Genomic DNA, 144,179 nt, shown 5'->3' on the forward strand with positions numbered 1-144,179 from the left:
ATCTTGAAGGGGAAAATAATTGCAGGGCTATGGGACAAAGAGCAGGGGGGAGTGGGACTAATTGGAGAGCTCTTTCAAAGAGCCGGCACAGGCACGATGGGCCGAAAGGCCTCCTTCTGTGCTGTATCGTTCTATCCTGAGTAAATATTAATTTAAGTTATCTCAAACCAGCTGGATCAAAGGACATGAATTTAAATTAGTCAAAAGTAAATTTAAAATAGATATATATTGGGGGGAGGGGACAAAATCTTTACTTAAATAATTTATATACCTCAATGAAATTGCCTGTTAACCTTCTCTCTAGACTGCAACCTGTCCAATCTTTCCTTACAGCTCAGCCCCTTAATGTTTGCATTGGGCCTCGCTGCTCTTCTGTGGCCCCCTCGGCCGTCGATGTGCCAGGTGTATTCTCCAACCAGGCCATTCCGGTACAACGGTTTAATGCACACACACTCAAAATAAATGGGGGTTACACTTGCGTTCAAAAGGGAAACTGGAGGAATTTAGTACCAGTCGCACGGGAACAGCACTGGTTACAAAATAGGCCCTATGTCCCTTTTCAAGTGTGGTGGGCAAGGTTTACAATGCGCCCAATGTGGTTTGACCAGTGCTCAATGCTGTCCCTGTACCAGTCCATTATTCCAAATATGCCAACGCCCTAATTGTTTTTTTTGAAGTGCCTTTCCACATTCTCTCAACATTGGTAGTCAACTATCGCTCCCAGGTCTCTTTCAGGCTCTCCCTGTGCCAATTCTATTCCCTTCCTTGTATGTCTGTGTCATTGTTCTCAGGCAATATGCAAATCTTTGCATTAGTCAGTGTTAAGAACATAAGAAATAGGAGCAGGAGTAGGCAATTTGGCCCTTCGAGCCTGCTCCACCATTCAATGAGGTCATGGCTGACCTTCTACCTCATCTCCTCTTTCCTGCACTACCCCCATATCCCTTGATTCCCTTAATATTCAAAAATCTATCGATCTCTGTCTTGAATATACTCAACGACTGAGCCTCCACAGCCCTCTGGGGTAGAGAATTCCAAAGATTCACCGCCCTCTGAGTGAAGACATTTCTCCTCATCTCAGTCTTAAATGGCTGACCCCTTATTCTGCGACTGTGACCCCTCGTTCTAGACTCCCCAGCCAGGGGAAACATTCCTCCCAGCACCTACCCTGTCAAGCCCTGTAAGAATGTTGTATGTTTCAATGAGATCACCTCTCATTCTTCTAAACTCTAGCGAATATAGGCCTAGTCTACTCAATCTCTCCTCATAGGACAATCCCCCCATCCCAGGAACCAGTCTGGTGAACCTTTGTTGCACTCCCTCTAAGGCAAGTATATCCTTCCTTAGGTAAGGAGACCAAAACTGTCCACAATACTCCAGGTGTAGTCTCACCAGGGCCCTGTATAATTGCAGTATTAAATGTAATTTGCCATTTGTGTCAGCTGTGACTCAGTGGGCAGCACTCTCACCTCTGAGTCAGAAGGTCGTAGGTTCGAGTCCCACTCCAGAGTCTTGAGCACAAAAATCTAGGCTGACACTCCAGTGCAGTGCTGAGGGAGTGCTGCACTGTTGGAGGTGCCGTCTTTTGGATGAGACGTTAAACTGAGGCCCCATCTGCTCTCTCAGGTGGTCGTAAAAGATCCCATGGCACCATTTCGAAGAAGAGCAGGGGAGTTGTCCTGGGGCCAATATTTATCCCTCAATCAACACAACAAAAACAGATGATCCGGTCAGTATCACATTACTGTTGGCGGAACCTTGCAGTGCGCAGATTGGCTGCCGCGTTTCCCACATTACAACAGCGACTACACTTCAAAATAGTACTTCATTGGTTGTAAAGCGCTTTGGGACATCCGATGGTCGTGAAAGGCGCTATAGAAATGGCAAGTCTTTCTTAATTTGTCTGAATGAGGAATTCATTGAAATCTTTCTACAATTTCTTAACTGTATCCGCTACCCGACTGTATGTTTTCATGTCTCCTGTAAATCTGACCAGCTTATGACTTGCTACTGCATCTTGCTCATTATGGAACTAGGTGGGGCCCAAGCATCCCTCTGACCCTCTGCTCAATACCTTCCCCTTCTCGGATGTTACAGCAGCAGCCATCTTGCACACTACAAATAGCAATGAGATGAAAGAACAGAACAGTTAAACTATATTTTGCTGGCACCAGTTGAGGTAGGAATGAGGGGCCCTGGACCAAAGGAGAACTCCCTTGCTCATCTACCAATAGGTATTGAGCAGAGGGTGTCAGTGCTTGGGTCCTACCTGGTTCCTGTAATGTATATACCTTTAAGGGGGGAACTACATTTTACAGCTCATGTATACTGTAGTACCGGCAGTGACCACACCTGTATATAGCACTGAGTAGTAATCTGTACAGGCAGTTCCAGTGTGAGCCACGTTTAGTAAACACCTGTTATACCGTTTCTCCTGCAGTCTGTGTCTTATTATACACGGACACAACATTGGCGACAAGGCAAGTTCGAACTGACCTGCAACTCTGCATCACCTCCCGGGGATTCATTCCTGGAGATCAGTGGATTGGAGGTCAAGGCCAGAGACTCGGGCGTCGACCACGGGCAACCACCCAGTCATCCAGCAGAGACTCGAGAATTGTGGGGGAGGCTGTCGAGAGCCAGGCTTGGCTTTCCAGTCGAGTTGGTCCAGCGAAACGGGCTGGCAACAGGTAGTGCGCAGACCCTTCCCGGACAGCGGCGGGCTAGAGCCCGACCGAGCGGCACAGCAAAGGGCCGAGTAGCGTCGACGGAGGAGAGAGAAAGAGGGCAGAGCGCACAGGGCGCAGCCGGTGTTCAGGGGCCGAGCAGCGTCGAAGAGAGGGAGAGAGAGACGCGCAGAAACCTGCGAGGCGCCGCCATTGCCACGAGGACCGCCGAGAGCAGCGTTGGCAGCAGCGCAGGAGAAGCGCGCGAAACCTACAGGGCGCCGCCATTGCCACGAGAACCGCCGGGAGCGGCGTTGGCAGCAGCAGGGGAGGAAGGAAAGCGCGGGAGATGCCATTTTAAGCCATTGGGAGACGCCATTTTAAACCACACCCAAACTGCCGAAGAGTGGCAGTATCACCGCATTTGACAATGAAGTCGAAGATTGGACTACATATGTCGAGCAAATAGAGGTATACTGCAAGGCAAATGAGGTGTCAGATGACAAGAAAGCGTCGGTATTGTTAAATTTAATGGGTGCAAAGACGTATGGGTTATTACGAAATCTAGTAACCCCAACGAAGCCAATGGAAAAGAGTTTTGAAGACATAGTAATGATACTACAGGAACATTTAAACCCCACACCGCTGCTGATAGCAGAAAGATTCAAGTTTCACAAACGGAACCAGCATAAGGATGAAAGCAATGCTGATTATTTAACAGAACTGCGCAAACTATCGAAACACTGCCAGTTTGGAGCGGGACTGGCAGATACCTTAAGGGACAAGTTTGTGTGTGGGCTTCAAAGTGAAGGAACCCAGAAGCGGCTTTTATCTGAAAAGGACCTTACGCTGGAAAAGGCTTTCAGCATTGCGGTATCATATGAAGCAGCAGCACGGGGCACTGCAGAGATACAACAGAGACCGCAAGAATATGGCACAAACAAAATGTCATATGGAACAGAGAAGTGCTATCGCTGCGGCAGAACAACACACGACCAGAATGATTGCTGGTTCAAAGACAAAGTGTGCAGACAGTGTGGAAAAGTAGGACACATAGCACGAGTCTGCAGGTCGGGAAAGAAAACCAGCAATAAGAAACCGACCAAAGGAAAGTACAAGAAGGTACATAAGATGACGGAGAATAGTTCAGACGAACAAAAGAGTGATAACGACTCCGAAAGCAGGGAACCGAGTTGTCTGAAACTACATAATGTGATCACAACGGAGGATCACCGAACCATTTGGGTCACTCTCAAGATAGCAGGAGTCCAGGTAAGATGGAATTGGACACAGGATCAGCCCTAACAGTCATAAACCGACGGGACTACGAGCGGCTATTCTCACACATACCCTTGAGAGACACAAAAATTATTTTGAAGACATACACGGGGCAAAAAGTCTACCCCAAAGGAAAAATAAGGGTGACCGTTATATATAACGGTAAGGAAACACCAAAACTAGGCCTGTATGTATTGCAAGATGGAGGACCACCATTACTGGGGCGTGAATGGATCCGGAAAATACAACTGGATTGGCATTCCATACAGGCACTGACTGTGGCTGACAAAAAGGATGACGACGTCACACCTGGGCGACTGTCAAAGATCCTAACTGACGTGAAAGAAGTGTTCCAGCAAGGACTCGGAACACTAAAAGGCATGACAGCGACGATTAAAATTGAAGAAAACGCAAGCCCAAAATTTTTTAAGGCCAGACCGGTACCTTATGCGATCCGCCCAGCCGTCGAAGCAGAGCTGCAGAGTCTGGAACGTTCAGGTGGACTGTCCAAGGTAGACTGGAGCGAGTGGGCTACACCCATCGTCCCTGTGATGAAAAAGTCGTTGAGCAGCACGCCTGGGGAACCAAGGAAGGTTCGCATCTGTGGGGACTTTAAGGTAACAGTGAACCCGGTCCTTCACACCGTACAATATCCACTTCCGCGGATTGAAGATATTTTCGCCTCGCTATCTGGAGGGAAACGCTTCACTAAGATTGATCTGGCCCAGGCGTATCTGCAAATGGAGGTAGAAGAAGCATCAAAAAAATACCTCACAATCAACACCCATAATGGTCTCTACCAATACAACCGGCTGGTATTCGGGGTAGCATCAGCTCTGGCTATTTGGCAGAGGGCAATGGAACAAGCCCTGCAAGGGATCCCAGGGACCCAGTGTTATTTGGACGACATCCTGGTCACGGGCGAAAATGACAGTGATCACCTTGCCAACCTGGAGCAGGTGCTCACTAGATTGCAGGAATATGGGCTCCGAGCTAACCACCCCAAATGCGAGTTTTTTAGAAAACAGATCTTGTATTGTGGCCACGTTATCGATAAAGAGGGGTTACATAAGTCCCCAGAGAAGATTGAGGCAGTAGTCAAGGCTCCAGCACCGGAAAATGTGTCACAACCGAGGTCGTTCCTCGGGCTGGTAAACTACTACCATAAGTTCTTGCCAAATTTGTCTACAATACTACACCCACTGAACACCCTACTGCAAACTGGGGTGCCATGGAAGTGGAGTGACGAATGTAGACGAGCTTTCCAGAAGAGCAAAACACTAATCACATCGAAAGAGGTATTGGCCCATTACAACCCGGCATTACCAATTCAGTTGGCATGTGATGCGTCACCCTACGGCATTGGAGCGGTGCTGTCGCACAAATTCTCGGACGGCTCAGAGAGGCCAATAGCCTTTGCGTCACGATCACTAACCTCAGCCGAGCGTAACTACACCCAGATTGACAGGGAGGCCCTCAGCCTAATGTGGGGAGTGAAAAAGTTCAATCACTATCTGCACGGGCAGAAATTCACCTTGCTGACTGATCACCAGCCTCTTGTCTCCATTTTTAATCCGAAGAAGGGCGTTCCGGTGATGACTGCGCAACGACTACAAAGATGGTCACTTTTTCTAGGGGCGCACCACTATGAGATTGAATATAAGGGCACGAAACAGCATGGAAATGCTGATGGGCTATCACGCCTGCCACTGCCTACTGCGGAGGAAGCACCAGCAGTGGATCCTGTCGAAATATTCCATTCGACTATAGTTGAATACCTACCGGTAACTAATGCTTGTATCGAAAAGGAAACCCGAAATGACCCGACACTGTCTTGGGTATATGATTTGACGGTGAAGGGATGGCCAGCACATGGCGACTCACTGTTGCCAGCATTCTCGACAAGGAGAGAACAGCTGTCAGTGTGCTGGGGGACCTTGATGTGTGGATTCCGAGTGGTAATTCCACCCAAGTTAAGGGATAGAGTGCTCAATGAGCTTCATGAGGGTCATCTGGGAGGGATAAAAATGAAAAGCCTAGCCAGGGCTTATGTGTGGTGGCCGGGAATCGATAAACAAATCGAGGACCTGACCAAGAGCTGCTCAGGATGCCAGAAAGTCCAAAATGCACCACCACAGGCCCCTCTACACCCATGGGAGTGGCCCTCATCTCCATGGCAACGGGTGCATATTGATTTTGCTGGTCCATTCATGGACTCAATGTTTTTAATAGCCGTGGATGCGCACTCGAAATGGCCTGAGGTGATCAAAATGTCCTCCACCACCACGGAGAAAACTATTGCAGTCCTACGGACCATTTTTGCCAGGAATGGCTTGCCAGAACAGATTTGCTCCGACAACGGACCACAGTTTGTGTCCGAAGAGTTCCGGAGGTTCTTGAAAAAGAATGGGGTAAGGCATTACACATCTGCCCCGTATCATCCAGCCACAAATGGATTGGCTGAGAGGTTCGTACAAACCTTTAAGAAGGCAATAAAGGCTATGTACAATGACAACATTCCGCTGCAGCACAAGGTGGACAATTTCCTGTTCGCCTACCGGAATGCGACACATGCAGTCACCAACCAGGCCCCAGCCATGATGTTCTTTAACCGAAGGTTAAGATCTCGCCTGGATTTGCTCAGACCAAACGTACGAAGAGATGTTGAGAGTGAGCAATTCCAGCACATCCATGAGAAGCCAACAAGGAGCTTCAATGTAGGGCAACCAGTCTTGGCCCGCGACTACCGAACAGAAAAATGGCAGCCAGGAACGATATGCACACGGCAGGGCCCACTAATGTACACAGTGGACGTTGGGGAGAGCATCGTGAGACGCCATGCTGACCAGATCCTAGAGTCACAGGAACAAGTCAACCCCATGCCTCGCCCATACGTACCTGGTGATGAACCCGACGTACAGGTCGCATCTACCCCAGAAACAGTAGCATCGGAAGCTGATGAACCAACCGACGACAGGGGGCCAGAATCGCCTCCGCACCAAGAGCAAGACACTCGGGAAAGGCGCTATCCAGAAAGGATCAGGAGGCCTCCCCAAAGACTGAATATATTAATAGACTATTTTCAGCTAATGTTGCATGTTAAAAGTGTTAATTGTAATTAGTTTGATATTTAATTGTTAAATGAGTGTTATGGTACTGTTAATCTAAAAGGGGAGGAATTGTAATGTATATACCTTTAAGGGGGGAACTACTTTTTACAGCTCATGTATACTGTAGTACCGGCAGTGACCACACCTGTATATAGCACTGAGTAGTAATCTGTACAGGCAGTTCCAGTGTGAGCCACATTTAGTAAACACCTGTTGTACCATTTCTCCTGCAGTCTGTGTCTTATTATACACGGACACAACAGTTCCTAAATGAGCAAGATGCGGTTGCGAATTGGAAGCTGGTCTGGTCAAATTTACAGGAGACACGGGAAACATGCAGTCGGGTAGAGGATACAGTTAGGAAGGAAGTGAAGGCCTTAGAGAAGGTGCAGAAAAAGATTTACCAGAATGATTCCAGGGATGAGGGACTTCAGTTACGTGGATAGACTGGAGAAGCTGGGGGTTGTTCTCCTTGGAGCAGAGAAGATTGAGAGGAGATTTGATAAGAGGTGTTCAAAATCATGAGGGGGTCTGGTGTAGCACTTTCTCTTACTACTGTTCGGACCTCAAGAATTACGAATTAGCTTAACAATGACAGACAAGGATGTGATCAATAAAATTGGTCTTTTAATCAGACTATAGTTCAAAATTCAAGTGTACATAGAAGCACCTTTGGCAATAAATTCAAAGAACTCCCAGCAATAAATATGCCTGCAACTTATCAATTCAAAGTATATAAAAATGCCCCTTTAATGATTCAAATGTACATAAAAGTACCCCCTTTACCTTTATCTAAGCCCATGTCCAATTCTCATACATACTCCTCCATTTCTGGGTGATCGGTCAAAGGAAACTGTCAGTCGAAACATGAACTGGCCAGCTTTCTCACTTCAATCTTCCTCCTGCTCTGTCTTCTCTGTTCTCCTTCTTATCTCTGCAAACTCCCGCCACTGGGTTATAAGGCCTCGTTGATCGTAAATTACTCTCTGCCTCCCTTGGATAGGTCTGTCCACTCCAAACCTTCCCTAATTGGAGTTCCATCCGCATGACACATTCCTGTTCCTGTGAGCTGGATGTTCTCCCCTTCTTGTCCAGGTGACCTCTCAACCAAAGAACACATACTGACCACCATTTTGAGTCTTCACAAACAAAGAACACACACTGACCACCATTTTGGGTCTTCACAAACAAAGAACACACACTGACCACCATTTTGTGTCTTCACGAACAAAGAACTCATGCTGATTTCTTACATTTTAAATCCGTCCGTTATCATCTTACAATTTGTTCACAATTTCGATCTCCACACGGTAGCAGTGGTTTTATTACACTTTTCAGAATCTTACACTGGACGGAGTAGATAGGGAGAAACTGTTCCCATTGGCAGAAGGGTCGAGGACCAGAGGACACAGATTTAAGGTGATTGGCAGAAGAACCGAAGGCGGCATAAGAAAAAAATTACTTTACTAAGCAAGTGGTTAGGATCTGGATTGCACTGCCTGAGAGGGTGGTGGGGGCAGACTCAATCACGGCTTTCAAAAGGGAGTTGGATACGTGCCTGAAAGAAAAACATTTGCAGGGCTACGGGGAAAGGGCGGCGGGAGCGGGACTAGCTGAAGTGCTCTTGCAGAGAGGTGGCACGGGCTCGACAGGCTGAATGGTTACGGCACGGAAGAAGGCCATTCTATGGGATCTTTAATATCCACCTGAACTGCTGAAACACAGATGGAGCCTGGGTTTCCCTACATTACAACAGTGACTACACTCCAAAAAGTACTTCATTGGCTGTAAAGCACTTTGGGACGTCCTGAGGTCGTGAAAGGCGCGGTATAAATGCAAGTCTTTTTTTTAAACATGGATTGTTGCTACACTGTCTGGTGGTTTAGCCACTGCATCATTGGGGGAGCTAGTTGCATACTGCATAGTAAGCAATTGCTTTTACTCCGAATGATTCAAATGGGATTCCAAGATCTTTATTTTAATGATCAGTATCACCATCAAACCACCAGTCATATTTAGATGCGTTCGCTTGGCTTACAGGCACCGTTTGAATCATTCTGCTGTAAATGTTTAGTCACAAGCTCCAGAATGACAACACAACTCCCAGAGGTGTTAGCTTGACATAAATCCCGAAAACTTAAAAACCCTTTGCCCAAGTGAAAACAAAACTCAATAGCTGACGCGGGGATTTTTTTTTTTTCAAATTTAAGACGTTCCTGTAAAAGAAAAAGTAAAAACCATCAGAATGACCTCCTGGTCCGGAAAAAAAAAACCGGGGCAGTGAATCCGGGGACCGCAGTCTGTGCTGATCAGAGTTGCTCAGAAACGTTGCGTTGGGCTAATGCAGCTTATGAAACATTGTGTGACCACAATGTACTGAAACCAGTGTGTGGTGCACCACTCCATCTATCTTTATTGCCGTTACTGTGATTTTCTTTCAAAACGTGACCTGGGCTTGCCTCAACTTGGACCTCTGGGCTAGCGTGGCCTTCATGGCTAGGGGCGCTGCTCCAGCAAGGCAGAGATTTGAGGCCCTGATTTTAAGGGGGTTGGGGCGTGGGTAGGGTTTTTTGGGGGGCTCGAAGCGAGGGGCGCACCCGGCCGCTATAAAGGAAGTGAAGCAATGCCCCCCGCTTCCCATTGGCCCATTTCAACTTAAGGGCCACATTTGAGTAATTGAGATCGGTGACCCACACAAAGCTGGCGGGAATGATGTCAAGGCCGGCGGGAGCCGGTTGCTGCTAAGGGAATGGGTCCCGGCGTAAGCTTAAGTACTGTGGGGGGGCAGGGGGGGGCAAAGGTGGGGGGTTCCCAAACAGATGCCGCTGTGGGGGGAGGCAGGGAGAGGGGGGCCGGGGCAAGAGTGGCCCGAGGACTTCTCCCTGCTCCTCCTCCTCCTCCGATTACGTATCTTGGCCTCTTCTGGCCACTCTGCTGCCTCTCGCCAGGTTCCTCTGGTTAGTTTTGACACTGCGCCAGTTCATTAGTGTCCTCACTGGAAGGAAACCCTCCGTCCTTACCCAGTCGGGCCTAGGCGCAGGATTGGTTTAAGTAACTGAATAAGTCAAGTTCCATTTTTATTACAGGGTTTTCCTATTATTTTGGAAAATTCCTTACAAGACTGCTAGCCAGTGGATTTAATTTTACATAGAATTACATAAAATCTACAGCACAAGAAACGGGCCACTCGGCCCAACGTGTCCACACCAGCCTCCTCCCACACCTCTTCATCTTACTCTGTCAACATTCTTCTATTCCTTTCTCCCTCGTGTTTAGCTAGCATGTGTTTATTTTAGCATAAAATAAGAAGTTTCCCGTACATACTTCGTGACGTGAAAATGTTTCCATATTTTATTGGATCAAATGTACACATACAACATACATTTTCTTTTAAAAAAAGCTGTAGTGCAGCTAAAAAGCCATTTTCATATTTCTGTTTCTCCAGCCTTGTAGCATGACAGTATATTTTGGTTATAAAGATTTGCTCCCAGGATATAAAAATACCATGCATACACTGTGCAAGTCCGCTGCACACATTGCAATTGACCTCCAACAATCTGAATATATCACTCCTTTATTATACTGTAGTAATATATCAAACATGTCAAGTTCAGGCTTCAAGGTGACATTGTCCGTTTGACTGGTGCTACCCCAAAACAAATGTTGGTCTTGCCCTGGACGACAGGGTGTCCAGTCCAGGGGTGACTGGTAGCTTCTGTACTCCTTCACCATACTGGTTACTTGATGTCTCTACCAAAATGCCACACTGCCCATAGTTGATACTCAATTATCTCCATCCAAATTATTTCTGTTTTACTATGGCAATAAGTTTTGTATTCTCTTCCCCGCATTTTCTTTTTTAGTCACTTGAGAACTGCAGTGGAGTCACATCCACCGAGAACTGGGTCGAAATAAAACTTCAATCCTTGCAGAACATATAGCCTAATGGAAGAAGCCTTTCTCCCCTCTCCCCTGGGCCATAGCTACCATTCCGCCAACCAACTCGGTAGCCATTAGCCTCCTCCCGCTGCTCCGTTCAATGGCCGGCCCAGCCCCTGGTACCGTCTGCCAACGCTGAGATTCAGCAGCCCGGGTTTCCCTTCTGCCTCCACAGATGGAAAGCAAGGTCATGGTACTAGGAACTCAAGCCAACTCTGTCTCCTCTAAAGAAAACGTCTTGAATCAAGTCCAGCAGGGACATAACAAGTACAGATCACTGGATCAGTGTCCTATAGGACCCTGTAAACAGTATCCACCTTCTGGCCACAATCTCTCTCTCTCCCCACCCCTTCAAAACTAAAAAAAAGAGGTATTGCACAGATGTCAACCAGCATATGCTGCCATTGTGGATGTCTTCCAGTGTAAGATAGCAACTGCAAGTACTTTCTCTTCAGGAAGAATCCAGAAGGAAAAAGTTATTCCAAGCTTGCTGCGGAGTTTGGGAAGAGCAGTGTGGGTATTTAAGAATTGGGCAGCTTGTTTTATGAGGCACGGTGGACAGTTACAAACAAGAGCTGACCAAAACTAGTTATAGATTTAATAAACAATAATGCAAGGGGCTGGCCTTCATAGAACTTACTTTCTTTAGTTCCTCCGATTTTCTCCTGTCCTGAAGGTATTGATTCTGGCTGGGTAAAGCCCCATCAGCACCTGCCTCTGATAGCTCACCCAAGCGGATATTTTTCCACGTGAAAACTTAGATAGCAATTATCAACCAGTTATTCGACATGTAACCCCAGAGCCCAACCCGATGCTGTCCTCGCCTGGTATCCACACATCTACACCTCTCAGCATGGATCAGTAGACAGCAATCAGGAGTGGGAACCTTGGCTGATTTTACCCCTCCATAGCCCAGGGTCGCTGAAGTCAATTGCAGCAACCCCTCTGCTACCTTGGCCGAGTTCAATTATTACCAACTTTCATCAGTCAGGCTTGTATTTTTAAACTTAATTATAAAAATATATTGTGCACTTCAGACAAATCTCTTCCCCAGAGCCACTCTTGGCCAGCAATCTGCCTAAACTCCTTCTGCCAACTCCCAAATTTGCTGATTTACCTCGCTTCTCATTACCGACGGCCCCCAACCAACTTTAGAAAAATCTAAAACATTCTGCGTCTAACACGTTCCCTCAAATGACCTCCACAACCTGCTCACACCTCCGCAGACAAGGGGCCCCTTGTTCATAAACAGTTCACAAAAATCAGACGAACATGCACCTCGCCCATTTAATTTTCCCTCAGAACTTTGGAAAGGGAAAAAAGAGAACTCGAGTCTATGCCACGATGGACCAACGGGTGAATGAGTGAAGGACTAAGCTCGTAAACATCTGCAAAAACAAAAAGGATAAGAAAGTCAAGAATGGCCTTTCTAGTCCTTGACCTGTCTTATGTGCACAGGGCTGAGAGATTGATCCTGAACTCATGCACTTGTTGACCAGTCATGGAGCTGGTTCCTTGTCTATTTTGTTGCCTTTGAGCATTTCCAACATCCAGCCCTCATCACTGCACCACCCAACAGTCTTCGAAACTGGAGACATCCAAAATGTTATCAAAGAGGCACAAATCTCCTCCCACATCATATGCACTACCTTGTATTGTCAATAGAATAGAAAAAGTAACAGTCCAGTAAAGCCAGCTAAATAATAAATAAAAACTTTGTAAACTAGGATAGTTGGGTTTGGCAATTTTGTCGCCACGTGGGTTGGGGTCGGGTTGCCAACGTTGGTTGGACATATTCCTGGAGGTGTCATCACATGACCTCTTGCCTCCAACCGTACCCACTCCCGCCCTTGGTCGACCAATACGTCCATCCTCACGGTGCCCCACCTTCTCACAGCCAACTGAAAGCAAATAGACTCTTCAGCACCCAACTGGTTGCTTCAGAACTGTCACTCAAACAACCATTCTCCCACCCCCCCCCACGTTGAATATTTTTTATAACTAAAACAAGTGTTCAAAGAATATTGCATTAAAAAAAAACACAATTTTTTTTAACACCCCTAGGATTTTTCTCCTGAGTTTTGCTCCCAGTGGTGTCTGGGAGATTAATCTTCAATTCCTGGAGACTCCAGGGCAATCCTGGAGGGGTTGGCAATCCTAGTTATGGGGGTGAGAGGGTAATTTTCATCAGAGGCCCATTTGGTGACGAATTGGCCCATTTCAAAGAAAGAGTAGTGTCCAATTACTGTAAGAGAATTACCAAATATAATAATTTATTGTGTACGCAACAGGCCACTCCATTCTGGTAGGCAGCCTTTAACATGCTCACCTCAACACTATCTTTTATAAAGCGGATAACACAATTGTCGTCGTCCATCCAGAATGCAGAGGTCCGGCACTACAACATTACAGAAAATCAGGACAAAGTTATTCATCCCAATCTTGTTCACCACTGTCCGATATTTTTGGATTTGGCTGCTGGCGCTCGTACCCGTCGGTGTTATGGAAAGGTTAGAGCAGGTTGTCTATTCCCCAATAAAATTTGGGCTATTCAATACCATCAGGGGAAGTGGACGAGGGGGGGAAGAAATGAGGGAATGCTGAGCAGAAGCTGGGCATTTTCCCCATTGGGGGAAAAAAAAAAATAGGGAGGAGGGGGTGGACAGGGAATTAAAGTCAAAGTGCATTTAACCTGGGCCATTCTCGTGCAGTTCCGGTTCTTGTGGCTGATTAGTGTTGTGAGCCCCTGGGACCAGCTGCACCACCCATCTTCTTGGGCATGGAATTGGTGTGTCCTGTGGGCCCCGGCAAGGAACAATAAAGAGGGGGGGGGGGCGGGGGGGAAAGAGAAGAGGCAAAGAAGATTAAAACAGTAAAGAAACTTGAAATAACTTCCCTCATGCTACGCAGTGATTCAAGGCCAAACAAGAACTTCGATAGTCATGTGACAAAGAAGCACACATTAGCCACACTTAACTGGTAGAACAAGGTTGTTCCATCTCCCCTTCTCTAGGGGTTAATTTACTGTATTGTATGCGTTCTAAATGCAGTCCAAACTTTGCCACGACAGACCCACTGCAACCCGTGATGCAGACGAGGCCATCAGGAAATCATCACTTGAGCAACACAAACTTTGTTTTGCAAAAACTTGTGCTGAGCACGAGGGACGTCAAAGTCTTAGGAAATGGAATATTGGGGGTCCCATTGTTACTATCGAGCCTCCCAGGTCAGGTATAGCCTGGGTGAGATGCAGAGTGAAGCCCCCCTTTCTTTCTGTCTAATTTGGTGCCAAATTCAGGGCAGCTTTTGTGCAGGGGACCTCGATTGAAAATTACACACAAGATTCTTGCAGCCAGCAAGCAAACAAGATACTTCTATACAATAGTTTGGGCTGGATTTAAAATCCAGGTCCAGAGAGTGAAAAAGCCAGTCTGCTAAACTCTTCTGTTAATGGAGTGGGTCTGGTTACTTTCTCTTCCCTTCCAAATACAGGAAACTCTCATTTAAACGGCACCTATCCGGAATTCTCTATTAACCGGCAAAATTCATACTCCGAAAACAACACCTCAATAACCAGCAATGTTGCCGAGTCCGAGTCTCCCGCGGTGGCCGAGTTAGTCAGTGGGGGTAGTTCTCCAAACTGCCACTACTCGGCTTCTTGGCGCTGTCGGAAGTCATTGAAGAGTTATGGATTACCCTCAACTGGCAGTACTGTACTCAATCAAGCATCTTCCACCATCCATTTAACACAACATTCTGTAGGTGAGTACCCAATTACTGTATACTGCACATTTCTTGATTTTTTTTAATTGTTTGTTAAAAATAGCCTCGGTAGATAACCCTCTCCGTCATCTGGAATTTTTGATCAACCGGCAACACGCCGGTCCCGGATACCAAAGAGTTTCCTGTACAATGAATTTGTTGCAACAAGGATTCCCTGCAATATGCTACCAATCCTTGGGTTCTTCTTTACCTTTCTTCGTCTTAGTCCGTTAGCCACATTTATACACTAGTGAACACACAATGACACCATGAAACCAGTCAACCATGACCATTTGATGTTCTACTACATGTAAAAGCAGACCGGTTTTCGGTTAGCGTTTCAAGCCTTATACCCCACTCCACTCCGTGCTGAGCAACACAAATTCTTTACTAGTTTCCAACCACTTTAGTAACAAATGATTCTTCACGCCTGAGGTTTCTCACAAAGTCTAGCAGCATAAGGAAAAAGGGTTAGAAGCACCATTAGTGGATGAAGAATAAATTGGAGGGCTGCACAGCAGATCAGATGTTAGTCAGCGACTCTACACACAAACGAACCGCAGAGAACAAGTCTTCAAAAAACTGCATAGGGATTTTTTGTTTGTTTGTTTAAGGTGAATTCCATCAATAGCTTAAGGAACATTCAGTTTAAAGTATCTCATCCCAGGATCTTGTCCATTGTACATGTTTCAAAAAGTCTTCCGTCCTTTTGCTTGACCTTCACTGTTCTTCACTGAGTGATGTGGCCGTTGAAGTTGGTCGCTGACTGTTGATATGTTGGTTGAAGGACCGGTTTACTGGTAGGCCCGGGTCTTACCAGGTGTTGTTTTTAAGTTTGGCTTATGTTCTCATTCACGTTGGCTAACCTCACCACCTTTGGTTGGGTGTCAAGCACACGTCACGTGAATTACTGGTACACACTTTCTCTCCCCCCCCACCCCCTCCCTATGGGTTTTGTTTTTGTGGGGGGGGGGGGGGCGGGTGGTGGTGGAAGTGGTGGGTGAAAAGTTAAAGAAAAAAAATGGATGATCAGTGATGTTCAATAGGTTCCCACTTAGTTACTAATACATCACACTAAGCAAAACACCAATACAGCATTCAGGCACTAACAGAAGAAGTGATGTGCATTGGGTTTTAACACGTTGGGGCTCACATTAACAGGAAGCAATGGGTTTCCTGCAACCACAGAAAACTGGTGCACTAAAAAATAACTTGAGTTCACAGCGTTCCACAAATTAATAATGCCTTTACATTACAGGTTTACATTACACCGCCTTCAATTGAATGGTTTTATTTCCCCCCCTCCCCCACAATACCCAGGAGACAAATGAAATGAAATGCTTTTATGGGTAATATCGTCAGCCAATCAGAATTCTTCTTCTACCTGTAACGCTATGCTTTTTTGGGGGGGACAATGCTCGTTACGTCGTTCTACAGATATAGAGGGAACAGCTGTGAGATTGACGCATATAAGCAAGAGGGATCTTTGATGGCTTAGGAGGTTTATATGTTTCTATATTTCTTAAGGAATGTTTCTATATTTAAGGCTATGGGGATCAAGGGATATGGGGAGAAGGCAGGGACAGGGTACTGAATTTGGATGATCAACCATGATCTCATTGAATGGCGGAGCAGGCTCGAGGGGCTGAATGGCCTACTCCTATCTTCTATGTTTCTATATAGCAAGATTTTAAAATTCTCATCCTGGTTTTCAAATGCCTCACCCCCTCCCTATCTCTAACCTCCTCCAGCCCTCCGAGATCTCTGCGCTGCTCCAATTCTGGCCTCTTGTGCGTCCCTGATTTTAATCGCTCCACCATTATCGGCCGTGCCTTCAGCTCTGGAATTCCCTCCCTAAACCTCCCCGCCTCTCTCTCCTCCTTTAAGACGCTCCTTAAAAACCTCTCTCTTTGGCCAAGCTTTTGGTCACCTGTCCCGATATCTCCGTATGTGGCTCGGAGTCAAATTTTGTTTGCTAATTGCTCCTGTGAAGTGCCTTGGGACGTTTTACCAGGTTAAGGGCGCTATATAAATGCAAGTTGTTGTAACTGAACCACACAGACGGGTAAAGTCCCATTTTAGGTAGAATCAGCGGAGCTCATCCAAGGTGGCATTTGAGGTGCTACAGCAGCTTCAGTGCCCTTGGGTTACTGAGGGGATGGAATCAACGGACCCCACAGGATCGGGGCTGGCTGTGCTGGCCCCCTGTAGTCCAATAACACTCAGTATCTAGGCTCACACGCTTCAGTGAGGTTCTGGAGAGCATCCGATTCTATCCTCACCCAACCTCCACACGAGGGAGGTAAAAACTTCTGACATCCAGGGGCATACTGGTACGGAGGAATCCCGCCCGCTAGCAGTGTACATCAGTGGCATGGTGCCCGCATTTTTCCATCCTTTTACCTCAACGGAGAATCACAGGCAGAGTGTCCATGTTTTCTGGTATGCGCTTCTGGTAAGCGAGAGTCTCCTGCCCCAGCATTTTCTCAGAAAATTACCCATTAACATCAGTCTAGAGCTATTTCAAACATATAGTTCATTGGGATTTTTGTGTTTATTCTCTGCTGAGTTACTACTGCTGACAGTCAAGCTAAAAATCCCACTATCTGAAATGAAGAACCATGGGCAAGAATTCCTCTGGTTGTAATGTATAGCAAGATTGGACATATCTTGTCAGTATTGCTACTGAAAATCATAATTCAGCTCTTTCACAAGCCAAAAGGGCAATCAATGGCCTATTCTTGCTCATCCTATCCAATAGACAGTACCGTCTTCTGCTCCAACCACTAGCAATTTTAATTACTGCCTTGCCCCTGTCCGAGATGCCATCTTTCAGCTGAGACGTTAAAGCGAGGCCCCGGCTGTTCTCTTGGATGGACGTAAAAAATCCTGTGCCACTATTTCGAAGAAGAGCGGGGGGGGAAGAGTTCTCCCCGGTGTCCTGGCCCAATAGTTATCCCTCAATCAACACCGCTAAAACAGATGATCTGATCAATATCACATTGCTGTTTGTGGGAGCTTGCTGTGTGCAAATTGGCTGCTGCGTTTCCCGCATTACAACAGTGACTGCACTCCAAAAGTACTTCATTGGCTGTAAAGCACTTTTCAAATGTCCTGAGGTGGTGAAAGGCGCTATATAAATGCAAGGCTTCCTTTAATTGCTGAAACCGGCCAAGAAAAATTAAGAACAAAAATGCTTGTGGCTAATGGCAGGAAGAGGTCCAGGAAATTCTTTCCGCAACTCCGAGTCAATCAAGCAGGCGCCAGCACACCGTGGGTAGCTATGATGGCATCACTAGACATACTTATCCAACCCCCAGCACCAAACCAACTTCCCATCTCCTCCCCACCCACTCTATTTTAGAGCCTGTTTATGGGTTTATTAGAACCAGCAATTGAGGAAATCTTGAGCACATTTACAACGTTGAGCAACCAGAGGAATTCTTACGCCATGTGATCCCAAAAATAGATTGTTGAACCGCTTCCACTGTGACGTGTGTCAAGATGCACTCCTATTGGATGCGGGGCGAGGCAGAGGGAAAGAAACTGAAAGCAATTTCCTCCGACATTTAACTGCTGCGAGGCTGTCATAGATAGAGGCAGGGAGGGTAATTTTAACCGAACCTGTCCAGTGGGAAACGGTCTTCAATGGAGAATAAAATCAGGGGGCCGGAGAAAGAGACAGAGAGCGGTGGCAGGTTATGGTGTAAAGGGGCGGCGGGTCCATCCCGATTCCCTCAGCTTCTAAAATAGCAAAATACTGCAGATGCTGGAACATAAGAAATAGGAGCAGGAGTTGACCATTTGGCCCTTCAAGCCTGCTCCACCATTCAATAAGATCATGGCTGATCTACTACCTCATCTCCACTTTCTCGCCCGATCCCCATATCCCTTAATATTCAAAAATCTATCGATCTCTGTCTTGAATATACTCAACAACTGAGCCTCCACAGCCCTCTTGGGTAGAGAATTCCAAAGATTCACCACCCTCCGAGTGAAGAAATTTCTCCTCCTCTCAGTCCTAAATGGCCGACCCCTTATTCTGAGACTGTGACCCCTGGTTCTAGACTCCCCAGCCAGGGGGAAACATCCTCCCCGCATCTACCCTGTAAGAATTTTGTGTGTTTCAATGAGATCACCTCTCATTCTTGTAAACTCCAGCGAATATAGGCCTAGTCTACTCAATCTCTCCTCATAGGACAATCCCCCCATCCCAGGAACCAGTCTGGTGAACCTTCTTTGCACTCCCTCTATGGCGAGTATATCCAAGAAATCTGAAAGAACAGAAACGCTGGAAATGCTCAGCAGGTCAGGCAGCATCGAGTGGAGAGAGAAACAGAGTAAACGTTTCAGGTCGATGACCCTTCGTCAGAACTGGAAAAAGTTGGAGAAGGAACAGATATTTAAGCAAGTGAGGGGGAGGGGAGGCAGTCCGTTTCTGGCCGGCTGGGTTCGGTTAAATAAAATCACACCCATTTTTCTTCCTTCTTTCTTCCAGTGAGCCACCGCATTTTCAGCCGGCACCAAATCTAACTCCTATCTAGAGCCGTCTTTTGTCTCCACTAGTCCTATCACCATCTCGTCTCGTTTTGAATACCTCTTAATGTCTCTTCTCTTTTGTTCTCTCCCAGCCTGGCCTCTTAATCTATTTCATTCCCTGTGCCTCTAGTCTTGACAAAGGGTTTTGACCCAAAACGTCGACTCTAATTTCTCTCCACGGATGTTGCCTGGCCTGCTGAGTTTTTCCAGCATTTTCTGTTATTATTTCTAACTCCTAGCAAGTTTAAAATAGCATGGTGCAAATTAGTGAGGAGCAGGATCATGTGAAATTCCTTCATGTTATCATAATGAAGGAGTTAACGCACTTAAAACAAGTGGGTTCATGCTAGAGTAGCAGGTGGAGGAATCTCATACAAATGCATCAATGTGCATTGCAAACGTTACACAAAATGATTTCATCCCTTAAATCTCATCCTATCACCATGAGAAAATACACTCTTTTAGGTCTTCTGAACGAATTAAATATACTTCAATGGGTTGATCAAACAAGAAATATATTTTTACTTTTGGTAAGATTTATGTGAATAAAACTCCTAGAACCATTAAGGGCTCTTCAATTTAATATTTCACCAAGGGTGTGAGGAGAGGGGTTGGGAGAAATTTCTTTACGGAGTGGGTTATTCGGGAGCGTGCAATGCTTTGCCAGAGGGAGGGGCTGAAGCGGAGGCCATTGCACCTTTTGAGGAAGAATTGAATAACTCTCTGAAGCGGTGGACGATACAGGGCTAGGAGGAGAAAGGGTAGGGTGGGACAGTGGGAGTAGTTTTGGATTGCGGATCCAGCACAGACACAAATAGCCTCCGTCGGAGCTGTAACCTATATTTTTTTTATTTTTTTTTTAAGTGAAAAAGTTAGAATTATACAAAAAGGAAATTCCCCCTCTCACACTTCCTATTTCTCAGAAACAGATTAGAAGTGGGGTTTTTTTTTAATGAAAGTGCACTCCCAGTTATATAGGTCACCTTGTGTCAGAAGGTTGCAAGGGTTTGAAATACATTGCTGCTCGTTTAAAGTTATACATCGTTTGTTCGTCATTGCGCGTCTAACCAACTTGTAGGGAATTGCAGGAAAATTGTGATTGGCTGAGAGTTTGGATGAGCATCTCCCCCATTCTCACTGTACAGTTTGTCTCAGCCTCCAGCTTTCAAAGTTTAAATTTCTATGCAGTAGAAAATGCTCGCATTAATTTTCTATCTGCATTATTTCAATGTGATTTAACAATGAAAAAATATACATATATTTTTCGTAATTCATTCTCAGAATGTGGATGACGTTGGCAAGATCACATGTATTGCCCACCTCTTGTTGCTTTCTTGTAACAAGGTCCTTGGCCAGCCCATTTTAGAGGACATTAGGAGGGAGTCAACCAATGCAGTATGAAACTTGAGTCATGGGTCAGCCAGGTTTCCTCTCCTGAGAGATATTAGTGAATTATTTGGCTTTTCCAGGGTGAATTGGTATCTGGGACCAGCCCACAGTTTACCAGATTGATCCAATTCAAATTTCACAACTTGCTATCTTGGGATTTCAGGTCATGACTGAGTTGGTGGGTCCCCACACCAGCGCCATTCCAATAGGGTTAACGATTGTATTTAAATAGAGCAAAACAGAAATCTAGTATAAACGGGTTAACTGGAGTGCTTAAAAACAGGACACAAGGAAATTTACCCCATTGTTTAGGTCTTCCTACTACAAATCCAAAGGGCCGGAAATGTGCGCACACTTCCTCTCCGCCATATTGGGAAAGGACAACGGATTATAGGCCAGCATTTGGAAAATGTGAAATTTACACGATGCCAGACCCAACGGGGAATTAAACCCAGAGAGACTGGAACACTTATTAGTTAAAATCAAAATGCCATTCTTACACCACCCACCTCCCATTTAAAAATAATTTAAACAGGGTATTATAGCCCTGCACCAATGTCATCTTAAAGGGAATGATGTAGAAACTCCAATTAAATGATAGGTTGATTATGCAATATCTGAATCAAAAATCCAATGGTCAGCCTTGACATTTTCATTTTAGAAAAAAGTTAGAACTTACATTTTTAGTAAAAGACCTTAATGGCCAGGTTTAAGAGGTTACAAAGTATATTGAAAACAAATGATTTCTGAATCGATCATTGCTTATTCTCTTGCTCCTCATCAATGTTTCTAATGTAGGGGGCCCCATTTATAAAAGGAGTCCCCAGGAGCCACAGATCCTTGGCTAGAATCCCCAGCTAGAAAGGGATGGATATAACCCAGTCGAGCAGTACCAGCAGTGCCATTAGAGATCATGGCTGCTGCTTCTTTTCCCAGCTATTTGCCAGGGGGAAGAGAAACGGGCATCAAGCTCATAGGCCCCAAACATTACGCTGCGTTACTCCATTGGTACAAGCGCGACAGAACGAAGCCTGATCGTCGTGGGGCGGGTGGTTGCAAGCATGGGCTGGCAGCGCGCACTCTGCCCCCTTCAAAATTCCAACTGGGAGGCCTAGAATGGCATAGGAACCAGATTTGCATATTTTAAAAATCCCCCTGCCCAAAACAGGCAGGCGTACAGCTCGCTCAGCGACAGTATTTGTATCAGGTGGGTGTCCACAGTACAGCAGAAGTACCCCAGCCCCTTCCCTCCCCTCCCCACCCTCCTCATCCTAGCTTTGCAACTGCAAGCCGCCCATTTTTCCCCCAGACGAGATGGCCTGCGTGAACCTGCTTCTTAATACGGGAGCTGGTTTCCACGTGAACTATTATAATCGCAGACTCCGGCGCCACATGCATGACTTTAGCACAAGGAAATTACAGCAGAGGCGGAGACAAACCATGCAGTTTATTGCTAGTCTTAAGATGGATTATGTGGAGCATTGGGATTGTCCTCAAGTTTAATTCAAACGGTTCGGAAAAGCGAGAGTCGTCTAGAAAAAGCACACACAGTGCAGGTGCTGCCAGGCAACGAGAGCCCCATACCCTCCCACTAGAAAAAATGAAAGATTCAGCAAAATGGTGACTTATGGGGGCACCGAGGAATGGAATCGTGCTGTGCAGTGTCCTAGCACCTCCCAGCCCACACGGCTGGAATGCATCAGCGGATAAAGTGCTGGAACCTAGACGACGCCCCACTGAATGACACTCATGTCCTTCCCGCCAGTGGAGATCAGGCGGGTGTTGTCACGGAGAAAGGCAGCGTTGGTCACGTGACTGCTGTGGCCACTGTACTTGTGACTTGGTGCCTGCAACACAAAAGGAGATAGTGATTGTACCTTGCTGGGATGGCCATTATTACAGCACTTGCATTTGTGTGACCATCTTGGACCATGCTCATCATCCGCTCACTTCTTCCACCTCTTAGAAAATATGGATCTCTCTCTAAAAATCTGTTGAGGTTGGCGGCCAATTGAAAATTTCAAAACGGAGATGGATAAGATTTGCGTTAGGTAAAAGGTATTAAGGGATACGGAACCAAGGCAGTTAAATGGAGTTAAGATACAGATCAGCCATGATCTGATTGAATGGTGGAACAGGCTCGAGGGGCTGAATGGTATACTCATGTCCCCTTTTGGTGTCCAATACTCTTAAGCAGTTTGGAATGTTTTCATAAGTAGAAGTGTCCATTGTTGTTGCAATGCAGAGACACTCTTACATAGGCAAATGCAGCAGTCATTCTGTGCCAGCACTGTCCCACACAATAATGAGGTTAAGGGCAGGTTAGTCTGCCTTTGTCACGGTTGGTTGAGGGAGAAATGCCAGGACACTAGGAGAACACACTGATCTTCTGCGAGTCGTACAATGGTATCCTTTAACGCCCATCACAACAGCCGGATGGGATCTCGCTTTAACATCTCAGTCAAAGATACCTCTGGCAATAAGAGCAAAAAAGATTTGCATTGATACAACAGCTTTCACAACCCCCGGACGTGCCAAAGCGCTTTACAGCCAATGAAGTACTTTTTGAAGTGTAGTCACTGTTGTAATGTAGGAAACGCGGCAGCCAATTTGCACACAGCAAGATCCAACGAACAGCAATGTGATAATGACCAGATCTGTTTTAGTGATGTTGGTCGAGGGGTAAATATTGGCCCCAGGACACCGGGGAGAACTCCCCCTGCTCTTCTTCAAAATAGTGCCGCGGGATCTTTTACATCGCCCGAGGGCAGACGGTGGCCTCGGTTTAACGTCTCCTCAGACAGTGCAGCACTCCCTCAGTACTGCACTGGACTGCCAGCCGAGATTACGTGCAGCATCCCCTCGCTACTACTGCATTGGATTGTCAGCATAGTTTGTAAACTCAAACCCCGTTATAGTGCTCGAGACCACAACCTTCTGACCCATAAGCAAGAGTGTCATCAACTGAGCCAAGCAGATACACCAGATTGTCCATTATCAGCAGGTGGGGGAAGGAGAGAAAAGATGGAGATATAATCCATCTTTTGTTGTTGTTCTCCTTGGAGCAGAGAAGAGCGAGAGGAGATTTGATAGAGGTGTTCAAAATCATGAGTGGTCTAGACAGTAGCTAGAGAGAAACTGTTCCCAGTGGCGGAAAGGTCAAGAACCAGAGGACACAGATTGAAGGTAATTGGCAAAAGAACCAAAGGCGACATAAGAAAAAACTTTTTTTACGCAGCGAGTGGTTAGGATCTGGAAAGGGTGGTGGAGGCGGCCGACTCAATCACGGCTTTCAAAAGGGAGTTGGATAAGTACCTGAAGGGAAAACATTGGCAGGGCTACGGGGAAAGGGCGGTGGAGTGGGACTGGCTGAAGTGCTCTTGCAGAGAGCCGGCACAGGCTCGACGGGCTAAATGGCCTCCTTCTGTGCTGTAACCATCAACATAAGACGTAGGAGCAGGAGGTCGTCATTCGGCCCCTCGAACCTGCTCCACCATTCACTAAGATCATGGCTGATCTGATCTTGGCCTCAACTCCACTTCCCTGCCCGCTCCCCATAACCCGCAACTCCCTTATCGTTCAAAAATCTGTCTATCTCCACCTTAAATATATTTAAATGACCCAGCCGTCACAGCTCCCTGGGGAAGAGAATTCCAAAGATTCATGACCCTCTGAGAAGAAATTCCTCCTCATTTCCGATTTAAAAGGGTTTCCCCTTATTCTGAAATTATGCCCCCCTAGTTCTAGAATCCCCCACAATGGAAAACATCCTCTCTGCATCTACCTTGTCGAGCCCCTGTCAGAATCTTACACGTTTCAATAAGATCCCTTCTCATTCTTCTAAACTCCAATGAGTATAGGCCCAACCTTTCATCATAAGACAACCCCTTCATCTCCGGAATCAACCTCGTTCTATGATAATATCAGTAAGTTTTAAAAAAAAGTAACCCACAAGTAGGGAGACTTTTATCATTTCTTTCCTGTCCGTCTGTTTAAAACCAACTGTTGCATTGAAAGCATCAATTGGTGAGGACATTAGAGGAAGTGGTTTGGGAGTTATTGAGCTCAACAGAATACGAGCACAGAATTAACTTCAAGCACCCAACTTAATGGGCACCTAGATTGCCAGACTTTTCACATACACTTCCCCCCACTCAACACTTCCTATATCAAGCAAATTAGTCCGAAAACCACCAACAGAAGTAAAATGAAGGTCGTCAGAATTCTTAGAAATATTACAAACATGGCAACTGATAGGAAGAAGCTCGTCTTGATGTCAGAGGAAGATCCACACACGATGCGCTTTATCTCCGGAATCGATTGCCACTAGATGAATCGGCACTGATCGAGTCAGGTGTACAAGTCATCACATCTCAACAATGAGCCTCCTGATCATAGTTAACTAAAACCGAATGTTGTTAAAAAACTAAACAACAAAGACTATTCCCACTGAACCTACAGAACGCCAAGGGATCGCCTGTGCAGCTGCTTATGGATGCTGACCAGGGCAACATCCCCAGCATCGAAGCTTTGACCGCGCTCGATCAGCTCCGATGGACGGGTCACACTGTCCGCATGCCCGATACGAGACTCCCAAAACAAGCGCTCTACTCGGAGCTCCAACACAGCAAGAGAGCCCCACGTGGGCAGAGGAAACGCTTCAAGGACACCCTCAAAGCCTCCTTGGAAAAAAGTGCAACATGCCCACCAACACCTGGGAATCCCTGGCCCAAGACCGCTCAAAGTGAAGGAGAAGCATCCGGGAAGGCGCCGAACACCTCGACTCTCTTCGTTGGGAGCAAGCGGAAGCCAAGCGCAAGGAGCGGAAGGAGCGCACGTCAACCCAAGCACCCCACCCACCCGCCCCTTCAACCACCGTCTGCCCCACCTGTGACAGAGACTGTAGGTCTCGCATTGGACTCATCAGTCACCTGAGAACTCATTTTTAGTGTGGAAGCAAGTCATCCTCGGCTCCGAGGGACTGCCTAAGAAGAAGGGATGCTGACCAAAAGGCAGAGGCGAAACGCTGGAGGCAAGCCAGTTATGGGTGGGGGGGGGGGGGGGGGGGGGGGAAGAGAAGAGCAGGAAGCTGGGACCAAGCGGCAGTTCTGGGCAGGCTGAGAGATTGGCAAATCAAGCCTGAAGAATCAAGTGGTGGGATCAGGTCAACAGGCTAGGCTGAGCCAGGAAGCAGTGAGGACAAGAGTAAAGAAAAAGCCACAAGTTCAAACCACAAAGAGGCAAATTTAGATCTTTCGAGGGAGACTATGATGGAGTGGGTTGCCAAAGCCAAGTGGCCTCTTTGTGTGTTGTTATGATTGCACTAGGATGAGAGGGGGGGGGGGGGTGGGGGAAGGGGGAGTGTGAGGGGTGGCTAGTGAGCTGGAAGTTCTTATTCACAGAGAGCAATCAACATGTGGCATGATCTTCGAGGAACTGTAGTGGAGGGGGAAACCCTGCAATCATTTAAGAAACAACTGGCTCATGAAATGGTGCGGTTGTATGGTCTTCTGGATGATGGACGAAGATGGACAAACTTCTTTCCTGAGGACAAAAGAGACATAAGGATTAAGAGGAGTAGGCTCTACAGCCCCTCGAGCCTGCTCCGCCATTCAATAAGATCATGGCTGACCTTCGAACCATTTTCCTGCCTGATCTCCATATCCCTCGATTCCCCTAGAGTCCCAAAATCTATCGATCTCAGCCTTGAATATACTCAACGACTCAGCCTCCACAGTCCTCTGGGGTAGAGAATTCCAAAGATTCACCACTCTCCGAGTGAAGAAATTCCTCCTCATCTCAGTCCTAAATGGCCAACCCCTTATCCCGAGACTATGCCCCCTAGTTCTAGACTCTACAGCCAGGGGAAACAGCCTCTCAGCATCTATCCTGTCAATCCCTCAGAATCTTGTATGTTTCAATGAGATCACCTCTCATTCTTCTAAAATCCAGAGAATATGATAAGGCAGGATCTGGCCAATGTGGACTGGGATCAGCTACTTGAAGGAAAATCCACATCGGAGCAATGGGAGTCTTTCAGAAAGGAAATTGAGAGAGTACAATGGCAACATGTTCCCGCAAAGGTCAAGGGTGGGACCAACAAGCCCAGGGAACCTTGGATGTCAAGGGATATACGAGAATGGATTAGGAAAAAAAGGGGGGCTTTTGGCAGATACAAAGGACTAAAGACAGAGGAAGCCCTAGAGGAGTATAAAAAGTGCAGGGGGATACTTAAAAAAGAAATTAGGAGAGCGAGGAGGGGCCATGAAATAACACTGGCGAGCAAAATAAAGGAAAATCCTAAGGTGTTTTATAAGTATATTAAGGGCAAGAGGATAACTAGGGAAAGAGTAGGGCCCATTAGGGACCAAAGTGGCAAACTGTGTGTAGAGCCAGATGTAGGTGGGGTTTTAAATGAATTTTTTGCATCTGTGTTCACTATGGAGAAGGACGACGTGGACATAGAAAATCGGGCAGGGGGACTGTGATATACTTGAACATATTAGCATCGAGAGGGAGGAGGTACTAGCGGTTTTAGCAGGCTTAAAAGTGGATAAATCCCCAGGCCTGGACGAGATGTATCCCAGGCTACTATGTGAGTCAAAGGAGGAGATTGCAGGGGCTCTGACACAAATTTTCAGAACCTCTCTGGCCACAGGGGATGTGCCAGAGGACTGGAGAACAGCTAACGTAGTACCATTATTCAAGAAGGGTAGTAGGGATAAACCAGGGAATTACAGGCCAGTGAGCCTAACATCAGTGGTAGGGAAATTATTGGAAAAAATTCTGAGGGACAGAATTGGTCTCCACTTGGAGAGACAGGGATTAATTAGGGATAGTCAGCATGGCTTTGTCAAGGGAAGATCATGTCTGACCAATTTGATTGCATTTTTCGAGGGGGTGACTAGGTGTGTGGATGAGGGTAGTGCAGTGGATGTGGTTTACATGGATTTCAGTAAGGCTTTTGATAAAGTCCCGCATAGGAGACTGGTCAGGAAGGTGAGAGCCCATGGGATCCAGGGTGCCTTGGCACATTGGATCCAAAACTAGCTTAGCGGCAGAAGGCAGAGGGTGATGGTGGAAGGTTGTTTTTGTGACTGGAAGCCTGCGTTCAGTGGGGTACCGCAGGGATCGGTGCTGGGTCCCTTGCTGTTTGTGGTCTACATTAATGATTTGGATGTGAATGTAAAAGGTATGATCAGTAAGTTCGCAGATGACACGAAAATTGGTGGGGTGGTAAATAGCGAGGCGGGAAGCCTCAGGCTACAGGACGATATAGATGGGTTGGTCAGATGGGCGGAACAGTGGCAAATGGAATTTAACCCTGAAAAGTGTGAGGTGATGCATTTTGGACGGACTAACAAGACAAGGGAATACACAATGAATGGTAAGACCCTAGGAAAGACAGAGGATCAGAGGGACCTTGGTGTACATGTACATAGATCCCGGAGGGCAGCAGAACAGGTGGATAAAAAGGCATATGGGATACTTGCCTTCATTAGCCGAGGCATAGAATATAAGAGCAGGGAGGTTATGATGGAGCTGTACAAAACGCTGGTAAGGCCACAGCTGGAGTACTGTGTGCAGTTCTGGTCGCCACACTATAGGAAGGATGTGATTGCTTTGGAGAGGGTGCAGAGGAGATTCACCAGGATGTTACCTGGGCTGGAGCGCCTCAGCTATGAAGAGAGACTGGGCAGGCTGGGGTTGTTTTCCTTGGAGCAGAGAAGGCTGAGGGGGGGACCTGATTGAGGTATACAAAATTATGAGGGGCACAGATAGGGTGGATAGAAAGGAACTTTTCCCCTTAGTAGAGGGGTCAATAACCAGGGGGCATAGTTTCAAGGTAAGGGGCAGGAGGTTTAGAGGGGATTTGAGGAAAAACCTTTTCACCCAGAGGGTGGTTGGAATCTGGAACTCACTGCCTGAAAGGGTGGTAGAGGCAGGAACCCTCACAACATTCAAGAAGCATTTAGATGAGCACTTGAAACGCCATAGCATACAAGGCTACGGACCAAGTGCTGGAAAATGGGATTAGAATAGACAGGCTTGATGGCCGGCGCAGACACGATGGGCTGAAGGGCCTCTTTCTGTGCTGTATGACTCTGTGACTATGACTCTAATATAGGCCCATTTCTTCAGATCTTGTGATTTAGTTGTTACTAATTGATAGTTGTTAGTTTTTCTTACCCATCTATTGGTTCCGGATTGCTAGCTTTTCCAGTCTTATGAAAGCAACATAAATAGCAACAGAAGCTTTGAAAGACAACAAGCAGCATGACAAGCTTGAAATAAGCCTCATGAAAAACTCCCTCGAGAGCTATAACTAGATATTAATGCAACGCAAAAGGATCCTCGAAGAAAAATGAACTGGCACTCCCGACACTAGTGAGCTTTTTCTTAGTCGTTCCTGGGATGTGGGCATCGTTGGCAATGCCAGTATTTATTGCCCATCCCTAATTGCCCCTTGAGAAGGTGGTGGTGAGCCGCCTTCTTGAACCGCTGCAGTCCGTGTGGTGAAGGTGCTCCCACAGTGCTGTTAGGGAGGGAGTTCCAGGATTTTGACCCAGCGACGATGAAGGATCGGCCGATATATTTCCAAGTCAGGATGGTGTGTGACTTGGAGGGGAACTTGGAGGTGGTGGTGTTCCCGTGCGCCTGCTGCCCTTGTCCTTCTAGGTGGAAGAGGTCGCGGGTTTGGGAGGTGCTGCCGAAGAAGCCTTGGCGAGTTGCTGCAGTGCATCTTGTAGATGGTACACACTGCAGCCACGGTGCGCCGGTGGTGGAGGGAGTGAATGTTTAAGGTGGTGGATGGGGTGCCAATCAAGCGGGCTGCTTTGTCCTGGATGGTGTCGAGCTTCTTGAGTGTTGTTGGAGCTGCACTCATCCAGGCAAGTGGAGAGTATTCCATCACACTCCTGACTTGTGCCTTGTAGATGGTGGAAAGACTTTGGAAAGTCAGGAGGCGCGACACTGCAGAATACCCAGCTGCACTGTGTGGCTCAGACCTGTTGTGCACCAATCTCTAAAATCTCACCATTGAAGGAGGCACCAACCATCCAGTGAGTTTCTCAGAACAGTGTAACTCCAGTTATGCATGAAGGATGCTGAATGAAGAATTGAAAGTAACCAATATTATTTTGGGCTTCTTTTTCTTTGAATTATTTTAGCTTAAATAGGCATAATTGATGACTTCAGAATGGTCATTAGGCTCAAGCCTTCCCTGTACAGGCAGGGTGCAGCCACGTACACCATTGACTCACCCCTCCAATTTCCCAACCTTGTGTCTATACATTGCTGTCCTCCTTGAAATACCGGAGTATGCTTGGCAAAAAAGTGACTTCTCCTGGACCGGGCTCTCTCAAGTGTTCCAGAAAAGGAACTAAAATTAGCTTTGAACATGGTAAAATGTGCCAAGGTGCTTCACAGGAGGGTTCCCAGACAAAAATTGACAGAGCCAAATGGAGGAGGCATTAGGACAGGTGACCAAACGCTTGGTCAGAGCGCTAGGTTTTAAAGAACGTCTTAAAAGGAGTGGGGGGGGGGGGGGCGGGTGGTGGAAGAGGCCGAAGGATTTAAGGAGGGAATTCCAGAGATTAGGGCCAGGACGGCTGAAGGCATGGCCAACAATGGCGGAGCGAAGGAAGTGGGTGCTTCACAAGAGACTAGAATTGGAGGAACCAGTCTGAATGTCCTGAACTATTTATAATCAAGAACTTAATAAGGAAATGAATGATTTTATTTATATATATTTTTTTAAATCCCCACTCTTCACAGAATCAGTAGAATACTTTGCATCTACTCACATATCCTAGTCATATTGCATCAAATACTGTTCAAAACCACCACTTGGTCTCTGGCCCGAGATGCCAGTAGGACGTCTTTCGAATTTAGAATGCTTGCAGACCTCAGACACCCACAGGTCCACCCTTGGCTCAGGGGACAGCATCGAGAGAGTAATTGTGCAATTCCGAAACAGGAAGCCTACAAGTCAACATCCACGATTCTGCTAATTATAATCCCGAGACTTGATACACTTGCATTGCAAAGCAAAAATCAACTGTGGGCTCTGCAGTGGGGAAAAGAGTTAAACTGACATCGCTGGCAGTGTCACTGAATGGTGCAACAAAGACAGACTAACATGAAAGACAACATCCATAAAGAAGCGGTCAAGATAAGCTGACCTTTGAAGGCTAAAAAAGCAATTAAATGGAGACAAGGTGTCTAGAATTTCAACTGCCCGTAAGAACTATATTACCTAGGTCGCATTCCAAGGTATCTTTTAATCAGCATTCAGCAATTTGAGCATATAATTGAGGAGGCAGTTTACGCATGTTTATATTAAGATTCGTAACCAATCCGGGAAGGTGCATGTGGGCCAAGATCCAATCAGGTTGCAGGAATGAATTGTGCATGAGGCTGCCATGCTTATTTTAATGTATAAAAATGTAGTGTGTGCTGTAACAATTTGGAGAAGTCTGGCTAAAGACAGAGCAGACTGTCTCCCCACTGGTGTAATAAAGACGACTTGACGATCGATAACCTTGTGTCGAGTGTTGGTTTAAAATACTCCACAACAGGCTCAGATTGGGAAAGTATTCTGAAGTGCAAGATGCACCTTAATAGAAGACTGCCCGTTAAATTGCTAAAAGACTTAGCAATCCTGTTGGTCTCTATTGGAACACATCTTATTAGGAAGCTATTGTCTGAAATGGTCCGGGGGGGGGGGGGGGGGGTAACCTTCATTTAAATATTGAAGTGTGGGTTGGCACGTCCTGCACACAGTTTCCTGATGTCCACGTATGCAGCACAAAGTGTGACCATCACCTCAACTAGGCAGCAGCCATGGCTCAGTGGGTAGCACTCCAGAGATTGGAGCTCGAAATCTAGGCCAACTCTCCAGCGCAGCAGCGAGGGAGTGAGGCACTGTCGGAGACACCTGCGGATTGAGACGTTGAACCGAGGTCCCGTTTGCCCCCATCCTAGGGTGGATGTGAAAGATAAACTTGCACTATTTCGAAGAAGAGCAAGGGAGATTCCACCACCCCGCCCCCCCAGTGACCTGGCCAATACTTATCACTCAACCAACATCCTAACACAGATAATATCTGGTCATTAGCTCATTGCGGTTTGTGGGATCTCGCTGTGCGCAAATTGGCTGCCACGTTTCCTACATTACAACAGTGACTGCTCTTCAAAAAGTATTTCATTGGCTGTAAAGAGCTCTGGGATGTCTAGAGATCGCGAAAGGAGCTATAGAAATACAAGTGCTTTCTTTTTTCTTTACATTAACCCATTCAGGATATGAATTTTAATACCAAATTTAGAATTTTATAGTTGCAACTAGGTTGAAATTTAATTGCAACAAGGAACCAATGTTTTAGGAGGGAGAGACTATCCAACTCCACCGTCCATCGCCCAATTTTTAAATCGTTCACCTACCCGAGGGTGCGAGCACGGATAGGAAAACAAGTTCACTTTGCCGAAATCGTCAGCTGTAACAAGGAGTTGGTCATCGGGTGACCTGCAGATGGCATTTATATCGGTTCCATCGGCCCCCTCTGGCCAGACACCTGGCGGGGGTGGCGGGGGGAAAACACAAGCAAAAGAACACAAGTTGAATGGTGCCAACTTTCTGGGATGACAGATACAGATTTTTGAGAAGCTTAATCTGCTCATTTCCAGTTGTCTTACGCAAGAGCAGAGGACCACCAGAATTTACCCCCCTCCCCCCAAACTCTTATTTCCACCCCTGAATGAAGCACTGCATTGCGTTTAAGGAACTCCTTGCTAGATGCTACCATGAACTTATTGGCCTTGGAGGGGGTGCAGCGCAGATTCACCAGAGTGATACTGGGGCTAAAAAGGTTGCACAGATTGGGCTTGTACATAAGAACATAAGAAATAGGAGCAGGAATAGGCCACTTGGCCCCTCGAGCCTGCTCCGCCATTCAATAAGATCATGGCTGATCTTGGGCTCAAAGCCACTTCCCTGCCCGCTCCCCATAACCCTTCACTCCCTTATCTTGGAGAAAATCTGTCTACCTCCACCTTAAATGTATTTAATGACCCAGCCTCCATGGCTCTCTGGGGCAGAGAATGCCACAGATTTATGAATCTCAGAAGAAGTTCCTCCTCATCTCAGTTCTAAAAGGGTGACCCTTTATTCTGAAACTATGCCCCCGAGTATAGAAGATTAAGGGATCTAATTGAGGTATCAAAGAAGTTAATTAGATAGAGAGAAACTATTTCCTCTGGAGAGGGTCGAGAACAAGGGGGGCAGAACCTTAAAATTAGAGCCAGGCTGTTCAGGGGTGATGTCAGGAAGCACTTCTTCACACAAAGGGTAGTGGAAATCTGGAACTCTCTCCCCCTGAAAAAAGCTGTTGAGGCTGGGGGGGGGGGGGGGGGGGGGGGGGGTGGTCAATGGAAAATGTCAAAACTGGGATGGATAGATTTTTGTTCGGCAAGGGTATTAAGGGTTACGGAACCAAAGCTGGTAGATGGAGTTAAGATACAGATCAACCGTGGTCTAATTGAATGACGGAACAGGCTCATGGGGCTGAATGGCCTCCTCCTGTTCTGATGTTCCTTTTAGGTTGGGGTACCACTACAGACCTCAAGTCCAGCCTTGTGAATCGGAACAAAAACATTGCATATCCCGCAAGTGAACACCCGGCGAGCAAGTGTACACTACGATTATTGTGGAGCCGCGGTTCTGCCGACTGCTCGCCAATATGGATTTTCTCTTTACTGTGAAGTTGCTGAAAAAAATTTTTAAACTCACATTTTATTACATAGGAACGTGGAGAGAAAATGCACCACAAAGGATGTCATTTGTGACTTTGATTAAGGCTGTTTCAGTGCTGTGGCTGGGGCAGAAACATGACTGGAGAGATTTTTTAAAACGCAGTTGCGGGCAAGATGGGCATGGATTAGGGAAGTGATACCACTTTGGAAAGGAAAGGGAGGTAGGAGACGGGCCGGTAGTTTGCAAGGAGAAACAGTTAAATCTAAACTGTTTTCTCATCTTCCCTCTTCTCGATTTGAGACCATTCCCATTAACTATGGACTCACCACTAAAATGGTGGGGGCGGGGGGGAAGAATAAGAATTCCACTTTATGCCCAGGATTAAATTAGGAATACCAGCCAGAGAGAGAGGTCTTCGTGAATACATTTTTTGATAGCGCTACATGTAGCGAGCAGAGCAATTCATCCACCATGAATTCAAAATAAATCTCCTACCATCTCGCAATTGGGGGAAGGGAGGACAGAAGGATTCCCCCCAAAAAACTTACTCTTTCAGGTTTTAATCAGACCAATCTGCCTTGGGCATCCCTTTCCCCAATTTATTTCCCTCCAGCTCAGCAGAGTAGGACTTGAACTCTACCTGAACTTTTGAAAACCAAAAAAAATTGTAACAAGATTTATAATTCTACATCCAACAATTTCAGGATAACATAATACCCGTCCTGGGAAAGCTTAATGAAAAGATTCTGTGAACATTCTTACATGGTAACCATTAAGAATAAGCAACCACAAGGTTATTCACTACCTCAGGAACGCAACACCCACAAGAGGCAGATGTTCAAGCTAGGGACCCAGCTTTGAACAGTTTCCACAATAACGCCACAGTGAAAAACACCCGAAATTAACGGCTTTGCATCTTTGCTCTGACGGATTGTAGTCATGAATTACAGAATCCAGCTCCTGCTTTCTACTCACCGAACACCTGGAACGAGAGCACACAGGTAGAGGAAGCCCACTCCAAATCCCGCACCACATCTGCACTCGTCACCTGTTTACAGTTAGGAGTCCCTAGTGGAGGAAAACAGATTTCAGTTAGAAGCACAAATCTTGGGAGAAGGGACATGATGGGGAAAGAGAGAGATACAAAACTGGATATCACAGTCAGAATATTGTCTGTTCGCCGTAGGCCAAGATTTGAATCTTGCTTAGACAGACGCGGACAAGACTGCATCACAAGAGGCCCTTCAACCCATTTTCCCCAGACTTACCAACTCTTCCGTGTTCCCGTGTCAGTATTAGCATCTCCCTGAACCGACAAGGACTTTTGGTTTAAGAGCTCGTCTAAAGAATGGCACCTCCAGCTCTCCCTCAATATTGCACTGGGGGTTTCAACCTAGATTATATGCTCAAATCGTGGCGTGGGGCTCAAACACGCAGCCTTCCAAACCCAGAGGCGAGAGCATTACCACCTGAATGAAGCCAATACAGGAAACTTTGGTTTATCCAGAGGTTGTATGTCCAGAAACCTCGATCTACCGGCAGAAATCAGGAGCCGCTTTGTTAGGTTTTTTGTCTTCTCATGGCTTTTTTTTTTCCGTCTTCTCGTGGCTTTTTTTTTCCAACAGTCAGGCTCTGCAAAGTCTCTCTGTAGCTTAGCAACAGCTTCAGAGACGCTTCCAAGGTACGGCCGACTGTTTAGAAGCTGTTGCTAAGCAACAGTGTTTGTTACCAAATACGGAATTGCAAATCTCCGTATGCTTCAACATTAACGCTGGTATGTCCGGCAGTTTTGATAGATCGGCAACAGCTCGGTCCCGTCGGTGCTGGATAAACCAACGTTTCCAACAGCTCGAAGCACTGCAAGCCAAATGATTTTGTGCCAGTTCCTAGGTGGCATGGACAGCATTTATAAATGGTATACTAAAAGCAGTTCCAAAGTGTTTAGTGCTGTTGCCATCAACAAGATCGAAAAGTTACAATGGTAAAAGTCCCACTCCCAACACGGCCACCCTCTGAGAAAAACCAGTACAGACATACATGGGAAAGTCTTCACAAAGAGGAGTTGAACAGCGTTACAAACTATCTGTACTCACAGTAGAGGGCTTCATAGTCTCCAGAGTTAGTGACTATGTAGCGGCTATCAGTTGACCAGTCCAGGTGCGTTATAAAGCTTGAGTGGCCCTATATCAGAATAAAAGTCTTCATTCAGCTTTTTTTAAATGTCTAATTTTCCCATCCTACCCCTTTAGAAAACCCAACTGCCTCTATCATTTTGTCCACTTCCCACCTCCCCCTTCATGCTTGTCTCACTCGCTTGCAGGCTATAGACCTGCCCACAGGCGTCTGGCCACGCTGCTCTATAATCAGTCGGTGCACGAGATGCCCGGGGTGACTGGTCTCTCTTCATTCCTCCCTCTCTGGGAAAGGTAGAAGGAGGTGGCACGCGGCCAAGACCAGAAGCCCCATCTCGAGTGTTGACCTGCGCCCCAGTCCTCCAAGGGCCCAGTGTGGTGGAGCATCAGCACGCTGCACCGAGAAACTCCCTCTCCACATCCAAACAATGGAACCCCGGCCACGTCCGCACCTTCTTGTAACTCTGGCAGTGGTGCTGTAGTCACTTCGACTCATAATGCAACAGTCAAGGATGAGAAAAGGGGCACTTGACCCAATGAAGCTCATCCCTGTAGCATTCAGGCAGATCCCAAGGAAAGTGTGGAAGGAAGTTGGAAGACATCCCTCCCCACACGAGGGCTTTTAAAACATTGACTGCTTTACCTCAGGTAGCCATTAAGTCAGCGACTATAAACATAGGGCTAGGTCGCCCTGGATTTTTCAGTGCAGTTCCCCCGAAATAGGCGTAACACGCACGAAAAGACAGCGGAATTTTAAGCACGAATTATGTTCAGCGCGACGCGAGTTTCCACGATCTCGTTAGTTTTTTTTTAAAACTTTGCTCTGGAAGTCGGCCCCGCCCTCAAAAGTGCTCCCGCCCGCTAGGATGAATCAATCACCATCGGGAGTTTCTGCTAATTGCGCTCATTTGCGGGCCTTTGAGGCGGCTCTAAAAATTAAGCTGATTCGTTTGGGCGCAAGGACACGTTTTAAAAGCTTTTGAATGTAATTTAAAAAAAACAAAATTACTGATTACTGTGCCCCAATATAACTAGCAAATTGTTCTGTACATTGTTTAAAAAAAGTCATTTAAAATCGGGTTACTCTCGGGCACTGGATTGACACGGTGATTAACAATGCTTTTTTTTTTTTTGAGAGAAACCCATATTCAGCTGTATTAAATCAAAACTGCTCCAAGTTACCACTCAAACACATCATCAAGGAACATATTTTAAAAAGCAAAACATTTTTTTTTAATTACATTTTAGAACGCTGCCCGATTGCGCTGGTTCCTGGCGGACTTTGCGATTGGCAATATGCAAATGCATTTGAGCCGAAACACGAGGAAAAAAATCAAAACTAAAAACGCAATTTGTGTCCTCATCGCCGATTGCGCCCAAGGCAAAACTCTACCCCATAATTTTACAATGGAATTGGCTAAGTATTTGAAAAGAAAATATATAATAAAAAGGATACAGGGAAAGAGGAGATAGCTGTAGTTGAAGAGGTAGCGACAGCAGAGGCACGATGAGCCAAATGGCTTTCTTCGGTGCTGTAACCGCGACACTTCTAAACTCGTCACGTTCAGGATATTAAGAAGCAAGCGAATGTTCAGATACAAAGCCAGAACAGTGTCTACAGAGATTACGCGGAGGCTTTATAATGCGCCGATCAGGGCTCAAGGCACTGGGCAGATTTTTTTTACTTACCGAACATCTCCCTACTCGATTGTACTTCCGGCCGTTCTCCGCCACTCCATAGATGTAAACATAGTTGTCGTGTGATCCAATAGCCAGGAAATTGCCATCTGTGGGGAAGAATGAAAGAGTCAATGAGGGTCTTCGTGGTCTGATTAAATGGTCAACGTCAAGCGGCCAAGGGCGCAATGGTCATTCCCTTTCACAAACTGAATGTTACAGCACAATTCAATGGTTTGCAATCACACCATAGGATGTTAATAAGGAAAGTTTTCAATTCCTTTACTTGAAATGGGCCTTCATTAAAGAATCGGAGAGAAATTTCATACAAATGTCTTGGTTACAAACATTATTCTGTGCAACTTCAAGCCAGAAGTACTCAAGTATTATCAGAACAAAGTAGTAAGAGTGAAAACCTTACATGTGATTTCTACTAAAATGCATTCAAATGTTTTGGGGCAAGGAGAAGTTTGAAGCTGAATCATAGAAATTTACGGTACAGGAGGAGGCCATTCGGCCCATCGTGTCCGTGCCGGCCGACAAAGAGCTCTCCAGCCTAAGCCCACTTTCCAGCTCTTGGTCCGTAGCCCTGTAGGTTACGGCACTTCAAGTGCATATCCAGGTACTTTTTAAATGTGATGAGGGTTTCTGCCTCGACCACCCTTTCAGACAGCGAGTTCCAGACCCCCACCACCCTCTGGGTGAAAACATTTCTCCTCAACTCTCCTCTAATCCTTCTGCCAATTACTTTAAATCTCTGCCCCCTGGTTATTGACCTCTGTTAAGGGAAATAGGTCCTTCCTATCCACTCTATCTAGGCCCCTCAATTAAATCTCCCCTCAGCCTCCTCTGTGCCAAAGAAAACAACCCCAGCCTATCCAATCCTTCCTCATAGCTAAAATTCCCCAGCCCAGGCAACATCCGTGTAAATTTCCTCTGCACCCCCTCTAGTGCAATCACATCCTTCCTGTAATGTGGTGACCAGAACTGCACTCAGTATTCTAGCTGTGGCCTAACTAGTGTTTTATTCAGTTCAAGCATAACCTCCCTGCTCTAATATTCTATGCCTTGGCTAATAAAGGCAAGTATCCCGTATGCCTTCTTAACCGACTTATCTACCTGTCCTGCTACCTTCAGGGATCTGTGGACATGCACTCCAAGGTCCCTCTGATCCTCTGCACCCGTCAGTGTCCTACCATTTATAGTGTATTCCCTTGCCTTGTTAGCCCTCCCCAAATGCATTACCTCACACTTCTCCGGATTGAATTCCATTTGCCACTGTTCTGCCCACCAGACCAGTCCACTGATATCTTCCTGCAGTCTACAGCTTTCTTCTTCATTATCAACCACACGGCCAATTTTTGTATCATCTTCAAACTTCTTAATCATACTTCCTACGTTCAAGTCCAAATCATTGATGTATACACCACAAAAAGCAAAGGACCCAGTACTGAGCCCTGCGGAATCCCACTGGAAACAGCCTTCCAGTCACAAAAACTGAAGAGAATCCCTTATGGGGTATCTGTTCCACAAACAACTTACATTTATATAGTGCCTTTAATGTAGTAAAACATCCAAGGCACTTTGCAGCTGTGTAATGAAACAAAATCTGACAGAGCCACACAGAGATATTGACAGCTGCAAAAGCTTGGTCAAAGAGGTAGGTTTTAACAAACGTCTTAAAAAGGAGAGAGGTTGAAGGGAGGGAATTCCAGAGCTTGGGGCCCAAGCAGCTGAAGACACGGCTGCCAATGGTGGGGCGATTACAAATCAGGGATGTGTAAGAGGCCAGAATTGGAGGAGCACCAAGATCCGAGGGTGGTTGTAGGGGCTGGAGGAGGATACAGAGATAGGGAGGGGCAAGGCCGTGGAGGGATTTGAAAGTAAGGATGAGAATTTTAAAAACCAGCATGGTCACGTTTCTCCGTTTTACTTCAAACTTTATTACACTGTGCACCACTGGACCCTGAATTCACCGCTCGCCCATTACACACAATCTTGATTATTTGCTAAAATTTATGAGAGCGAGATCAAAGAAGCGTTTTAATTCTTAGAACAGAGACCGACAACATGCAGCCGGGAACAGATAGCAGAAATGCTAGCGAGGCCGAATAGCAAGCATCAAAAGACAAATAGAAGTGATAAAGGAATCGTAAAATGCAAAACACAAGGTGGTGGGATAAGAGACAAAAATGGAGCCGAAAAGTCATAAAATGTCCTTAAAGAAACATAACAAAACATTCCTCAGAAAGTAAGAGGGAGGCCTCGTCAGCCATGCAGAAAGGGACAGCGAGGGATGCCTTCCCGCTTCACAATTGGACAATAGGATGGGGGATCCAATGATTGACACCAGGTGAATACCAGCCCACCGAAATAACTATAAATATAGACGACCGAGGGGGGAAATCAGGCAGTCGGGGCGAAGGCTTCCCAGAGATGGCTACAGCCTTACACCTTGGTCAAGGTTTAGCCTCTGGAGGTGGCCGACGGCCTAACACCTCCAACAGCTCGAGGGATGACCCAACGGAAGTGACCGCTGCAGCAATCCACCTAAATTGAAACCACCGTACTGCCTCCCCGTCCGTCCAATTGTGGCATCCTGATTTGGGAGTCGTAGATCGGTTCCTACTGTCACGGGTTGTATGTCTATTATACTCAGCTTAAACCATATGCAATATCTGATTATGCTTTAAAACTGCCTTGCAACTCCTAAAACCCTTTGGGTAATCTGTGCGTGGCCTGTGATCCTAATCTTACAAGCCCCAGTATGAAATAAGACTGCTTTTATGAGACCAGAAAATTTACATCATAACTTCGTGGAAGAGACTTGCTGAAGGGGCTCTCCTGGCTGACGTCATCCAAACTTGCTCCACAGAACAGACTCCCTCAAATTGATTTAAAAAAATAAATAAAAACAGGGATCTTCAGAGGAAACCAGTTTTGGGGGAAAATAGCCGCTGAAGAAAAATTACACAAGGTCAGGGAGGAACTGTATGGGTAAGTACCTATGAGGATTGGTACTTACCCACAGAATCACCTCTCTGGTTTTGCTTCCCTCTCAAAAAGAGCTGCTGGTCATCTGAAGACCCCCTTGTGGCCAAATGTCTGAAATAGAGGGCAGACGCAGTAGGTGCAAGTGGACACGGCAGTGCAGCACTGAGGGAGTGCTGCATTGTTGGAGGGGTGGTCCTTCAGGAGAGGCGCTAAACCATGTTCTTATAGACAGTTTCCTAGAAGTAAAGGGAATTAAGGGTTACGGGGAGCGGGCAGGAATTTGGACATGAGTCTAGGTTCGGATCGGACATGGCCCTGTGGGTAGTGGAGCGGGCCCAGGGGCCGTGTAGCCTGATCCTGCTCCTATTTCGTGTGTCTAATTCTGTTAGATTCAGGAGATGGTTCTGTGATAGTAGATTGGCGGTTAGGATCAGATCAGCCATGATCTTATTGAATGGCGGAGCAGGCTCGAGGGGCCGATTGGCCTACTCCTGCTCCTATTTCTTACGTTCTTATGTTCTTATGGCCAGTTCTAGTAGTCCAGTAGGATGGCAAATGGTACGATATGAAGAGCAAAGACTTTGCCCACTTTCCTAGTCAACATTCGCCCCTCAACCAGCACTCACTAAAAGCACATTAATATGTCACTCATCTCGGGCTGTTTTTTCTAGGACCCCTCTGTGCATAAAACGGCTAACATAACAAATCAGTGCACTTAAATGATCTAATTGTACAAGAAGTTCTTATGAAAGATACAGGGAAGCTTTAAAGATAGACTTGCATTTACCTAGCGCCTTCCACAGGACGTCCCAAAGCGCTGTACAGTCAATGAAGTACTTAAAGTGTAGTCACTGTTGTAATGTGGGAAACACGGCAGCCAATTTGCGCACAGCAAGCTCCCACAAACAGCAATGTGATAATAACCGGATCATCTGTTTTATGTTATGTTGGTTGAGGGAGAAATATTGGCCCCAGGACACCGGGGATAACTCCCCTGCTCTTCTTCGAAATAGTGCCATGGGATTTTTACGTCCACCTGAGCGCAGATGGGGTCTCGGTTTAACGTCTCATCCGAAAGACGGCACCTCTGACAGTGCAGCACTCCCTCAGTACTGGCAGTGTCGGCCTAGCTTTTTGTGCTCAAGTCCCTGGAGTGGGACTTGAACCCACAACCTTCTGACTCAGAGGCGAGGGTGCTGCCCACTGGGACACAGCTGACACTGTCCAAACTTTAGACTTCAGATACTGGATTGAAATAGTGCACTAAGAAGGTTTTAAAGTTTCTAACACGCTTTGTAAATTGATAAAGTTCTAGAATGCCAAGTGTTCTCCTGGCAGATCACCATTACCGCACAAAGCTTTACTTTAACGACTGATAGGCTTAGGTCCTCTACATGGCGTCTAATGGCAATGCTGTCCATTGGATATGTAGGTTGATGCAACATGTGTGTGACAGAAGGACAGCAAGTCCATAACTTTAGTAGTGCAGGATGGGAAGCTTTAGTAGCACAGGATGGGACCTTAAGACAAACAAAAATACATTCTTGATCCATAAAGTCTCCCTGGATCCTTTCCATTGCTAACTGTTCTAGAATGTCAACTATCAAATTGGAGTCCTGGCTCGATCTAAGCGGATAGGAAGATAATGTTTTATGGAGGGTGAAAGGGAACAGTACTCATCAAATCGGATATCGGTCGGCAAAAGGACTCCAGCTGCATATCTTTGCTGGTACACTATCGGCTCCTACGCCAAGTAGGCTGGTCAACCACAGTTCGATAACTTGTGTGTATGAGAGGCTTTGTATACCTGGTGAATAGCGCATGACCGAGAGCTTCTCGTTCCCATCTGTGTGCACGGTGATGGGATCCTTAGTCTCTGCATCAAAAACCATCCACCTGCCAGAGACAAGAAACAGAAAGAGTCACCGTTTATTAAAGGGAGAGAGAGCAGAAGCATTCTTCCCTGCAATCTGCTCCAAGGAAGGCATTGCTAAGGATACAAATGGCACATACAATAGAGTATCACTTCATCATTTTACACCCCCTTCTCTTCTAACTTAAGCTGCTGGAGTACACAGAGCCTCCCTCGCCCAAGAACCATTCTTCTCACGTAAGCAGAAATAGTGAATGCTGGCAGCTTATTCATACATAGAGGGACATCACAGTCAAACCCAATATTACCCTCATTCAGTGTCCCATGTACATGCACTTTCCTTTAGGGATCAGTCGACAGCAAGCCGGAGTGGGAACCAGAGTTAATATTTCTTGCTCCCTATCTCGTGGACACTGAGACCAATTGGAGTCCCCACCCTACTAGTAAACTGCAGGTACGCTGCCATCCCAGCGAACAGCAGCACACACCTCAGATCAAACTTAACCACTTCCTAAATCGGTGTGGTTCCATTCTAATTTGGGCAGGGCATTTAACAGCCATTGGGGGAGCAATAGGCCTTATTTATCAATTTGCAGCAAGTGCGGTGCTTTGGAAATTTTACTTTAAACTTTGATTTTTTTTTAATGTTCTCCCTCATTTTCTTTCAGATTTCCTCATATTACTCGCCGTTTCCTAGCAGACAGAACACATCTCAAGCCTCTACTTGTGCCACGTTATAATTGAGATACACAACTGCAGCTCAGCATGATTTTCTTGCCAGTTTTTAACTGCCTCCTTATGATTAAACACCTTGCTTGTATTTAGCATTTCCCCCAGGAGCACAGCCGTTTCTACTTTGCCTTACCTTGCCGCTTGTGTTCCGACAGCTATAACAGATCCACTGGGATGAAAACCAACCGATTGAGCTAGATCCTGGCAGGGGGAAAAAAAAGGAAAAGTAAACCGACAAAAAACTAACCTATTAGCTTCTTAAATCAGCTGACAGAACAAAGATAGTACCTTACAAAAAGCAAGCACTGTGGTGCTGTGAAGGCACTGTCGGAGGTGCCGTCTTTCTGATGAGACGTTAAATCGAGGCCCCGTCTGTTCTCAGCTGGATGTAAAAGATCCCACGGCCATTATTTCGAAGAGGAGCAGGGGGAGTTCTCCCCTGTTGTCCTGGCCAATATTTATCCTTCAACCAACAGATTATCTGGTCATTAGCACATTGCGGTTTGTGGGAGCTTGCTGTGCACAAAATTGGCTGTCGTGTTTCCCACATTACAACAGTGACTACACTTCAAACAGTACTTCATTGGCTGTAAAGTGCTTTGAGACGTCCGGTGGTCATGAAAGGCGCAAGTCTTTCTTTCTGTTACACTGCCGGTTTCTCTTTAGTGGGGGCAACCTCCATATGTTGGTATTGAGTTTCTCTCAGTTGTGTCCTTACTGGATTGTGCTCCATTGTGTAAGGCAGAGGTGCAATAATTATATACAGTGTAAATTAAAGGGCCCACTCCTAGCGTTTACTTCACTGAAACCAACTCTCTGAACCAGACAGCACAATTATGGACCCACCATGTCTGCAGGTCTAATGAAGTCAAAGTGGAAGAGAGGGGGAAAAAAAAAAAGACTTGCATTCAAATAGAACCTTTCACAATCTCAGGACGTCCCAAAGTTCTCTACAGCCAATTAAGTACTTTAAGTGCAGTCACTGTTGTAATGCGGGAAATGCAGCAGCCAATTTTGCACACAGCAAGCTCCCACAAACAGCAACGTGATATGACCGATGTAAATAATGTTTTAGTGGTGTTGGTTGAAGGGCACCGGGGAGAATTCCCCCCCACCCTGCTCTTCTTCAAAATAGTGTCATGGGATCTTTTACATCCACCCGAGACAGCAGGCGGGGCCTCGGTTTAACATCTCATCCGAAAGACGGCACCTCAGACAGTGCAGCGCTCCCTCAGCACTGCACTGGGAGCGTCAGCCTGGATTACATGTTCACGTTTCTGGAGTGGGACGCGAACCCACGACCTTGTGACTCAGAGGCGAGAGGGTGCTACCACTTGCTAAATGACAAGAGTCCCGGGCACCAGCTGCACTATAAAAGCACCTTGTAACCAGCTACTAAGCAATGCACATCTTCATTTTGTTTAAGCAGCAAAGATATCGTGCTTGCTTTCCCCACTGACTTACGTCAAGAGTCTTGCTCCAAACAGGCTGGTGTGACGCGGGATCCCAGTAGTGAACCATCTTGTCCTGTCCACACGTCACAAACTTGTCCTCACTGGGGTGAGCAGCAAGACCCCACAGCTCATCTGTATGACCCTACGCAGAAAGGAACAAAGCATCATGACTAGAAATCATCCAAATGCAGCATATGCGCCTAAATCTGTCCGCACGCAACACTCTCCGGACAGCCTCTGGCCTAGAACAGGAGAAGAGCAGCCAATTTAACAGAAAGGGAGAAGATTTCCTCTAGATTTAGTGCGCGGTCTTGCCTCTCTCCACCCAACATACAAAACTGATGGGCAGGAAAAGACCAGCTGGTCCATCAAACCTGCCCCACACTCAGGATGGCAGGATCATGATGACCTAGACACTTCCTAACCCTCCCTCCCCCGCAGACATGCAATCTCTCGGGAGGCGCAAAAAATGAGAAAAACCCAGGATCAATAATGGGAGGGAAAAAACAGTTGGAAAATTCCTCTCCGGCCTCTTCAGGTGCTCAAAACCAGTCCAGCAGATCACATGGATCAAGTGCTACCTGTAAAGCTACTTCAGCAGTCCCTCGGAACCGAGGATGACTTGCTCCCACATTAAAAATATGAGTTCTCAGGTGACTGATGAGTCCAATGTGGGGACCTACAGTCTCTGTCACAGGTGAGGCAGACGGTGGTTGAAGGGGCGGGTGGGTGGGATGCTTGGGTTGACATGCACTCCTTGCGCTGCCTGCGCTTCCCGCTTGCTCCCGGCGAAGAGACTCGAGGTGTTCGGCGCCTTCCCGAATGATTCTCCTCCACTTTGTGCGGTCTTGGGCCAGGGATTCCCAGGTGTCGGTGGGGATGTTGCACTTTTTCAAGGAGGCTTTAAGGGTGTCCTTGAAGCGTTTCCTCCGCCCACCTGGGGCTCTCTTGCCGTGTCGGAGTTCCGAGTAGAGCGCTTGCTTTGGGAGTCTCGCATCAGGCATGCGGACGATGTGGCCTGTCCATCGGAGCTGATGGACTACTTGCCTTCTATAGGAGTCACTATACCTCTGACTTCCCCCAGCCACATGTGCATCCTCCATTCCTCGCGTACCATTCCACCTGCCTTGGTTACCTCTAGACTGGACTATTCCAACGCACTCCTGGCCGGCCTCCCACGTTCTATCCTCTGTAAACTTGTGCTGCTCCAAAGCTCTGCTGCCAGAGTCCTGACTCGCACCGAGTCCCGTTCACCCATCGTCCCTGCGCTCGCTGGCCTACATTGGCTCCCGGTTAAAGCAACGCCTCGATTTTAAAATTCTCAGTTTTTCCTCCCCCAAATTCCTCCATGGCCTCACCCCTCCTCATCTCTAATCTCCTCTAGGCCCACAACCCTCAGATCTCTGCGCTCCTCTAATTCCGGCCTCTTGAGCATCTCCGATTTTAATCGCTCCACCATTAGCGGCCGTGCCTTCAGCTGCTGAGGCCCCAAGCTCTGGAATTCCTTTCCTAAACCTCGCTTTCCTCCTTTAAGACGTTCCTTAAAACCTCCCTCTCTGACCAAGCTTTTGCTCATCTGCCCTAACCTTGTTGCCTCTCCTTCAGAAGCACTGAAAGACCCCAGTCTTCAATTATATTCCACCCAAACCTTCTCAACCCTGGCTCCCTCCCTCCCAATGTTTGCTCATTGTCCACCTGAAGCATCTGTCTATGCACGAGGAGTGCTATAGAAACGTGAACTGCTGTTGAGGTCTTTCCCCAAAGGGGCAATTTGATGGCGCCCAAAGCGAAGGGGGGAAACATTTATTTCACTGTTGCTATCCATGTGATTCCTTACTTGTACGATAGGGCAGTATCCTCCACCCAGCGTGCCTTGGAGGATGCTGTTCCTTGTTGTGCCAATGAACAAACAATCGCCTTTTCCTTCTGCAATTGTTCGAACTGGGCCAAACGCCTCTGGGATCTGTAATTTTAAAAAAATAATGTCAAACCAGAAAATAGTTCTGATGCAAGGCTTATGAAGAAAGGTTGAGCAGGTTGGGCCTATACTCATTCTAATTTAGAAGAATGAGCAGTGATCTTATTGAAACATAAGATACTGAGGGGGGCTTGGCAAGGTAGATGCAGAGAGGATGTTTCCCCTCGTGGGGAAATCTAGAACTCGGGGGCACAGTTTCAGAATAAAGGGTCGCCCTTTTAGAACCGAGATGAGGAGGAATTTCTTCTCTCAGAGGGTCATAAATCTGTGGAATTCTCTGCCCCAGAGAGCCGTGGAGGCTGGGTCATTAAATACATTTAAGGTGGAGATAGACAGATTTTTGCAAGATAAGGGAGTGAAGGGTTATGGGGAGCGGGCCCAAGATCAGCCATGATCTTGTTGAATGGCGGAGCAGGCTCGAGGGGCCAAGTGGCCTATTCCTGCTCCTATTTCTTATGTTCTTAAGGTCTTCCACACAGAAGCTTAGCCTGTCTTCGCTTTCCAGAAATCGGACAAACCTGCTGCGTTTTTGCCAACACCGTCTGATCTTACTGAAGAAAGTAGAACATGGTGCCGGGATCACAGGGACTCAACCAGAGAATCAGTCCTTTGGCTTCAGGAGGGGTGTAGTTCAGAAAGAGATTGGAAGGGGAACAGCGCATTGACACATCCACAGTCTACGTGATGGGAGTGGTGCGATGAGGGTATTCATCAACGGTACTCTACAAGCACAATTCTGGTTGTCAGCCATAATGCTGAATGAATGACACATGCTCACAGAAGGGAAGAAAGCATGACTCTTCCTTCCCCCCCACAAGTGAAAATGGTCTGAATGCACAGCAACTAAGCAGGTCAGCACCTTGCTGTGTGGACCATGCAGGGGGCACAGGTCAGAGAATGGAAGCTGTAGCCCTATCTTCGACCGAGGCTCCCTGGAAACTCAGCCTCCCCTCTGGGAGACCGGAATGCGCCATAATAACTCTTCAAGTATAACACCCAATTTTGTATAACTCCAATGCATTGCCTTTATTATTTTGCTTGACTTATTATCCAAAACAGTTGAGAGTTATTTTTTCCCTTCATGAATCTATTGTATGTTTACTTTTCACTAATTTATGTCCTTTTTCCCCAGATTTACTCGGGATTTAAAAGAGGACTTGTATTTCTATAGCGCCTTTCACGACCTCAGGACGTCCCAAAGTGCAGCCAATGAAGTACTTTTTGAAGTGTAGTCACTGTTGTAATGTAGGAAACGTGGCAGCCAATTTGCGCACAGCAAGCTCCCACAAACAGCAATGTGATAATGACCGGATCATCTGTTTTTAGTGATGTTGAGTGAGGGATAAATATTGGCCCCAGGACACCGGGGAGAACTCCCCTGCTCCTCTTCAAATAGTGGCCCGTGGGATTTTTTACGTCCACCTGAGAGAGCAGACGGGGGCCTCGGTTTAATGTCTCATCCGAAAGATGGCACCTCCGACAGTGCAGCACTCCCTCAGCACTGCACTGGGAGGGTCAGCCTAGATTTTTGTGCTCAAGTCTCTGGAGTGGGACTTGAATCCACAACCTTCTGACTCCGAGGCGAGAGTGTGACCCAGTGACACTTTACCCTATCCATCATTTAATATATATGAGGATCCTCCTTCATTTAGTTGCCTTTCCTTCTCGCTTAGCACTTAAGCTTGTGCAATATTCCGGTTCCAGTACACCCCTTTACACTTGGAAGCAGCCCTGCTCCTCTTCCGTACCCTTTCTGACAATATTTTTTTTGTGTGTGTGAAGAGTTCGGCAAAACTTGTCGCCCTGAAACTATGGCATGGGAGATCAGCATCCCAACATCTGTATGGAATTCCTCCCCCTGCTATTTTAACAGAGGCATTAACCCACTTATTTTAAAAACTGGTTAATACCACCATTAAAAAGTATTAAGTAAAGGAATTTATACAAACTTAAAGACAGAGCTGCTATTCCACTGTATAACATCAGTGCTGGTACCTGGATGTAGATGATCTAAACTCTTAGAACCTCTGTAGACTTGTACTGTGCTCGTGTATCCCAGTATGCCATTAGCAAATTTAATTACTTTGCCACACTTTCCAGCCAATGAAAGCAACAAGATTACTATTATCCCAGGCCCATTTCCAAATCTCCTGTGCTAGCTTAATGTAATTCATTGTATGTTTATGCCCCATATTTTTTCCAATCGACTTGTAATGCTTCACATTGACCAGGTTCTTATCCAGCTCAGTGTCCAACCAGTTAATGGTGCAGCTCATCCACAAATCTTTTTAAAAGAGTAGATAATGGAAGTGTTGGCACCTGAAACACTTTAGGCACCAGAGCTCAGATCAGACGCCGAGGCAGACACAGCGTGGTAGCACTCTCGCCTCTAGTCAGACAACTCGTGGGTTCGAGTCCCACTCCAGAGACTGGAGCATAAAATCAAGGCCAACACTCCAGTGCAGTGCTGAGGAAACACTGCACCTTCAGAAGTGCTCCATTTCAGATGTTAAACCGAGGCCCTGTCTGCCGTCAGGTGGGTGTAAAAGATCCCACGGCACTATTTTGAAGAGCAGGGGGGGGGAGTTCTCCCCCGTGTCCTGGGGCCAATATTTATCCCTCAACCAACATCACTAAAACAGATGATCTGGTCATTATCACATTGCTATTTGTGGGAGCGTGCTGTGCGCAAATTGGCTTTTTTTTTTTTAATATTCGTTCATGGGGATGTGGGCGTCGCTGGCAAGGCCAGCATTTATTGCCCATCCCTAGTCGCCCTTGAATAGAGTCAGAGTTATACAGCACAGAAAGAGGCCCTTCGGCCCATCGTGTCCGCGCCGGCCATCAAGCCCTATCTATTCTAATCCCATTTTCCAACACTTGGTCCGTAGCCTTGTATGCTCTGACGTTTCAAGTGCTCATCTAGGTGGTGGTGAGCCGCCACCTTGAACCGCTGCAGTCCCGTGTGGTGAAGGTGCTCCCACAGTGCTGTTAGGGAGGGAGTTCAAGGATTTTGACCCAGCGACGATGAAGGAACGGCCGATATATTTCCAAGTCAGGATGGTGTGTGACTTGGAGGTCCAGAAAGGCGCTATAGAAATGCAAGTCTTTTGTTTCTTTACTCAGTGCCAATGAGCGCCGTGTCAGACAATCCAGCTGCAATCCCCGTGGGTTTTTCCAGCATTGTAGATGCCAGAAGCGCTACAAGAACATGGATTAAAACTGACCTCGCATTATGGGGCAAGATCAAGCCACGAGGAGCCATAGGCAACAGTGCTTGGTGCATCGTAATCCCATACTTAGAAAAATCTCACGTCCACTATCGGTTAGCCAAGGCTGCAAGGTTGAACCCAATTTTCTCTTCACCTCTGTTTCCTGAAGTTTGTGGTGCTGCCTGTCCCAGAGGATGACCTTGCGGTCCTTCCCTCCACCCGACACCAGCGTGCCATCGTTCAGCATGCAGAGGCTGAATATGCCCCCTTCGTGAGCCCCCTGAACCGCAGAGCTGATCCGGTTTGTTCCTACAAAAATACAAAATAACCACAGAAGAGATTTACATACCAGAGGAAAAAAAAAAATCTTCTCGTAGCAGGTCAGAAATCTGGGATAATGGATTTCGAAAAGTGGGCAGACTAGATAGTAACAGAACAACAATTGAGAGAACGTCGAACTATATCCTCAAAGCGAGATGCATCACTACATGGAAACAGAAGGGTAGATTTTCTTCCATGTGCAAAGCTAGAGAAACATTCTGTAGAATAGAGCTTCTGTATTTTATAATATTTTAAATGTAATGCCTTTCTTAAGATTACTATGATATATAATGTATGTTAGAAGCATCAAACCTCTGTTACAATATGTAGAACCTTAGTTAAAAAGACGAGGCGGAGAAGCAAAGCTGATGGTAAATGATGCCAACTTGATGTAATTCTGTAAAATGGTCTGTTGGGGGAACCAAGGAATTCAGCAACACTGCAAAAGAAGATAGTGGGCTGGAGACCGTCACCACTCCCTATTTCTCAAAAATTGCAGAACCGGCTAAACAATGAGCGGATTAGGAAGCAAAAAGACTTCTGTGAGAACTTATTGCGAAGGCTGTTCTCAGGTAAGGATAGCTTGGTATGAGGAGCGAGAGGGTGACTGAAATAACAGATACCAGACAGGTAAATGAAGGCCACGTAGGGCACAGGGGAGGAAAAAAGGTATAAATGAACAGCTATTGAACACTGGAGGCAGCACGAAACCAGAGGAAGAGAAAACTTCAGTCAACAGAACACAGCAAGACTGAAGAGAAAGTGCCGGCGAGCACGCTGCTGGGGTTCCGAGGAACAGATTGCGACTATCATCTCGTTAAGTATTACTTCGTTGTACTGGATGCAAAGTGCTTAATAAATTTGTTATACACAATATACCCGTACCAGGAGCGGTCTGTTATAGTCACGGACAAGTTAAATATAAATTACGGATCTTACAATTCTTTCATTAAAAAGTTATTGTCAGTTTGAAATTATGCAACCCCAATTTAAGAATGGCAATAAATCCAAGTTTACTTCAACAATAAGCTGCATTTATACAGCGCCTTTAACGTAGTGAAACATTCCATGGCACTTTACAGGAGTGTTACCAAATAAAATTACACCGAGCCACATGAGATATTAGGACAGGTGACCAAAAGCTTGGTCAGAGAGGGAGGTTTTAAGGAGCCTCTTATAGGAGGAGAGAGGGAGAGACTTTTATTCAGCAGGATCTAAACTAGTTATCAGTTTTAAGAGGAGGACAGAGGGGATGTAGTTCAGTTTTGTGCTCTTGCAGTACTGACATTCTCCACCGATCAGTGCTTGTGTTCGGTGAACTGTCCGAACTCCATCTCCTGGCAAGAATGCAGCACAGCACAAATGCGGCACTTGTGGACAGAAACGTAGGAAGAGGAGTAGGCCATTCAGCCCCTCGAGCCATTTATATAGAATTTTACAGCACAGAAACAGGCTAGTCGGCCCAACTGGTCTGTGCCTGTGTTTAGGCTCCACACAAATCTCCTCTCACTCCATCATCATATCCTTCTAGTCCTTTCACCCTCGTGTACTTATCTAGCTTCCCCTTAAATGTATCGATACTATTCGCCTCAACCACTCCCTGTGGTAGCGAGTTCCACATTCTCACCACTCTCTGGGTAAAGAAGTTTCTCCTGAATTCCCTATTGGATTTATTAGTGATTGGACTCCACAAGTGGAAACATCTTCTCTACATCTACCCTATCAAACCTCTTCATCATTATAAAGACCTCTGTCAGGTCGCCTGTCTTCTCTTTTCTAGAGAAAAGACCATTTGTGGGTCCCCACCCCCCTAATTCAGTGTTCCACCATTCAGTTAGATCATTGCTGGTCTGTATCTCAACTCCATTTACTCACCTTGGTCCTGAAGACCCTTACCAAACAAATATCAGTTTTAAAATTCTCAGTTGATCCAGAGTTTTGTAGGAGAGCGCGCTCCAGATTTCCACTACTCTGTGTGTCAAGTACTGCTTCCTGACATCATGCCTCACTTCCTCCAAATTAAAGATGTTGCTATGGGAACCCGCATGGGCCCGAGCTATGCCTGCCTTTTCGTGGGATATGTGGAGCATTCTTTGTTCCAGTTCCACGCAGGTCCCCTCCCTCACCTCTTTTTCCCGGTACATTGATAACTGAATTGGTACCATTTCCTGCTCTTGCCCGGAATTAGAAAATTTAATTCACTTCCAATTTCCACCCTTCCCTCACCTTCACATAGACCATCTCCAACTCTTCCCTTCCCTTCCTTGACTTTTGTCTCCATTTCTGGCGATTAGGCTATCGACAAACATCCACTACTAGCCCACTGACTCCCACAGCTACCTGGACTACACTTCCTCCCACCCCGCTTCCTGCAAGGACTCTATTCCATTCTCCCAGTTTCTCAGTCTTTGCTGCATCTGTGCCGACGATGCCACCTTCCATACCAGTGCTTCTGACATGTCTTTTTTACCTCAACGGAGGATTCCCCTCTACCGTGATTGGCATGGTCCTCGACCGTGTCCGTTCCATTTCCCGCACTTCTGCTCTCACCCCTTCTTCCCAGAACCACAATAGGGTTCCCCTTATCTTCACCTTTCACCTCACCAGCCTCCACATTCAACGGACCATCCTCCGCCATTGCCGCCACCTCCAACGTGATCCCACCACCAAATACATCCTCCCCTCCCAGCATTCCAAAGGGACCGCTCCCTCTGTGACACCCTGGTCCACACCTCTATCACCCCCAACACCCCTTCCCACGGCTCCTTCCTGTGCAAGCGCAGGAGATGCAACACCTACCCTTTTACCTCCCCCCTTCCCACTGTCCAGGGGCCCAAACACCCCTTCCAGGTGAAACAGCGATTTACTTGTACTTCTTGCAATGTAGTACAGGTATACTGTATTCACTGCTCACGGTGCGGTCTCCTCTACATTGGGGAGACCAAACGCAGATTGGGTGACCGCGTTGCGGAACACCTCCGTTCTGTCCGTAAGGGTGACCCCGAGCTTCCGGTCACCTGTCACTTTAATTCTCCGCTCCACTCCCACTCTGACCTCACCGTCCTCTTACACTGTTCCAATGAAGCTCAACGTAAACTCGAGGAGCAGCACCTCATCTTTCGATTAGGCACTTTACAGCCTTCTGGACTCAACATCGAGTTCAACAATTTCAGGCCATAACCTCGGCCCCTATTTTTTCAGGCGGTAGCTGTTGATGATTCTGCCCTCCCCATTTGCAACATTTAATCGCTCCTGCCGTCCATCCTAACACAGACCGTCCCTTTTGTTCTTTCCACCCCCTTTCCCTGCCTCTGCCCCTGCTTAAAACCGGTTACATCCCTAACTTTTTCCAGTTCTGACAAAGGGTCACAGAACTGAAACCTTAACTCTGTTTCTCTCTCCACCGATGCTGCCTGACCTGCTGAGTGTTTCCAGCATTTTCTGTTGTTATACTGTATCACGATTGAATGGCCTGGCTCTAATTTTAAAAATATACGCCCTCGTTCTGGACTCGCCCAAATAGTTTCTCTCTCGGTATCTGATCAAATCCTTTAATCATCTTAAACACCTCACAATCAGATCAGCCTTTAATCTTCTATAAATCAAGGGACTACAAGCCTAGTCTATGTAACCGGTCCTCATAATATAACCCTTTTAGCCACGGTAGCCCACTTGCACTTTGAGTATGTCTCTTCAGAATAATAAAAGGTTTACAGCCCAAATATCACTGCTCTCAGATGCTAAATTGATGGCCATTACATTAAAAACCGGCAGTGCAGCTTTGCTTCAAGTAGTACGAATTTCAGGTGTCAGCGCGCTCTTCGGAGTCAGAAGGTCATAGGTTAGAGTCCCACTCCAGAGACTTGAGCACAAAATCTAGACTGACACTCCCAGTGCAGCAGCAACAACTATTTATATAGCACCTTTAACATAGTAAAACATCCCAAGGCGCTTCACAGGACTATTATAAGACAAAAAAATTGACACTGAGCCACATAAGGAGAAATTAGGGCAGGTGACCAAAAGCTTGGTCAAAGAGGTCGGTTTTAAGGTGCGTCTTAAAAGGAGAGGTAGAGAAGCAGAGGGGTTTAGGCAGGGAATTCCAGAGCTTAGGGCCCAGGCAACAGAAGGCACGGCCACCAATGGTGGAGCGATTATAATCAGGGATGCTCAAGAGGGCAGAATTAGAGGAGTGCTGCACGGTCAGAGGTGCCGTCTTTCGGATGAGACGTTAAACTTCATTGGCTGTAAAGCGCTTTGGGACGTCCTGAAAGGCGCTGTATAAATGCAAGTCCTTTCTTTCGATTTCTAGTGCATTTGACAAATTTCAGGTGAGAAAGCGGGCCTATGAAGGGTAACGATTGCAGAACTGGTTACGAGCAACTCCCTCACCTTTTCCCCAGATGATCAGATTTCCGCTGGAGTCACCAGTGATTACATCCCCGTTCTCAGAGAAAGTCAAACATAGAACGTATTTGGGTTTTTCTTGTTTCTGAAAAACATTTAAAAAAAATAAAAAATTAAAGTCATCCAGCACAGAAGGAGGCCACTCGGCCCATCGTGTCTGTGCCGGCTCTTTGAAAGAGCTCTCCAATTAGCCCCACTCCCCCTGCCCTTTACACAGCCCTGCAATTTTCCCCTTCTAGTATTTATCCAATTCCCTTTGAAAGGTGCTATTGAAACCGCTTCCACCTTCCTTTCAGGCAGCGCATTCCAGATCGCGGAAACTTTAACACTACACAGTGTGGTTAAAACTAGGACAGCCATGGACATGGCAACTGAGGACAATCAATCATGGAATGTGACCTCAGCACCAGCCAGCCCCTGTGCGAGAAATTAATTACTTATCCAAGAAAATATTAACTTATAAACTCTAAGCTTTCCAACTCCCTGGGAGGGAAGGCTCAGCGACATTAACTGAGCAGGGAGGCATCTGTACACGTACCTCACATCCCCCCGGACCCCTCGGCGTGCATCTCTCGTCCCTTTCATAGAGTTATACAGCACAGAAAGAGGCCCTTCGGCCCATCGTGTCCGCACCGGCCATCAAGCCCTGTCTATTCTAATCCCATTTTCCAGCACTTGGTCCGTAGCCTTGTATGCTATGGCGTTTCAAGTGCTCATCTAAATGCTTCTTGAATGTTGTGAGGGTTCCTGCCTCTACCACCCTTTCAGGCAGTGAGTTCCAGATTCCAACCACCCTCTGGGTGAAAAAGTTTCTCCTCAAATCCCCTCTAAACCTCCTGTCCCTTACCTTGAAACTATGCCCCCTGGTTATTGACCCCTCTACTAAGGGGAAAAGTTCCTTTCTATCTACACCCCTCATAATTTTGTACACCTCAATCAGGTCCCCCCCTCAGCCTTCTCTGCTCTAAGGAAAACAACCCCAGCCTGTCCAGTCTCTCTTCATAGCTGAAGCGCTCCAGCCCAGGTAACATCCTGGGGAATCTCCTCTGCACCCTCTCCAATGCTTCAATTTCCTTCTCTTCCGTTCCTGTATGATGTATTATCTTGGCTTAAGGCAAGAGGGCATAATGGCTCGTACACAATCGATCATCCTTTGGGATCATAGGGAGGTACACAGGTTATGCTTTATTCAAGAACATCCTTACATGAGGTTACACTTCAGGCTCTTCCCCCTCCCACACCTTTTACTTGTGTAAACTGCTTGATATCAGCTTCCGTGAGCCCCCAAATTCCTGAAGGGGAGGAGCTCAGCCCAAGTGTGGCAGAGCAGAGCCACCCCCCCACCCCCTGCCCTATGCCCAAGTCAGAGACCATATCCCAAATCCCAGAGATGGGGGCCATTTACGTGAGCGGGCAGGCACGTTGCACCTGCAAGAGCTTCAGTGGAACCCGTCCCGATCCATTTGACAAAATCTGTGAAGAGCGTAACAGAGGCTCTTCCATCATTTCCCTCCCCCCCCTCAGCCCTCCTCTCTCCCCCTGCCAACCCAATCTGGAAAAGCAATGCATTTCACCTCATAAATGCCCTGCTTCTTGGAGAGAGTGTTGCCTTCCATTGTCCAGAAGCAAAGATGGGATTTGCCACACGTGATGAGGAGATTGGCTTCAGTTGGGTGGAAACTTGCTGCCAGCACAGACTCGTTGGAACACTGCAAAAAAAAGGGGAGACAAACAGCGGTTAGAGAGGCACCCCGACACAAGGACTGAGTCACAGAGAAACTCACTTAATGCCCTCTCCTCACCTTGTGCCCACTGTATCGTGACTAACCGAGAATCTGTGTCTGCACCCGAAACCAAAATACTGGTCACTACACTTTAGGAAGGATGTGAAGGCCCTTGAGAGGGTGCAGAGGAGATTTACCAGAATGGTTCCAGGGATGGGGGGGATCTTTGCTACAAGGACAGGTTGGAGAAGCTGGACTTGTTTTCATTAGAGCAAAGGAGGTTGAGGGGTGATTTGATAGAGGTGTACAAGATTATGATGGGTTTGGATAGGCTAGACGGGGAAAGGCAGTTCCCACTAGTTGATGGTACAAGGACTAGGGGTTACAAATTTGAGGTTTTGGGCAAGAGATACAGGGGGGGGATGTGAGGAAAAACTTTAGGCAGCGAGTGGAGAGGACCTGGAACTCGCTGCCGACGGAAGTGGCGGAAGCGGAGACACTCAATGTTTTCAAGGGGAGACTGGATAGGCACTTGAGGGAAATGAACTTGCGGGGCTACGGGGACAGAGCGGGGGAATGGGACTGACTGGATTGCTCTACAGAGAGCCGGCATGGATTCGAAAGGCCGAATGACCTCCTATGCCGTTATGACTATGACTGTAACCAGTTTGCACCACATGCTTGTGTACACTGGCACATGTCATTCACGAGAGAAGTTAGCAAGCACTTCTTCGTGCAAAGGGTGGTAGAAGCGTGGAACTTGCTCCCACAATAATTTAAAATTGGAGATCAATAGATTTTTGCTAGCCAAGGGTATTAAGGTAGGTGGATGGAATTGGGATACAGATCAGCCACTATCTCATTGAATGGCGGAACAGACTCGAGGGGCTTAATGCTCCTGCACGTGCCACAGAGGAGATGTATTGCTTTAAAACCAGACAGACAGTCACAGCATGTTTGCGTTACTGAGGAAACTCATGGGCAACCATGGTTCCCTGGAACTTGCTCCTCCACTACCTGTGGGAGCAGAGTAGGAATTTCCCACTTTTTCCTGAAATTGGCCTTTTTTTTGGCCTCCCCAGGAGTTAGCAATAAATAAGAAACTGGAGTCGGCCAATCAGCCCCTTGAGCCTGCTCCGCCATTCAATAAGATCATGGCTGATCCAATCTTGGCCTGAACACACTTTCCCGCTCTCTCCCCACACCCCTCGACTCCCTTGTAGTTAAATGTCTGTCAATCTCAGCCTTGAATATATTCAGTGACTCCGCCTCCACAGCTCTCTGGGGCAGAGAATTCCACAGATTCACGACCCTCAGAAGAAATTCCTCCTCATCTCCGTCTTAAATGGGCGACTCCTTATTCTGAAACTACGCCCCCAAGTTCTAGATTCCCCCACGAGGGGAAACATCCTCTCTGCATCCACCCGGTCAAGCCCCCTCAGAATCTTATATGTTTCAATAAGATCACCTCTCATTCTTCTAAACTCCAATGAGTATAGGCCCAACCTGCTCAACTTTGTCATATGTTAACCCCTTCATCCCAGAAATCAACCTCGTGAACCTTCTCTGCACTGCCTCCAATGCAAGTATATCCTTCCTTAAATATGGAGACCAAAACTGTACGCAGTACTCCAGGTGCGGTCTCACCAGCACCCTGTAAAGTTGCATCAAAACTTCCCTGCTTTTATACTCCACCCCCCTTGCAATAAAGGCTAACATTCCATTAGCCTTCCTAATTACTTGCTGTACCCACATGCTAACTTTGTGTTTCATGTACTAGGACCCCCAGATCCCTTTGTACCGCAGCATTTTGTAGTCTTGCTCCATTTAAATAATGATTTGCTTTTTCATTCTTCCTTCCAAAGTGGATAACCTCACATTTTCCCACATTATACTCCATCTGCCAAATTTTTGCCCACTCACTTAACCTATCTATATCCCTTTGCAGACTCTTATCAAAAATTGGGGGCGGTGGTGAATGAAGTTGTACCATCTAATGGAAAGAATCAGAATCACACAGCACAGGAGGAGGAGGAGGAGGAGGCCATTCGGCCCATTGTGCCTGCTCTGGCTCTTTGAAAGAGCGATCCCACTAATCCCACTGTCCTGCTCGTCTCCCATAGTCCAGCAATTATTTCCCCTTCAAGCATTTATCCAATTCCCTTTTGAAAGTTACACTTGAATCGGTGTCCACTGCCCTGTCAGGCAGCGCATGCTACAACAGAGTGGGTATTGAAGGGCCTGACCTTTGCTCACTATTTCCGTATGTTGGTAACTCCCTCAGCTCCCTCTATTTGCGTTCAGTAGGTTTTGCTGCTGGGCAAACCGTGACTAATCATTTGATTATTCTGCACTCTAGTATTCTCATGTATGCGGTTGACTGAAGTTGGTTGCCATAACAAGGTTTTCTTAGGCGATCAAGTGGAACGTCACAAGCCAACCAAAAGAATTGATCACTTGTGGCACTGTTTCTCGGTGTCACCGTAGATGCAGAGTGCTTTCCTGTTTACCATTGTAAAAATCCCAAACTAGAGGTTAAAATGCGGAGTCCGAATGCATCGGTGCTATTTACTCACTTAGTTGAGTCAACAAAGCCAATGTATAGTAGGCATAAAACTAGACAATATTGGAAACTTTGGGGTAAAAATTGGGTAGCGCCCACTGCTACCTTCGCTAATTTTAGCGTCCCTGCGGCTGATTTTCCCAGGTAGCGCCCCGAGGGGGAGAAGGAGCGCTACTGGAAGCACCCCGCGTCCCTCTTGGGGCGCTGCGGCACGTTGTGCCGCGGTACTGCAGGCCTTCCTCCCCTTATTAAAGGGGAGAGGCCTGGCACAGCGCGTCCCGGTGCCCAGCTGGGACACCAGGGATCGGGAGTGCTGGCAAACAAGCCCGGTACTCAAGAGGAGTGCCGGGCTCACGGAGAGCAGCCGGTAGCTCGCCAGGGGGGGCTTCACAGGGGCTGGGGACAGCAATGGAGGCAGGTGGCCAGCAACAAAAATGGCTGCCCGCCACCTACCCTTTAACTAACGCCGCCTCGGCTGCAGGTAGGCCCCCCTGACCCCGGTGGACATAGCGTCCGGTGGTAAGTTGGGTGGTAAGTCGGGGGGGGGGGGGGGCGCCACCCAATATTACAGCCGGGGTGTGGCGATGACGACAACAGTTCGTGCCGCCGCTAACTTCCCGCTGAATTTCACGGGAGGTGTTAACGGCGCCGCGCGCAGGCACTAGTTGATTTGCAAATCAACCGAATTTAGCCCCCCTATTCTCAGTTTTATCTACCCAACACAAATCAGAAAACAAGCTATTACTAATATGCGTTAAAAAACCCTTCCGTGTCAGCCGTGGCTCAGTGGGCAGCACTCTCGCCGGAGTGAGAAGGTCGTGGGTTCACGTTCCAATCCAGAGATTGGAGTACAAAAATCCAGGCGGACACTCCCAGTGCAGTACTGAGGGAGCACTGCACTGTCGGAGGTGCCGTCTTTCAGATGAGATGTTAAAACGAGGCCCCCGTCTGCTCTCTCAGGTGGACGTAAAAGATCCTGTGGCACTATTTCGAAGAAGAGCAGGGGGAGTTCTCCCCCGGTGTCCTGGGGCCAATATTTATCCCTCAATCAACATCACTAAAAGAACTGAATATCTGGTCATTATCTCAATGATTTGCGTGGGAGCTTGCTGTGTTTCTTACATTACAACAATGACTACATTTCAAAAGTACTCTCCTGGCTGTGAAGCACTTTGGGATGTGCAGAGGTTGGGAAAAGTACTGTAGAAATACAAGTCTTTCTTTGCGAGCCAGCATGTTGGTATTTTCTCTTTGCTGGAAACCACGGCAACACAAAGTTGTGTCTGAATATTCTCCAATTCCTTGACGAGATTTGCTTTGCCTGACCAACCACTGCACTTCAATTGCTGTAAAGCGCTTTATACATGCACTTTTTTTTTTTTATAAACTACTTTCAACAAAACCCAGCTTCGAGAGAAATAAAATAGTTCACTAGAAGATCTGACCATTCAGCTGCACAATTCAAGGTGGGAAACACTGGTCCCTGCCACCCAAAGGAGCAGCTGTGCCTTTGGGCGACAGAACACCATGTAACCGGGCGGAGAGGCTTCAGTTCTACCCCGTGCCCACAATACTTAAAGAAAAGAAAGACTTGTAATTATACAGCGCCTTTCACGACCACCGGACGCCCCAAGACGCTTTACAGCCAACAAAGTACTTTTTGAAGTGTAGTCACTGTTGTAATGTGGGAAATGCGGCAGCCAATTTGTGCACAGCAAGCTCCCACAAACAGCAACGTGATAATGACCGGATCATCTGTTTTAGTGATGTTGATTGAGGGATAAATAAATCGGTCAAGACACCCAGGAGAAGAGATTATCTCATTGCTGTTTGTGGGAGCTTGCCGTGTACAAATTGGCTGCTGCGTTTCCTACATTACAACAGTGACCACACTTCAAAAGTACTTCATTGGCTGATTTTTTTTAATCGTTTTTATGGGATGTGGGCGTCGCTGGCATTTATTGCCCATCCCTAATTGCCCATGAGAAGGTGGTGGTGAGCTGCCTTCTTGAACTGCTGCAGTCCGTGTGGTGAAGGTGCTCTCACAGCGCTGTTAGGGAGGGAGTTCCAGGATTTTGACCCAGCGACGATGAAGGATCGGCCGATATATTCCCAAGTCAGGACGGTGTGTGACTTGGAGGGGAACATACTTCCACCTGAGAGGGCTGTAAAATGCGTTGGGACATCCGGAGGTCATGAAAGGTGCTGTAGAAATGCAAGTCTTTTTTCTTTGCTGTGCAAAGCACCAAAAAAAAATGGCTGATCGTCATGGGATGTCACACCTCGGCAGATCATTTACTTTTAACAATTATGGAGGAGCATCAGTGGCTGTCCGGGAGATTTTGCTGGAAATGCACAGTAAGTCCGCAGCTTCTGAAAATAGAAAGGATGGGGGCTAATGTTTCAGACAGAGACCCTCATCAGTTTTAAATCAAGAGTCTCTACCTGAAACACAAGTTCTGACAAAAACTCAAAGAACCTACGGTGCACTTAGAGTTCCAACATTCACTGCATTTTTTGTAAAATCATATTGCTGCTTGTGGGAGCTTGCTGTGCGCAAATTGGCTGCCGTGTTTCCTACATTACAATAGTGACTGCTCTTCAAAAAGTACTTCATTGGCTGTAAAGAGCTTTGGGACATCCCGGGGTCGTGAAAGGTGCTATAGAAATGCAAGTCTTTCTTTCTGGGAGGAGCTGCTTTGGGGATTAGCCCGTTCTCCGAGATTAGCTTTTAAAACAAGTCATCGCAGGGTGAAACCGTCCGGCCAAAATGGCATCCTACCTTCACGTCAGCCAGCTTTGCCTCTTTCTGCCAGTCCCATACCGAGAGGATGTGTTCATTGGAATCATCCACTGCACACAGGTGAGCTCCTCCATTCTGTTAAATGAAACAAAATGCCATCAGTTAGTGTACGAGGCTCACCAAATTCAACAAAGAGGAGAGAGCGCGCAAGAAAGAAAGAGTAGTCAGCCAAAAATCAAACAAAAGTGCCTCCTTTTTAGATGGCCTCAACTAAAAGAATGACCATACAAATACAAAGGAAACTTATAAACTGCAATAAAATGATATTATTTTAAGTGTAACACTGCAGTCCCTACGGTGCCCATCGGTCGCGGAAGGCCTCAAGCCTACCGGCAGACACGGCATGCTCCCTCGCCAGGGCCGCGGATGGGAGGCAGAACGACCCACCCACCCCACCGACCTGCAGATGGCCACCATGACCAGGTCCTGGAGCAGACCCACCAGCAGGCTCTCTGACTTGCCCGCTCCTCCGTCCACCACCAGGCATCCAAAGATCAGGAGCATGGGGCTGAAGTGAAGCCAGAAGTTGAGGAGCAGTGTTTTTCCCCACCCACCCCACTTTTGTGACATACACCAGGGACTTGAGCGCATAAAGCTAGGCTGACACTGCCAGTGCGGTACCGACGGAGCGCTGCACTGTCGGAGGTGCCGTCTGAGAGATGAGATGTTAAACCGAGGCCCCGTCTGCTCTCTCAGGTGGACATAAAAGATCCCACGGCACTATTTTGAAGAACAGGGGAGTTCTCCCCGGTGTCCTGGGGCCAATATTTATCCCTCAACCAACATAACAAAAACAGATGATCTGGTCATTATCACATTGCTGTTTGTGGGAGCTTGCTGTGTGCAAATTGGTTGCCGCGTTTTCCACATTACAACAGTGACTACACTTCAAAAAGTACTTCATTGGCTGTAAAGCGCTTTGGGACGTCCGGTGGTCGTGAAAGGCGCTATAGAAATGCAAGTCTTTCTTTATTACAAAGTGGCTTCTGTTCTGATTTCAGTTGGTGTGCGTGTAACTTTTAGTCCTAGTCCACAGGAGTTATACACAAAGGCGCCAGTGAGGAACACGGGAATAAATCCTCTGTACGCACCACATGGATTCAAAAAAAACAGAATGAAAAGCAGACTTACAAACTTGGAGAAGGACACACAAGAAATGGCTCGATCGAAGACCCCCAATCCAATCACGTGCAGGGTGTTCAGGCTCACAGAGTCCCACACACGAACGTGAGGCGGAAGTTGCTATCGGAGGAAAGGGAAGGGGAAAAAGCTCTTTAAACTGGTCACGTTACATAGGAGGAAGATTCCCTCTGCCTGCTCTTTGTAGTGAAATTCTAAATGTGTTGTTGCGCTAGTATTATTGATTCCACTCTTATTGATGAGCAGAGAAAATCTTTCCCCAGGGACAGAAGTTATGGCCTAGATTTTCAGTGTGCCGTGAGGCGGGCTTTTAGGCGGGCAGGGGGCAAAAATCCCGAATTTGGGGGGTCCCGACACCATCCCGCCCAAAACCCGCCTCCACGCAAGTTTCAGAGGAGGTGGGTACCCACCCCGCACTGGGACCCGAGGCGGGAAGTGATTAGTGCCAATTAACTGTCTGTTAACAGGTATTTAACAGGCAGTTTTTAGCCTAATCCCTATTTTGAGGGGTGTCGTGTGGGATTCCCGACGGCTCCAAACCACGCCAGGTTAGAGCAGGCGGGCCGCCGGGTTGAAGGACTTGGAGGGGTCGCGATGTCGGTGTTCAGGTGAGTGATGGGTGCATGAGTGCAAAGGTAAGTGTGTTTAGTGTGTAAAGAAGTTTAAATTACCTGTACTTACCTTAACAGCCTTTCTTCCTGTAGGCGTCGGGAGTCCATCACTCAGCCGGCACTGAAAGCTGAATGGCCGCGATCTGTCAAAAGTGACAGCCTTCAACTTTTAGTGCCGGTGAGAGTTCTAACGGAGTCTGTGTAGAAGGACTCAGGTTAGAAGTCAGACTGTCAGTGTTTGACAGCTTCAAACAGCTGTGAAACACTGATATTTCATATTTCAGTCTGTGACGTCACCTGTTGCCGGGTGGCCCTTAATTGACCTGCTGAGCCCGCTGGGCAGGCTCAACAAGGTCAATCAAGGGAAAATCACGTGGATTGGCCGGACGTCAATGTAGGCGGGACTAAACGTTGTAGTCCCGCCTCCTTCCCGACAGCTTAATGAAAATCGACCCCTATCAGTCTGCAATGAGTACTTTTCCAAAAATAGAATTGACAGTGACAACCAGAACAGAAGAACAATTCAGACATCTGTGGGAGTTGCTGATGTGGCCAGAAAGTGATCCCCTATACACTTCTGTAATTCAGAGATCATCTATTCAGTGTTTCTTCGGCAGCACCTCCCAAACTCACGACCTCTACCACCTAGAAGGACAAGGGCAGCAGGTGCATGGGAAAACCACCACCTCCAAGTTCCCCTCCAAGTCACACACCATCCTGACTTGGAAATAGATCAGCCATTCCTTCATCGTTGCTGGGTCAAAATCCTGAAACTCCCTCCCCAACAGCACTGTGGGAGTACCTTCACCACACAGACTGCAGCGGTTCAAGGCGGCGGCTCACCACCACCTTCTCAAGGGCGATTAGGAATGGGCAATAAATGCTGGCTTTGCCTGCAATGCCCACATCTCGTGAATGAATAACAAAAATTAGTAAATTAACAGGCCCTCTTCCCCCTTTCCTCTCCCCCCCGCACCCCTTCCCCAGTTTTCTTTCGGGCATTACAGAATGGTTGGAATAAGCAACATGGCAGCAGTTCAATGGCTTGTACTGCTGATTACCAAGGTTACAGGATTGTGGCTCGAGTTCTGCACATGCCGACATCAGGAGCTGGCTCGTGCCATTATGGAACGGGGGGGAATATACAGGAGCGAAAGAGTCACAGCACTGGCAGTCTACTTGCCCACCAGTTTTAAAGAGAAAATAGTGCCTTCTGTGGCAATGGTCGGGAACTTTGAAACCACACAGGGACAGATAGTGTAAAAATATGGCAGAAAAAAGCTTAAGGGGGAAAAATGGAGTCACGCTCCCTTTGGGGCGCTAACAGGAGGCGCAAAGCAACCGAATTTTTAGGCCGTAGTCTCCTAAAGGCTCAGCAGTGAGTAGCTGAGCCACGCAGACCAAGTGGATTCCAGGTTCAATCTGTGGTCTATGTCGTCACCTGATTTATACATTTGGCGACAGGGGTACTACAATTGGGCCCAGTGACCCTGGATAGGGAAAGGAACACAGCCAGAGTTCCCACTCGATCGCTGGCCAGGGACCTCTGTTGAAACGCTGGTGCGTTAATGTCTGGCGAGGACTGGCCTGGGCACCCTTCATGGGTCGAATAGCCCGTCAAATCTCACCGTCTATGGCAACTCTCAGGTGACATGGTAGGGCATCCAGCACCCATGGAACCATAAACTGGTGAAAAAGAGGATAGATGGTCAGGGGTGGGGGGAACTTCTGAAATTGGTCCCCTTTTTAAAATAAAGGCCGTGTTGAGTGATTATCTGGTCATTATCACATTGTTGTTTGTGGGAGCTTGCTGTGCGCAAATTGGTTGCCACGTTTCCCACATTACAACAGTGACCACACATCAAAAAGTACCTCATTGGCGCTTTGGGACAGTCAGTGGTTGGGATGTGAAAGGCGCTATATGAATGAAAGTCTTTTTTTTTAATTTCAAAACAAAACAAGCAGATTATTCAATTAAATAATCCGAGTATCAAAAGGCAATCAGTGACCAACAAAAACAGGCTGGTGGTTGGGTTTCAAAAAGGTAGAAGGTGTTAGTCGACAACATCTTAACCATCCCAAGCTTCCCATCTTAACCAGCGAGATAAATTGAAGCCCAATAGGTTTGCCAGATTCACAAACTCGACAACCAGGGACACGGACTTGAGCTCGGGAGAGGGAAGGTGAACAATTCAGATTTAGCTCCTTTACACAAAAGGATTGCGACTACAATCTATGGAACAGGCTACCCGCAGAGGTCTAAATAGTTCAACAAATTCAAGAAACCACCGAGTAAGATATTCTGCAGAGGCAGTGATTGAGGTGTACGAGAGAGAGAGAGAGAGAGAATAGTTTTGACATTGTGAATTTTGGGACCAGTGACACAGACCGTAACAATCGCTTCCGGTCTGTGCATTCCTACGATATCAAAACTTTACTTTTCCCAATTACTCGGACTCCAGTTTATTTGCAAAAAAAGTACTGTACAGAGCGAAAATAGGCCATTTGGCCCATCAGGCCTGTTCCTTCCACAGGCTGGGTACATAAGAAATAAGAGCAGGAGTAGGCCATTTGGCCCCTTGAGTCTGCTCCGCTGATGGCTGATCTTGTAGCTCAACTCCACCTTCCCGCGCTATCCCCATATCCCCTAGTATCCAAAATTCTATTGACCTCTGACTTGAATATACTCAACAACTGAGCCTCCACAGCCCTCTGAGGTACAGAATTTCAAAGATTCACCACCCTCTGAGTGAAGAAATTTCTCCTCATCTCAGTCCTAAATGGCCGACCCCTTATTCTGAGACTGTGACCCCTGGTTCTAGACTCCCCAGCCAGGGGAAACATCCTCCCTGCATCTACCCTGTCAAGCCCTGAAAGAATTTTGTATGTTTCAATGAGATCACCTCTCATTCTTCTAAACTCTAAAGGAATATAGGCCTAGTCTACTCCATCTCTCCTCATAGGACAATCCCCTCATCCCAGTAATCAGTCTAGTAAACATCCATAGAATCTCAGAATGGCTACAGCACAGAAGGAGGCCATTCGGCCCATCGAGCCCGTGCCAGCTCTCTGCAGGAGCACTTCAGTTAGTCCCACTTCCCCTGCCCATTGCACTCCCTCCAAGGCAATCTATCACATCTATTTATTCTCGTCAGCCAACGTGCGGAATAAATAATGCCCGATCCCCAAAAAGCTAAGTCAAGCCAAAGTGCAGAACATTTATCCATCCTCACAGCGGCACTTTTCAATCCTTGTCTGCTGCCCCTCCAGACAAACCCTCCATCGCATCGCCCACACCCCAGGAACAGAGGACCAATCGGCCCAGTGGATGAGCCGAGCCTGTAACTGCCCTCGTCATCTTGAACTCCAATCCCGGATTCCTTTTTTGAAGGAACTAATCAATCAACGCAGCGTCAACGGTTTGCTGCTCGAGAATTTCCACCTTTCCTTCTGCCTTACACAATCCACCAACCAAGCGACTATCCCCAGCCACCTGCTCCCATGTTTCTGCTGCTCTTGGACAGGATACCAAGAGACACTGCGGCTTGTTCTGTCCCCTCCCTTACCACAGCAGCTAGAGACAGAGAATAGGCCCTTTGTCTGGGGCATGACATATGGGAGAAAATGGAAAAAAAGGCAAATTTACCTTCTGCATTTGACTAATTAAAACTAAAATTTGAATATATATCATACCTTTCCATCTTTTGTGGTTCCTGCCACCTGCCCTGTTGCCATGGTGACTCTGTCGGGATGTACTGCAAGGCTGAGTAAGAGATTAGGAAAAGACAGATGAGTCACCATGTTGGCCTTTTGTTCCTCTTCAAAAATAGCACTAGGACCAAAATAAGGCTCGGAGGCGGGAGAGAGGGCACTGTCATAACAACCAAGAGGCCCCACCAGTTACACAACATTCTATTCTATGGAACATTCATGTGTTTCACCACATTTTATTTCCTTTCCCTTTTTTGGTGTCCTTACATGACAATGTTTGGCTATCCATAGGAGACGGGGGGGGGGGGGGGTGGAAGAGAGAGAGAGAGAGAGAGAGAGAGACAAGAGAGAGAGAGGAGAGAGAGAGAGAGAGAGGAGGAGAGAGAGAGGAGGAGAGAGAGAGAGAGAAAAGGAGGGGGGGGAGAAAGAGAGAGAGAGAGAGAGACAAGAGAGAGAGGAGAGAGAGAGAGAGACAAGAGAGGAGAGAGAGAGAGAGAGAGAGAGAGAGAGGAGGAGGAGAGAGAGAGAGAGAGAAGATGAGAGAGAGAGAGAGAGAGGGAGGGAGGAGAGAGAGAGAGGGAGAGAGAGAGAGAGAGAGAGAGAGAAAAGGAGGGGGGGAGAAAGAGAGAGAGAGAGGAGAGAGAGAGAGAGAGAGAGGAGGAGGAGAGAGAGAGAGAGAGAGGGAGGGGGGGAGAAAGAGAAAGAGAGAGAGAGAGAGAGAGAGAGAGAGAGAGAGAGAAAAAAAGTCACCAACCAGGGAAATGTAAGTGGTTTGTTGCAGCTTCACATTGCTGAAGGAATCCTGGGAATGTCCTCACTGGGAGCTCAGGTTTGCTCCTGGAGCAGCCAGATTTTGCTCAGACAGTAATGGGCGCACAAAGTGGTCACTGAGTTGAAGTGAGTACGGGATCAGCACAGTCAACGCATGGTGTCCACATGCTGCGAGGCTGAACCGGTCGAGCAGGAACAGCAGAGAAACACAGAACGAGCAAGGAGCGAGGGACGCCAGTGCCGCAAGACCTGGCCTGTGACACTCTGGCCCTGGCTACTATTACCATATTTACCCCAACAAATCTCCTGGAGTTCAACAAATTCTCTGGAATAATGTTGCTGCAAATGACTGACTAGCAACCACTGGCTACCCAACTTTCCCCATGCAAATGAAAAACTTGTACACCTGCCATCTTCTTTCCTTGACCCGCTCAATTACTTCCAGACTAGATGTCCTTCGGTCAGTAGTTGACACGCCTCACTTTGAAGAGTCATCTTGCTGATGCTCAGAGTGTCCCACCGGCCCGGCACCATCACTAAATCTTTAGACATTTCTAATACATGAAAGCTTGGTAAACTATAACAGCGGTGTGTTGGGAGCAGGAGTAGGCCAGAGTATCTGGAGCTTGACGCAAAGTTTTAGTGGGTTACCAAATGGGATCAAATCACCGGCCCGGCTGCCATTGAAGAAAGGGGGGGAGACCGCACCGAGCCCTGCTCTAGAGAAAGGGGGGAGACCGCACCGAGCCCTGCTCTAGAGAAAGGGGGGAGACCGCACCGAGCCCTGCTCTAGAGAAAGGGGGGAGACCGCACCGAGCCCTGCTCTAGAGAAAGGGGGGAGACCGCACCGAGCCCTGCTCTAGAGAAAGGGGGGAGACCGCACCGAGCCTTGCTCTAGAGAAAGGGGGGAGACCAGCGAGCCCTGCTCTAGAGAAAGGGGGGAGACCAGCGAGCCCTGCTCTAGAGAAAGGGGGGAGACCGCACCGAGCCTTGCTCTAGAGAAAGGGGGGAGACCAGCGAGCCCTGCTCTAGAGAAAGGGGGGAGACCAGCGAGCCCTGCTCTAGAGAAAGGGGGGAGACCAGCGAGCCCTGCTCTAGAGAAAGGGGGGAGACCACACCGAGCCCTGCTCTAGAGAAAGGGGGGAGACCACACCGAGCCCTGCTCTAGAGAAAGGGGGGAGACCGCACCGAGCCCTGCTCTAGAGAAAGGGGGGAGACCTCACCGAGCCCTGCTCTAGAGAAAGGGGGGAGGCTGCACCGAGCCCTGCTCTAGAGAAAGGGGGGAGACCGCACCGAGCCCTGCTCTAGAGAAAGGGGGGAGACCTCACCGAGCCCTGCTCTAGAGAAAGGGGGGAGACCGCACCGAGCCCTGCTCTAGAGAAAGGGGGGAGACCTCACCGAGCCCTGCTCTAGAGAAAGGGGGGAGGCTGCACCGAGCCCTGCTCTAGAGAAAGGGGGGAGACCGCACCGAGCCCTGCTCTAGAGAAAGGGGGGAGACCTCACCGAGCCCTGCTCTAGAGAAAGGGGGGAGGCTGCACCGAGCCCTGCTCTAGAGAAAGGGGGGAGACCGCACCGAGCCCTGCTCTAGAGAAAGGGGGGAGACCTCACCGAGCCCTGCTCTAGAGAAAGGGGGGAGGCTGCACCGAGCCCTGCTCTAGAGAAAGGGGGGAGACCGCACCGAGCCCTGCTCTAGAGAAAGGGGGGGGGGGAGACCAGCGAGCCCTGCTCTAGAGAAAGGGGGGAGACCGCACCGAGCCCTGCTCTAGAGAAAGGGGGGAGACCAGCGAGCCCTGCTCTAGAGAAAGGGGGGAGACCAGCGAGCCCTGCTCTAGAGAAAGGGGGGAGACCAGCGAGCCCTGCTCTAGAGAAAGGGGGGAGGCTGCACCTAGCCCTGCTGTCAATAAGAGGTGTGTTAACCATTCTACGGTAGAGGAAGGTGCACTACTAAATCAAGCACTAATCTAGAGAATGAGGTGTCACTACACGGAGCTCTGATCTAGAGACTGACGTGTTACTCACCATTTCACATCGTCGTTGTGTCCGAGGTAGTGACGCTGTAGCTGCTCCTCAACGTTATACAACACAACGACCGATGCGATGAAGTAAACAATCTCACCTGTCGGCAGGAGATAAAGGTTGGAGCGGCAATCACGCCCACGATAACCATACCTGGAGGGATTGGTTAAGGCCATATATATACACACACACACACACACACACGAGGACTGTAAGCCAAACGGTGCACAGCACAATGTGCACTAGAATCTGCAATCAATATGTGGTCAAACTCAATTAAACCTGTGACATTTAATTTTTAAAAACTGCTTAAACGTAAAGAACAAAAGCATGACCTGCAAATGGGGATTTCGATGATCATTCTGTTCAAGCGACTGTAAGGGAAGTTTCTTTTCCTCCTCTCCCGCAGGTGCGGACTCATGCTGGGAATGCATGGACACTGGCCAAACCTTAGTGTACGAGCTTAGACACTAAGTGACGGCGAACGACAGGGGCATCAAGACCAAGTCTGATCCGGTCGTCCCAGGAGAGACCAGAAGTGTGCATGCTTTTTCTAACCTCACTGGCCCAAGGCAAACTGGAGCACCCCATCACACACCTGCCGAGATCAGCGATCTCAACGCAGACGAGGGACTGAACAGTGGGGCTTCTAATGTGAAGGGCTTAGTACATTAGGTGCTTACATAGGATTACATAGAATATACAGCGCAGAAACAGGCCATTCGGCCCAACCAGTCCATGCTGCCATTTATGCACCACTCGAGCCTCCTCCGGTCTTTCCTCATCTAAATCTATCAGCGTAACCCTTCTCATACGCTTGTCTAGCCTTCCCTTAAATGCATCTATACTATTTCGCTTCAACCACTCCCTGTGGAAGCGAGTTCCACATTCTCACCACTCTCTGGGTAAAGAAGTTTCTTCTGAATTCCCTATTGGATTTCTTGGTGACTATCTTATATTGATGGCCTCTAGTTTTGCTCTTCCCCACAAGTGGAAACATTCTCTCTGTATCCACTCTATCAAAACCTTTCATAATTTTAAAGACCTCTATTCGGTCAACCCCTCAGCCTTCTTTCTTCAAGAGAAAAGAGACCCAGCCTGTTCATCCTTTCCTGATATGTACACCCTCGCATTTTGGTGCCGTGTTTGCCAATTGAGTTAGCTGGGAACCCAGGATAGTGGGGGTTTCCTGTGCCACATTATCCGAGAGTTTCTCCTAATCCATCTCTTCTTGACTTCCCAGGCAAAGAACCTCCTGGTGCCGAGGAGGTGGCCAGCAATCAGCTGTCCAAGAATATCGCTCGAGGCAGCTACCGGGAGGCCTAGATGAAATCATCTGGGGGGACATCTCGCTTCCCTAGGGTAGCACCTGGCCTCCAGGAGCCTTCCCACAGCACCTAGCGAGAGTGGTACTCACTATCTTAGGAAGAGGATTAGATCGGAGGATGCTCAGCATAAAGCGCGAAGCATTATTGGAGGGGGGGGGGGGAAAAAGGTATTTATACTTAAAAATCCTCAGATAGGAGGACTCCAATCCTGCTCTTAGAAGTTCAGTCACTTCCCCCAGTCTGTATTAGAGTAATGATCAGTACCGTCCTCATATGCAGGTCATGCTTTACTATTGAATCTGTTTCAGGCAGTGCATTCCAGATCACAACTCACTGCATAATGTGCTCATCCCAATCTTCTCTCTATGCTATGGGTTAACATTTAGCATTAAAATGGAGAGCAATTTGGTACAAGTCCACGAGGTACCCATTGCAAACTAGATCATTTTTAATTAGATTATTTTTAAGTCAGTGCATTGTTGTGCTGGAGGTGGTATCCAGGTCTCGTAAGAGACTCTATTCTGGAGGCGAGCAGCAAAGACCCCTTACACACCGAGCCAGAATCGTTAATTGCAGAATATCTTGGACCCGTTCACATATTGCTGCCAAGTTCAGGAACTCGCCAGAATGGGGGTGGGGGGGGGGGCACAAATTAAAATCAGTAACCAACCACTCCGTGCAGTGCTACAGTTGGTCCTGAAACATACCGCAAAGGTCACAAAAAGATTGCCTGTTGTGGATGTGCTAGTGCGGAGGATACACCCATTCCATCTTCAGCTTGTGCGCCGGCAACTCGACAGCGGCGTGCAACTTGTACGACCCAGTCAATGTCTGCGGCATGTGCAGAGTGATGGGGCGGCCACGCAGGAACATCTTCACATAGCCTTCCTCTGCAAGGCATGGAACAAAAACATTACAAGCGGGTGAGACGCAGTGACCAGCCGTCCAGTCCCGCAAACCCGCTCGATCCTGCTCTGTGCTTGGTCACCCGTGCTGTTTTGGTCACTACTCCTAACTTTTCCCCACTCGCTGAAGCAATTTGGGGAAAGTTTTAATGTTAAACTGGCTATAGAAATGCAAGTTAGTGCTGCTGCTGTTAGAAGAATATACCAAGTCTTGTAATTATCCTACATTAGGGGATGTGGAGATCAGAGCTTAACAGACAGAAACCATTGGAGATACACATTGATTAAAGAAAGGACAGGCGGAGTCCTTCAGGTGATGGGTGTCCCTCATCGATCGGACAGCAGCAGTGATGATGGTGGCTCCTCAGACTACACCAGGAAGCGCAGTGAACCGATTGGGGCGAGCGAGAATCACAAGGAACATAAGACAAGCAAGACAGAAATTCTAGGCGCCATTGTGTGGGTTTGTTTGCTGCTCATTTCCTCCAGTTTACTGAAGGTTGATGACTGACAGACTCGAGGACATTTATGATGGATTTTAGCCACTAGCGATCAGATGCAGCAGAAACGATTGTCAAATGATTTGCCAGTGTTTTACCGAAGGTGTGAAATTGGGGCAAATCAATCAAAAAGGAGCAGTGCTGCCAAATCTGCCTGATCGTCCACTGGAGAGCTTTTCAGGTTAGTAGTAGCACAGGCCAAGTTGGTTATAGTCGCAAAGGATGTCATTGATCACTTCGACCAGAGTGGCCTCAGTGCCATTAACATGGCAGAAACCATATTAAAGAGAGCGCGCGCTGAACAGGGAGTTGATTAAGATCCTTGAGCGTACCATTCTCAGAGAGAAAAAGGAGGTTAGAGATGGGATAGTAGCCAGAGAGAGAGAGAGAGGACACAGGGTTAACAGTGGACATTTTAAAAGGAGGAGGCCGATGGTGTAATGACAATAACTTGCCTTTAACGTAGCAAAAATGTCCCAAGGCGCTTCATGAGCGTTATCAGACAAAGCGCGACAAAAATCTGACACCGTGCCACATAAGGAGTTATTAGGATAGGTGGCCAGAGCTTAGGGTCTTGGCAACTGAAGGCACGGCCGCCAATGGTGGAGCGATTAAAATCGGGGGATGCTCAAGAGGCCAAAATTGGAGGAGCGCAGAGATCTCTGGGGAGGGTTGTAGGGGCTGGAGGAGGTTACCTAGATAGGGAGGGGGGGAGGGGGGGGCAAGGCCATGGAGGGATTTAAAAACCAAAGGATGAGAATTTTAAAATCGGGGCGTTTATGGTAGTTTTGAAGGGGAGGAGAACTGTGATTGTGCAAAGCGAACAGTTACAGGTTTCAGCAAGTTGAAATGCTCTTGTATGACCTGTTGAATTTCCTACATTACAACACTTCAAAAGCACTTCATTGGCTATAAAGCACTTTGGGACGCCCGGAGGCTGTGAAAGGCGCTATAGAAATGCAAGAATTCTTTCCGAATTTCAGTATTTCATGGTCCTCGAGCCATTTCGGGAAAATCATGCAAACAGAAGACTAGATGCTCAGATAATGAACCAGTACTGTGTCTGTTTGCATTAAACGGTCCAATTTATATGCACCGTCCACCAGGGACCTGGATGGGAATTGCCTCAAGCAATTTCCACGATTGATCCAGGTCGCAGCGGGATTTTATTGACCGTATCTGCTGCAGCCAGCACTCCTGTCAAAGCCAATACTGTCAGCTTGGTGAGCAGCCAGAGTGATCAGTGAAGTGAAAGCATGGCGGGGCTTTAAGCGGACATTGCATGTAGCGAGCACCCCAACAAGGCTCGTGCAGTATAAATCTAATAATCACACCTCAAAATCATTTTCCACAAATGGTCTCAAGCAGAGTGCACCCTAGAAAGTTTGGAAGCAATTCAGTTTGGGCGGCAAGGGTTAATAAAATTCTGGCTTATGCAAGCCCTTCCGTAGAGTCATCCACCAAATATCAACCATCACTGCAGCAGGAGGCCGCCACGAGGGGATTTAATAAGAGGTTTTTAAAAATAAGAGCTTTGATAGGTTGGTAAGAAGCCATTGGTAAGAAGCCATTTCCTCTGGTTGGTGAATTAATGATGCAGGATTGATTTAAAATGGTCACTAAAAGAACGAGAGGGGTTAGGAGAAAGTTCTTTATGCGGAAGGTTGTTGGAGCAAGGAATGCTTTGCCAGAGGGAGGGACAGAGGCCTTCTTGTCTTAACATTTGTCCATTCCACTTAGTAATTGACTTCCTATTGACGCGAGATCCATTAGTTAAAAGCTCATCCAATGTAATATTCATGAACTGTTCCTAAGTAGCCTTCTGCTTAGTGACGGACTTGTAATTCCTCAGAATGGTACAGCACGCAAGGAGGCCATTCGGCCCAACAGGTCTGTGCCGGATCTGAAAGAGCTGTCCAATTAGTCCCACTTCCCCAATAGCCCTGCAAATTTTTCCCCTTCCAAGTCCCACAACCGGAGCGAAGTGTTCGGCGAGTCGGGCGGAGGCAGCGCAGCGCGGCGAGCAGCAGCAGCCACGACGACCCGCTGGAGCACGTCAGCCGGCAGCTCCTCGGCGGGAAGGCATTCCGACTGGGAGGAGGGGAGCCGAGCATGGCTGCCAGAGGCCGGACCGTGAGCGGGAGAAGCAGGCCCCGGGCTGTCAGACCGTGGAGCCGGCGACGGTGAGGAGGAGGCCGCGGCGACCGGAGCATTCACATCCCGACAATGTGTTCGGCGAGTCGGGCGGAGGCAACGCAGCGCAACGAGCAGCAGCAGCAGCAGCCACGACGACCCGCTGCAGCACGTCGGCCGGCAGCTCCATGGCGGGAAGCTCGCAGTCCGACTGGGAGTAGGGGAGCTGGGCATGGCGGCCAGAGGTCGGATCGTGAGCGGGAGAAGCAGGCCACCACACGTGGAGCCGGCAACAGTGAGGAGCAGGCCGCGGTGACGAGGAGGATGGAGCGGCTGAGGGACATCGTGCTCCCACTGCCACGGGAAGCCATTGAATTGACTTTCTGAACACGGCGCTGTAAGAATAGCTGACGTGTCCCGACGGGGAGTAAGCATTCCATTGTACTTGTACTAGTACTGGTTACATATGGCAAATAAAATTGAATTGAATTTTGAAAGTTACAATTGAATCTGCTTCCACCACCCTTTCGGGTAGTGCATGACAACTCGCTGCTCATGGTCTTGAATATACTCAACGACTGAGCACAGAGATCGATAGATTTCTGGATATTAAAAGGGAACCAAGGGATATGGGGAAGGTGGAGTTAAGGTCGAAAGATTAGCCATGGTCTTACTGAATGACGGAGCAGGTATCGAGGGGCTGAATGGCTTCTCCTGCTCCTGGTTCTTATGTTTTGTGTTGAGCACCACTATTCCTTCAGGCGGTTGCTGTATTCGGAGATCTGCGATTAGATACATCTTAATAGCCCTAACTTGGCATTCTAACCTGTACCCATCTCTGTTGCAGATTTTACTTTCAGCACTCTGCTTCCATGCACTCACAAGGAGGCAACTGAAGATACAAAAGTCTCACTCACCCGCACTGAAGATGAAGTCCTTCTGTTTACTATAAAAAAGGAAATAGAAAACAATTAAGAGATGCCCAGGCAAAAATGCATCTTATTTCAAAAAAGAGTGCAGTCAATTCCTTTGAGGTGAATCATTTCAGCAGGAATCCTGAAGGATTTGCAAGAATATTTTGGTTGTACAACAACTTCTTGTCTATAATATTAAAAGTCTTGCATAGGCACACGCTTCCATCAAGCTAGGTTTACCTCTGGCCATGCTCTGCAGTCGCAGCTATTGCGATCACGCTTTTGTCATGATCAAACTTTTCTATTTATTTTCCTTGCCTTGGGAGTCCTCCAAAGTTGGTCTCCAAGATCGGAGGCAAAGCAACTCGCTCAACAAGACCTCCCAGTTGGTGCTTCAAGGATAGGCGGCACGGTTCTCCAGAGCACACCCATTTTTGGTGCTACAGAAACAAAAAAGACCGACACTGGACCTCTCTTCCTGCTGCCACCTCGCTTCACAAAGGCTAATGGTCCCCCTCCCCTACTGCTACCTCTGCAAACCCCCAACAGCCTGACCAGACCTCTGTGTGTTCTTTGAGGCATTAGCCGTGGCTCTGTGGTAGCACTCACCGCCGAATTAGAAGGTTATGTATGGGCTCAAGTTCAACTTCAGAGACTTGAGCACAGAATCTAGGCCGACACTCCCGGCGCAGTACTGAAGGAGCGCTGCACTGTTGGAAGTGCCATTTTTCCAGATCAGACGATAAACAGAGGACCCGTCTGCCATCTCAGGTGGATGTAAAACACTATTTTGAAGAAGAGCAGGGGAGTTCTCCCCGGTGTCCTGGGCCAATATTTATCCCTCCACCAATAGCACTAAGACAAAATCACCTGGTGACTGTCTCATGGCTGTTTGTGGGAGCTTGCTGTGCACAAATTGGCTGCTGCGTTTCCTACATTACAACAGTGACTACACTTAAAGTACTTCATTGGCTGTAAAGCACTTTAGGACGTCCGGAGGTTGTGAAAGGTGCTATATAAATGCAAGTTCTTTCTTATGGACCCCCTCCCCATTGCTACCTCTGCGACTCCCCCCAGCCCCAACAACCTGGAGTTCAGAAGCAAAGTTGAGTTCTTGAGCACTTTGAAAATCAGTACAGAAGTCACTCAGCTTACTTGTAGTCAAACAATTGGGCCTCAAAAAAAGGAGGATTTCACTGGGTCTCACTTCTTCCTTCACCAAAAAACTCCTTTGACTCTCTATACGCCAGCAGCTAGTAACTAGCTGCCCCACCACATCATGAGCCATGTGCTGGCAGCAATATTTAAAAGAGTCAGAAAGGAGTTGGCCATTCATTACCATGCAAGTCCAGCCCGATTTGTGCACAGGCACACAAACTGCCCTAGGAGCTGTATTCTGAGCGGGACGGCACAAAGATTGCATCGTCAGCCCTTTGTCACAGGTCGACAAACCATGACTTAAACCACCTGCTAATCAGGACAGATTTCCCTTTCCCTTAGCCACACACACACACACACTGAATCATATTAGCCAGCTAAAGGCGCGTCTTTTAGTCTGACCATGTTGTAGGGAGAATGGGAAACCATTATTTTGGTGGGGGGGTGGGTGGGGGGGGTGGGAGAAAGAGGGGTGGTTCGAACTTGTTTTAAATTGATGAACCTCAGCAATGGGCCAAAGCCAGCTGTTGAACAAGAGTAGAATGCAAGATAAGCTCAAGGAATGGTTTAGGTTATACCAAGCTTGGATTTTAAAAGTTCGGAGATTTTTTTGGAAGAAGGGAAGAACTGAGGGAGATAAACAGCTGCATTTGAGATTTCTGAAAAAGAGTTAGCGTAGGGAATGGCATGATGACTCTCAAGTCTTCAGTGAGGATGATGGCGAGACTCCAGAAAGCTAAAGTACTCTTTCGCCACCCATTAAACATTTACATAGAATGCACAGCAAAGAAACAGGCCATTCAGCCCAACAGGTCTATTCTGGTGGTTATGCTCCACATGAGCCTCTACCCCTTGGGCAATTCGGGAGCCTGTGCACAAATCAGGCCGCACTTGCATGGTAATTCTCTGCCTCAGAGGGCTGTGGATGCTCAGTCAGAGTATATTCAAGACGGAGCGCGATAGAGTTTTAGATACAAAGGGAATCAAGGGATAGGGTGGGAAAGTGGAGTTGACGTAGGTCAGCCATGATCTTATTGAATGGCAGAGCAGGCACGAGGGAAAAACCAATTCCAAATTAAAACCACCTCAGAAAATAAATCTTCCACTAAAACCTCCCCCAGTCATAAAGTCAACATTACAACTCCTGCTCCTGATGTTCTTACGAGTCTCCTCTCACTCCATATCCTTCCGTTCCTTTATCCTCACGTACTTATCTAGCTTCCCCCTTAACAGCATCAAACGTTAGAAACAGGGAAACCCTCTGGGGTCAATAATGTGGCTATGGGACTGTGGCAGCAGGAACCAGTCTCTGAGCACTGCTTGTACCTGTGGGGAGAGGGGCACACCTTGAGCCAGAATGTGGATTCAGCTCCGTCACATAACATCACAGTGCTCCTAAAGCACAGTGGATGAAAGAAAGGGCTACAATACAAATTCCACAGGAGCAGAGAAATGTACTTACAGTACTTGGTGTTTTTTTAAAAAAAAAGGGTTGTTGGAGCACAGAATAGTTTGCCACAGGGAATGGTTGAACTCTGCATTCCAACTCGTGCCTCCCCCACTCCCTTCGCCCCACCCTTGACGGTCGTGTCTTCAGCTGTATAAGCTCCAAGCTCTGGAATTCACTACCCAAACCTGTCCGCCTCTCTCCTCCTCCAAGACACTCCTTAAAACCTACCTCTGTGACCAAGCTTTTGGTCACCTGTCCCAATATTGCCTGAAGTTAATTTTTGTCTGATTACGCTCTGTTGAACCACCTTGGGACGTTTTACTACGGTTAAAAAGGCGCTATACAAATGCAAGTTGCTGAGGCACAGACCATCGATCTTTCAAGGGAAAATTGGATAGATATTTGAAGTGGCAAAAGAAACAGGGATATGGAAAAAAGAGAGCAGAGCAATGGGGTTAGTTCGGAACCGCTCTAGCAAAGAGCTAGCACAGACACAGTAGGCTCATTGGGCGATGGACACGGCTATGGTTTCGTGGGCGGCTCGTTGGAAAAGAGCCCTCCCAGAGTGGTAAACTCTGCCTACACAGTTCTGGGTGACGAACAGTGCTGCACAAATATGCTCGATATGGAAGTAGATACTGAAACAAACAGTCATTACTAATTATCAATGCCGTCAATTTATTTCCCACAATAACACTACCAATCTACCCACAAAATTTTAATTTTTTTTTTTTTTTTTAAAAAGGGAGTCAGCTGCTTGTTGTTTCTTTTTCGCAGTACTTGTTCATAATTAAAGCCTCACCCTGCCTGGAGGCAGTAGCTTTGTACTTCAGTAATTACCATTTCCACAGCCCCACTGGCAGGCAACTCGGTTTTCCAATTAAAGGCCTCAACGTGCATTTAATGTTCACATATTAAAAAGTGGGAAGACTCACTGCGAGTGCAGCTTTCAAAATAGTTTAACAAAACGTTTTTTTTTTTTTTTTTTAAATGTTTGCCGCCCAAGAAAATGCTGTTGAGGCTGGGGGGGGGGGGTGGGTTGGGGGGTCAATTGAAATTTTCAAAACTGGAGATTGATAATAGCCTTGCCTAACAAGAATCTAAGGGTTACGGAACCGAGGCGGGTAGATGGAGTGAAGAGACAGATCAGCCATGATCTAATTGAAGGACACAACAGGCTGGAGGAGCTGAATGGCCTACTGTTCCCAAGTTAGTATCTATATATGAAAGGTTGGATTAAGTACTCATGCCAGAGAACTCGCTGCAGGCACTTTTACAGCCTGCTGGCTCCCATGATGTGGGTCATAGAATCACACAGCACAGGAGGCCATTTGACTCATCGTGCTGGGGTCTCCCGCAGTTGACGACTACAGGCCAAGTAGATAAGGTGGTCAAGGCGGCATACGGGATGCTTGTATTCTATGCCTCGGCTTATAAAGGCAAGAGCAGGGAAGTTATGCTTGAACTGTATAAAACACCAGTTAGGCCGCAGCTAGAGTACTGCGTGCAGTTCTGGTCACCACATTACAGGAAGGATGTGATTGCACTGGAGAGGTTACAGAGGAGATTTAGGAGGATATTGCCTGGACTGGAGAATTTTAGATACGAGGAAAGATTGGATAGGCTGGATTCGTTTTCTTCTGGAACAGAGGAGGCTGAGGGGAGACCTTATTGAGGTGTATAAAATTATGAGGGGCCTCGATAGAGTGGACAGGGTGGACCTATTTCCCTTAACAGAGTGGTCAACAACCAGGGGGCATAGATTTAAAGTAATTGGTAGGACGTTGAGGGGAATTTTCTTCACCCAGAAGGTGGTGGGGGTCTGGAACTCACTGCCTGAAAGGGTGTTAGAGGCAGAAACCCTCACCACACTTAAAAAGTGTTTGGATGTGCACTTGAAGTGCCGTAACCCACAGGGCTACAGACCAAGAGCTGGAAAGTGGGATTAGGCTGGATAGCTCTTTGGTCGGCAGACGCGGACACGATGGGCCGAATGGCCTCCTTCTGTGCTGTAAATTTCTATGATTCTATACATCAACTTTACTCATAGTTTTCCCTCCAGATGAGCGGTAAGAAAGGACCTTTTTCCACAGTCTTCCTGGCTGCCGCGAGTCTTCTGGGGCGCGCTAGCATTTGTTTTTTTTTTTAATTCTAGGGACACAGGAGAGGCTGGCAAGACCACATTTGCTATTCCAGTACCATACCCACTACACTGCTGTACCCTTGCACTGCATTTCAGTGGGAACATCACAATGACATCATTCAGATGTTTCCACCCAACAACGGGCTGCCACCCACCCCGCCTTCCTCCCACCTCAGCCCCGTTTTTCTGGTCCACGATTAGTGGCAGAACCTTCAGCAACTTTGCCCCTCAACTCTGGAACTCTTCTCCCCCTCTCCTTCAAAATTTACCTCAAGTCACATCCTTAACTTTCTCTCCCACTTCCTAGTCACTGCCGACTGCTTCTTCTGTAAGCAGCTTGGTTACACGAGAGCTGCTCTATAAATACAACCTGCTGTAATTCTGAAAAACTTAGCATTTAAAACATTTTTTTTTTTTTTTTAAATCTGGTAATTATTAAGGAGAAATCATTTTCATATTTTTGGGAGAAATGCAGAGGAGGATGTTGTAATTTTTATTCCTATGATTATTCAACGATGAAGACACTCTAGGCGCATTAAGAGGGTGCGGCAGCCGATTTGTCTGCAAGTTTTTTTTTAAAAAGGCGCACAGAGGTTTGGCTCATATTTCAGAGTACGGAAGAAAGAACTTGCATTTCTATAGTGCCTTTCACGTCCTCAGGACGTCCCAAAGCCCTTTATAGCCAATTAAGTACTTTTTGAAGTGTTGTAATGTTGTAATGCATGATGTTGTGAAGCTGTGAGTATTGATGTCGGTCAAAGCTTCGATGCTGGGAATGTTGGCCTGAGCGAGAATCCCTGGCCCAAGACCGCACAAAGTGGAGGAGAAGCATCCGGGAAGGCGCCGAACACCTCGAGTCTCTTCGCCGGGAGCAAGCGGAAGCCAAGCGCAGGCAGCGCAAGGAGCGCACGTCAACCCAAGCACCCCACACCCACCCGCCCCCTTCAACCACCGTCTGCCCCACCTGTGACAGAGACTGTAGGTCCTGCATTGGACTCATCAGTCACCCGAGAACTCATTTTTAGTGTGGAAGCAAGTCATCCTCGGTTCCGAGGGACTGCCTGAGAGAGAAGAGAGAGTATTGATGTAGGGACTGATGAACAACAGAAAAAAAAAACTACAACAAGCAGAAGTAAATGGGTCATTGACATTAGCATTCAGAACACAACTACAGCAGGATTGACTGTACTGCGGGTTAAGCTTGTAAATCTCTATTCTGGAGCGATGGCCTGGCGCCTGAATTAATCATCTGCTGCTGAAAGATGGGCCTGCCTTTCAGTAATGGAGGGCTGCATCATTAGAGGTCTTTTCTCCCAGTCCCAAGGGATAAGATGCATTGGACTGTTATCGAACCAAGTCCATAACTCTCAGGATAATCCTCACGATGGAGCAACAGATCATTTAAGAAAAAGACAGACAACTTCTCTGAAGTCACCGTTCGGTTCAGCGGTTACTTTTAGAGATGCTCCCCAATGCGCAGAGCAACATACGGATAAAGGATCGCTACCCAAACCGTTAACCCAACATTTCTCTGATGAAGCTGCTGGGAACTGCCAACATTTATCTGCCTTTATTTCATATTTGGTATAATTAATATCAGAGGTGACCCCCAATGTTAGAGCAAACAGTGGTTGTACACGTTAGACATGTACCATATGGGGAAATATATAAACTGTATGCAGCTGCTTTCCTCAAGCGGTGCCAAATATCATTGGCTCCTTCATCCCCAACGACAGGTCAACTTGACTTCAGTGATCAGTGACTTTCCTAGGAAGGCTGCACGCATACAACAACTTGCATTTATATAGCACCTACATGAGAAATAGGAGCAGGAATAGGCCACTTGGCCCCTCGAGCCTGCTCCGCCATTCAATAAGATCATGGCTGATCCTGGGCTCAAAGCCACTTCCCCACCCGCTCCCCATAACCCTTCACTCCCTTATCTTGCAAAAACCTGTCTATCTCCACCTTCAATGTATTTAATGACCCAGCCTCCACGGCTCTCTGGGGCAGAGAATTCCACAGATTTACGACCCTCAGAAGAAATTCCTCCTCATCTCAGTTCTAAATGGGCGACCTTTTATTCTGAAACTATGCCCCCTCGTTCTAGATTTCCCCACGAGGGGAAACATCCTCTCTGCATCTACCTTGTCGAGCCCCCTCAGTATCAATAAGATCACCTCTCAGCCAATGAGTATAGGCCCAACCTGCTCAACCTTTCTTCATAAGTCAACCCCCTCATCTCAGGAATCAACCAAGTGAATCGTCTCTGAACTGCCTCCAATGCAAAATGTCTCGAGGCGCTTTACAGGAGCGTTATCAAACAAAATTTGACACTGAGCCACATAAGGAGATATTATTAGGGGCAGGTGACCAAAAGCTTGGTCAAAGAGGTAGGTTTTAAAGGAGCATCTTAAAAGGAGGGAAGAGAGGTAGAGAGGCGGAGAGGTTTAGGGAGGGAATTCCAGAGCTTAGGGTCCAGGCAACTGAAGGCACGGCCACCAATGGTGGAGTGATTAAAATCAGGGATGCGCAAGAGGCCAGAACTGGAGGAACGCAGATTACACTTTATCTCGAGCCATTGTTTGTTTCTTTACCTGTCCTATTACTATCTCGTCTCACCTTGAATATCTCTTAATGTCTCTTCTTTCATCCCCTCCCCCATTTCCCAGCCCCCCAAACTGCCTTTTTTTCCCCTCAGTTCTGACGAAGGGTTTCGACCCGAAACATTGACTCTGTTTCTCTCTCCATGGATGTTGCCCTGGCCTGCTGAGTTTTTCCAGCGTCTTCTGTTGTTATTTCTCAGAGGGTTGTAGGAGGTTACAGAGATAGGGAGAGGGTGAGGCCATGAGGGGGGGATTTAAAGAGAAGGATGCAAAATTTTTATTTTTTATTTTTTATTTTTTTAAATAAATCGAGGCGCCGCTCAACCGGGAGCCAATGTAGGTCAGCGAGCACATTGGGTGAACAGGACTAGGTGCAAGTTAAGATACGGGCGATAGAAACATGAGTCACATTATCAAACCTGAACAGGTGGTCGTTTTGCTAAAGTAAGCTCTTGAAGCAGAAGAAGAAATTAAAAACTACAATCAGGACCATTGAAAACTGACCGTCGAGGCAGGACACAGTACATTCCCCCAACGCCCAACTATCAATAGCATCTTGCCAATCTAAAACTTGGGCATTTTAGCCCATCTGACTGGACGTTTCAGGTATGATCTGTTGGCATCCGATTTCTACATTAGCCTACATTTTAAAAAAAAGTTTAATCACTAAAGTTGGCCAACCTGATATCAGGACTAATTTTATACTTACTGGAAGACAGTAATTTCACATCCTGCACACACAAAAAATGGTCAACACTGCAAGCGAAATCTTGATTTCAAAGATTCATTTTGGAAATCAAACTATATTAAAAACTACAGAACAATTCTCAACATCCCAGTTTGGCCCTGGTCTTGTTAAGACTAGTCTGTGCAAAGAGACACAAGCTGAATTTGGATTTTTTTTTTTTAAAGTAACAGAAAATGCTGAGAACGCACATCGGCAAAAGAAACATTAACTAGTCTTTTCCCTTTCAGATGCAGACGGACCTCCGTGTACTTCTAATACACTCACTACAAGTTGAATTTGGAGTCGAACGGATAACTGGAAGCTGCAACTTGAAAAAAAAGGAGACTATTGCAGTTAAACATTGCTGTACAGACTTAGTGATTAGGGACCACATCCTTTAGTTTAGAGAAGGGATATAAAAAAAAACTTCTCTCAGTTCTACTTTACTGAATTCTACTTTATTTTACAAAGTTTAAAAGCAAACAAGATTCACAACCGAGGAACCTACTTGTTGGCTGCTTTCCTCATCTTGCTTGGGAGTCTAGTTACTACAAGGTTTGGACACTCGTTCCCAAGACTAAAGACTTTAGTTTACTTCACTTCAGAGCTCTGTAGCTGAATGGCTGTTTAATACAGGGAACTAAACCAAGCAATCTGCACATGAAGCACTAGGCTCCTGGGCCAATCAGATGCCACTTCCTATTGGGCGAGTTCCAACAACATTAAACTGCCTTTCCAGCATCGTCAGCTGATAAGACTGAATCAACAGCCATTGAATGAGTGCCTGGGAGGGGATCTAATACAAGGGCCATGAAAGTACGCTCAGCCCCAATACGTTTCGCATTTTAAATTTACTAATATAACTTGCAAATCTAAAGTTAAGCACTGCCTGATGTGATCTTTAGAATGTTGTTAGCAAGTTGTTCTCCCCATTAATCCCGGCAGCTCCAGGGAAAGTTTGATCTCCCTGGACTGACTGGTCTTTTAGTGGAATCATAGAGTGATACAGCACAGAAGGAGGCCATTCCGCCCCTTGAGCCTCTTTGGTAGAGCTATCCAATTGGTCCCACTTCGCTGTACCCCTGTAATTATTTTCCCTTCAAGTATTTATCCGATTCCATTTTGAATGTTACCACTGAATCAAGCTTCAGGCCGCACGCTCCAGATCACAACAACTCGCTGGGTGAATAAATGTTTCCTCGTGTCCTCTCTTTGTGTTTGCTTTCACCTCACGGACTTTGGCAATCAAGCTACTCAAAAAGTGACTTGCTTTTTAATACTGGCACACCAATATACATTTTGTAAAAAAATAATATTGTTACACTTCTGTGTGCTTGCCTTCTGGTGACCCCTTTCCCTCCATTTTCTCAGTTCTGTTTTTATTAAATCTTTTTTCTGACTATTTTATCACACCTTTCTCCACCTGGAAAGTCTACTAAAACCTACCTCTTTACCTGTGACTTCATTTAACTCCCTCAATAAGAACATAAAACGTAGGAGCAGGAGTGGGTCATTCAGCCCCTCGAGCCTGCTCCGCCATTCAATAAGATCATGGCTAGTCTGATCTTGGCCTCGACTCCACTTCCCTGCCCGCTCCCCATAACCCTTGACTCCCTTATCGTTCAAAAATCTGTCTATCTCTGCCTTAAATAGATTCAATGACTCCGCCTCCACAGCTCTCTGGGGAAGAGAATTCCACAGATTCACGACCCTCTGAGAGAAGAAATTCCTCCTCATTTCCGATTTAAAAGGATGCCCCCTTATTCTGAAATTATGCCCCCTAGTTCTAGATTCCCCCACGAGGGGAAATATCCTCTCTGCATCTACTCTGTCAAGCCCCTTCAGAATCTTATATGTTTCAATAAGATCCCCTCTCATTCTTCTAAACTCCAATGAGTATAGGCCCAACCTGCTCAACCTTTCTTCACAAGACAACCCCTTCATCTCCGGAATCAACCTCGTGAAACTTCTCTGAACTGCCTCCAATGCAAGTATATCTGTTACATTGTTATAGTATCACATCGTTAAATGGAACTACTTTGGTATGGTGTAGTTATATTGCTATGTGGCACACTGTGCACGGGCAGTGCACAGTGCAGCGTCGGACATCTTGTATCACTCCGCACCATGCGGCAGCACTGTAACAAAGCAAAAATACAGCTGAGTAAAAGCACTAACTAAAATGAACTAAAGTGTCTGTACTATATATATAGTATAAGAACACAAGGAGACACAACATATATCCCTCCTTAAATAAGGAGACCACAACTGTACGCAGTACTCCAACGTTTCTCTCAACTCGTGCTCAAGGTGAACCACCACCAGCCCCAACCCCCTCCCCCTTACAAAGCACCTCGAGGTGTTTTGCTACATTCAAGGTATTAGAGAAGTGCGTGCTGTTATTATGTACTCTGCTCTAATCTTCCGCCCCCTGCACACGTCAAATTTCAAGCTTGTTTTTTGCTTCTTTTCCTCTTCTGCCAACCTGCTCTCGTCGTCAATTTCGGAAAGGAGACGATGTTACAAAAATTGCCATTCGATTGGCTGAGAAGTTGCTCAAAAGGACAAATTTGCAACTTATCACGTGACCAAAACTGACCTCAGGCTGACGGGGCCTAGTCACAGCTGGAACCATGAACGGGATCACTGGTGCTAAAAACAGGAAATGCTACCAAGGCGTACACTCTATGACAGCCTCGGGAACCCCAACAGTGCACGGCATACAGGATCCTCAGCTTTATAAATAGAGTACACAAGCAAGGAAGTTACGCTAAACCTTTGTAAAATCACTAGTTGGGCATCAGCTGGAGTATTGTGTCCAAATCTGGCCACGACACTTTACAAAGGATGTCAAGACTTTGAAGAGGGTAGAGAGGAGATTCACTAGAATGATACCAGAGATGAGGGACTTCAGTTACGTGGAGAGACTGGAGAAGCTGGGATTGTTCTCCTTAGAGCAGAGAAGGTTAAGGGGAGATTTAATAGAGGTGTTCTAAATTATGAAGGGTTTTATACGAATTAGGAGCAGGAGTAGGCCACTCGGCCCCTCAAGCCTGCTCCGCCATTCAATAAGATCGTGGCTGATCCGATTACTCCACATTCCCGCCGACCCCCGATAACCTTTCACCCCCTTGCTTATCAAGAATCTATCTACCTCTGCCTTAAAAATATTCAAAGACTCCGCTTCTCTGAGGAAGAGAGTTCCAAAGACAAACGACCCTCTGTGAGAAAAAATTTCTCCTCATCTCTGTCTTAAATGGGCGATCACTTATTTTTAAACAGTGACCCCTAGTTCTAGATTCTCCCACAAGAGGAAACATCCTCTCCACATCCACCCTGTCCAGACCCCTCAGGATCTTATATGTTTCAATCAAGTCACCTCTTACTCTTCTAAACTCCAGCGGATACAAGCCTAGCCTGTCCAACCTTTCCTCATAAGACAACCCGCCCATTCCAGGTATTAGTCTAGTAAACCTTCTCTGAACTGCCTCCAACGCATTTACATTTTGATAGAGTAAATAAGGAGAAACTGTTTTCAGAAGGATCGGTACCCCAGATTTAGGATAATTGACAAAAGAACCAGGGGAGATGAGGAAATTTTTGAAATATATAACGCAACAAGTTATGATCTGGAATGCGTTGCCTGAAAGGGCGGTGGAAGCAGATTCAACAGTAACTTTCAAAAGGGAATTGTATAAATGCTTGAAGAGGAATGAATTCCAGGGCTATGGGGAAAGAGATGGGGGGAGTGGGACTAATTGGAGAGCTCTTTCAAAGAGCTGGCACAGGCAGGACGGGCCGAATGGCCTCCTTCTGTGCTGTATGATTCTAAGGGTAAACATAACCTTCGACAAGTTTCCCTCTTCAAATCACACTCCATTTCCTGGACCCAGCAGGCAGCCCATTCTCAACCTCTTAATGAACTTGAACTGTATAAAACACTAGTTAGCAGCTGGAATACTGCGTGCAGTTCTGGTCACCACATTACAGGAAGGATGTGATTGCACTAGAGAGGCTACAGAGGAGATTTACGAGGATGTTGCCTGGGCTGGGGAATTTTAGCTATGAGGAAAGATTGGATAGGCTGGGGTTGTTTTCTTTGGAACAGAGGAGGCTGAGGGGAGATTGAATTGAGGTGTATAAAACTATGAGGGGGCCGAGATAGAGTGGATAGGAAGGACCTATTTCCCCTAGCAGAGAGTTCAATAACCAGGGGAAATAGATTTAAAGTAATTGGTCGGAGGATTAGAGGGGATCTGAGGAGAACTTTTTTCACCCAGAGGGTGGTGGGGGTCTGGAACTCGCTGCCTGAAAGGGTGGGAGAGGCAGAAACCCTCACCACATTTAAAAAGTACTTGGCTATACACTCGAAGTGCTGTAACCTACAAGGCTACGGACCAAGAGCTGGAAAATGGGATTAGGCTGGAGACCTCTTTGCCAGCCAGCACAGACACGATGGGCCGAATGGCCTCCTTCTGTGCCACAAATTTCTATGATTCTATAACATTTCCAATTTTGTTACACGTAGTGACTATCATCCCTCCCTCACTCCCCCATCATACATTGTTTAAAACTATTCTGAGGGGGGGGTTGTTAAACGTACTCAACGGGCTGGATTTTCATTCAGCAGTCGGGAAGGAGGCGGGACTACAACTTTCGGGTTTTAGTCCCGCCTCCATCGACGTCCGGCCAATCCACTCGATTTTCCCTTGATTGACCTTGTTGAGCCCGCCCAGCGGGTGCAGCAGGCCAATTAAGGGCCACCCGGCAACAGGTGACGTCACAGACTGAAATTTCATCTGTCAAGTGTTTTTGGCAGATGAAATATCAGTGTTTCACAGCTGTTTGAAGCTGTCAAACACTGACAGTCTGACTTCTAACCTGAGTCCTTCTACACAGACTCAGTTAGAACTCTCACCGGCATTGAAAGCTGAAGGCTGTCACTTTTGACAGCTCGCAGCCATTTTGCTTTCAGTGCCGGCTGAGTGATGGACTCCCGACGCCTGGAGGAAGAAAGGCTGTAAAGGTAAGTACAGGTAATTTAAACTTCTTTACATACTTTAGACACACCAAACACACTTACCTTTGCACTCATGCACCCATCACTCACCTGAATACCGACATCGCGACCCCTCCAAGTCCTTCAACCCGACGGCCCGCCTGCTCTAACCTGGCGTGGTTTGGAGCCGTCGGGAATCCCACACGACACCCCTCAAAATAGGGATTAGGCTAAAAACTGCCTGTTAACTACCTGTTAACAGGCAGTTAATTGGCACTAATCACTTCCCGCCTCGGGTCGGCGGGTCCCAGTGCGGGGCGGGTACCCGCCTCCTATGAAACTTACATGGAGGCGGGTTTTGGGCAGGATGGTGTCGGGACCCCCGAATTCGGGATTTTTGCCCCCCGCACGCCTAAAAGCCCGCCTCACGGCACATTGAAAATCTAGCCCAACATCTCAGCTGCAATGCAGAGGTACAGCAGATAACGGTGATAAAATAAATTCTCCTTTTTGCCTCAATATAGACTTGTATCCCTGGTCAGAATCTATTTTTACGTGTTGGTTTTGCTCAGGGTTGAGGGATGCTGTTCATCGGATTCAAGTGACAAGAAAAACTACAGTTTGAGAGATGATCGCTTCGAAATTATCAACTGTTCACGTGGCCAATTCTAATCTAAACAGAGCAACAGGTGCTGCAATAGATAAGGCTTGAAGCTTCCTGGCAAGCTAAAAGTGAATTAAAAACGCATTCAACAGCCTGGTAGGAGAGCATTATGTGTTGGGCAAAGACTGCACTATTGAATAAAAGACCAACATTAACAAAAAAAAGAGTGGAATCTAAACAGAAACAATTGCACAGCTCTATAGTAACAAAGCAACTAGTACAAAGGATCTACTCTCATAGCAAGCATCTGAGTGTCTGGGTTCACCTTACCACACTGATAAGGTGACGCACGGCTACACCAGGACCCTCTAAGCAGTTCAATTATAAAAGAGACTTACAGTCAACTGTCAGTTGATGCAGAGAATTGAACGTACAGCCCTGTGAGCTGGGATACATTGGCCTTGGGGGGAGTGAACAGTAGGTTTACCAGAATGATACCCGGACTTAGAAACATAGAAAAATAGGAGCAGGAGTCGGCCATTCGGCCCTCGAGCCTGCTCCGCCATTCAATATGATCATGGCTGATCCTCTATCTCAATACCATATTCCTGCTCTCTCCCCATACCCCTTGGTGCCTTTTGTGTCTAGAAATCTATCTATCTCCTTCTTAAATATATTCAGTGACTTGGCCTCCACAGCTTTCTGTGGTAGAGAATTCCACAGGTTCACCACCCTCTGAGTGAAGAAATTTCTCCTCATCTCAGTCCTAAATGTCCTACCCCGTATCCTGAGACTGTGACCCCTCGTTTTAGAGCCCCCCAGCCAGGGGAAACGTCCTCCCTGCATCCAGTCTGTCTAGCCCCGTCAGAATTTTATACGTTTCAATGAGATCCCCTCTCATTCTTCTAAACTCTAGTGAATACAGGTCTAGTCGACCCAATCTCTCCTCATACGCCAGTCCTGCCATCACAGGAATCAGTCTGGTGAACCTTCGCTGCACTCCCTCTATGGCAAGTATATCTTTTCTTAGGTAAGGAGACCAAAACTGCACACAGTACTCCAGGTGTGGTCTCACCAAGGCCCTGTATAACTGTAGTAAGACATCCTTGCTCCTGTACTCAAATCCTCTTGCAATGAAGGCCAACATACCATTTGCCTTCCTAACTGCTTGCTGCAGCTGCATGTTTGCTTTCAGTGACTGGTGTACAAGGACACCCAGGTCCCTCTGTACATCAACATTTCCCAATCTATCACCATTTAAATAATACTCTGCCTTTCTGTTTTTCCTACCGAAGTGGATAACTTCACATTTATCCACGTTATACTGCATCTGCCATGTATTTGCCCACTCACTCAACTTGTCTAAATCGCCTTGAAGCCTCTTTGCATCTTCCTCACAACTCACAATCCCACCTAGTTTCGTGTCGTCAGCAAATTTGGAAATATTACATTTGGTTCCTTCATCCAAATCATTGATATATATTGTGAATAGCTGGGGCCCAAGCACTGATCCCTGCGGTACCCCACTAGTCACCGCCTGCCACCCCGAAAAAGACCCATTTATTCCTACTCTCTGTTTCCTGTCTGTTAACCAATTTTCAATCCATGCCAGTATATTACCCCCAATCCCATGTGCTTTAATTTTGCACACTAACTTCTTATGTGGGACTTTATCAAAGGCCTTCTGAAAATCCAAATACACCACATCGACTGGTTCTCCCTTAACTATTCTACCAGTTACATCCTCAAAAAACTCCAGTAGGTTTGTCAAACACGATTTCCCTTTCATAAATCCATGTTGACTTTGTCTAATCCCATTGCTATTTTCTAAGTGCCCTGTTATCACATCCTTTATAATAGACTCTAGCATTTTCCCTACTACTGATATTAGGTTCACTGGTCTGTAGTTCCCCATTTTCTCTCTCCCTCCTTTTTTAAATAGTGATATACCTATCAATTCGTCCAATAAAAAGCGACGAGTTAGGAACGTAAATAAAGGTTTTTATTGACTAAATAACAGAGCCCACCCTCGTGGGTGATCGGGTCCAACAAGGAGGAATACCAGCCAGTCGACTACCTTTATACCTGGGCAGGTAGGTGGAGCCATGGGCGGAGTCGGAGGTGGTCAGCCCAGGTATAACAGCGCGACAAGAGGCGACCTCGTATAGTGATACAACAGTGAGAACGGTGATAACAATACAACAGTGATAACTATAGTGTAACGATAGTGAACGATAAAAGTGGTTTACCACAAATAGTGGGGTTACATTTGCCACCCTCCAATCTGCAGGAACTGTTCCATAATCTATAGAATTTTGGAAGATGACAACCAATGCATCCACTGTTTCCATGGCTACCTCTTTTAGTACTCTGGGATGCAGATTATCGGGCCCTGGGGATTTATCAGCTTTCACTCCCATTAATTTCTCCAGCACTATTTTTTTACTAATACTAATTTCCTTTAATTCCTCCTTCTCACTAGACCCTTGGTTACTTAGCACTTCTGGGAAGTTATTTGTGTCCTCTACCGTGAAGACAGAACCAAAGTATTTGTTTAATTGCTCTGCCATTTCCTTGTTCCCCATTATAAATTCTCCTGTTTCTGACTGTAAGGGACCTACATTTGCCTTCACTAATCTTTTTCTTTTTACATACTTGTAGAAGCTTTTACAGTCCACTTTTATGTTCCTTGCAAGTGTACTCTCATACTCTATTTTTCCCCTCTTAATCAATCTCTTGGTCCTTTTTTGCTGAATTCTAAACTGCTCCCAATCCTCAGGCTTGCTACTTTTTCTGGCAACTTTATATGACTCCTCTTTGGATCTAATATTATCCTTAATTTCTTTTGTTAGCCATGGTTGGGCCGCTTTTCCTTTTGTGTTTTTATGCCAGAAAGGAATATATAACTGTTGCAATTCATGCATTCGTTCCTTAAATGTTAGCCATTGCCTATCCACCGTCATGCCTTTTAATGAAGCTCCCCAATCTATCAAGGGTTAAGTTACGAGGAGAGATTACACAAAGTAGGGTTGTATTCCCTAGAATTTAGAAGGTTAAGGAGTGATCTGATCGACGTTTAAGATATTAAGGGGAACAGATAGGGTAGATAGAGAGAAACTATTTCCGCTGGTTGTGGAGTCTAGGACTAGGGGCGCATAGTCTAAAAATTAGAGCCAGGCCTCTCAGGAGTGAAGTTAGGAAACACTTCTACACACAAAGGGTGGTAGAAGTTTGGAACTCTCTTCCACAAATGGCAATTGATGCTGGGTCAATTGTTAATTTTAAATCTGAGATTGATAGATTTTTGTTAACCAAAGGTATTAAGGAATATGGGTCAAAGGCGGGTAGATGGAGTTAAGTCGCAGATCAGCCATGATCTCATTGAATGGCAGAACAGGCTCGAGGGGCTGAATGGCCTCCTCCTGTTCCTATGTGGGTACTATCTACAATCAGACCACTAAGGTGAAAGGGGGGGGGAAATGTCAAACATCTATAAATAGGTTTACAGCAGTGAAGAGGTTACATATTAGTTAGTTAGTAAAGCGTTACATCGATATAATGCAATGAAGCTCATCGGTTCACATATGGTGGAAGCATACATTTGCTCCCATCTGATCTATGGCTCCGTGTTAACTCCTGTGAATGTGTATTGTAAACTTGCCAAATATCTAGTTATACCAGTTTCAGACCAGTATGAAGCTAGGCGTCGAGAGGCGCACAATGCCAGCAACCGCACTGCTCTCCACTCAGTATGCAAGTACAAACTCACATGCACAACTTTGCTCATTTACGCAGAGTAACGAACATGTGAAACAGAAACAGTAAGATCTCTGAGGGAGTTTCACTAGCACCTTCACGAGTTGCCCTAGCGCCTTCACGAGTTTCGCTAGCACCTTCACGAGTTTCACTAGCACCTTCACGAGTTTCACTAGCACCTTCACATTCTCTCTGGATTGGTGTTGGTTATCAATATGGGCTCCACTCCTGTTGCCAGTTACTTGTTACAGGTAGTTGCTTTTTCCCTTCAGCTTTGTGCCCCATCGGTCTCCTCAGGGTATCTTTGCTGGCCTAGTCTTTATTTAGCAAGCGGAAGCCAAGCGCAGGCAGCGCAAGGAGCGCACGTCAACCAAAGCACCCCACCCACCCGCCCCTTCAACTACCGTCTGCCCCACCTGTGACAGAGACTGTAGGTCCCGCATTGGACTCATCAGTCACCTGCGAACTCATTTTTAATGTGGAAGCAAGTCATCCTCGGTTCCGAGGGACTGCCTAAGAAGAAGTCTTTATTTCTGCCGCAGATTCAGGTACCAGCTTCTCTAATCTATCTCAGTTTCTTTACATTTTATTTGAGGGGGGTTCAAGAGATAGAGTGATGTATAATACTTTGGTACTAAGTGACATGAATCAGTCATTCATGAAAGAAAGACTTATAAAATAATACTGAGCGGCCTGCGGGTGGCGCTGTCCAGGGAGAGTATAAATACTCAGGCACGGGCCCAGCTTGCGCAGGACATTCTTAACAGGAACTAGTGAAGGACACAACTAGACCTCCATGTTGTAAAACAGTTGATTAAAGCTTTGTTTAACGCTTAGACCAAGTGCCTAGTAGTTTTCTTACGTCACTAAGCTTGATGGACCATACATTGTCTCTTCCAGTTCTGTACAGTCCTATGTCCCAACAGCTACTTTTGTTTTTGGGATGTTGCCAACATCTGTCCAGGTTGCGCTTGTTGCTGTTTGTGGTCACTGAGAAGGTGGTGGTCGCCCTTCTTCTTGAGCTACTGCTGCTGCTCTTGTGGTGATGTTTCTCCCATGATATTGGTGGTGATTGTTTGTGCAACTGAATGGCTTGCTAGCCCATTTCGGAGGATCTCAGGAGTAAAACCACATTGTGTGGGCTGGGCCACTTGTTGCACAGACCAGGTAGGGATGGCAGGTTTGCCTCCCGTAAGGAAACTAGTTAATTACTTTGGTTTTTATGACAATCTGGGAGCTTTCATGGCCACTTTTACTGCTGGCAGCTCATGAAATTGCCAGATTTATCAAAATCCATTTCACAACGTGTTGTAGTGGGATTTGAACTCTCAGCCTCCAGGTTGCCAGTACCAGAACGCCACCAAAGCCATCTCTGAAATAATTTTAATACAAGAGCAGAGGAGAGCTTTTTGAGCCAGCATGTAGAAAGTCCTACAAGAGAGGGGGCGGTACTGGACCTAATTCTAGGGAATGTGGCTGGCCAAGTGGAAAAAGTGCTAGTAGGTGAGCACTTTGGTGACAGTGACCATAATATGGTAAGATTTAAGGTGGTCATGGAAAAGGACATGGATGGGCCGGAAATAAAGGTTCTAAATTGGGGGAAGGCCGATTTTAATAGGATAAGGCAGGATCTGGCCAAAATGGACTGCGATCAGCTACTTGTAGGAAAATCCGCATCGGAGCAATGGGAGACTTTCAGAAGGGAGATTGAGATCATACAATGGCAACATGTTCCCGTAAAGGTCAAGGGTGGTTCCAAAAACCACAGGGAACCTTGGATGTCAGGGGATATACGAGAATGGATTAGGAAAAAAAGGAGGGCTTTTGGCAGATACAAAAGGCTAAAGACGGAGGAAGCCCTAGAGGAGTACAAAAAGTGCAGGGGGATACTTAAAAAAGAAATTAGGAGATCAAGGAGGGGCCATGAAATAACACTGGCGAGCAAAATAAAGGAAAATCCTAAGATGTTTTATAAGTATATTAAGGGTAAGAGGATAACTAGGGAAAAAATAGGGCCCATTAGGGACAAAAGTGGCAATCTGTGTGTGGAGCCGGAAGATGTAGGAGGGGTTCTGAATGAATTTTTTGCATCTGTTTTCACTATGGAGAAGGACGATGTAGACATAGAAATAGGACGGGGGGACTGTGATATGCTCGAACATATTAACATCGAGAGGGAGGAGGTATTGGCGGTTTTAGCTGGCCTAAAAATGGATAAATCCCCAGGCCCGGATGAAATGTATCCCAGGCTGCTGTGTGAGGCAAAGGAAGAGATTGCGGGGGCTCTAACACATATATTCAGGACCTCTCTGGCCACAGGGGATGTGCCAGAGGACTGGAGAACCGCTAATGTAGTACCATTATTCAAGAAGAGAAGTAGGGAAAAACCGGGGAACTACAGGCCAGTGAGCCTAACATCAGTGGTAGGAAAATTATTGGAAAAAATTCTGAGGGACAAAATTTGTCTCCACTTGGAGAGGCAAGGATTAATCAGGGATAGTCAACATGGCTTTGTCAAGGGAAGATCATGTCTGACTAATTTGATTGAATTTTTTGAGGGGGTGACTAGGTGTGTGGATGAGGGTAACGCAGTGGATGTGGTATACATGGATTTCAGTAAGGCCTTCGATAAAGTCCCGCACAGGAGACTGGTCAAGAAGGTAAGAGCCCATGGAATCCAGGGTGCCTTGGCACATTGGATACAAAACTGGCTTAGTGGCAGAAGGCAGAGGGTGATGGTCGAAGGTTGTTTTTGTGACTGGAAGCCTGTGGCCAGTGGGGTACCACAGGGATCGGTGCTGGGTCCCTTGCTGTTTGTGGTCTACATTAATGACTTGGATATGAATGTAAAAGGTATGATCAGTAAGTTCGCGGATGATACAAAAATTGGTAGGGTGGTAAATAGCGAGGAGGGTAGCCTCAGTCTGCAGGACGATATAGATGGGTTGGTCAGATGGGCGGAACAGTGGCAAATGGAATTTAACCCGGAAAAGTGCGAGGTGATGCACTTTGGGGGGACTAACAAGGCAAGGGAATACACAATGAATGGTAAGACCCTAGGCAAGACGGAGGGTCAGAGGGATCTGGGTGTGCAAGTACACAGATCCCAGAAGGCGGCAGAACAGGTGGATAAGGTGGTAAAAAAGGCATATGGGATACTTGCCTTCATTAGCCGAGGCATTGAATATAAGAGCAAGGAGGTTATGATGGAGCTGTATAAAACACTGGTTAGGCCACAGCTGGAATACTGTGTGCAGTTCGGGTCGCCACACTACAGGAAGGATGTGATCGCGTTGGAGAGGGTGCAGAGGAGGTTCACCAGGATGTTACCAGGGCTGGAGCGCTTCAGCTATGAAGAGAGACTGGGCAGATTGGGTTTATTTTCCTTGGAGCAGAGGAGGCTGAGGGGGGACATGATTGAGGTGTACAAAATTATGAGGGGCATAGATAGGATGGATGCTGAGGAGCTTTTTCCCTTAGTAGAGGGGTCAATAACTAGGGGGCATAGATTCAAGGTAAAGGGCGGGAGGTTTAGAGGGGATTTGAGAAAGAACTTTTTCACCCAGAGGGTGGTTGGAGTCTGGAACTCACTGCCTGAAAGGGTTGTGGAGGCAGAAACCCTCACAACATTTAAGAAGCATTTGGATGAGCACTTGAAATGCCACAGCATACAAGGCTATGGACCAAATGCTGGAATATGGGATTAGATTAGACAGGGCTTGATGGCCGGCGCGGACACGATGGGCCGAAGGGCCTCTATCCGTGCTGTATAACTCTATGACTCTATGAGACGCACCGGTTCTCAGACAACATGAAACACATGTTAATGAAACCCAAGGGATGCAAGACTAGCTCCTGGAGTGGCCTCACAACTTTTCCCTTTAGTGTGGTCCACATTCAGACCACTGACCTAGTTCATACCAACCGATTCTGCATCAATGCGAAGCGGTTTCAGACGCATAGACACCAACAGAAGTGTGACTGACACGAGTTGCAGACCCAACATGCCACAGAACCAGACACTGGAAACCAGGACAGGTTGCACAGTTGTATAAAGGGTTGGGATTTGTTAGAACGCCGCCTTAGATTAGCAAAGCAGCAGCTGTATGAATAGCGTACATCGCCCTACAACATAACAAATATCTTAGGATAGGTACACAACACATACTAATCAATTCTAGGAGAGGACCGGTTGCACTTAAATAGAGTGTATTTACTCAACATCGCAAATCTGTTGCTTTGTATATCTTCGCTGTTTAGGCAAACAGCTTTAATTGTCTCAGCCCCGTGCCAAAATCTACAACTTTTTGCATCCTGTAACATCGGCAAGAGGGATCGATTTCTGTATATTTGTGATGCTGAATGCAACACTGGGAGAAAGCTAGAAACCCTTGCTTCGTGTGGTTGTGTTACAAGTGTCCTTTCACCTCTGCTGACTGCGTAGATAAGGGTCCCAAGGGAAAGCGGCTCACACAGTCTCAGCATCTCATCATTTATAGCAGGAAAATGATGAGAGATGACTGATTGCAAGGCGGTAATCTAAAGGAGTGCTTCGGATGAAGGCATAGCCTTGAAATTATTTATAACAGCCACAAGACGGGTTTGTATAAAGGACGCCCTTTCGCTGTTTGATCCCGCTCTTTCCAGAATACCAACCCTACGGTCTCCCCATCACAGTATCAACTGCTTCTTAAACAAGTTAGGAGTCCTGGCCTCCTGGGCCTTGCTAAAGCAGCAACCCATCGATCCAGAATTGGCGGGGCCCACAGAGGGCTCGCTCGGACTACCTGCCTCTCTTCCTCAGCATTGTCTGTGCCCAGGTGGCCCTGGAGAGGGAGCATGTGGTGTTCCCCGGGTCGCTTGACGCCTTCTGCGACCAGTGGGCACTGCAGGGTTTAGAGGCAATAGTTAATATTCACAATCACATTAGGGTTTATTTATTATTTTGTGTAATGTCACTGTATTATTCATGCAGTTATTATTTGTTTTATACTTGCGGTGCCCTAGGCCACTTGCCATAATGGTTTTTGTTACTCTGTCACCCCTACAGGTATTTTTGAAAAGACTCAAATCTTCACTGCAAACTGGGGAAAGACTTCCTGACATCTGCCCTAAATTTGCCCTTCACAACTCTGAACCTGTGTCCTCTTGACATAAGCTCCCGCTTATCAGAAAGTACCGTTCACAGATTCATTTTATTCCATTAAGTATCGTACATTTCTACCAAAGTTTCCCCCCCCACCCCCCATCTAAATTTCACGGGAGGCGTTAGCGGCGCCGCGCCCGGGCGCTAGTTGCTTTGCGCCTCGGGGCGCTAACAGGAGGCACAAAGCAACCGAATTTTTCTCCCCTTGTGTCCTACTCCTCAGACACTAACTCTTCAAAAATGAATGAATTGTGTGATGTTCTTGGAGGCATTTCAACATAATACTTCACTACAAAATTGCAAGTATTTTAAAATTCTCATCCTTGTTTTCAGAATCCCTCCATGGCCTCGCCCCCTCCCTATCTCTGAAACCTCCTCCAGCCCTACATCCCTCAGAGATCTCTGCGCATCACCGATTTTCATCGCTCCACCATTGGCGGCCGTGCCTTCAGCCGCCTGGGCCCCAAGCTCTGGAATTCCATCCGCCTCTCTACCTCTACCCCTCCTCCTTTAAGACGCTCCTTAAAAGCCACCTCTTTTTTGCTCACCTGCCCTAATATCATTGTGATTCGGTGTCAAATTTTTGTCTGACATCGCTCCTTGGGACGTTTTACGACGTTAAAGACGCTATATAAATGCAAGTTATTGTCTCATTTAATTTAGATCAGTTACCTGGAAATTTATTAGCAAGGATGCAACAGAGAATATCAGACAAATTTGTCCTTCTAATCCCATTTTCTATTTGATGTTACGATTCTGTCAGCACATCCACGATAAGGAGATCTCAAGAATGCTCGTGCCTGGTTGACACTTATCTGCATTCCTCTGGATAGGTAGAAGCTAGTAGCCGAGTCTTATTACCAATACTATTCGTCAAGTGAACAGACAGGGATAGTGTTGTAGCAGTAGGAACTATACAACACCTTGCCCTTGGCCCCATTACAATTGTGCCTCGGAGATCTGGAGAATAATTGACAGAGAACATTGTTCAATACGGGTACGATCTGTGCACTCAACCGCCAAAATTGCAATAAAAGACTTTTGTTGGTTTACATTGAATATACAAAACAGAAACAGGCCATTCGGTCCGACCAGTCCATGCCAGCATTTATGCGCCACTTGATTTATTTAATTTTTCATTGGGGATTCAATGCTGTGTGCCAGCTTTCTACTAAACACACAATTGCATAGACTGGTCAACAAGTGTCTAGCTATAGCAGCCCACCAGTGAAGGTCAGGGTTGTTTTTGACTCGTTAAATAGTGCCGACACTTCCTATTCAATTCAGCAAGCTCCCAGCCAGAGAGTTCCTTCCCTTTGTTGATATGTTACTCAATGAATGGCAGGAGCCGAGAACAGAGATCACCTTTTCACAGAACTAGGAAGATATATTCCTGCACCATAACCTTTTAGTTTCAATCACTTACATCCCCAGCCGTACTGCTGCAGGAAAGCACGCATGGACGTTGGAACTTGGATTAATCCATAATGTGTGTGTTCATAGATGCCAAGATAAGGTTACTAGTTAACAATAAAACAAACAAAACAGATCAGAGACTTGTTAAATAGTCCACTTCACTCCCACTCTGATCTCTCTGTCCTCGGCCTCTTACACTGTTCCAATGAAGCTCAACGTAAGCTCGAGGAACAGCACCTCATCTTCCGATTAGGCACTTTACAGCCTTCTGGACTCAATATCGAGTTCAACAATTTCAGACCATAACCTCGGCCCCTATCCTTTTTTTCCCATTTTTATTCTCTCTCTCACATGGCAACGGTCGATCATTCAGCCATTTACACCTCATCTAGAGCCATCTTTTGTTTCTTAACTTGTCCCATTACCATCTCCTTTGGCCTCGCCCCATCATCCCTTTTGTCTCTTAGGGGTAGATTTTCCTGGAGCCGTCAGGCGGGGTTTCAGGTGTGTGGGGGGGGGGGGGGGGAAATCCTGAATTCGGGGGTCCCGACACCATCCCGCCTAAAACCCGCCTCCACGTAAGTTTCACAGGAGGTGGGTACCCGCCCCGCACTGGGACCCGCCAACCCGAGGCGGGAAGGGATTAGTGCCAATTAACTGCCGGTTAACAGGTAGTTAACAGGCAGTTTTTAGCCTAATCCCTATTTTGAGGGGTGTCGTGTGGGATTCCTGACGGCTCCAAACCACGCCAGGTTAGAGCAGGCGGGCTGTCGGATTGAAGGACTTGGAGGGGTCGTGATGTCGGTGTTCAGGTGAGTGATGGGTGCATGAGTGCAAAGGTAAGTGTGTTTGGTGTGTCTAAAGTGTGTAAAGAAGTTTAAATTACCTGTACTTGCCTTAACAGCCTTTCTTCCTCTAGGTTTCGGGAGTCCATCACTCAGCCGGCACTGAAAGCAAAATGGCTGCGAGCTGTCAAAAGTGACAGCCTGCAGCTTTCATTGCCGGTGAGACTTCTAACTGAGTCTGTGTAGAAGGACTCAGGTTAGAAGTCAGACTGTCAGTGTTTGACAGCTTCAAACAGCTGTGAAACACTGATATTTCATCTGTCAAGAACTCTGGACAGATGAAATTTCAGTCTGTGATGTCACCTGTTGCCAGGTGGCCCTTAATTGGCCTGCTGAGCCCGCTGGGCGGGCTCAACAAAGTCAATCAAGGGAAAATCGCGCGGATTGGCCAGACATCAATGTAGGCGGGACTAAAACCCGAAAGTTGTAGTCCCGCCTCCTTCCCGACAGCTTCAGGAAAATCTACCCCTTAATCTCTCCTGCCTTCCACCCTATCACAGACCTTCCCTTTTGTCCTTTCCTCCCCTCCCCCCCTCCCTGCCCCTACACTTGCTTAAAAACCTGTTCCATCTCCAACTTTTTCTAGTTCTGACGAAGGGTCATCGACCTGAAACGTTAACTCTGTTTCTCTCTCCGCAGACGCTGCCTGACCTGCTGAGTATTTCCAGCATTTTTCTGTTTTTATTTCAGATTTCCAGCATCCGCAGCATTTTGCTTTTAGATCAGAGACTGTACCCAGCAGACACTCGAGGAACATTCATTTTCTTTTGAACTTTTCTCGGTACAGGAGAGAGGCACAGCATACGTGCACACCACATACATCGGCAGGCTGGAAGAATATCAACTCCCAATGATGGCACGTTCATAATACAGCAGAGCGGAGGCAGTTTTTTTATTTAGAAACATTCATTTCTTCGAAAGTTCAAAGTCCTGGGCCCACTACCAACAAATACCAGCCCAGTGCTACAGTACAAAGGGATCTGGGGGTCCTGGTGCATGAAACACAAAAAGTTAGTATGCAGGTGCAACAGGTGATCAGGAAGGCCAATGGAATCTTCGCTTTTATTGCAAGGGGGATGGAGTATAAAAACAGGGAAGTCTTACTGCAGTTATACAGGGTATTGGTGAGGCCACACCTGGAATACTGCGTACAGTTTTGGTTTCCATATTTAAGAAAAGATATACTTGCTCTCGAGGCGGTTCAGAGAAGGTTCACTCGGTTGATTCCGGAGATGAGGGGGTTGACGTATGAGGAAAGGTTGAGTAGGTTGGGCCTCTACTCATTGGAGTTCAGAAGAATGAGAGGCGATCTTATCGAAACATATAAGATTGTGAGGGGGATTGATCGGGTGGATGCGGTGAGGATGTTTCCACTGATGGGTGAGACTAGAACTAGGGGGCATAATCTTAGAATAAGGGGCTGCCCTTTCAAAACTGAGATGAGGAGAAACTTCTTCACTCAGAGGGTGGTGAATCTATGGAATTTGCTACCTCAGAGAGCTGTGGAAGCTGCGACATTAAATAAATTTAAAACGGAGATAGACAGTTTCCTAGCAGATAAGGGAATTAGGGGTTACGGGGAGCGGGCAGGGAAGTGGACGTGAGTCTAGGTTCGGATCAGCCATGATCCTATTGAATGGCGGAGCAGGCCCGAGGGGCTGTATGGCCTACTCCTGCTCCTACTTCTTATGTTCCCTCCCAGCCCGCCCCAATTATCACCACCTTCCGGGTCCCTTTGGCCATTTAGCTTTTAAAAAGGATGCTTTTAGCACCATAGCAACGCTGGGCTCTGGTGAACCACAAGCTCCCCTTGCATTTTTTTAAAATTCGTTTATGGGATGTGGGCGTCGCTGGCAAGGTCAGCATTTATTGCCCATCCCCTAATTGCCCCTTGAGAAGGTGGTGGTGAGCCGCCTTCTTGAACCGCTGCAGTCCGTGTGGTGAAGGTGCTCCCACAGTGCGGTTAGGGAGGGAGTTCCAGGATTTTGACCCAGCGACGATGAAGGATCGGCCGATATATTTCCAAGTCAGGATGGTGTGTGACTTGGAGGGGAACTTGGAGGTGGTGCAGTGCATCTTGTAGATGGTACACACTGCAGCCACGGTGCGCCGGTGGTGGAGGGAGTGAATGTTTAAGGTGGTGGATGGGGTGCCAATCAAGCGGGCTGCTTTGTCCTGGATGGTGTTGAGCTTCTTGAGTGTTGTTGGAGCTGCACTCATCCAGGCAAGTGGAGAGTATTCCATCACACTCCTGACTTGTGCCTTGTAGATGGTGGGAAGGCTTTGGGGAGTCAGGAGGTGAGACACTCGCCGCATAATTCCCAGCCTCTGACCTGCTCTTGTTGCCACAGTATTTATGTGGCTGGTCCAGTTAAGTTTCTGGTCAATGGTGACCCCCCAGGATGTTGATGGTGGGGGATTCAGTGATGGTAATGCCATTGAATGTCAAGGGGAGGTGGTTAGATGCATCCTGCATTGCTAGCGGGCAAGTGATAGCAATTACATCAACAACTTGCATTTACATAGGGCCTTTAATGTAGGAGAGGCGCTTCACAGGAGCGTTTTCAAAAAAATTTGACACGAGCCACAGAAGGAGATATTAGGACAGGTGGCCAAAAGCTTGGTCAAAGAGGTAGGTTTTAAAGGAGCATCTAAAAAGGAGGCGAGAGAGGTGGAGAGGTTTAGAGAAGGAATGACAGAACTCAGGGCCCAGGCAGCTGAAGGCACGACCGACAATGACAGAGCGATGAAAACTGGGGATGCGCAAGTGGCCAGAATTGGAGGAGCGCAGAGATCTCAGAGGGTTGTAGGGCTGGAGGAGGTTACAAAGATAGGGAGGGGCAATTGTAGAACATATCATCCTGGCTTGGAAGTATATCACCGATCCTTCATCGTCGCTGGGTCAAAATCCTGGAACTCCCTCCCTAACAGCACTGTGGGAGCACCTTCACCACACGGGACTGCAGCAGATCGAGAAGGCGGCTCACCTCCACCTTTTCAAGGGCAACTAGGGATGGGCAATAAATGCTGGCCTTGCCAGAGACGCCCACATCCCATAAACGAATAAAAAAATATATGATGTTAGAAAACTACTAGGCACTTGGTCTAAGCGTTAAACAAAGCTTTAATCAACTGTTTTACAACATGGAGGTCTAGTTGTGTCCTTCACTAGTTCCTGTTAAGAATGTCCTGCGCAAGCTGGGCCCATGCCCGAGTATTTATACTCTCCCTGGACAGCGCCACCAGCAGGCCGCCCAGTATTATTTCATAAGTCTTTCTTTCGTGAATGACTGATTCATGTCAATTTATATTTCCCTTTTAACCTGCCTGCCCATATTTGAGCAAACACAGCCTACAGCTCCATCACTCGTGGGGAGAAATCCCGGAAATGACACGGACAAGAGGAGAGCTAACGGAGTGGCTCACAAGGACTTTTCCCCCTCACATTCCACTGGAGTTACACATGGGGCCAGTATATAATCTCAGCCCAACACACGGCGAGTACCAGTCAAAGCCTCAGCTTGATTTCCAGGATATTATCACGTATGTAACTGGGCTCTAGTTACACAGATAATTAAACTTGTAAAACTGCAACCGGTTTCAGCACGACAGATATGAGGAAGAGAAAGCAACACCTAGAACCACGTGCATTACTGCTAGTTACAATTTCGGCTATTTTTTGGAACTGGTTTCCCATTTCAATTAATTTTCCCCCCCTGCGATCGGGAAGCTGCATCTTTACAGTAATTGTCCCTTGTCAAGTTACAGACCTTGAGGATCAACAATCTTTGGATATGACCGAATATTAAAACATAGACCAGAGGTTAAACAGGCTAAAGCAACTAAAATATTGATTTACAATTAAATGGGACAGTGAAGCAAAAAAATCAGCAGAAATTACAGAGTACAAATATTAAATAAAAATACGAGCTCATATTAAGTTAATTATCTTTTATAAGCATGACTAAATAAATGCAATTAGTACAGGAGAGTGCTTTTGGAGGCTTGTGCATGGGGTCCCAGGCAATCAGGCAATGATTAACGTCGTTACGATCAACTTCAGTAAACCTACAAAGGCGTTTTTGGCTGCACTGCTCCACTCTGTTAACCGATTACCAAACACAATAGATCCCTTAAGAACGTAGAAAGAAAGACTTGCATTTCTATAGCGCCTTTCACGACCACCAGACGTCCCAAAGCGCTTTACAGCCAATGAAGTACTTTTTGAAGTGAAGTCACTGCTGTAATGTAGGAAACGTGGCAGCCAATTTGCGCACAGCAAGCTCCCACAAACAGCAAAGTGATGATGACCAGATTATCTGGGGTTTTTTTTTAAAGTGATATTGGTTGAGGGAGAAACATTGGCCAGGACACCGGGGAGAACTCCCCTGCTCTTCTTCAAAATAGTGCCACGGGATCTTTTACATCCACCCGAGGGGGCAGAAAGAGCCTCGGTTTAAAGTTGCTTCTGAAAGACAGTGCAGCGCTCCCTCGGTACGGCACCAGAGTCAGCCTAGATTTTTGTGTTCAAGTCTCTGGGGTGGAGCTTGAACCCACAACCTTCGGACAGGGGCAAGGGTGCTGCCCACTGAGCCACGGCTAACTGACACCCTCTTAGCTTATTCAGGAAACAATACATGCTTCGATTTTAATGAATGCAGCCATTTGCAATTGAAAAATCAATATCCAACGTCTGATTTGTACTTCAAGCTGACGAGCAAATTCACACCTTGGTGACAGTGACACTTCATAATGAAGGAGAAGAAGTTCAAGACATGCAACAAGTCATGCAGATGGTGTAGGAAATGGAAAAGATCACACTTGTGTCGTACAAGGTGCTCTCTGGAGCTCAGTGAAAAATGCATGAAGTTTGACTGCATGTATAAACATAGAAGATAGGAGCAGGAGGAGGCCATTCGGCCCCTCAAGCCTGCTCCGCCATTCAATGAGATCATGGCAGATCATCCAAATTCAGTACCCTGTCCCTGCCTTCTCCCCATATCCCTTGATCCCTTTAGCCTTAAGAAATATATCCAACTCCTTCTTGAATATATTTAATGAATTGGCCTCAACGGCCTACTGTGGTAGAGAATTCCACAGGTTCACCACTCTCTGGGTGAAGAAATTCCTCCTCATCTCAGTCCTAAATGGTTTACCCCTTATCCTTAGACTGTGACCCCTGGTTCTGGACTCCCCCGCCATCGGGAACATCCTTCCTGCATCTAGTCTGTCTAGTCCTGTTAGAATTTTATAAGTTTCAATGAGATCCCCTCTCATTCTTCTAAACTCCAGCGAGTATAAGCCCAATCGACCCAATCTCTCTTCATAATCCATGCACCACCTTCCCCCAGAGTGTTTAATACTTATAATTACTGGATAACTATTTAATGCCAATATTCCTCTCTTACTCAAAACCAACATAAATTAACTAGCCATTCATCGCTTTGCTGTTTGTGGGTCATCGCTAGTGTTAAATGGCTGCCACATTGCCGACAAAGCAATTCGTCGCCCTTCAAAAAGGTAACTCATTATGTGAAGTGCTTTTGACATGGGCATGCACAATGAAAGCGTCATTCCACAAAATGGCTGGTTGCATTAGAACAAACTCCACAAAAATCAAAGCAGACAGAACCAGTGCTGAATGAGGCACAAGAATTAGAATTTTTTTTTACTTGGGCTCGGCGCACAACAATCAATATAATTCTTTGACCTGGTGATAGCAACTTTTAATTTAAATATGTAATTCCTGAACGCTGGGGGAAAAGCCTTACAAAAGGCCAGTAACACTTGGGTTTTATAAATAGGGGGATAAAGTACAAGATCAAAGAGAGAATAAATCTGTACTGGAAAATAGTTAGACCACAGTTATATGCAGCTTTGGGTGTTCTATTATAGAAAGGGCATTAAAGTCATAGGCCTAGAAATTCGGTGGGCTGCGCCACCAGTTAGCGCCTAAAGAGGGCACTCAGTGGCTTTAGCGCCACTGGCCACGCCTCCCGCGATGTTTAGCGGGGCGCTAATGGCGGCATTAGCCTGTAGCGCTGCGCCGCCACCGATGACGTCATCAGTGTGCGCAGCGCCTCGCTACCGCCCCGAGCGCAATATTGGGTCGCGCCCCCCACTGTAGCGCCGGTCATAATTCGCGACCGGTTCAGGGGGGCCTACCTGTGGCGGTAGTGGCGCTACTTAAGGGGGAGGTGCGGGGCGGCCATTTTTTCCGGTGGCCGCCTGCCAGCACCTCCTCACACCGCCCTCCCCAGTCTCGTGATCCCCCCCTCCCACCCCGGGCAGTGCCGGCTGTGTCCCGAAGGCCTGGCACTTCTCCTCGGTGCCGGGCTCTTTTGCCGGCACTCGCTATCGGAGATCGTGTTGGTGCAGGCCCCTCCTCCTTAAGAAGGGGAGGAAGGCCTGCAGTACCGCAGCACGCCGTGCCGCAGCATGTGGCGCTGCGGCACGTTGCGCTGCGATATTCAGTTTGAGCGCCCCAAGCGGGACGCGGGGTGCCTCGAGCAGCGCCCTGCTTACGTTTGGGGCGCTGAAACTGAATATCGGGAGGGCGCAAGCGGCTCCGACCGGAGTGCAAATTCTGGCGCCCAGGCGAACTTGGCGCCCCAAACGCGGCGCCACCTAATTTTTAGCCCATAGTGTATAGGATAGATTAAACAAGATGATGCAAGGGATGGGAAATTATAGTGATAAGGACAGACTTAAATGAGAAGGCTAAGAGGGGATTTAATAGAGTTTTTTTTTTAAATTACAAATAGGTTTGATAGGGTGGATACAGCAAGCCTTTTCCTCTGGTTGGGTAGTTAGTGATAAGGATCCTCATTTTAAAATCATCACAGAGTGGTTAGGAGAAATCTCTTCATGTAAAGGGTTATTGGAACACAGAATGCATTGCCACAGGTAGCGGGGGCGGGGGAAGAGGATCGGGAGCAGCGATCGGGTCCTTTAATGAGGTGTCGATGGAACACTCCTGCTCCTCCCGGCTCCACATTCAGGTAAGTTACTTATTACTGTTATAAATCTCATCATCATAACGAAACTACTCATGAAATAACACTGGACGGCCAGCTGGTGGCGCTGTCCAAGGAGTATAAATACTCGGGCGTGGGCCCAGCTTTCCAGGGACATTTTGTAAGACAAGGAACTAGTGAAGTACAACTAGACCTCCATGTTTTGAAACAAGTTGATTAAAGCCTTGCTTTATACTCGAACCAAGTGCATAGTGAGTTTTATTACATCACTTACCTCCTTGGTTGGCACATGGTCAGAGAATGAATTGGAAAAACCAACGAGAAATATTCCACAGGAAAAGGCAAGTTACAGTACAACCCAAATTACACCTCTCTGCCACATTTGAGCATAAAGGATTCTGTGGGTTTTATAATTACAGGTTTGAGGAGTTTAACTCGAAGAACGATCAAAAGGAGAAGTAAAGTCTCGGGTGCGAGTACTTTCTGTTGAAATTATTACCCTTTAGAGAGAGAAGGAAGTGATTGTCTTGGCAAAACGTTCTTTAAATGTCAACTTGATTGGCGATATGAAGAGCTTCCAGGTGTCTCCTTCAGCTAAGCTGCTTCAGTGGTCCTGCTACAAGGAAGGTCCTGAGGAGGATGAGCGAAGCACATCTCAAATCCAGTCCGAGGGTCGCTCCGCAGCCATCTAACTCCAGGAGCTAAGGATACAGGCTCGGAATGCTAATGCTCCGGCCTAGGCAACACTTTTCCAGAGCAGCCTCCAGTCAGTTTGAAGACATGGGGGGAAAAATTGAGTTGCGCCCCATTTGGGGCACTAATTTCGCCGGGAGCGCCCCGAAACAATTAGCACCCCTGCAGCCAAAATTCATCGGCAGTGCCCCATAAGGGAAGCGCCCCGCCTCCCTCTTGGCAGTGGGGCCACCAGGGATCAGGGTGACGGCAAAAGAGCCCACGGCAAACAAAGCAACAAAAATGGCCGCCCGGCACCTCGCCTTTAATTAGCGCCGCCCCGGCCACAGGTAGGCACCCCCCCTGACCCTGTCAGACATAGCGTCCGGCGGTAAGTTAGGGGGCGCTACCGAAGATCGCGAGCGGGGCGCTGCGCACGGCGATGACGTCATCACCAGCGGCGCAGCGGGGCGCTAACAGTTACCGCCGCCGCTAACCTCCCACTGAATTTCGCGGGAGGTGTTGGCGGCGTCGCGCCTGGGCGCTAGTTGCATTGCACCACGTTAGCGCCCTAGGGAGGTGCAATGCAACTGAATTTTTCCCCCATGCCCTCTACAGTTTGCAATGGAGCCAATCCAGCCATTCCCCCACTAGTGAGATCAGCAGAGAAGCCGCGCATAGAGCAAAACTCGAAGCAAGGGACTACATGACAGTAATAACGTTAACATTGTTTTACAAATTCAAGAAAACCCAATTAGACTTATTTTTTTCTATAAATAGGAGGGGGGATAAAAGAGTAATTTCATTAAAAAGTAACCCTGTCCCCGGACTTAACTTCCCCTTTAAAGAAGTTGGGTTTGTTTTCTTTGGCAAAGAGACTTCAAAGATGATCTAAAGTTCAAGATTATGAAGTTTTCACAGTATGCACACTGCCTCACATTCAGTGCTTGTTGAACTGTACCATCCTTTGTTCCTTTGATAAGGTTGGACATTTACAGCTCAGAAACTGGCTGTTGGGCCCAACTGCTCCGTGCTGGTGTTAATGCTCCACACGAGCCTCCTCCTGCCCCTCTTCATCTCACCCCATCAGCATGTGTGTTTAACCAGCATCCCCTTAAAATCATGATTTACCAGAATTTTTAAAAATGTTTTTTTTTAATCAATTTTGTGTTATGCACATCGATACTTAACATCTACGGGCGATTTTGAGTAAGATACTGTTCCAATCCCAAAACATCTGAATAAGAGTTTCCTTGGCATTAGAAAGGTTTCTTTGTGGAAAGCAGTATGTCGTTCGAGTGAAACAAGTCAATAGTGCTGAATGTAGGTTAAAGGAAGGCCGATTACTGAGAGATAGGTTAATAAGCGGTGTTGTCCTGGCCAGCTCGTCCTGCGCAGATATTGGCAGTGACACATCTTAATGTTGGATGGCCCCAAAAGTCGTGGGAATAAAATTCAATTGGTAAACCAATCTCAGCACGCAGCACAAAACAGAAGGGTATTGTCAGGAAAAGCAGATCTCGTCAGGGAATTGGAGGATATTCAGACACAACTTTGTGTTGCCGTGGTTTCCAGCAAAGAGAAAAGCGTGCTGGCTCGCAAAGGAAAGACTTGCATTTATGTAGCGCCTTTCACGATCTCAAAATGTCCCAGAGCGCTTTACAGCCAATTTTTAAAGCTTGGTCACTGTTGAGATGTAGGAAACCCAGCAGCCAATTTGCGCACAGCAAGCTCCCAACAAACAAGCAATGTGATGATGACCAGATAATCTGTTGGTTGAGGGATAAATATTGGGCCAGGACACCGGGGGAGAACTCCCCAGCTCTTCTTCGAAATAGTGGCTGTGGGATCTTTTACATCCACCCGAGAGGGCAGAGGGGGCCTCGGTTTAATGGCTCAGTAACCCAATGCTTCCTTCTTGGGGAGGTAGGCTGGAGGTTTTTCATTTCTAACAATCAACGTATCGTTGCACCTTCAGGTATCAGTTGACATTATACTGTGCGATATTAGTAATGAGCACATCAACAAGTTTGTAAAAGTAGAAGAATTTCATACAAAAGGGTTTCAAACATTTGTTAAAATAGCAGACAGAAGAATATCAAACTCATTAATGCACTAATTAGTTACATCACATGTTGTGATTTCAACCCATGAGGTGGAAATGTGATCTGCCGGCGTGATTTGGGGAATTCAATCAAGTTCCGGTATCTGAGTGAGTAGGACTGTGGGGAAAGAGCTAATTGGAGAGCTCTTTCAAAGAGCCGGCAGAGGCACGATGGGCTGAATGGTCTCCTCCTGTGCTGTGTGATTCGGTGGCAGTAAGCCAGGAAAAATCGTGCTTTTTCTTTTAGATCCAAATAACAAGGCACAAGAAAAAAAGACAATGGCCTGGAATTTGCGGTCAGTGACGAAGCGATGGTGCTCGCTGCTGACCTCGAAGAAAGCTGGCCCACAAGGATCTAGCGATCTCTGTGCTGTGAATTTCAGCTCTCCCGCCCGTAGTTCGAATCTGCCGCTAAATCAAGTGAATCCTAAACGCCCAGCAACAGCAATGTCATCATGCTGGCTAAGCAACCAATCACATTGAAGAATTCTGACAGACAGCAAACCAGGAAGTAAAATGCACAGATTCGAATTTACTTTTTATAAATTTTACAGAGAGAGTGAGATAAAGTTGGGGCATACACATAGGATTAAGGCAGAAGCTGAAATATCATAAACAAACATTTTAAAAAACTTTTTAAAACCTTTTAATTCTTAATCATATTAAATGCAAAAATTTGCCATCGCACAAATATAAAATTAGTTTTTCAGGGTCAGAGCAGTTGTTCAGCAGTCAATAGGTTGTTAAAAACCCAGTTTCAGAAGGGTAATGATGGCGAGCGCTAGCAGTTTCACGGTCATTACTGCCGCAAGATCCGGGCCAAGGATTTTGTGGGGTAGTTGCACGATGAAAACCCCTCACCCTGACCGCATGGAACTGCTGAGAGATCCAGGCTTTCAAACCACTACAAATCTTAGCAACAGGACATATTGTTGGACGGGCACCTGTAGCCCTCATGGCAGCAGCTGATGTGTATCTATTTTTTTTTAATCTACATACAATTGCACTCAGTTTACTTCTTGTATCACGAGGTATTGTCCCATCCTCCATAAACTTGAACTCATTCAAAGCTCTGCTGCCCATATCCTATCCCGCTCACCAAATCACTCGTGACTTTGCTGACCTACAGTATGGACTCCCAGTCCCCAATGTCTCCTATTTAAAATTCTCACCCTCATATTTAAATCCTTTCTTGACCATGTCAAGCTCTCCTCCAGTACTATAACTGCCCATCACCACCACCCAGAAGTCTCCATTCCTCCAACTTGGACCTCTAGTGTATCCTCTCCTCCCTTCACCCAGTCATTGGTGGCCATGCCTTCAGCCATCTCGGCCTTGGAATTCCCTCCATCTCTCTCTCTCCCCTCTTACGAGCCTCTTAAGTGTTAGTGTGGCTCAGTGGGTAGTGCACTCGCCTCTGAGTCAGAAGGTTGTGGGTTCAAGTCCCACTCCAGAACTTGAGCACATCAAAACTAAGCTGACACTCCAGTAGTGCTGAGGGAGCGCTGCACTGTCGGAGGTGCCGTCTTTCGGATGAGACGTTAAAACCGAGGCCTTGTCTGCCCTCTCAGGGGACGTATAAGATCCTATGGCATTATTTCGAAGAAGAGCAGGGGGAGTTTGTCCTGGGGCCAATATTTCTCCCTCAACCAACATCACTAAAAACAGATTACAGGAAACTCTTTTTTATCCGGGACCGGCGTGGTGCCGGTTTATCAAGAAGTCCGGATTACAGAGAGGTATAGTAAAAGGTACGAGAGCCCCGTACACGGCAACAAATCCAGGCTTCCCTGTTGCTTAGCAACAGGTGCAGGAAACCCGGTTACACGGCCACAGATCCAGGAACGGCCACTAATATGAAGTAAAACTTACCTGAACCTACTCCTGAATTTTGCCGGTTAACAGAGATTGCCGGTTATTTTTTTTTAGGTGCCGGTAAATCGAGAGTTTCCTGTATCTGGTTATTTTCACATTGCTGTTTGTGGGAACTTGCTGTGCGCAAATTGGCTGCCGCATTTCCCACATTACAACAGTGACTGTACTTCATTAGCTGTAAAGCACTTTGGGGTGTGAAAGGCGCTATATAAAGGCAAGTTTTTCTTTCTCCTTAAAACCCATCTCTGACCAAGATTTTGGTAACCCTTCCTAATAGCTCAATCGCTGGCCCAGCATCCACTTTTGTCCAATTAGGCTTCTGTGAAGCACCTTATTAAAGGCTGATATAAATTCCAGCTGTTGTTGTGTGCAAAAAGGTTTCTGCATTTGCCTACACAACAGGCTCTGCACTTCAAAAGCAATTTATTGATGAGAGGCGGTTTTAAGAAAATGATCTCGTATCATTGTAACCCAGGTATGACTAATTGGTCTTCTAATTTATGAATATTGATGCCATGCACTAAACCATCAATTTGTGGAGATTGCACTAAACAATTCAATTGCTGGTGTGAAATATTTATTAGTACTGTCTATGAGCACCAGCTGAAACAGTTATAACCGATACTACATGCAGGGTGTATCATTTCCCCGTGACATTTTTGGGAAGCAGCACAAGACACACAAAAGTGTCAGCCGTGGCTCAGTGGGCAGCACCTTTGCCTCGTGAGTCAGGAGGTTGTGGGTTCAAGTCCCACTCCAGAGACTGGAGCACAAAAATCTAGGCTTGCAGTACCGAGGGAGTGCTGCACTGCCGGAGGTGCTGTCTCTCGGATGAGACGTTAAACCATGGCCCTGTAAAAGATCCCATAGCCAAGGGAGTTCTCCCCAGTGTCTTGGCCCAGAACTTGGTGTCGGGGGCTTGCCGCGCGTGCAAGCCCCCGATCTGCACTCACCCGGCGCGCTGACATCTGAAGCCCGGGCCTGTTTGCATTTCCTGTCCCTGGCCCGGTTCTGATGTCAGCGCGCAGTGCTTACCTGATCCAGCGGCGTAGTTAGTGCGATGTGCCGGCTGGGATCAGGTGAGCACTGTACAACCAATCAGGGGAGGGGAAGGTTCATTCATGAGTTTGAGAGTAATAGCTGTCAAACTCATGAAAACTACGGGGGCCCAAAACACTATTTAAACTTTAAATAAAAATTTAAAAAACATCCCAATCATTAAATTAAGTATAAATAAGTTTAAAAAAATAATTTAAACAAAAAATTTTTTTTTGAAAATTTTTTTTTTAATAAAAAGGGTCTAAAACTAAAAACTTACCTTATTGTAGATTCTTTAAAATAATAAACCTGTGGGAAAAAAATTCTAAATTACACTAAAACACCACTTACCTGTAAAAATAAATACTTATGTGTGCTTTTTACAAGCGTAAAGACCGGAGGCCTTTACACATGCGCAAATCCCCCAAAACAGAGGAAATCCAAGACGCACGCGCTGCCCCCTACAGCGCACGCGCTAGCCTCTTCACCTCTTGGGTTGGAGGAGAGGAAATGCCGGTTTTCAGCGCATGCGCTGTGCATGCTGAAAACCGGCATTTCCTCCGGCCAGACGCGTGAGTACCCCTTCCGTACTCACGCGTTTGGGGAGGAATTTCTGGCCCATTATCCCTCAATCAACAGCACTAAAAAACAGATGATCTGGTCATTATCTCATTGCTGTTTGTGGGAGCTTGTGTTCATGTGCCTGAACTGCTCGACATTGCAGCTGGCATAGGCCCATTTGGCACATCCATGCAGGAAGAAAAACTTGCATTTCCCCTCAGGTCCCATGCCAGAGACTTGAGCACAAAAATCCAGGCTGACACTTGAGTGCAATACTGAGGGAGTGCCGCACTGTCGGAGGTGCCGTCTTTCAGATGAGACGTTAAACCGAGGGCCCCGTCTGCTCTCTCAGGTGGAAGTAAAAGATCCCACGGCCACTATTTCGAAGGAGAGCAGGGGGAGTTCTCCCTGGTGTCCTGGGCCGACATTTATCCCTTAATCAACATCGCAAAAAAACAGATTATCTGGTCGTTATCTCATTGCTGTTTGTGGGAGCTTGCTGTGCGCAAATTGGCTAGCACGTTTCATACATTACAACAGTGACTACACTTCAAAAGTGCTTTAAGGCACATTGGGACATCCGATGCTATATAAATGCAAGTCTTTTTTTTTTTACAAGTCACAGGAACCAGACACCATTTCGGGATGGAACTACCATCGCCATGGTAAACCGTAACTTCTCTTCCTCCAGCTGTACAAAGAACAAATAAGGAATTAGCCGTCGCGTAGACATTATATAGCACGACAATTAGAAGTGGTTTTCGTGGAGAAGAACAGGCTCCTGCCTGGGAGGCATGATTATGATGTAATGTAGATGAGGGGCTCACAAGGTCACAGGGTAGATATGAATGAGGAAGGCCACCTCATCATCCAGACCGAACGTGCAGTCCCCTCATCACAGCATCCAGCGGTTTAAGTGATTCCAAAGCTTTTTGCCTCCATCAACCTAACCAGAAGTCCACTGCACATGCCGACCATTCTGTGCGAACAATTTACTCCCAGATACTGGTCCCAAGTGGGCGTTGGACTCCTACCCCAGTGTTTAAAAATGCTCCAGTTTCCTTCCCTCTACTCCGGGAGAGTTTTACAGGCGCGGCTGATTTCCAACTCCAGCTGACCATTCTTCATTCGTAAACCTAGAAAAGGCTCCTTGACTTTGAAAGGCCTCACAATTGAGTCCTTTTCTGTCCCGATCAGGCATTCACGCATGCGCACTTTCCAGTGGGGGGGGGGGGGGGGGGGGGCTGGGATTCCCCGATCGGTAGGTGGGTGGGAGGGGCTGGGACTCTGGGTGCTTTTTCCTCTGCCTAACCCAGGACTCTGAGGCCAATTATAGTCACCCCGCCCCACCCGAGACTAGCCAACTCAATTATGAAGGGTTTTGATAGAGTAGACGGGGAGAAGCTGTTTCCAGTGGCAGGAGGGTCGGTAACCAGAGGACACAGGCTTAAGGTTATTGGCAAAAGAGCCAGGGGGTGGCAGGGGGAGGAAAAATGAGGATTTTTTTTACACAGCGAGCTGTTGTGATCTGGAATGCGCTACCTGAAAAGCAGATTCAATAGTAACTTTCAAAAGGGAATTGGATAAATACTTGAAAAGGAAAAATTTTGCAGGGTTGTGGGGAACGAGCAGGGGGGAGTGGGTCTAATTGGAGAGCTCTTTCAAAGAGCCGGCACAGGCACGATGGGCCGAATGGCCTCCTCCTGTGCGGTATGATTCTACAAACTCAGCAGAAAACAAGAATGGAAGAGGAGATCTACCGGTCTGGATGGCTTTACCCCTTAGGCCACAGGGAAGCACAGGAGATAATTTCTGTACAAAATGCCGTGCCTCTTTCCTACCTTTTCGCAGAAGACACCTCCTTCCTGGGCGAGGATGGCGACTGAGGTATAGCATTGCTTCTTTTTGGAGGTGTTGCAGTTCCATTGCTAAGGGCGGGCTTAGAGGGCAATGCCTGCATGAAGAGACGAGCTACAAAACAGAACCAATATTTTTTTTTTTACAACGGACAGAAAAAAAATCAAATTGCGATTCAGCAACAAGCAATTCCAGGAATCCTCTTTCCTCCCCCGCACTTTCCCCCCACCGCCCCTCCGACAAAGTCTCGAAGTACTTTAGAAGGGAACAAGGCAATGTTGAGCAGTGGAAGGATTAGGGGAGGATGGAACACAGAGATAGCTTCTTAACAACAACTTGCATTTATACAGCGCCTTTAACGTAGTAAAACATCCCAAGGCGCTTCACAGGAGCGTGGTCAAACACCCGAGTCACATAAGGAGGAAGTGATGGGCTCAGGTCCCCGAGCGTCAGCCAAGATGCTCAAGGAAGCTGTTGAGGGGGAGACAAGTGAGGTCAAGTGGTTTTGGGGAGCAGAGAGGGCTGAGCCTCCTCCAGCTGCGGAGTGGCAAGACCGGAGAACGGGCAGTAATCCAGTGGCAAAGGAATGGAGTGTGCAGCTGGGACAGACACCTAAAGAATATCACCCAGAAGCAAGGGCGGAGTGAGACTGTGGGAGATTGGGAAGTGAACAAGAGGGTCGTGAATTCAGTACAGTGGCGGGGCAACCAGTTTGACAAGTGTTGGACATCCTGGAGAATTAAGGGTTAATAATCGAACTTCCTTGTATCTTGGAGTAACAGGCTTTCCAAGATAAACAGGATGGCTTTGAAGTGTCGGGAGAGGAAAGCGTGGCTTGTCCTCTTCTTTCAGTGTCTGTGTTGTATACGAGAAATGCTTGTGCAAGCAAATAATTGACAGTAGTGACATCAGCCATGAGTGATTAAGGTATAACTTTAGAATGGCTAGGGTAGTAAACATGGGTAGAGGGATCCATTAACTATGGAGCAGGGGAGTTCTCCCCGACGTCATAGAATCATAGAATGGTTAAAGCACAGAAGGAGGCCATTCGGCCCGTCGAGCCCATGCCAACCCTCTGCAAGAGTGCTTCAGCTAGTCCCACTCCCCCGCCCTTTCCCCGTAGCCCTGCAAATTTTTTTCCTTCAGGTGCTTATCCAACTCCCTTTTGAAAGCCACGATTGAATCTGCCTCCACCACCCTTTCAGGCAGTGCATTCCACATCCTAACCACTCGCTGCGTAAAAAAGTTTGTCCTCATGTTGCCTTTGGTTCTTTTGCCAATCACCTTAAATCTGTGTCCTCTGGTTCTCGACCCTTCCGCCAACGGGAACAGTTTCTGACTATCTACTCTGTCCAAACCCCTCATGATTTTGAACACCTCTTATCAAATCTCCTCTCAACCTTCTCTGCTCGAAGGAGAACAACCCCAGCTTCTCCAGTCTATCCACGCAACTGAAGTCCTGGCTAATATTTGACCCTCAGCCAACATCACTAAAAGACAGATGATCTGGTCATTATCACATTGCAATTTGTGGGAGTTTGCTGTGCGCAAATTGGCTGCCGCGTTTCCTACATTACAACAGTGACTACACTTCAAAAAGTACTTCATTGGCTGTAAAACGCTTTGGGAGGTCCGACTGGTGGTCGTGAAAAGCACTATATAAATGCAAGTCTTTCTTTTAGTACAGAAAGGTAACGGTTAATAAAGCCTATTCTTCAAAGAGGTTAAGAACAGTTATGTCAGGAAGTCTTGTTTGAGGGATGTAGCTGTTTTCAAAGAATTCGGGAATAGATACGTCATGAGGTCTTATCTGTGACATGTACTTTTGATGTAGGTAAAATACATTATGGTGTATAAAGGAGCATGGTTTTCAATAGGTCTTCAGAGGGCTCGAAAGATAGAAATAAAAAAACCAAAAAGCCACTCTGTGTCTAGTTGGGCCGATCACTTACACTAGGCATCAATAAAGTCTGTTCCGTATACTCCACCATCAAGTGTCCCGTGCTTACTCGATACGTGTTGCAAACCAAAAGGAGGAAGGAGGTTAACTGCTAACAAGCAAGTTTAATAAAGCAATCCTGATTAGGTCATGAACAGCTCAAAATAAACTCCAGCCTTCCGATTCCTCCCACGGCGTCGGTTATGTGTATACTAAGCCAAACCTTGTGAGGCTTCGCTCGGAGGGAGGAGCAGACTGCGGGTCAGAGAATGTGTTACAGCCATCGCCAGCCCGAGCTCAGATCTAGCAAGGTCCGTGCCAGCAGTGAAGCTTTATAAAATTACCCATATATTAAAGTACAGTACCATAGAATGATGCAGCACAGAAGGAGGCCATTCGGCCCATCGTGTCTGTGCCGGCTCTTTGAAAGAGCTCTCCAATTAGTCCCACTCTCCCTGCTCTTTCCCCACAGCCCTGCAAATTTCTCCTTTTCAAGTGTATTTCCAATTCCCTTTTGAAAGTTACTATTGAATCTGTTTCCACCGCCCTTTCAGTTGGGCAGGAGGGGGCTCTAGTGGCAGAATTGCAGAACTGCAGCATTAAAATGCAAGATAAAGGGGGCGAAATTCGGTCCTTTGTGCCTGCAGTTAGCGCCTCTGGGGGGACACTAATGGTGCGCAAAGGGCTTATCGCCCAGGGGAGGGGGCGATACTAGCGCCTCCCGAGAACTTTGGCGGGGCGCTGCTGAGGCGCTAGCCGATAGAGCCGCACCCCGCCGGTAGTGCCCCGGGCCGCTGCGCCGCCGGTGATAACTTCAATTGCCGTACACCGCGACCCCTTAGGGCTCCGCCCTGTCCCCTGACCGCCCCGCGGCAGAGATTCGGCTGCGACCCACAAGGCTGCCGCTGGCGATGTTAGCGCCAGCCTGACGGGTCACGATCCGGGCCAACCTCCGCTCGCGGGGCGGTATTTAAAGGGGAGAGCCGCACCGCCATTTTCTTCTTTTGGCAGACCTCTAAGTCGGCCCTTTGCCATCGCGCAGCCCACGGCACCGTGTCTCGGTGCCAGGCTGCACCCACGGCACGCCACCCCGGTGGCCTAGTGTGGGTTATCGGCGGCCCTGCAGAGTGCAGGGGAGGGGCGGTGAAATGTGTCAGCATTACGCAGCGTGGCCGTGTAGCGCTCCGGCATTAGAGCGCTTTGCGCCCCCGACACCACCCCCCCCCCCACCACCAAGAGGAAGTGGAGTGCCCGAGATAGCGCTCCACTTTCTTTCTGGAGCGATAAGCCAAATTTAGCGGCCGGGGCAGTACTTCCACGCCAGCCACTAAATTTCCAGCGCTAATTCGGGGCGTAACTAAATTTCACACCCATACTTTCCTAAAATAATATTTCCTCCCCTTCCTTGAATCTTCCCACAAAAGGCAATGTCCACCCTCAATTCAGCAACAGAACACAATGAAGCCAGGCAGTACACTAGCTCAGGACTTGTAATTGCCTCCATAAACTCCTTCACCTCTCCACTATCTTTTAGAAATTCATTCTGGGGGTATAGGCGTCACTAGCAAAACCAGCAAAACCAGCATTTATTGCCGATTCCTAGTTGCCCTTGAGAAGGTGGTGGTGAGCCACCTTCTTGACCCGCTGCAGTCCGTGTGGTGAAGGTGCTCCCACAGTGCTGTTGGGTAGGGAGTTCCAGGATTTCACGACCTCAGGACTTCCCAAAGCGCTTTATTGTCAATGAAATACTTTTGAAGTGTGGTCACTGTTGTAGTGTAGGAAACGTGGCAGTCAATATGCACACAGCAAGCTCCCGCAAACAGCAAAAATGTGATAATGACCGGATAATCTGTTTGGTTGAGGGATAATTATTAGGAATAACTCCCCTGCTCTTCTTCGAAATAGTACCATGGGATCTTTTACGTTCACCCGATTTAACGTCGCATCCGAAAGACGGCACCACCGACAGTGCAGCGCTCCCTCAGCACTGCACTGGGAGTGTCAGCCTGGATTTTTGTGCTCAAGTCTCTGGAGCGGGACTTGGACCCACCACCTTCTGACTCAGAAACAACAAGAGTGCTACCCACTGAGCAAGCTCTTAACACTAATTCTCCGAGCTGCAGTCTGTGCTCGCCAAGCTCCTCTCGGGGAGCGAAGGCCCTCAAGCTGAGGTTTACTACACACATAACTGATACTGTGGAAGGAATTAGAAAGCTGGAGTTTATTTATCTGGAAATCAGATATTGCTGTGGTGCTTTCCCCAACACCCTGCCATGGTCTGTTGACATTCACCGTCTAGATGCAGGAAGGATGTTCCCGGTGGCCGGGGAGTCCAGAACCAGGGGTCCCAGTCTAAGGATAAGGGGTAAGCCATTTAGGACAGAGATGAGGAGGAATTTCTTCACCCAGAGAGTGGTGAACCTGTGGAATTCTCTACCACAAAAGGCAGTGGAGGCCAATTCATTAAATATATTCAAGAAGGAGTTAGATATATTTCTTAAGGCTAAAGGGATCAAGGGATATGGGGAGAAGGCAGGGACAGGGTACTGAGTTTGGATGATCAGCCATGATCGCATTGAATGGTGGAGCAGGCTCGAGGGGCCGAATGGCCTACTCCTGCTCCTATCTTCTGTGTTTCTATGTCTAGGCTGGCACGTGAAGAGTGGCCGGCCATTTTAGCAAGGGATACTGGAAGGCTGCCAACAGCCACTCCCCTCCAACCTGAGTCAGCACCAAGGAGATGGCCGGAGGGGGGGAAATCACTGCTTCAACGTACCTCTGGCGGGCACTCTCTTATTCAGCAAGGTATGCTGCTCCTCAGCGCGAGTCAGCCGTCGGACCACGTCTGCGAGCGCAGCCTTCAATACCTGAATCTCATCGTCCTGCAGCTGCATTCGCTGCTCAAGGTAAGAGATGCGGTCGTCAACATCCATGCTACTTGCAGCCGATACGCTGTCATCTGTAAAAAAAAAGTCAAAACAGAAAAAAAAGACAAACTCTCGATTTCTCAGCTAAAAGCAGCACCACTGGATGTGGGTTTACAGCCACATCCCAGCTTCAACAGAGTGCCCTGGCATGAAAGAACTTGTGTTTCTATAGCGCCCTTCACGACCTCAGGACGTCCCAAAGCGCTTTACAGCCAATGCAGTACTTTGGAATTGGTCACTGTTGCAATGTAGGCAACGCAGCAGCCAATTTGCACACAGCAAGCTCCCACAAACAGCAATAATTACCAGATAAACTGTTTTGGGTGATAGAAACATAGAAATATAGAAGATAGGAGCAGGAGTAGGCCATTTGGCCCCTCGAGCCTGCTCCGCCATTTAATGAGATCATGGCTGATCATCCAAATTCAGTACCCTGTCCCTGCCTTCTCCCCATATCCCTTGATCCCTTTAGCCTTAAGAAATATATCCAACTCCTTCTTGAATATATTTAATGAATTGGCCTCCACTGCCTTCTGTGGTAGAGAATTCCACAGGTTCACCACTCTCTGGGTGAAGAAATTCCTCCTCATCTCTGTCCTAAATGGCTTACCCCTTATCCTTAGACTGTGACCCCTGGTTCTGGACTCCCTGACCGTAGGGAACATCCTTCCTGCATCTAGTCTGTCTAGTCCTGTTAGAATTTTATACGTTTCAATGAGATCCCCTCTCATTCTTCTAAACTCCAGCGAGTATAACCCAATCGACCCAATCTCTCCTCATACGTCATTCCTGCCATCCCAGGTATCAGCCTGGTGAATCTTCGCTGCACTTCTTCCATGGCAAGAACATCCTTCCTCAGATAAGGCGACCAAAACTGCACACAATATTCAAGATGTGGTCTCACCAAGGCCCTGTACAACTGCAGCAAGACATCCTTGTTCCTGTACTCAAACCCTCTCGCTACGAAGGCCAACATACCATTTGCCTTCTTAACCGCCTGCATGCTTACCTTCAGCGACTGATGCACAAGGACGCCCAGATCTCGTTGCACTTCCCCTTCTCCCAATCTATTGCCATTCAGATAATAATCTGCCTTCTTGTTTTTGACACCAAAGTGGATAACCTTGTTGAGATACCGCGGCAAACGTGGGAGTCGAGACCAGAGCTATTGAAAACACAACTGCTTTATTCTAACCACATGGCAAAACAGGAACTAGAAAAGCCCGCGCATCCACTTAAATACTTCCCAGACAGGAAGTGCTCCCGGCAGCCTGTCCCTGCGGGAAACAAGTTGCTGGAGGAAAGGGCCCCCGGCTGGGGGCTTCTGCTTAGACTGTCCGTGCCGCCGTGAGCGGATTATGTCCAGTGGTGGCGTGTCGCCACAGAGCTCCCCCCAGAATCCGCTTAGGAGGAGTGGACGAGTCGTGACGGTGGTCTAATGGTTCTGCCGCAGCGGCTCTGAGTGGTCGCCGGTCTAGTTGGTTGGGTCGGGCGGTTCGCCGCCGGCTGTGCTGGCTTGCCGGGGGGACGGCCTCTAGTTGGAGGCTGGGCCACGGGGACCTGTTCCCCTGGTTGTGTGTGTGCTGGTTTCAGCCGGTCGATGGAGACTGTGTCGACCCTGTCGCCGAGTCGCAGCTTGAAGACCTTGTCCCCGGTTTGTAGTACCTCGTACGGTCCATCGTACGGGGGTCGCAGGGGCCCGCGGTGCGCGTCGTGTCGCACAAAGACAAAGCGCGCCTGCTGTAAATTTGGCGGGACGTGAGGTGCGAGTTCGCCGTGTCGGTTGACCGGAAGTGGGGCGAACTGCTGAGCGGAAGAGAAAGAGTTGAGCCGCTGCTGTTCGGCCGACCAAGGCTTGTTAGGCTCCGGGAGGAATTCGCCTGGGACGCGCAGCGGTTGTCCGTAGACTAACTCCGCTGCCGAGGACTGGAGGTCTTCCTTGACCGCGGTGCGTAGGCCGAGTAGCACCCACGGTAGGCGGTCAGTCCAGGTACTGTCCTGCAGGCCGGCGCGGAGTGAGGCCTTGAGTGACCTGTGGAAGCGTTCACAAAGCCCGTTGGCCTGCGGGTGGTACGCCGTGGTGCGGTGGAGCGTCACCCCGAGGTTGCGTGCTGTGGCCGTCCAGAGTTCGGAGGTGAACTGGGCGCCTCTGTCGGAGGTTATGTCGGCCGGTACGCCGAACCTCGCAACCCAGGTGTTAACGAACGCCCTGGCGATGTCGGCTGTGGTGGTGGAGGTCAGCGGCACTGCCTCAGGCCAGCGTGTGTAGCGGTCGACCATCGTGAGGAGATAAGTTTGACCTTGCGATGGCGGCAGGGGACCGACGATGTCGACGTGTACGTGGTCGAAGCGGCAGCTGGGTACCTCGAAGTCTCCCAGGGGTGCTTTGGTGTGCAGCTGTACCTTAGCCCGTTGGCAGGCGAGGCAGGAGGTGGCCCAAGTCCGAACATCTCTGCTGAGGCCGCGCCAGACGAAGCGCTTGGAGAGGAGTTTGACGGATGCGCGGGAACCCGGGTGAGAGAGCCCGTCACAACCTCGCATTTATCCACGTTATATTGCATCTGTCATGCTTCTGCCCAATCACCCAACCTGTCCAAATCATACTGGAGTTTCTCAGCATCCTCCTCACAGCACACACGCCCACCCAGCTTTGTGTCGTCTGCAAACTTGGAGATATTACATTTAGTTTCCTCGTCCAGATCATTAATATATATTGTGAATAGCTGGGGTCCAAGGACCGATCCTTGCGATACCCCACTAGTCACTGCCTGCCACTCGGAAAAAGACCCGTTTATTCCAACTCTTTGCTTTCTGTCTGCCAACCAGTTCTCTATCCAAGTCAATACCTTGCCCCCAATCCCATGTGCCTTAACTTTACACGCTAATCTCTTATGCGGGACCTTATCGAAAGCCTTTTGAAAGTCCAAATACACCACATCCACTGGTTCTCCCTTATCTATTTTACCAGTTACATCCTCAAAAAATTCCAGTAGATTAGTCAAGCACGATTTACCTTTTGCAAATCCATGTTGACTTTGTCCGATCCGGTCACTGTTTTCCAAGTGCTCTGCTATTACATCTTTTATAATGGACTCTAGCATTTTCCCCACTACCGATGTCAGGCTTACCGGTCTATAATTCCCCATTTTCTCTCTGCCACCTTTTTTGAACAGTGGGGTAACATTAGCTACCCTCCAATCCATGGGTACTGTTCCAGAGTCTATCGAATTTTGGAAGATAGATGTTGGTTGAGGAACATTGACAGAACAGCCCTGCTATTTTTCGGAATAGTGGCCGTGGGATCTTTTACGTCCACCTGAGGGGGCAGACGGTTTAACATCTCATCCGAAAGACGGCACCTCCTGACAATGCGTCACTGGGAGTGTCAGCCCAGATCTTTGCGCTCGAGTCCCTGGAGTGGGACTGGAGGGGGAAATGCACGTTTTTCTGTCTGCGCGGAGGTGCCAAAGGGCCCAATGCAAGCTGCAATGTCGAGCAGTTCAGGCACGACCGCCGGCTTAAATGCCAACCACGTCGAACCACCTCGCCAGTGGGACATGGTTAAAGGCAGGGCCCAGGCACCTCCTGAAGTGTAGCAACAGGGCCACCTGCTGGTGGCAACCAGCACCATCAGCAATTGAAAGACACACCAACCAATCCAAGGCACTCAAGTGCTCTTCTGACTTTGCGCTGCCTCCTGTGGGAGACAAGCTGTTAATAATGCTCAAGATACAAAAAGAAAATCTGAAACGCAAAATGCACAGCAAGGCATCAACCTACTTTTTTTTGGGGGGTGGGGAGGGGGGGAGACAGGCTGCTGTTTCAGGTGCGTTCCGTCAAGTTTTCTGAAGGTGCAACAGCCAGAAAGATGAACCCATTTTTCCCCCTTTCAGATGCTGTCCGGCCTCTTGCGCCTTTTCGCCATACTCTTATAGAGATAGCTAAACTCGAGAGGATAAAAGTGGTTCCAAACTTTTTTGAAGCAGTCACGTAAGCCTTTGAATTCTTGCAAAGCAGAGAGTCCGTCCGCCCTCCCCCCCCACCCCGCCAAACTTGCATCAACCTGGACACTAATCGCCACACAACACGGAATCTACAAGATCCGAAGAGAGACCATGGCCGCCCATTTGGTTGCTCCCAAAGTTTGGCGGGGGGGGGGAACCCACACGCGACTGCATCGCTCATATCCCTCGATCAACGGAAAGAAAATAATTGAAAAACAATCAATTCCTAAAAAGAACTTTCCAAGCCTTGTGGAATAGGATGTTCCAGGATTGAACTGACCTGAAAAAAACTTCCCCAAAGGCCTTTTGGATTGCTTGCCCGCCGACTTACTGGGCTAATCTTAGGGGAGCAAAGCACGGCAACGACCGATTGCAATAGGCAGCAAGTGCAGATACATATCGCTTTGCAAAATAAAAGTTTGTTCCTCCAGAGCTCAAACTCAAACGTTCATATTAAAGGCTGGCTGCTGGGTTGCAGCAGCATTAACAACGAGGCACTTCAGCGAGTAGTTGAACGCAGCTGAGACCCAGAGCTTCGAATACCCACTGGAGATTGGGTCACTTTCACCTTGAGAATGACACGACAGCAGAGTTCATGCCTTCATCCATGCCTTTGTTACCTCGAGACTCGTCTACTCCAGCGCTCTCCTGGCTCAGCCTCCCACCTTCCACCCTCTATAAACAAGCTCATCCAAAACCCTAATACTGCGGACGCTGGAAATATCTTTTGTTTCCATTTTTTTCTCCCTCTCACATGGCAGCTGTCTTTCATTCTGCCAGTGCCATTTACTTCGGCAGTCCCTCGGAACCGAGGATGACTTGCTTCCACATTAAAAATGAGTTCTCAGGCGACTGATGAGTCCAATGCGGGACCTACAGTCTCTGTCACAGGTGGGGCAGACGGTGGTTGAAGGGGCGGGTCGGTGTGGGGTGCTTGGGTTGACGTGCGCTCCTTGCGCTGCCTGCGCTTGGCTTCCCGCTTGCTCCCGGCGAAGAGACTCGAGGTGTTTGGCGCCTTCCCGGATGCTTCTCCTCCACTTTGTGCGGTCTTGGGCCAGGGATTCCCAGGTGTCGGTGCGAATGTTGCACTTTTTCCAAGGAGGCTTTGAGGGTGTCCTTGAAGCCTTTCCTCTGCCCACCTGGGGCTCTCTTGCCGTGCCGGAGCTCCAAGTAGAGCGCTTGTTCTGGGAGTCTCGTATCGGGCATGCGGACGATGTGACCCGTCCATCGGAGCTGATCGAGCGTGGTCAGAGCTTCGATGCTGGGGATGTTGGCCTGAGCGAGAACACTGACGTTGGTGCGCCTATCCTGCCAATGGATTTGCAGGATCTTGCGGCGGCAGCGTTGGTGGTACCTCTCCAGTGCTTTGAGGTGCCATTTACACTTCATCTAGAGCTATCTTTTGTTTCTTAACTTGTCCCATTCCCATCTCCTTTTGCCTTGCACCATCTCTTAAACTCTCTTAATGTCTCTTAATCTCTCCTGCCTTCCACCCTATCACAGACCTTCCCTTTTGTTCTTTCCTCCCCTCCCCCCTTTCCCTGCCCTGACACTTGCTAAAAAACCTGTTCCATCTCCAGCTTTTTCCAGTTCTGACGAAGGGTCATCGACCTGAAACGTTAACTCTGTTTCTCTCTCTCCACAGATGCTGCCTGACCTGCTGAGTATTTCCAGCATTTTCTGTTTTTATTTCATCCAAAGCTCGTCTGCCAGTGTCCTAACTCACACCGAGTCCCGTTCACCCATCACCCCCTGTGCTCGCTGACCTACATTGGCTCCCCGGTCCAGCAATGCCTCGATTTCAAAATTTGCATCCTGGTGTTCAAATCCCTCCACGGTCTCGCCCCCCTCCCTATCTCTAAATTCCTCCAGCCCTACAAGCCTCCGAGATCTCTGCGCTCCTCCAATTCTGGCCTCTTGCGCATCCCCAATTTTAATCACTCAATCATTGGTGGCCGTGCCTTCAGCTGCCAAGGCCCTAAGCTCTGGAATTCCCTCCTTAAACCTCTCCATCTCTCTCGCTCTCTCTCTTTCCTCCTTTAAGACTCTCCTTAAAACCTACCTCTGACCAAGCTTCTGCCCCAATATCTCCTTATGTGGCTCGGTGTCAAATTTTGTTTGATAACGCTCCTGTGAAGTGCCTTGGGACGTTTTGGTATATAATTGCAAGCTGTTGTTGTTGTCTGCAAGCAGGTCAGACTGGGTGCATGGTGAGGTCAACTTTTTTGTGGAATAAACATTTTTCAAAAGAACAGGCAGAATACCTAAAATAAACAGCCCACGTCCTAGAATCTATAAAAGCTGGTTTTATATTATAGGTGACAGGAAGCCAGTGGGTCTCCCTCCTCCTATTCTTCTTAGGCAGTCCCTCGGAACCGAGGATGACTTGCTTCCACACTAAAAATGAGTTCTCAGTGATGCGCTATCAATTACTCATAAAAGACTGAGAGCTAAGAGAGTAACTAAAGGCTTTTATTAACAAAAGAATGAAGGTCTGCCTCGAGTGGTCGACCGGTCCAGAAATACAAAGGGCTGGGGAGCAGTCACCTTTATACTAGGACTTGTGGGAGGAGTCAGCCGAGGCATGTACACAGTGGAATACAAACAGTGGTTTACCACATTCACCCCTTGTTTAAAATTGAGTCCGGCGGGGTGAAGTGTATTAAAAGTTAGTGTATTGGAGTCTCTCCGGAGGTCTTGTCTGCCGCTGTGATCGGCGTGGCGACGGCAGGGGTAGTGGAGCTTCCGGCGTCGAGTCCTGCGTAGGCTGTGGCACAGGCGTGTCGTCCTCGTAGATGTCGAGCGGGTCGCGGGGCCCAGGCCTGCCGTCTGCTGGGGCTGGATATCGGATCGTGGGGGGGGTGGTAGTGGGTAGTGGGTTACTGCGGCCCCCGAGGGTGCAAGGTCTCTTATGGAGACTGTGTCCTCCCGCCCGTCCGGGTATGCAATGTAAGCATACTGGGGGTTGGCGTGGAGGAGGTCGACCCTCTCGACCAGGGGGTCTGTTTTATGGGTCCTCACGTGTCTTCTCAGTAGGACCGGCCCTGGGGACGTCAGCCATGGCGGTAGCGATGTCCCCGATGTGGACTTCCTTGGGAAGACAAACATTTTCTCATGAGGGGTGGCGTTAGTGGCAGTGCAGAGCAGTGACCGAATAGAGTGGAGCGCATCAGGGAGCACATCCTGCCAGCGGGAGGTTGGAAGGCCCCTCGACTTTAAGGCTAGCAGGGCGGCCTTCCAAACTGTCGCATTTTCTCTTTCCACCTGTCCGTTCCCCCGGGGGTTGTAACTGGTGGTCCTGCTTGTGGCAATACCCCTAGTTAGCAGGTACTGACGGAGTTCGTCGCTCATAAACGATGAGCCCTGGTCGCTATGGATATAGCTGGGGAAACCGAACAGGGTGAAGAGGTCGTTCAGACATTTAATGACCGTGGCACTGGTCATGTCCGGGCAGGGGATGGCGAACGGGAAACGGGAGTACTCATCAATAATATTGAGGAAGTACACATTGCGGTCGGAGGAGGGGAGAGGCCCTTTAAAATCAACGCTCAGGCGCTCGAAGGGGCGAGTGGCTTTTATCAGGTGGGCCCTGTCTGGTCTATAAAAGTGCGGTTTGCACTCAGCGCAGACTTGGCAGTTCCTGGTCATGGTCCTGACCTCCTCAATAGAGTAAGGCAGGTTGCGGGCCTTGATGAAGTGGAAGAACCTGGTGACCCCCGGGTGGCAGAGGTCATTGTGGAGGGCCCGCAGTCTATCGATCTGCGCGCTGGCGCAGGTGCCACGCGATAGCGCATCCGGGGGTTCATTGAGCTTCCCGGGCCGGTACAAGATCTCGTAATTGTAGGTGGAAAGTTCGATTCTCCACCTCAAGATCTTGTCATTTTTGATTTTGCCCCTCTGCTTGTTGTTAAACATAAAAGCAACTGAACGCTGGTCAGTGAGCAGGGTAAATCGTTTTCCGGCCAGGTAGTGCCTCCAATGACGCACAGCCTCCACAATCGCCTGGGCCTCCTTCTCAACAGCGGAGTGTCTGGTCTCCGGGCCTTGGAGGGTTCGTGAAAACAAGGCCACGGGTCTCCCCGCCTGATTGAGGGTAGCGGCCAGGGCAAAGTCGGACGCGTCGCTTTCCACCTGGAAGGGGATGGATTCGTCCACTGCGTGCATGGTGGCTTTGGCAATGTCCTCCTTGATACGGTGGAAGGCTAAGCGGGCCTCTGCCATCAAGGGAAAAGAGGTGGACTTGATCAGCGGACGGGCCTTGTCCACATAGTAGGGGACCCACTGGGCGTAATAGGAGAAAAACCCTAGGCACCTCTTCAGGGCCTTGAGGCAGTGGGGCAGTGGGAGTTCCATAAGGGGACGCATCCGGTCGGGGTCGGGGCCGATGACTCCGTGTTCCACAACACAGCCAAGGATGGCGAGGCGGTTTGTGCGGAATATGCACTTCTCCTTGTTATATGTCAGGTTCAGGAGTTGGGCGGTGCGGAGGAATTTTTCGAGGTTTGCGTCATGGTCCTGCAAGTCACGGCCGCAGATGGTCACATTGTCCAGATATGGGAAAGTGGCCTGCAACGCATTTTGATCTACCATCCGGTCCATCTCCCTTTGGAAGACGGAGACCCCGTTGGTGACGCCAAAGGGAACCCTAAGGAAGTGATAGAGGCAGCCGTTTGCCTCAAAGGCAGTATACTGGCGGTCCTCAGGGCGGATAGGGAGCTGGTGGTACGCTGATTTCAGGTCAATGGTCGAGAAGACGCGGTACTGCGCGATCTGGTTGACCATATCAGCTATGCGGGGGAGTGGGTAGGCGTCCAGCAGGGTGTAGCGATTTATTGTCTGGCTGTAGTCGATGACCAGGTGCTGCTTCTCGCCGGTCTTAACGACCACAACCTGGGCTCGCCAGGGGCTGGTGCTGCCCTCAATAATCCCTTCCTTCAGGAGCCGCTCCACTTCGGTTTTAATGAAAACCCTGTCCCCGGCACTGTATCGCCTGCTCTTTGTGGCGATGGGCTTACAGTCGGGGGTGAGGTTAGCAAACAGTGGGGGGGGGGTGACTCTGAGTGTGGAGAGGTTGCACCTGGTGCGCGGCGGGCAATTTGGAAGCTGCTGGCTGCGGACTGTGAGTGGGGGTAGGGGTCCACCGTACGCCATCGTAACACTTTTAAGGTGGCACTGAAAATCTAACCCCAGCAGGACGGCAGCGCAGAGGTCGGGCAGGACCAGAAGTTTAAAATGATCGTACACAGTCCCGTCTACTACGAGTGTCACCACGCAGTAGCCGCCGATGTCCGCCGACTGGGACTCGGAGGCCATAGAAATCCGCTGGTGCGCAGGCAGGACTGGGAGAGAGCAACGCCGCACCGTGTCGGGGTGGATGAAGCTCTCCGTGCTCCCAGAGTCAAAAAGGCAGATTGTATCGTGACCATTTACCTTAATGTCCATTGTGGAACTGGCCAGCTGGTGCGGTCTCGCTTGGTCCTTGAGGAGCTTGATAGCGTCCGCGTACGAGGTCGCGTCTTGGATGACCGAGTACACTCGGTGGTTCACTTTGGAGGTCAGGACATCCAGTTTGTCCTCGTCCAATTTGATTGCTGCGGAGGCGGTCAGGAATTTTTCGAAACACTTAAGCCAGTGAGTAAACTTGGTGGATGAGTCCGCCTCCCGATGATCTAAGTCCAGGCATGCTGGTGTGAGGATCTTCTCCATTATAAAAATTTTGTTAATAAAATTGATGCGCTATCAATTACTCATAAAAGACTGAGAGTTAAGAGAGTAACTAAAGGCTTTTATTAACAAAAGAATGAAGGTCTGCCTCGAGTGGTCGACCGGTCCAGAAATACAAAGGGCTGGGGAGCAGTCACCTTTATACTAGGACTTGTGGGAGGAGTCAGCCGAGGCATGTCCAGGCATGTACACAGTGGAATACAAACAGTGGTTTACCACACTCAGGTGACTGATGAGTCCAATGCGGGACCTACAGTCTCTGTCACAGGTGGGGCAGACGGTGGTTGAAGGGGTGGGTGAGAGAGTGTTTGAAGACCAGGACCTCAGACCCGGCACTAAGCTCATGGTCTACAGAGCAGTAGTGATATCCGCCCTGCTGTATGCCTCAGAGACATGGACCATATACAGCAGGCACCTCAAAGCACCGGAGAGGTACCACCAATGCTGCCTCCGCAAGATGCTGCAAATCCATTGGCAGGATAGGCGCACCAACGTCAGTGTTCTCGCTCAGGCCAACATCCCCAGCATCGAAGCTTTGACCACGCTCGATCAGCTCCGATGGATGGGTCACATTGTCCGCATGCCCGATACGAGACTCCCAAAGCAAGCGCTCTACTCGGAGCTCCGGCACGGCAAGAGAGCCCCAGGTGGGCAGAGGAAAGGCTTCAAGGACACCCTCAAAGCCTCCTCCTATTACACATCCAAGCAATAAACACACCGAACCAATGGCTTCATGGATCCACACAGAACAATATACTGCCAAGAGCAGTCTAATGACTCATGATGGGCAGCCCAAGTAGGTAGGACTTAATAAGAAGGGATTCGGTGACAAAATGAAACCTACTTTTTACACTGGAGTTTGGTTAGTTCATATTCTGGGATCTCAATGCTTGTCAGCCAGCTCTCCCTGGTTACGCTGTTAAATCTTGGTCCCTTATTCAGCAGTGGAAACCAGGCCGGGGGGGGGGTGGAAGACAGTTAAAAAAAAAAGACGGCTGCGACTTACCCGCCATGCCCTGATGTTAGCCTGCTCTTTTGAACAGGAAGGCAGCGGGGTCCCATTTTAAATATGCAGTTTAGGGCCCCGATTTTAGTCGGAGGCCTGAACAGAGGGGGGGGGGCGGCGATCAGTGATGGCTTCCCTGTCAGACAGACCTGCCGGGAGGGGTATCGTGGGCCAGAAATGGCCCAGGCAGGTAGATCTTTTAATTATTTATCCTTTAGGTGTCCTTGTGGGCCAGGAGGAGCAGGGGTGCTCCACAAAGGAGGCCTCGGGGCCTCTGTTGCCACCGTCACCCCCCCCCCCCAACACCACTTATTTAAGTGGCAGGGTCCGATTCCCCCCCCAGCCGCCGAATTCCCGCTCTCGCCCGCCGGTCAGGTCGCGGATCTGGCCGGTTTCAGGCAGGTCGCCGAGAAAATTTAGGGCAATGAGGTCCGGCTGTTAAGATCAGCTGGGCCTTGACGTCCACAGACTCCCTGGGTTGGCTGCCCCCTGATAAGTGGCAGGTAACATTCGCGCCACACAAGTGCCAGGCAATGACTATCTCCAACAAGCGAGAGTCCAACCACCGCCCCTTGACATTCAATGGCATTACCATCGCCGAATCCCTCACCATCAACATCCTGGGGGGTCACCATTGACCAGAAACTTAACTGGACCAGCCACATAAATACTGTGGCAACAAGAGCAGGTCAGAGGCTGGGTCTTCTGCAGCGAGTGTCTCACCTCCTGACTCCCCAAAGCCTTTCCACCATCTACAAGGCACAAGTCAGGAGTGTGATGGAATACTCTCCACTTGCCTGGATGAGTGCAGCTCCAACAACACTCAAGAAGCTCGACGCCATCCAGGACAAAGCAGCCCGCTTGATCGGCACCCCATCCACCACCTTAAACATTCACTCCCTCCACCACCGGCGCACCGTGGCTGCAGTGTGTACCATCTACAAGATGCACTGCAGCAACTCGCCAAGGCTTCTTCGGCAGCACCTCCCAAACCCGCGACCTCTTCCACCTAGAAGGACAAGGGCAGCAGGCGCATGGGAACACCACCAGCTCCAAGTCACACACCATCCTGACTTGGAAATATATCGGCCGATCCTTCATCGTCGCTGGGTCAAAATCCTGGAACTCCCTCCCTAACAGCACTGTGGGAGCACCTTCACCACACAGACTGCAGCGGTTCAAGAAGGCGGCTCACCACCACCTTCTCAAGGGCAATTAGGGATGAGCAATAAATGCTCGGCCTTACCAGCGATGCCCACATCCCATAAAAAAATGAATTAAAAATACTGTTGGTGTGGGACTGGAGTCACATGTTGGCCAAGACCTGGGTAAGGACGGCAGGTTCCCTTCCCTAAAAAAAAAGGATATTAAATGGACCAGTCATATTTTTAACGACAGTCCGGCATCTTCATGGTCACTTTTACTGATACCGGCTTTTTGTTTCCAGATTGAATTATTTATTTTTTTAAACGAATTCAAAGTATCAAACGGCCCTGGTGGGATTTGAACTCGCGTTCTCTGGATTACAAAACCACCCGTGCTTTCAACACCTTCCGGATTTATAACAGTTCACAGGCTATTAAACCAATTAGCTGTTTCTCAGTGACTGCACTTCAAAAAGTACTTCCTTGGCTGTAAAGCGCTTTGGGACGTCTGGTGGTCGTGAAAGGCGCTATAGAAATGCAAGTCTTTCTTTCTTTAACATATCAGACACTTGACTTTTATCTGTTCTCAGCTGCCATCTTTAATTTTGCTGTCCAGTCGCATTAAGGGGATCACTTATCTCCCAGCTTTCCGCTCGGATTATCATTTATCTTTTCAGCCACTGATGGGCCAATGTTGTTTTTCCAAACCCCCCCGCCCCCCCAATTTTATTTCAATTTGACAGTTGCAGTTTATTTTTTAATCCACTCAACTATTGCCCTAGTTTAAAACTCCAACCAATTTGGTGAGGAATCAGGTTGTAACTAGTGTCCCCGCAACCATTCTCCCCCCAGCACGAGACAGGCAACCAGTGCCCCGCGACCATTCCCCGCCCCCAGCACGAGACAGGCAACCAGTGCCCCGGGACCATTCCCCGCCCCCAGCACCAGACAGGCAACCAGTGCCCCGCGACCATTCCCCGCCCCCAGCACGAGACAGGCAACCAGTGCCCCGCGACCATTCCCCGCCCCCAGCACGAGACAGGCAACCAGTGCCCCGCGACCATTCCCCGCCCCCAGCACGAGACAGGCAACCAGGGCCCCCGCGACCATTCCCCGCCCCCAGCACGAGACAGGCAACCAGTGCCCCGCGACCATTCCCCGCCCCCAGCACGAGACAGGCAACCAGGGCCCCACGACCATTCCCCGCCCCCAGCACAAGACAGGCAACCAGGGCCCCCGCGACCATTCCCCGCCCCCAGCACAAGACAGGCAACCAGGGCCCCGCGACCATTCCCCGCCCCCAGCACAAGACAGGCAACCAGGGCCCCGTGACCATTCCCCGCCCCCAGCACAAGACAGGCAACCAGGGCCCCGCGACCATTTCCCGCCCCCAGCACGAGACAGGCAACCAGTGCCCCGCGACCATTCCCCGCCCCCAGCACAAGACAGGCAACCAGTGCCCCGCGACCATTCCCCGCCCCCAGCACGAGACAGGCAACCAGTGCCCCTGGACCATTCCCCGCCCCCAGCACGAGACAGGCAACCAGTGCCCCGGGACCATTCCCCGCCCCCAGCACCAGACAGGCAACCAGTGCCCCGCGACCATTCCCCGCCCCCAGCACGAGACAGGCAACCAGTGCCCCGGGACCATTCCCCGCCCCCAGCACAAGACAGGCAACCAGTGCCCCGCGACCATTCCCCGCCCCCAGCACGAGACAGGCAACCAGTGCCCCGGGACCATTCCCCGCCCCCAGCACCAGACAGGCAACCAGTGCCCCGCGACCATTCCCCCACCCCCCAGCATCAGACAGGCATCCCCCCACCCCGGTGAATAAACATTGAGGGTGGAATTTTTTTCGTGTACTTTTATTAAATAAATACTCCTCTTCCTTCTGTTCCCTTGGCAGTTGCACACTCCACTAAATGACACAGTCCACCAAATCACACTACAGCCTCACTATACGCCAATTACCCGGACAGGTAGGAGCACCTCATCTGCACCCCTACTGACTGAAGAGACATTCCACCACCTACTCACCGGTCATGATTCTGTTGTCGACGACATTAAATCCGTTGGTGAATTAACCTGATGCACAAGCACCGCGCATTACACGGTGGCCATCTCCAAGTCAGCACGATTCGTGCAGCGTAAAACTCAGCCTTCTGCCTGTGCACGCAGATTCCCGATGCATCAGACCCGAGTACTGGCTCCAGCCCAGATATTGAATTAGATGAAGGATAATGGATAGCATAAGCTCCTTAAAACGATACAGCGATTTATTTTCCTTCCCTATTCCAAATAGCCTCGATCAGCGTTTTAAAAATACCTGTAGCTAGCTACTTAGAGTAAAACAATTAACAAAAAAAGTCCTACATCCTGCAGCTATACGACTGGCTCACGTTGACACAGTAACTTAATAGTGCTAAAACAAACAATACGATTGCATCAAGGTGCAATCTCTTAATTTTGAATGGCTGGCTTGCTACACGATCCACCAACATCTGACATAAGGCGATAATTGGAGCGTGGTTGATTAGAATCCATCTACTAGATCAGCTTACACACATGGGGAGTTCACAGCCTTTGACTCCATGTGTGTGTGTCTGAGCACTCTAACTCGTTCAAGGCACTCTTATTTGTCAGGTCATTGCTTACAGTGAGTCTCTCCTCCTTTCCCCCCCCCCACCCCCTCCCCTTCCCACACTACCCCCTCCCCCTCACAGCCCCGACAACAGAACCATCTGGAGTCTTCCCAGGACCAGCAACCGCAGCAGCAGACTTTTAGCAATGAATGAGTTAAGAACGAAGAAAACAGAAACACAAAAAAGAACTGTGGCATTCCCCAGACCGCCACTCCTCTTTCTTTTCAGTCTCACCCCACTGCGTGCCAATTGCCCCACTACAACATTGGGCGCATAAACTGGTTCAGGACCCGAGACGATGCCACTCAAAAAAAGTCAGCAAGAGAACGGCTCATAAGCAAAGTCCAAAATATTCAATCACCCCTGCCCAGTGTTCGCTGCAAGCTGTGTTTTGTTCTGTGCGGTCTGTTTCCTTTAGCACGCGGTCCCTTTAAATTTCCGCACCGGCGCGGTATTTACATTGGAGCAGCCGGTGAGCGGCCTGCGAGGGACCTTTCCCCATTACTGCGAGACCGCGCAGCCTAGAGGGAACATTGCCCCCTTGCCCCAGTCTTGCCAAGCTCCACTCGCTCCCTGACCCCAGTATACAGGCTTTTAAATCCCTACCATTTCTTTACCCAGAGTGCGGCGAGAAGGTGGAGCTTGTAACCTCATGGAGGAGTTGAGGCTTAATTGCATAGATGCGTTTAAAAGGAAACTATATAAGCACATGAGAAAGAAAGACTTGCATTTATATAGCACCTTTCACGACCACCAGACGTCTCAAACTGTTTTATAGCCAATTAAGTACTTTTGAAGTGTAGTCACTGTTGTAATGTAGGAAACGCAGCAGTCAATTTGCGCACAGCAAGCTCCCACAAACAACAATGTGATAATGACCAGATCATCTGTTTTTGTGATGTTGATTGAGGAATAAATATTGGCCCCAGGACACTGGGGAGAGCTCCCCCTGCTCTTCCTCGAAATAGTGCCACGGGATCTTTTACGTCCACCTGAGAGAGCAGACAGGGCCTCGGTTTAACGTCTCATCCAAAAGATGGCACCTCCGACAGTGCGGCGCTCCCTCAGCACTGCACTGGGAGTGTCGGCCTAGCTTATGTGCTCAAGTCTCTGGAGTGGGACTTGAACCCACAACCTTCTGACTCCGAGACAAGTGTGCTACCCACTGAGCCACAGCTGGCACTAAAGGGAGAAAGGAATAAAAGGTTAGCTGATGGGGTGAGATGAAGTAGGGGTGAGAGGAGGCTCGTGTGGAGCATGAACACCGGCACGGACCAGTTGCGTCAAATGGCCGGTTTCTGTGCAATCTATCTAATTTAATGACCTTCTCCCAATGGATTACTGCACAGTGTCTGGTCCACCATCAGAGGCCTATCTTTCGGGCAGGATATTGCGAATCACTGCAACCATCTTCCCTTTGCCAACCACTTTGCAATACTACTCGTCTGTCTCCCTCCTTGAAAAAAAAATCTCTCCGATTAGGCTTTCAGTCCCTCTCAATCTCTCATAAGAACATAAGAAATAGGAGCAGGAGTAGGCCAATCGGCCCCTCGAGCCTGCTCCACCATTCAATAAGGTCATGGCTGATCTGATCCTAACCTCAAATCTTCTATCATTCTCCATCCCACCCGAACCCATGTGATCTCCCGGGAGAGGTGAAAAACTAGATAAAAAACCCAATGGCCAATTTGGGAGAAAAAATCTGGGAAATTCCTCTCCGACCCATCTAGGCAATCGAAACTCTTCCAGGAGATCACTCTGTCCCTATATTTTCTACAGTACTTACCTTCTGTAAAGGCGATCTCCACCCCAGCCAGGAACAGAAATAAAACCATCTCCTGAAATCTAACACAGAATTAGAACACATCTCGCGCTTCCCCCTCCTTCCTCGCAACGCGCTTTGAAATATTCGTTACTGCCGGGGGGATACTGTATAAATACACATTGCCACAGGAACAATTTGCGCATCCCGCTTTTCAATAATTATGGGTCTTGGCTGGGAAGATAGTGCCGCTGGTACTTGGAAACAATTTACAAACCATTTTCATCACACACACCTGCCACCTGACCTGGAGTTGTTTAGTGTAAATGTATAAAGTTTATTCATTGTCTATATTATACTCTGCCATGGTTGGATTTTACCAGATACTGTACCAGCCTTTACTACACTGTACATCAATGTTATTGAAGACCTGGAATTAATTTTAACGGTTGCAACAGTACAGTACAATCAGAATACATCAGTCCATATTATTTTGATCCTTTCAAAACAGAATATGGATTCTTTTTAGATTTAAAAAGTAGTTTTGCTCACACCAATGCACATTCCATCCATGCACGCTCTTCCACTTTTATTTATAAAAATACTCAGGCTAGAAAGAAAAAAAGAGTCACTCCAACACTGCAGAAGTGTTCAGTCACTTGTTACAATGGGAGGGAAAGGGGCGGGAGGTAAAACTTCATGAGGTTACAGTCAAAATCAGAGTTCAGACACAAAAACATTCACAAAGTTAAATCAAGACTTGATTCAGAGCGCATAGGGATCACAGTAACAGGAGACCACCATTCAGCCCCTTGAGCCTGTTCCACCATTCAATGAGATCATGGCTGATCTGTATCTATCCGCTTTGGTTCCATATCCCTTAATATCGCTCACTCGTTCTTCTGTCCCCTTCCCCCCTATCTCAAATGAATTATTCAGAGATGGTGCGAAGAGACTTGGGTGAATGGGGAGGAGACAAATTGCAGCAGCTGTCAGGATGCTGGTACAGTCCCCGCTGTTAACAGCGGGTACGTTCGTGCAAACCCGATTTGCCCGTTATACGCAATGGCTGGTACAACATGGGATAGCGCGCTGCAAGAACGTGGTCGTCGCTCATCAGCCACTGCAGCTCCCTGAACGAACCTCCTTACTTGCCGGACCCTCGGCCCGACCCTGGACCCCGTGAGCCAACCGCACTCTGGCCGCGGACATCAGGTGGGGGGGTGATTTTTCCAATGGGGGCCACATTGGAGGCGGGGCTGCTGCTTGTCGGGTTTTAGTCCCACCTCCATCGACTTGTGGCCAACCCACGCTATTTTCCCTTGATTGACCTTGTTAAGCCCGCCCAGCGGGCATAGCAGGCCAATTAAGGGGAAGCCGGTTACAGAGAACGTCAGCGTATGACGTTTCATCTGTCAAAAATGTTTGACAGATGAATTGTCATCGTTTGACAGCTCTGTGAAGCCGTCAAACACTGATATTCTCTGTTGTTTGATGAGTCCTTGTACTCAAGTCTCATCAAACCTATCTGCTGAGCAGAAATTAGACGGTTGCTGCATCGGAGAATGCAGCAGCCATCTGTCATCTCTGCCGGTGAGATGCGAGACTCTCCGCATCCCCAACTGTTGAAACCTGCAGGAAGAAACGTAGGTAAGTAAACATTTTCTATCACTTTTTACTTACCTCACATACTCACCTCTCCACACTTGCACCCATCACTCACCTCCACAGCGCACTTTTGGACCCCTCCAAACCCCACAGACCCACTGCTCGCCTCGGTGACCCCGGCGGGGTTTCCCAATGTCGGGAAGCCTGCACCTCTGCTGGAAAAATGGGGATAATCCTCTTAACTACCTGTTAGTTAAGTGACTGTAATCCCCTTCCCGCCTCCAGGAGACGGGACCCGGTACGGATCAGGTACCCGCCTCCTGGGAAGATGGCACGGAGGCGGGTTGGGGGGCGGGATGGGTATCCGCCCCCAGATTCTGCCATTTTCCCGGCAGTCCCCCCTCCAAACCCACCTCCCCAGGACTGGCAAAATCGCGCCCCCCCCAGGTCCGTTCATTCAGAAACAAGCCATTACCAAGGTAGAGTATCTCTGCAAGATCCAGCGAGGAGGGAAATACGCAGCACTCCTTCACCGAACAATCATTTTGAACAACCCAAACACCGAATTAGGGCATTAAATGTCAGCTGCTCGGATTATTGCGCACGAGGTGTGATTTTCGTTAAACGTGCAGCAGTTTTTCCCCAGGTGTACTTCACCCAAACAATATCACAGGTGAGCAAGCACAACTGTTTCTGTCCGAAACAAACGCAACACTGAAGACGCAATAACCGGCAACTTTGAAACTGACCTTCATGCAAATGGTCATCATGTTTTGGGAGAAATAAGCAACTGCACGTTGACATGAATCAGTCATTCATGAAAGACTTATGAATGATACTGGGCGGCCTACAGGTGGCGCTGTCCAGGGAGAGTATAAATACTCGGGCACGGGCCCAGCTTGCGCAGGACATTCTTAACAGGAACTAGTGAAGGACACGACTAGACCTCCATGTTGTAAAACAGTTAATTAAAGCTTTGTTTAACGCTTAGACCAAGTGCCTAGTAGTTTTCTTACGTCACACGTTTTAAACGTCAACTTTTTTTTTTAAGTGGTGGGGGGCCGCATCAGGCTATTCAAACAACAAGGACGACTAGCCTGATGGAACAATGCTCGCTCACGCCCAAAATGGGTGGGGTAGTGCGCTACTCGGAGCTCCGACACGGCAAGAGAGCACCAGGTGGGCAGAGGAAATGCTTCAAGGACACCCTCAAAGCCTCCTTGAAAAAGTGCAACATCCCCACCGACACCTGGGAATCCCTGGCCCAAGACCGCACAAAGTGGAGGAGAAGCATCCGGGAAGGCGCCAAACACCGAGTCTCTTCGCCGGGAGCAAGCGGAAGGAGCGCAAACAGCGGAAGGAGCGCATGTCAACCCAAGAACCCCACCCACCTGCCCCCTTCAACCACCGTCTGCCCCACCTGTGACAGAGACTGTAGGTCCCGCATTGGACTCATCAGTCACCTGAGAACTCATTTTTAGTGTGGAAGCAAGTCATCCTCGGTTCCGAGGGACTGACTAAGAAGAAGAGAGGGAGTTAAGAAAAGGCCAAACCCCACTGTAATCTACAAGAAGCAACCGAAAGAAGGGCCAAATCCCTCTGGCAAAAAAAGAGAGAGAGAGGTGCATTGGCAGTCTGACATTAGCTCCAGAACAGGCTGGCTGTTCACCCATGACTTAACAATATTATGCTGAGGGACACTAAGCAGAAGTAGGGGCTTCTTTCAAAAGCAACCTCATGCCCGTTCCTCCTCCCCCACCGCCCCCACCCCATGCACAGCGTTGAGGCTGCTTTGTGACGTCGGTCTGTCACGGAGACTTCCCCGCGCAAAGAAATGTTACAAATCCATTTAGCTTATGAAACTTAAAACCTCACATGCCCTCTGGAGGCTCCGATTAGATTAGGTTTTCAGCTGAAATTGAAGCCATTGGTTCGTTGTTGACCCATGACTCCAGAAAGTGCTCTTGAAATAAAACTGCACAGCAAAAAATATATATAATAAACCAATCAATGCCGAAGTACCGAATGAATGGCCACTTCTCTTTAAATTGCGGCACCAATCCAAGTCTCTAGCTGAAGAGAAGAATAAAGGAAACCGCTGGTCAGATTCAAGCTCAGTGAGGAAGGATGGGAGAGATTCAAGAGCCCTCCACGAGAGTGGAGCATTTAGGCAGTGGGTTCATTCTCCCTTAAGCAAGAGCGCCCCGATATTCTTCGGGGTAAATGTACCACCCAGTGTGGAGGAGACCAAAACTAGGGGTCATCAATATAAGATGGTCACCAATAAATCCAATCGGGAACTCAGGAGCAACTTCTCCACCCAGAGAGAGTGGGGAGAATGTGGAACTCGCTGCCACAGGGAGTGGTTGAGGCGAATAGCAGAGATGCATTTAATAAGAAGCTGGATAAACACGTGAGGGAGGAAGGAATAGGAGGTTATGCTGATAAGGTTAGATGAAGAGGAGTGGGAGGAGGCTGGTGTGGAGCATAAACACCGGCACGGACCGAGTGGCCGGTTTCTGTGCTATAAATTCTACGTAAGTGTGGTATGCATCTATAGAGACCAAAAAGCTCCAGGTTTGATTCATAGGAACATGGAACAGGAGGAGGCCATTCAGCCCCTCGAACCATTCAATGAGATCATGGCTGACCTAACTCCATATACCTGCCTTTGCCCCATATCCCTTAATGTCTTTGGTTAACAAAAATCTATCAATCTCAGATTTGAAATGAACAATTGGCCCAGCATCAATCGCCGTTTGCGGACGAGAGTTCCAAACTTCTACCACCCTGTGTGTGTAGAAGTGTTTCCTAATTTCACTCCTGAAAGGTCTGGCTCTAATTTTAGACTCTGTCCCCTAGTCCTAGACTCCCCAACCAGGGGAAATAGATTCTCTCTCTCTACCCTATCAGTTCCCCTTAATATCTTGAAAACTTCAAACAAATCACCCCTTAACCTTCTAAATTCCAGGGAATACAACCCTCGTTTGTGTAATCTGCCAGCAATTCCTAGTAGGTCCGAGTTAGCAGGTCTCAGCTAGGGCGTTACAATTGATCATAGCATCAGGGAGGAGGGGGAATTTTTTTTAAATCACCCCCCACCCACCCCCCGCCCCAGTCACTATCCAGTGCCCCTACTGGAAAGGGTGTGCACATGCAATGATATATATCTTGTGTCGGCACACGCTTCTTGTCAATTCCTCCCCCCGTCCAAAGTTATAAATTCCATGTCCAAATTTAGAATGGAAACTGTCTATGTAACCAAACTCCAGAACTTTTGCGCATAATCTAGGCCGATGCTCCCGCAGTGTTGCTCGGGCGTGTTGCATTATTGGTGGTGCCGTCTTCCAGACGAGATGTTAAACCGAGGCCCCGTCTGCGTCTTCCTGTAAAGATCAAACTGCACTGTGTCTTGGGGAAGAGTAGGGAGTTATGCCATTATCCTGACCAAAATTTCTCCCCAGTCAAGGCCACCGATAACAGATTTAACTGGACATTTATCTCCTTTGCTGTTTGCGGGGCCTTGCGGTCATGTCTGCCGATTTGACTACACTTCAAAAAGGCACTGACTTTGCAGGGGAGTGGGGCCAGTCCTGAGGGCATGTAGGGCGCTATATAAAGGCAAACCTTTTCATTTTTTTCCCCCCCTCCTGTCTTGAAGGCACTGACATGCTTGGATAGAGTTTCAAAAGAAAAGACTTGCATTTCTATAGCGCCTTTCACGACCACTGGACGTCCCAAAGCGCTTCACAGCCAATGAAGTACTGTTTTGAAGTGGAGTCACTGTTGTAATGTAGGAAACGCGGCAGCCAATTTGCGCACAGCAAGCTCCCACAAACAGCAATGTGATAATGACCAGATAATCTGTTTTTTAGTGATGTTGATTGAGGGATAAATATTAGCCCAGGACACCGGGGAGAACTCCCCTTCTCTTCATCAAAATAGTGTCATGGGATCTTTTACATCCACTTGACAGCAGATGGGGCCTCAGTTTAACGTCTCATCCGAAAGACGGCACCTCCGACAGTGCAGCACTCCCTCAGCACTGCACTGGGAGCGTCAGCCTAGATTTTTGTGCTCAAGTCTCTGGAGTGGGACTTGAACCCACGACCTTCTGACTCAGAGGCGAGTGCGGCCCACTGAGCCATGGCTGACACTGAACCCCAGGAGAAAAATGGAAGAACCATTTTTCCTTTTTGTTTTAAAAGGTGTGATGCAAAGACTTGGGAGATTGTGCAAAGGAGTCCGCCTGGGTTATTGATTTTGCTACAGTTGTCTGTTCTTCCCAAAGGAGAAAAAAAAAACAGTTTCGAGCCCGTCAAGAAAGCAAAAAACAAAAAGCAGTTTGGGCAGCGAGGAGGGTTTTATTGGCAGTAATGAAGAGAGACAGCTGCTCGCACCTTCATGCCTTGTGGCAACTTGCAGGCTCCTGTAGGTGACACTGTAGGGCTCAGCCAGTTCTGTACAGTAGAAAAAGCTGCTTCGCCTAGGACAGCAGATGGCTGCAAGAGCTTTAACACCCCCCCAATTACAAAACAAGAGACAACAGATGACATAAGGTCTGAAATGAGAATCCTAATTTTCCTGATGTCAAGGAACACCAGAAGCAAATCCATCTCCATGCCAGCCCCAAAACAGAAAAACTTGCATTTCTATAGCGCCTTTCACGACCACTGGTCATCTCAAAGCGCTTTACAGCCAATGAAGTACTTTTTGAAGTGTAGTCACTGTTGTAATGTAGGAAACGCGACAGCCAATTTGCGCACAGCAAGCTCCCACAAACAGCAATGTGATAATGACCAGATAATGTTTTTTATGTTGACTGAGGAATAAATATTGGCCCCAGGACACCGGGGAGAACTCCCCCTGCTCTTCTTCGAAATAGTGGCCGTGGGATCTTTTACGCCCACTTGAGAGGGCAGAGGGGGCCCTCGGTTTAACGTCTCATCCGAAAGACGGCACCTCCGACAGTGCGGCGCTCCCTCAGCACTGCACTGAGAGCCAGCCCAGAGTTTTGTGCTCAAGTCCCATGGAGTGGGACTGTGAACCCACAAACCTTCAGACTCGAGAGGCGAGAGAGTGTGCTACCCACAGAGCCACAGCTGGCACAATCAGAACCATTTGCATTCAGCAGACAGACAGAGTGTGAGGTACACAAGGTGCTCGTTTCCCCAATTCCTGTCTGGATGGAGTTCTTGGAAAAACTCCCAATTGATGCTAATCTCTATCTGGATTAAGTTTAGGGTTGCCAACTCGGGTTGGATGTAGTCCTGGGGATTTCATCACATGACATCCTGCCCAGTCAAACAGCCTCTTTTCACACTGCCAATATTTTTTGTAACTAAAACAAAAACGTTCAAAGAAAATGAATAAAAACATAAATTTTCTTTTAATGCCTTTACGATTTTTCTTTTGGGTTGTCGCAGCAGTGTCCAAGAGATTAATCATTAATTACTGGGGGAATCCTGAAGGGTTGGCAACTGTAATCAAGTTGTTATCATAGAAATTTACAGCACGGGAGGAGGCCATTCGGCCCATTGTGTCCGTGCCGGCCGACAAAGAGCTCTCCAGCCTAATCCCACTCTCCAGCTCTTGGTCCGTAGCCCTGTAGGTTACGGCACTTCCAAGTGCACATCCAAGTACTTTTTAAATGTGATGAGGGTTTCTGCCTCGACCACCCTTTCAGGCAGTGAGTTCCAGACCCCCACCACCCTCTGGGTGAAGAAAGTTCTCCTCAACTCCCCTCTAATCCTTCTCCCAATGACTTTAAATCTCTGCCCCCTGGTTATTGACCCCTCTGCTCAGGGAAATAGGTCCTTCCTATCCACTCTATCTAGGCCCCCTCATAATTTTATACACCTCAATTCAATTCGGTCTCCCCTCAGCCTCCTCTGTTCCAAAGAAAACAACCCCAGCCTATCCAATCTTTCCTCACAGCTAAAATTCCCCAGTCCAGGCAACATCCTGGTAAATCTCCTCTGCACCCTCTCTCTCGAGTTCAATCACATCTTTCCTGTAATGTGGTGACCAGAACTGCACGCAGTATTCTAGCTGCGGCCTAACTGGTGTTTTATACAGTTCAAGCATAACCTTCCTGCTCTTATATTCTGTGCCACGGCTAATAAAGGCAAATATCCCGTATACCTTCTTAACC

General features: G+C 47.8%; 1 protein-coding gene across 4 annotated transcripts; it reads right to left on the minus strand.

Annotated features, from left to right (window-relative positions):
* Positions 1 to 10,382: 10,382 nt before the first annotated feature.
* LOC147096735 (echinoderm microtubule-associated protein-like 1) lies at positions 10,383 to 120,072 on the minus strand. Of its 4 annotated transcripts, none has more exons than XM_085973343.1 (20): positions 119,983 to 120,067; positions 115,252 to 115,381; positions 75,337 to 75,365; positions 71,642 to 71,771; positions 69,557 to 69,706; positions 66,749 to 66,818; positions 62,436 to 62,546; positions 61,284 to 61,379; positions 55,789 to 55,923; positions 54,200 to 54,299; positions 49,641 to 49,795; positions 46,134 to 46,259; positions 44,307 to 44,438; positions 42,976 to 43,043; positions 42,045 to 42,133; positions 37,256 to 37,353; positions 35,528 to 35,615; positions 34,410 to 34,502; positions 32,126 to 32,256; positions 10,383 to 22,530 (listed from the first exon to the last, which is right to left on the minus strand). In XM_085973343.1, the coding sequence occupies exons 2-20, from the start codon at positions 115,368 to 115,370 to the stop codon at positions 22,405 to 22,407; spliced, it is 2,046 nt and encodes a 681-aa protein (XP_085829469.1). In that variant the 5' UTR covers positions 115,371 to 115,381; positions 119,983 to 120,067; the 3' UTR covers positions 10,383 to 22,404. The 4 variants fall into 4 exon arrangements, with proteins under 4 accessions (XP_085829469.1, XP_085829471.1, XP_085829473.1 ...); XM_085973344.1 differs by lacking the exon at positions 10,383 to 22,530 and adding an exon at positions 26,044 to 26,227 and having other exon boundaries at positions 119,983 to 120,072; XM_085973345.1 differs by lacking the exon at positions 32,126 to 32,256 and having other exon boundaries at positions 119,983 to 120,071.
* Between the last annotated feature and the right edge of the window lie 24,107 nt (positions 120,073 to 144,179).

Source organism: Somniosus microcephalus, chromosome 34 (genome assembly GCF_052327205.1).
Source record: "Somniosus microcephalus isolate GS21.2 chromosome 34, FLI_Smic_1.0, whole genome shotgun sequence".
NCBI classification, from domain to species: Eukaryota; Metazoa; Chordata; class Chondrichthyes; order Squaliformes; family Somniosidae; genus Somniosus; species Somniosus microcephalus.

Bases quoted from the DNA above. Each gene is read 5' to 3' on its own strand.
- LOC147096735 (XM_085973343.1), bottom strand. From the start codon at position 115,370: ATGCAGGCATTGCCCTCTAAGCCCGCCCTTAGCAATGGAACTGCAACA. The intron at 71,772-75,336 runs GTGAGTGAGACT...CATGCCTTGCAG, and splicing joins GGACTTCATCTTCAGTGCGG to AGGAAGGCTATGTGAAGATG. The intron at 43,044-44,306 runs GTAAGTCAGTGG...TCCCCCTGCCAG, and splicing joins TTTGGAGCAAGACTCTTGAC to GATCTAGCTCAATCGGTTGG.